The sequence below is a fragment of the Schistocerca nitens genome, unplaced genomic scaffold (assembly GCF_023898315.1).
Source record: "Schistocerca nitens isolate TAMUIC-IGC-003100 unplaced genomic scaffold, iqSchNite1.1 HiC_scaffold_380, whole genome shotgun sequence".
NCBI classification, from domain to species: Eukaryota; Metazoa; Arthropoda; class Insecta; order Orthoptera; family Acrididae; genus Schistocerca; species Schistocerca nitens.
The window spans coordinates 2,091,805-2,235,983 of NW_026045914.1; the positions used below are offsets into that span (position 1 = coordinate 2,091,805).

Here is a 144,179-nt window from a genome sequence, read left to right on the forward strand (position 1 = left end):
AGATGTGTGTTCCTCAAATGATATTTGATGTAGCAGGCTTATTCTGAACCAGAGAGACTTCCAGTCTTTATGTTCTAAACGAATTTTCAAATTCGTCTCATTCGTCAGTAGCATAGAGATCACAGTGGGACGATGGCAGCAGAATGAATTTGCCTTTTCCGGGTACGCGCTCCATCGACTATACTAACCAAGTACGACACACGACGTGTCCTCACAACTGTACTTCCACCAGTGCCTCATTTCCCGACTTCCAAACTTCACAGAAAGGCAAAGGTCTCGTACTCGAGTTCCAGACCGGAATATTCCAGCCTTCATATTTCACTACGTGTGTACTGTATATATCTATCCACATTTGCTTGACATATTCTAAACCTTCATTGTAAATACAATTTTTCTCCTTTAAAACGCCAGGTTAACTATTACAGGATGCCTTAGCAGTAGCCATATTACTGTGCCACAGTTTTGTCTAGTGTTTTCCATTACAAACCTCACGTTTTCATTCTTGCAGCTTTTAGTTCTCTGCCTTATTTGATGTCTTAATTTATAACCGCCATCTGTAGCACCGTACTTCACATCTCTTAAACGGTACACTTATGGACTGCATATGTTGTATAAAATCTGTTTCAGTATTGTAAGTCAAGTGTTTAGAATGTTCGCATCTGTTAGAAAAATATGCAACCCACTCTTCCAGGTTTATGGCCGCTTGAAAAAGAGGAGGGTGTCACAAGTGCCTTCTGTCTTTGAGATATTTCCCTGCCAATGTACCCCAGAATCAGCCAGTCACATCAGGAATGAAGATAATAGTGTGGACTGTACGCTGAAGGGCGGCTATGCAGAGGTAAGTCAATATCAGTACAGCCGTGTGAAGTAATCTCGGAGAAAGGGTAAGAAAGAACGAGAGCGAAGAATGACCAAATAAAGTATCAAATTGTATGCTTTGCAGAATCTGTTACTCTGCCGGATAACTCTTTCATCTGTACATGAAGGACTAAATAAGAATTGCATTTGATTACAATCCAATATTAGTTTCGTGCATTGGTTACAAGAACCTAAGGTAATTCTAAGGTGCAAAGGAGCAATAGTACTTGTGCACTAAGCTTCGTCTGTAAAACTGTCAGGGCTTCGGAATGTATCACTCGTGTCACACGCAATAGTGTTCTTCAGCACTGCACCTTCACCAAATAAGAAACAAAGGTTAACAGTGACTCAGTGCACCAAAATCTGGCAAGAGCTTTCGACGTGCTGCCTCAGTCTCCAGTAGGCAAGATATGGACATAGGGAGTGTTAGTTTGGATACCTGTGCACTTCCGTACATAGGTAGAAGCGTATACCATCAGTTTAAAAAGAAGACGAAAGATGACTTTAATTTGTGTGCAGTAATTTCAGGAAGTAGTACGTATCAACTGTAGAAAAATGTACACAAGGGCACAACGATATAACGTATGTTACAGTTCCAGTGCCTGTGACGCTTACCAAGAGCTCATGCAGGAGAAAGTTTAGAAACTTGAAGAATAGCTGATAAGAAAATAAATAACCGGATCAGAGAACACAGACGTGTTAGAGAAGGTATTAGAGCGTGGGGATTCTTAAACAAAAGATAACAGTGCTGTCGTAGAGACCCCATGTAATGTTCCAGAATCGAAATTCGAGGCTGATTAGGCAGTGTCAAGGAACACAAAACATAAATTCAAATGACGATGGTAAGAATAAGCTAAGAAAAACTAGTGTGATCACAAAGATAATTATAAACATTAATTTACATTTTCGTTAGTAAGCACTCTCACTTGCAATTCCCTGCGTATTTAATTGTGTACTGGCACTTCAAATTTATTTGATGTTGTGTCATACGTTAACTGTTTGTTGATGCCTTAGCACTAGTTGCAACAAACTACACATAATTTACTAAGTGTGCTCCATAACTATCTTCCTTTGTCTTTTCCCCTTGTATCTCTTAGTTCTCTACCTTATTCGCTATCTTAACTTTCAGCACACATCAATAGCACCGTACCAAAATTCTTTTAAAACTACAATTATAGGCTACTTATTGAATTAATAGTCTGTTTAATTATTACAATTAAGATATCTAAACCTTTATATCTGCTGTATACATGACGTCTTGTCTAAATTAGTGATGGTAAAAATAAAACTCCCCCAGGTTCGTATATTTGGGCGCTTCAAGGTGATAAATGTGGACGAAGAAATTCATCCGTCTGTTTCCCACGATTTCAAGCTTCCTGTAGAACCTCGCAACCGCCGGAAGAGACGAGAGAAGAAACAGGAGAATCCCATTGATGTAAGTCAGTATTATTACTACCATGATAAATAAGCAGGAGGGAACGGCCAGACAGCGTGAGAGGGAAGAATGCACATATAGTATTTCAGATGATATGCACTGCGGAATCCGCCACTCTGCCAGGTAATACACTGAAAAGCCAAAGAAATTGGTACACCTGCCTGATATCATGTAGGGCCCCTGCAAAGCACATAGAGTACCGCAACACAACGTGGCACGGACTCGAGTAACGACTGAAGTAGTGTTGGAGGGAACTGACAGCATGAATCGTGCAGGCCTGTATATAAATCGGTAAGAGTTCGAGGGGATGGATATCTCTTCTGTACAAGACATTGTGAGTCTCAATAATGATCATGTCTGTCTCCAGCTGCACACGCCTCACACCATTACTGAGCCTCCACCAGTCCCCTGCTGACATGCAGGGTCCATGGATTCATGAGGTTGTCACCATACCCGTACACGTCCAACCGCCCAATACAGTTTAAATATAGAGACTCGTCCTTCCAGGAAATATGTTTCCACTCATCAACAGTCCAATGTCGGTGTTGACGCGCCCAGGCGAGGCTTAAAGCTTTCTGTAGTGCACTCACGAAGGATATACAATGGGCCTTCGGCTCCGAAAGCCCATATCGATGATGTTTCGTTGAACCGTTCGCACTCTGACACTTGTTGATGGCTCAGCATTGAAATCTTCATTAATTTGCGGAGAGGTTGCTCTTCTGTCACGTTGGACGATTCTCTTCAGTCGTTGTTGTTCTCGTTCTTGCAGGATGTTTTCCCGGCCACATCCATGTCTGGGATTTGATATTTTACCGGACTTCTGATATTCACGGTACACTCATGAAATGATCGTACGAGAAAAAAAAAGATGCCACGTCCCATCACTCGTTTGCCGGATATAACATCACATTCAAACTAAGTTAAACCTTCATAACCTGCCGTTGTAGCAGCAGTAACCTATGTAACAACTGCGCCTGACAATTATTGTCTTATACAGGCGTTGCGGACTCCAGCGGTGTATTCTGCCTGTTTGCATATCTCTGTATTTCAAAACTCATGCCTATAGCACTTTCTTTGGCGCTTCAATGTATTATTGGGAATCGCTCGAGCTCCATACGTGCTTTCAGAGCATGAGAGACCGCAGCTGACTCTCAGATTTACAAGAAGAGCAGAGAGAGACATTCACTCTACTATAGACCAATAATATTATCCTCATCTTGTACAAGGCCCTAAGGTAAAACTAAGGTTGCATGCAAGAATATAAATTTTGAAAGGAATGCTAGGCTATGAAACTGAAGAAGAAGGAAGATGAAGAACAATACACATAGGGAGACGTGGCTCTAGTATAATTGGTGTAAATTAATCAAAGAATACGATATTAATATGTTCGGAGGAATTATGCATCATCTTATAATATAGCAGGACAGTGTGAAAGGAGTATGAATTTAAAATATGTAAAAAAACAATATATCGAGACACTGATAAACATATAGTAAATAACTCTACATGAAGTATTGTTAATCAGGCGCAGTATTTCAATCTGGCGAAAGATACAGAGTAGCAATATCAAAATATATTTATATTTTCGTTAGTAATCTTCCTTTTTTAAATCTACCGGCACAGTTACTGTAAGATCGCAACTAGTAACCACCAAAAACCATCGAAGACGTTACATATCATACGGTTATAAAAGGATGCGTCCTGTTTTTAGATCATCATAGTCTTTCTTGGTTTCACTCTTTTGCATGGTCTAATCATTTTATGTCATGACACGCCCTATCCCACTGTATACGCGATGGTCTGATTCTTTTTTTCTAACGTGCCCATATCTTCGCAATTTTAACATGCATTAAAAACACTGTATTGGCTGGTTCAAATGGCTCTGAGCACTACGGGACTTAACATCAATGGTCATCACTCCCCTAGAACTTAGAACTACTTAAACCTAACTAACCTAAGGACATCACACAACACCCAGCCATCACGAGCCAGAGAAAATCCCTGACCCCGCCGGGAATCGAACCCGGGAACCCGGGCGTGGGAAGCGAGAACGCTACCGCACGACCACGAGATGCGGGCAATGTATTTCACGTTTATTACAGCCTACAGTTAAGCCTTAGTTATTTAATATTTAATCCATTTATGAATGCTGTGACAGACGTCTAAAGATTTCTGTCCTTTAGACACATGCTATTCTAGCTCAGTCACTAATGATAAACCTCCCACAGGTCAATTTTACTTGGGACTTCGGTGAGGAAGAGATGGCTGAAGAGATTCCACGTTTTGAGGGCGAAACTTCCGAACTGAGTGCTCAACCTGAAATTTTACCGCAGAAACCAGTGTTGCTCGATGCTCCGCAGGAGTTTCGTACTGAGGTAAGTCAGTAGCATTACTACCATGAATAGTTAGTAGGAAGAAATGGCCTGACAGGGTTACAGCGGAGAAAATCCAATTACACGTCTGACTGCATGCATTGCAGAATCACCCTCTCTGCGAAATTTGTTTATTTATTTGGAATGTCTCACGCTCCAGACATTCCTACATGACAGTAAAATGCAGTAGAAAATCAAGTTTACATGAAGGACTGTACAAAGGATTCATTTTATTATAATTCAGTAATACTAAAGTCCATTGGTTACAAGCTGTTAAGGTAAACTTCAGATCGAACTCAATACTACTGTTGAGATACAGTATGCTTCGGTTGTAAAATTTCCATGAGTTCGGAATGCCACTAGCGTGACCCATGTCGGTCTAAAAGGAGTTGGGATGCACCGATTATAGACGACAGCCTTGTAGAGTCGCAGCTGGTCGAGCTCTACTGCTGGCCAGACTCTCATCTGTCCATCGGTGTCGTAAGCTCGAGGCAAACGTGTAGGATTAGAAGCTGGCTTTCAGTTTGCGACGATCGCGTTATACACGCAGTGCGATTTGGAATTGTGGGCCGAGCGAGATTGAAATCGGTTGCCTCATTATTAACGCAACTACGACGAGGATAGTGTTGAGCGATTTATGGAAACGTGGAGTACATAAATTCCGCGTGGCAAAAGTGAAATTATCACAGAACATACTTCTTGCGGAAATAAATCCTTGTTTACCTTGTGTCTTTAAGAAAGATATAATACTTTACTGAAGCATACGACCGTATCAAAGCTGGACTGTTCTGATTCTTGCCACTAAGCTTAAGTTGACCAGTGGCTGCCAGTAGATTGCGTCCTCAGCCATTTTGTGGGAGAAACAGACGAGGTCGGCTACTGGCCTCACTGTACTGTAAATGTAGACCGCAGTTGCACAACTTGTCTCATCAACACACACTAAACAGAGGTATCATTGCGAAGACGTATCAATAGTAAACGGAAAAGCTACGATGCAGTCTTGTAATTGTGTGACATTAGGCAGACCTATTAGTTGAAATGATGTCTCGGATCCGACATCCAGATGTCAGGGGATTTGAAACCAAGAGCTGGAAATAAATGACTATGAACGCCACTAATTAACATGTTGCTTGGCAGTAGGGGATAGATAAAGAAGACAGAAGGAATCACAACATCTCAATGATTGTAGCCGACTAGATGGTGAACTTATGGAATATTCTATAACATCCACAAAGGCGCTCTACTGGGACTCTTTTATCTACCTTCTAAAATAGTTCACACCTAATTGCTCCAGCTAAACTTTAGTGGCGTCTGTTTTGTCTTATTGTGACTCTGCCAACGGTTATTCTAATGCTGAAGCTCACGTGATCTTTTAATTACGTTCTTGATGAAAACTATCTGGATAAGTAGGGTGTAAGAGTATAAAAATTGTAAGAGCATACGGGCAGTTGGCAGAGACCACATGGAATCAACGGCACAAGCTGTAAGGAAAGGGCGAATGAAGGGTGGCCGAGGCATTTTCGGTACAGGTTCTGACAGACGTACCACGAGAACTGAAACAGTGCCATCCCATCTGTTCGTCCACACCGGTATCTATCGGATTTGATGCCGAAGTTATAGATAATTACTATAGTATTACGACGTCTTTGTTGGATAGCAATTCATAAAAACTAATATGACAAGAATTTTCATTTGTACAGTCAGTAGTCGGCTGCCTTCGAGGCTACATTATTGAAATGAAACAGTGTTTTGGATCACCTTCCGTCACAGGCTGAGCAACATCTTATGAGGCAAACTCTATATCTACATATATACTCCGCTCGCCACCATGCGGTGTGTGGCGGAGGGCACTACTCGCGCTATAGTCATATTTACCCCCCACCATCACACGTACACACACTTTTCCACTCGCGAATCGCACGGGGGAAAATCGACTGTCTGAACGCCTCAGTACGAGCTGTAAATTCCCTTATCTTTGAATGGTGATCATTGCGGAATTTGAAAGTTGGTCGTAATAATATATGCTCTACATCCTCGGCGAAGATAGGATTTTTGGAATTTAGTGAGCAGCCCCTTCCGTTTAGCTCGTCTTCTATCTGCAAGTGTTTCCCACTTCAAACGTCATAACCATGTAATCAGAAGACAACGAATGTGCGAAATACGACTTACATAGTAGTATTTACCAAAAGACTGCGCTTCTTGGTCACAAAAGAGGATTACCTCTGACCAATTTTTACTTCAGGTACTTAATCAGAGTAAATGAATAATTTAGTAGGAAATGGAAATTTGTGCAAACTGTGTTACGGGTTCCGCTGGTCCTGTTATAAAACATAGTCGAGATGCATCGAATGGAAAAGAACACATGCTCTTTCACCCATCATCCTTTCCCATATCTAGACAAAGTTTTCTAATGACCTCGTCAACAATGGCACGTTACGTCTCAATCAGCATACTCCCGTTATTGCGGCTGCCACTGCACGTGCTTTCTACATGTTATGTTGCCTCGCCACAGCTGTGCTGTTAGGGATACGTCGGATAATATCTTTCTGAAATTTACTACTGTGTCGTTGATGGTGTTGCACTGGTTGTCTGAAATCCTAAGGAAGTCGAATACTTCATTGAATTACCCGATCTGGGACATATTCTGTACGGCTAAAAACGCTCCTCACACTTATTAGCTGGAATGATTTGAGCGAAGAGAGTGACGCACATAAATGCACGCAAAATAGTTCCACGTGATAACACAGTAATAATTCTAGATATAAAAGTGTTACCACTGCATGAATACAAATATGTGATATGTAACGAAACAGAAAACATTAATGAGAAATATATTACTCAACAAGACGATTACTAGTAATGCATTAGGAAGTAATTCTATTTATTGGAGGTTAAAAATATGAAATCATACGTATAACAGACATCAGTTAAGTAGAAGAACAACATCTGTGGGGGGGGGAAGCGGATGTAACTTTATTGGAGTGAATTAAAACATAAATCTTTAACAACATCAGAGCAATCATACAAGTTCTGGTATATGACAGATGAACGTGAAAGACGTGTGAACGTTTTATACTTGACTAAACACTTTTATTGTAAATGAAATTAATTATCTGGACAACTGAGAAATATGCTTCCTTTTAACTCCAACGATATCACGATTATTGGATGTATTACTTAACTTTATACATGATTCAGAGTAGTAATAAAAGACATATATATCGACATTTTCTTTAGCTAGCTCTCTTCTTTAGAGTTGAGTGCATGTTTTGCTACGTAGTTGCTGTACGTCTTTATGTGTCCTATTGTAAGAAGTAAACAAAAACCATCCCAAACATTACATGCCATGTAGATCACAGAGAATGTCTGAAGTTTTTAGATCATCTTTCTCTTAGCAAATTTCATTCTTCTGCGTGATCACTTTGTATTATGGATTGCACGAAGCACTGCATGGGCAATAACCTGCTTCTTATGTTCGAACCTGAACGTATCTTAACAATTCTTACTTTCAAGCGCCCGATTAATTATTCCTCCTTGCCTTACCAGTATTCACGTTAGCCTTTCTCATCAGTCTGGCCCATAAAAGTGTTCCCCCTCCATTACATTCCTGTACCTGTCACTTCTCTACCTCTATCTTACTTCTTAACAGGCATCTGTAGCACTGTTCTTCAGCTTTATTACAACCTACACATAGAGATCTCGTATAACCCATTTTAGAAAGTTAAGTCAGTGTGTAAGGTTCTCTGTAGGTTAGACGCTTGCCTTTACAGCAGAGTCAGTGATGATGGAGTCAAACCGTCCACAGGTCCGCGTCATTGGGCGTTTCGACGTGACCAATGTGCTAGAAGATATTCCACCGCTCGAAGACGACGCCTCTAAACTGACTGTGAACGCCGAGACTATATGCAAGAAAGCAGAGGTGGAATTCGTTGATCTTCCGAAGGAGGATCCCGCTGAGGTAAGTTAGTGTTATTAGTACAATGAAGAGCTAGCAGGAGTAAATGGCCACTCAGTTTGGAGCAACGAAATGACAAATACATCTCAGACTGTCTGTATTGCAGAAACAGCCACCCTGCCGGACGATAATTTTCGCGAACCGCTCACAATCCGGTTACCTTTCACGAATGTAAAATATAGTCGACTGTCTCGTTTACATGAAGGACTAAACGTGAGATTCACTATATTACAATCCTATAATACACTCTAAAGCAAAAGAACGACGCACCAAAAACGAATTATCAGAATGGGAAGGATATCGGTAGACGTGATGTACAGGTACAGACAAACAAATGACTATGCTTTCAAAAAAGTTGGATGATCTTAACAAACTGAGCAAGTGAGAAACGCTTTGGTACACCTCTGCACCTTCTCCAAGCAGTTGGTGGCCTTGGCTCTGATTGACATCATTGTTGGATGTCCTCCTGAGATATCCTGCCACATTCTGTCCAGTTGGCGCGTTAGCAGTTCATAATCCTCAGTTGGTTGAAGGTTCCCTTCCACAATGCTGCAGACGTTTTCAATTGAGAAGAGATCCGGCGACTTTGCTGGTCAAGTTAAGGTTTGGCAAGAACGAAGACAATCAGCAGAAACTCTCGTCCTGTCCGGAAAAGCATTATCTTGCTGAAATTTAATTCGAGGATGGTTTGCCATGAAGGGCAATAAAACGGGGTGCAGAATACGTTCGACGCACCATTGTGCTGTAAGATTGCCACGGATGAAAACCAACCGAGTCCTGCTATGAAAGGAAAAGGCGCACTAAGCATTATTTCTGGTTGTCGGTCCATACGTCGGGCGACATTCAAACTGGTATCTCACCGATGTCTGGGGTGTATATATGCGTTTTCAGCTATGTATCTCTTTGACACGAGTAGAATTGTCTTCAGCAAAGAAGCTCTCTTCGAGTTGAGCACCGGTGACCAAAGAAGACGTGTCTCAGGAAGCCCCTGGGCGCCGCCCTCCGTACAGTATCTCACCAATTTTTCGTGTAAGGATCCGTCTGTTTAGCCTCACCCACTATTTTACTGTGAATAGCTTCAGTACAGCTATAACCCTTGGTACGCACGGAACAGCCAACTATTAGAATACCAACCCGAGGCACAACCGTTGCTCTTGTTGTCTCCTGTCTGAAGAATGGCATTATGCAGCTCGCCACAGTAGTCCATCGAGTGAGAGCCTCTTGGTTTCTTCATAACTATGGCAAGCGTGATACATGAATCCACTTTACATGTTCAATTCTTCATCTATCAGCATAATTTTAAAAACATCCCACGTTCCACGACCACACACACTCCCTCAGTCCTTTTTCACCAACCTGATAACCCCCTCAGGCTTTATGATGCATCCTATCAACAGATTCCATCTTTTATTCACTCTCTGTCATAAAAATATATTTCTCCCCAGCTCGATTGAGTTGCCACATGTAAGGCACGCCCTAGGTCCACTTCGTCTTCAGAACTCTCATGGAACACTCCCCTTAAAAACCATCTGCTCTTTTCTGCCCTCAACTGCTTACAGTTCACGTTTCATTCATGTACAAGGCTAGAATACAGACAAATACCTTCAGAAAAGACCATGTGACATTGGAATTTGTCTTCTATGTTAAAAAATTTTGCTATAAGCGTTCTCAGTTTTACATCTTCTGCACTTCAGCATCCATCTGAAATTTTTCCACCCAAGTAGCGAAACTCATTTGATACTTTCAATGTCATTTCCTAATCCATTTCCCTCCGTAGCTCACAATTTCGATTTTATTCTACTGCATTTTACTACCTTACTTTCACTGTTTTAACGTTCGACTAACAACATATTTTCAATAGGTTAGGTTACCCATTTCGTTCAGCTGATAATTCAAGTAAAGTACCGTCTCTGATATAATTCCACTGTCATCGACTAAACTAAAGTTTTATTTCTTTTCTTCCAGAACTAAAATATTCATTCCAAGTTTCGGTTTCCTGTCCGTATTGCTTGCTGAATGTCCACACTGAATAACATGTGGAATAGGCTAAAAGCCTGTCTAATTCGTGACTCGCATTTCATCCTTGTTACCTTCAGAAGTGCAGCAGGTATGAACGTCGGTTTGCTTTGCTTCAGTGTATCTCCCAAGTCGTAGAATTGAGTCAGTAATGGTTCGTGCATCTCTACATCCCTCTTGAACCTAAATTCATATTTTGCCAGTCTAATCATAATTTCGTGTTAGTTCTTTTCCAATCAATCCATTAACATTCACACTCCTTTGGAATTTTCCCACTTTCGAAGTGGGATCATTACATGTGTTTGAAGACTGAGAGTATGTATCCAACCTTGCACGTGTTATATGTCTGGTGAACTCTTTTTTTCTTGCTTCTCACTATGATCCCAATAACAGTAAAGAAGTTTTGTCCACTCGAGGTGTCCTTCTTCGACATATGTCTTTCAGTGGTCTGTGAAATTCGTTTCACAGTATAATGTGCTCCTTCTTACCCTCGTCTAATTCCTCTTTCCTTTCGATAATAATTACTTCAAGCTGGTGCTCTTTGTTGAACCTGTCCGTGCACTGTATCCCAGTTGCAGTTTTTCCTTTCTTGCTTCATACTGTCTTGCAATCTGAGCCCTAGGTATTCATTTATGTGATTGAGTTTTTCCCAAAGTTTTCTTAAATTTTCCTGTGTCTATTATTCTCACTGTCAAGTTTAGAGTTTCTTCTCCATTATTTTTAAATTTGTGTATTCACATCTGCTGGCTTAATTTTCTGTATTTAGGTATTTTCTTCTTTAGTGAATAAAATTCATTAGTGATGAGTTGTCTTTCCTCCATTTGATCCTATGCATCTTTCATTATCACATCTCTTGAAACCAACCGTTCGTCATCTTTTGCAATACATATCCCTTTCTGAATCAGCGGTTGCCTAAACCTCCCTTTGAAACACTCGAAAGTCTTTTGAAGTCTTCTGGTATCTCCAGGTTTCCAAAAGATACATAGCTTCCTTTCACTTTAAAAAATAAAAAACCAAATTAAACTGATTTCTGTGCACATTTTTCCAGGCACCTTTCTTTACAATTACTTGCCCACAGCTCATGGTGCTCTGTTTTATTTTATATTGTCTTGCTCTCGAATTCCTGCCTTCAATTACTTGTTTTCTCCTTACATGCAAGGAATATGTTTTTCTATTTATACTTTATTTATTTCCACCTTATAATTATGTACAAGCTAGCAGCCTATGGTACTAACCTAATGTAAGTGTAGTACTGATGTTTATCTGGCTACTCATGTTCATCTGGCTAGTAAGTTGTTCGGCCGCATTCCTATTTTCTTGTTCGTAAATAAATCATGTCCTGAGAAATTTCCTTTTGCTTTCAGCTGTAGGAAGTACCCACACAACAAACCCCACCTCACTGACCTAATTAGCTCCCTTTAGCAGGAATACGTGTATCAGAGGGAAGTGCCTAATCAGGACGCCAACGAGCACCTTACTTCGTCCCGCTGGCTGTAATGAGGCTCGCCTCAACCAGGTAGCAGGCTTCACCAGTGAGGCATCTGCATACACTGACACTTTACACTATACGCCGCCAGGCAGTGAGTTGTCTTTTCGTTTGCGATTCCATCATTTCATTGCAACAGATTCCCTCATACCCTGACGCCCAGCACAAGATCACATATTTCCGTATTTACTTTAAGTTATGTTGGGTGTCCAGAAACCGCAAAATGCACTGAATAAGGAATTGTGCACTAGGGGAAGGAGAGGAAATGGGTAATTTCGGAGGACTCGTAACAGCTGAAATCAAACGATGCTTGTAACTGACACACAGTTCTTCATTGAATAAAAGTAAACCACCGAGTTGGGTAATTCCCAGTTACAAGACAGCTCGCAAGCAGTTGAACTATCCGTTTTAGATTAACATCAACAAATTCAGAACAGATAATTCGATAACAGTAACAACACCCACATCAGACCGACTTACAAGCAAGGAATTACATTGAAAGAACAACTTAATTAATAACCTGCCAGAAATCGTATCAGTGTGTATCCAGTTAAAGTCCCGTTGCTAATAGAGAGATCTTCAGCGGTATCCCATTGAACATTGTGCGATAGACGAAGACTCTTGTTTGTAAACAATTTATTTCTCCAGAATGAGATTTTCACTCTGCAGCGGAGTGTGCGCTGATATGAAACTTCCTGGCAAATTAAAACTGTGTGCCCGACAAGACCGCTCGCAAGCAGTTGAACTATCCGTTTTAGATTAACATCAACAAATTCAGATCAGATAATTCGATATCAGTAACAACACATAAATCAGACCGACTTACAAGCAAGGAATTACATTGAAAGGACAACTTAATTAATAACCTGCCAGAAATCGTATCAGTGTGTATCTAGTTAAAGTCCCGTTGCTAATAGAGAGATCTTCAGCGGTATCCCATTGAACATTGTGCGATAGACGAAGACTCTTGTTTGTAAACAATTTACTTCTCCAGAATGAGATTTTCACTCTGCAGCGGAGTGTGCGCTGATATGAAACTTCCTGGCAGATTAAAACTGTGTGCCCGACCGAGACTCGAACTCGGGACCTTTGCCTTTCGCGGGCAGGTGCTCTACCAACTGAGCTACCGAAGCACGACTCACGCCCGGTACTCACAGCTTTACTTCTGCCAGTACCTCGTCTCCTACCTCCAGTTTTAATCTGCCAGGAAGTTTCATATCAGCGCACACTCCGCTGCAGAGTGAAAATCTCATTCTGGAAACATCCCCCAGGCTGTGGCTAAGCCATGTCTCCGCAATATCCTTTCTTTCAGGAGTGCTAGTTCTGCAAGGTTCGCAGGAGAGCTTCTGTAAAGTTTGGAAGGTAGGAGACGAGGTACTGGCAGAAGTAAAGCTGTGAGTACCGGCCGTGAGTCGTGCTTCGGTAGCTCAGTTGGTAGAGCACCTGCCCGCGAAAGGCAAAGGTCCCGAGTTCGAGTCTCGGTCGGGCACACAGTTTTAATCTGCCAGGAAGTTTCAATTTACTTCTCTACGTTGTGTTCCTTTCCTGGATTTGATTATACTGTGCAGCTACAACTCGAAATCTTCTATCATTGCTCGTGGAACTCGTACATGAGGCCATCTTTGGCGATTGAATGTGCTCGTATATTATAAATGTTGTGAGGTTGGTGTAAGATTTTCAATATTCTCAAGCAGTTTAATGCTGTTTTGTTCAACCAACTAGCCTATCATGAATGGCTCTGAGCACTATGGGACTCAACATCTTAAGTCATAAGTACCCTAGACCTTAGAACTACTTAAACCTAACTAACCTACGGACATCACACACACCCATGCCCGAGGCAGGATTCGAACCTGCGACCGTAACAGTCCCGCGGTTCCGGACTGCAGCGCCAGAAGCCTATCATGAATGACTTCATTAAGTTCATTATGTAAGTCTCTGGCTCTAGACCATCGGAGTTCTTTGAAAATGAGTCTCAAGCATCTCTTTCATATGATTTAAAAAAAATTTATATTTGTCTGGTGTACTGTGCCTCAAAAACGAACTTCTGTATGTCATGGCCTTAATCGTAAGTGCCTTATAACGTCTAATTTTTATATTGACGATCACGTTTTCGCTGTCTAGTAAGTCATATAGGGCATCAATTAGTCTGATCGTCTTCCGTTTCTTAACTTGTATGTGTAAGTTGAATATAAATTTATTGTCTAATAATACACCTGGGTATTTGACGTGGTTGGTCCCCTGTATCTTTGTGTTATTGATTTTCAGTCGGCCCCTCAGGTCTGGTCTTCTTGTGGAGAACAGGACTAAGCGTTTCTTATCAGCACTTAGACGCTCCATGTTATATTTTGTCCGCTGCTCTGTGACAGTCAGATGCCTCTAAAGGCGGCCTATGGCTGCATTCACACTGCCTCAACATCGTTTGCTAAATACCCCAATTACAAGTTTATAAATTGTTACAGGCCGGAGACGACATGTAAAAGTGTATTATTTATTAGCTATCAGCTGTTATGAATATCGTTAAAGCTTATTTTTATTTCTTCTCTTCTTTGCACCACACGTGTAATAACATGGATGGTATTCCATATTAACTGTTTGTTCGTCACAGTGTCTGGTTATACTTTGCTACTATTATTTTATTACGTAAGTCCTAGGTGAAGACTGATTTTGTCACAACTATAGCTATGCTGTTTGCCTAGGTGGACGCTGCTGATAATGAAAAACCTCGTAAGGAAGTGGAGGAAGGGGCAGCCGAGGATCTCAGCAGCCATGCTTCGGTTGCTGCTTCCAGCAACTGAAGAAAATATTTATTTTTTCCAATAGTTCTTGTTTGTTTCGAGTTTTTTGTTCTCTTCGAGTTATTTGTTCAGTTTTGTTCTTTGTTCTTGTGTTCGAGTTTTATTTTTGTTGAGTTTTGAATTTTCATTCCCAATCTTTTTCTCATTTATATACAAAAAATAAATCTTTTGTTTTTCGTCAACTGTTGTCTAGTTCATTAAGTGTGTTGCTGTAATATGAGAGTTCACGAACATAGTCTCTAAGAAGTTCATTTTCCTGTATTTAATAGCAAGGAATAGTAGACGCTTTACATTCTGGAAACTAATCAAAGATAGCTGTTTAAAATAAAACAACACAGCCTGCTGTCAACCGAATGCCGAACACGTAAGCCCTTCGCCCACAGCACCAAATACATTGTCACCTCACGGCTGGGCCATTTTATGTAGTCTTATAGACGTGGGTATAGTACACTTCTCATTTCGTACACAGCCAGATGCCATTCAGAGAAATAATATATATATATATATATATATATATATATATATATATATATATATATATATATATATACATATATATAGATAGATAGATAGATAGATAGATAGATATATGTATCCTTGTTGCCACAGGATACATTACTTGTAATTGATCACCATATGCAGCTGTATTACCACCAACCACTACGATGTGCGTTCAAGACAGTCTAAGACACTTGAAAACCTGAGTATAGTGCCATAAATAGGGTAAACATGTACCTCCGACAGTGGCGCATATTTTAGCTTAGTTTACTATACCACATTCACTTCACAATGACACACTTCATAAGATGCTGAGAAGCTCAATTTAATTTTATAATTTTTAGAGTGGGTTCGATGAGTGTGTGTAATGAGATGTAGTGCCATATCTCCAATGACTGTGGTTAAATCATGGCCTGGAAATTTGTCCACACTTGTGAACAACTTATATGTGGGTGTATACCAGCCATAAGATGTTTAGGACTCCCTTGGATAAAACATTGATGGAACTTTGCGAAGAACTCTCATAATCTACTTTCTCCTACGAAGCTTACTTCCATGTAGCAGATGCGTACATATCTGAAAATTGCACGTTCGTACCGATATAAATCGGCGCCCTCAATCTGATGTTTAAGAGATTTGTAATATATTTTCTGTGATTCTCCTTACGCCTTCCAAAAGTACCGTACCTTTCTACTCGTTGTTTTTTTAGGAATGTTGTATACATATTCTATACGAATTTCTCACTTCCATCTTCCGTTGTTACACGGGGTAGCTACTTCAGGAAAGACATTTAGAACAAAAACTGTTGATAAATGGCAAGCTCTCAGGGAAGAGGTTTGTCTCCCCTTATTTTCAGGTATGGATAGCTGTATGGTTCAGTGTGCATAATACATACGCGTTAATGTAAGAGTACAATTTTTATTCCCTATAGACATGGAAAGTGTTGGCTCTTTAACGTCAGTTTAATTAATTGTACTGCATCTTGCCAAGATCATACCAAAATTGCGATTTTATCCTGTTTATGCAGCCATGAATATCCCCTAGTGCAGAACTGGGTGATAGGTCGGCACAAAATGATTTTAGCTCTGTTAATCCTGGCTCTGCTTGATCTTTGTTATTCGTTGTGTACGCCAGCTGCACTGATCTCACCTTATTCATAACTTTGAGCGAGGTCATTTGCGTAAACCTGTTCTGCTATCCTCACCCTACAGATACAGCATCAATTGAATGCGATCAGAACCTTCGGAGGAGAGGTAATGTCGCTCGGCATATATGACATCCGAAAACTGGCAACCTAATAGAGAGATGAAAAGGCCAACGCCTCTTGAGCCGATATGTTTCGTCCGCACTGCGGTGGAACGTATGAATGGACCATAGCAGAGCGCAAAGTTCACAAAAGTATCTCTGTCGCTGAAATAAAAATAGAAAATAAAATTTGGAGGAAGACTGCGATGAACGTTCTTTGAACTATTGGTTTGTTGATAGACACGTCTCACTTTTGCTACTCGAAATACACGGAATGCATAGAGTGAATGTAAAAACAATTTCGGTATATTCCTGATGGGAAACTAATCCAGCAGACAAACTACTAAGCTATCAAAACACAGACTACATAGCTATGTGGTGTAAGATTAATTTTCCTGGTGGAATAGAAGACAGAAATAAATACGCTGCATAAGATAAAATTGTAAGGAGTCGTCCGTTTCGTCGGTCCGCAAGTGTTTGAAAGCACAAGAAAAAAGTACGGTAGTTAAATGCTTTCTTAAATTATTCGTCGATTCAATTTGAATGCCATTCTCGAGTAACTCAACGAATAACAAGCGCTTCTGACACTTCGCAATATATAAATAACCGCAGTAAATAAATAAAAGAACAAATATCACAAGAAATCAGTCTCTATCTCACAGTAAATATTAATGCCCTACTTCAGAGAAAAAACCAACAGCTCCAATTATGTCATGAGGCTGACTATTTGTCTTACAGTGAAATGTGCTTCAGTAACCAACTAAAGAAAAAGTGCCTGCAATTAGCCAATATATTGGAACCGAAATAAAGCCTTCTGTTATGAATCATAATAAAACACCCTATGTTCAGACATACACGCAAAGAGAATGACAAACATTACAAGCAAATCATGGTTGTTGTATGCGCGAAATATTAATGAAACGCAATGCATCAAAAAATCAATAGATTCCAATACTTGGTGATGCGTATGATGTTTACAGGAACAAACTGAAACAGACATTTGAAACTCTGGCAGTGAATGTGAGTATAGTGAGGTAGCAAACAGTTATCGTGTCAGACATCCCTTACAGAAATCATCAAATAGATTCTTCTTGTGTAAAAGACATTCAAGAAACAAGGCAGTGCGTAAAGAAATATTTGCCAGTCAGTTGGGTATGTATGTATTTTCTGTTTGCTTTATATCTCCTCTGTTAACTACAAATTCCCGCTGATTGCTTCTTTCCTTATTCCATGGTGATACTGTAATGGACATTTTCTCCGCCAAATAACGAAGTGCATTTTCAGTGATTCATTAAATATGTAACGATAATGTGATATAAGTTATACCACTAGTTTTTTTGTTCTTTTGTATTTAAGCGTAAATTAAATTGAAGTATTTTAGATATTCTAATGTTACAAGCACTTTGGACTGTATGCAGGTTACAAGTATAGAGATCGCTTTCGTCTAGCAGGAAAACTTTTATCTGTGCAAAATTTTGATAAGGAGGAATCGAAAAATGGTAGGGGTCAGTCGCTGATGGGGCTCGGTGACCTAATGACGAACAGACAGGACAAGAAATTCAACCAGTGAGAAAGAGTGATAGTTTCGAGGAAAGTGAGGGAGTTTCTTAGTGACGAAAGTCACTAGATTTTATGTAGAGCTTAGAATTATCGTAACGAGTAGAAGAATGACCATGCAGAGACGAACAGAGTTTTAAGAATAGACACCGATGTTAACGGTATAAACGAAGAAGAGGATATGCAACACAAGAATATTTCAAGCAAAAAGATAGAAAGAAAAAATATCAAAAAAGGCGATTCAAGACTGTAAAATTTGACAGTGAATAAATGCATGAGAAAAGAAAAATCAAGCCATCAGAAGTATGAGAAGAACTAGCAGTCATCACAGAACGCTACCGTACAGTGAATTTGCTGAGGCTGAGTACACTGAATAGTTATCAGCTTTATTTTGATTGAGGGAAAACTATGAACGTCAATAGTTATGTGGATGGTGTTGTGAAAAGTGACTGTTTAGCGGCCTACCATGTTTATAGAATTTGGTCTGAGAATTGACTGTCTATTAAAAAATTACCTGTAATGAGGACCAAAGCAAACATTACTTGAAGAGTGTTCCTCAACACATATTTTGTGCAGACGTTAATTATAGTTATAGACATTTAAAAGACTTTGAAGGTTAGGGAATGTTATCCAAAAGAACAATTGTTGAGCTGATACATTTTTATATTCACTGAAACAAAGATCTGTCTTGCAATTAAATGTTGTTCTCATGTTATTAGAGACTGTATGATTTCTGTATGGTCAATATTTTTCTTGTACTTAAAAATTGCAACAGTTAGTGTTGGTTAAGTCCTGCATAAAGTTTGCCCTCCTACGAAAACGAATAATTCTCAATTATTATAATGAGGTCGGGCTACTCTCAGTGACGATTCTCAGACCCCGACACCAAACACGAGCAGTGTACTTTATATTTGATGTTTAAAATAGTCAGTTTGTCAGAAATGCTTCAGGACAGGGTTTTTAAAGAATAGAAAACTGCGCTTGGCAAGTCATGATCCTAGCTCCGAACTAAGTAGTCCCCTTGGCTACCTACTAACGGTTACTAACGTTGCTGGAGGTCTTGGAAGCAAGCAGGGAAATTTTCAGTTGTGGTGTTTCTAAGTTCATTTCTCAAAGCTTATAGGATGTGTGCGATATCTTGATGCAACGTTCCATTCAGTAACCTCTTCATTCGCGGAAACAAGGAAAAAATTGGAAGGCGAGAGATTGACATCCCACATCCGAGTGGATGTGGGATGTCAATAATAGAATGACTGAACAGATACTCGATAACAGATGAAGTAGTGAGGTGTCTTGCGTTGTCATGCAGTAAGAAGCAGTCTTGTGAATGCCGCAAATTAGGGCGGCGATGTCGAATTGCTTGTCCCAAACCTTTCAAGAATTCGATGTAAGCAGTTTTGTTCACTGTTTGACCTGGAGGAACATACTACAGGCGAACTTATCCTTTAGTATCAAAGAATGTGTTCAACATTGTCTTTGTTCTCGAAGATTGTCGTTTGCTACCGGTAGCACCAAACTTAATCACTAACAATAATTTTTGACGGAAATGTGGAATGACTCTATCCAGTACTTTAGCAGAATCTCTTCGTCTTCCCTCTTTCTGTTCGTCTGTTAGTGTTTGAGGGACGAGTTTGCAGTATTTTTCCGTTTGCCTAAATCTTCGCATAAAATCTCAAGACACATCAAGATTCAAATTGAGTTCTCCTGATGTCCCACGCACAGCTGCAAGTCGCTTGGAATAAAAGCCTTACACGCTCCTCGTTTGCATCGCTATGTGCTGTAGACGGGCGACCAGATCGTGTTCGTCTTGATTCGAATCTCTGTCTTCAGGAAACCCTTTGTGTTCTTGAAAGTGCCTCGCCTGCATTTATTGCCCAGTTTCACTAGAGATTTTCTAGAGCTTGGTGCAGAACTTTACACTCACTCTTTGCTCATGATCAGTATCAATTGTGTTAGCGTCAATAATGTGCCAAAAACCCAAACAGTGTGTTGCTAAGCACACCACTGTCACATCGTTAGTTTGTACGGTAACATGGCCGAGGTCATTTCAGAAATGGACACATGCCAGGTAACATAAAAACAACATTTGACCTTTTTAGTATTGCAAACTCAAAAACAAAAAACCTTGTCCTAGAATTTTTCTGACAAAGAGAGAGATTTAAAATATTTACTGCTGGTTAACTTTTCCTTTTACTGAAAACAAGTTGAATGTTCCTAGGATCTAGCTTTCCTCTCATTAGTAACATATGAGTAGTAGTTGTGCGTTAATAGATAATATGATTATCTATCTCTGGCGAGCTTGTAATACTACAATACGTGTAATCAGATTGATGCAGCTGCCCTCTCAATAAAGTAGCTTAATAAAAGAAAAAGAATCGCATTTCTGAATATTCATTATGGGCAACTAGTTCTGAATGAAATATAAATTGAATTGACCCCGAGAGTATTTAACTTGTTACTTCCACTCAAGGCTTCGAAGAAAGCTTGTTTAGCAACGCATGTTGACTCACAAACACTGTGCTTCATTTAACATTGGTATGGATTTGAAATAAAACGTATAAGATTTATTACTTGGACACACACACACACACACACACACACACACACACACACACACACACATATATATATATATATATATATATATATATATATATATATATATATATATATATGTGTGTGTGTGTGTGTGTGTGTGTGTGTGTGTGTGTTTGTGTGGTGTGTGTATATAGACACAAACATGTTCCTGTGTGTATGTGAAAGCAGCAATAATTTCCATGTGTAATATATATTCCTCAGCATGTGTAAATGCAGGCACTTGCAACAACACATTATTTCACGCTATATGATAGAACATCATATCCATACCATAGTCATGGGCAGATGAATAAGAAGCCTTCATTATTGTTCTGCTTTTATATGGCCAATGACTTTGGAGTTGATTACCTGGTTGGCTGGGGCACTCCTGCGCTTGTTAACCTTATCATGTACACTGTCACAGCAGATCACATAAGAAAAGTCAATCTGTGGGTTCAAAGGCGAGAGAAAAAATCCCTTGCAGATAACTGAGATGAAACAAACCGAATCTATAGAATTTGGCAAATATCAAAATGCAATGAACAACTTTCATCAGACGCTCTTAAAACTGGAGAGCAGGCTTCAAACATCTTTAACAAGTAAATAGAAGAACACATTCCAACCTGATCGCTTTTCACAACTTCTACCGCTAGGAAATCGTACTTATTCGCAAGTAGAATCAGAATTAAAATATTTCATTATCCACTATATAGTAGTTAATTTGTTTGATAAATAGTCTTGACAAATTTCTACGTGTTCATCCTGTAATTATCATCAATGTCTGTGAGAGCAATTGTATTCTATGCTCTTGAGTAATAATTTTATACATGTAACACTCATTTAGTACAATATAAGAAGTTTCTAGGAATGATACTTGAAGGATGTTACCCATATCGAAGGCATGACTGCAATATGAGTTACATTATTTACAATTAATAATAAAAGCTGTGCAAAACACTTAGATTGAAAAAGCTCTTGCATAAGAGGCAAATGTAAATCCTCACAAAAATGAAAATGTACATGACTTAGTCAAAGCTATGGCCTCATTGTTGTCGTGATGTAAGCGAACACCAACAGCTCATATGTGAAAGTAATACAAACTACATTCTATCTCTACGAATCGGATTTCTATCAATACCAGCACATACACATGGTTTCAAAACACACGATCACTGATAGTCAACCAGTAACTTTTGGTGTAGAAACTCCTAATGCTAGTGTCATGAGGTCTCTCCCTGCAAAGTGTCGCTTCATAATGCAGCCTAATTTTAAAATACTCAGTGATTACAACTTTGTTTAACCGGCGAAGGGAGGACAGTTTGTGATATGTTAATTCAACTAAGGAAAACATCATTGCTTAAGTTCTGTAAGGCTGCTGTGAACAATTTTTTCAAGGGGTTTTTCACATTTAAAATTGATGTTTGCTTTAATACTCTCTCACCCATTTTACAGATATAAACAACGTTATTCGATGGAATGGACAAGGTACCTGTGTTCTAATGTTCAAGACCGGTGCCAGAGGGACACTGGACATAGCACCAATTGGAAAATACTGCACTTAACTTTTTGACGAATTTCCTGGCCACAAATCCAGCAATGTATCCGACAACATTATTCACATATCAAGTGAGATAGCTAGATGCGTTATATAACCATGGTCACTATTTATTAATGCTATCCCTGGAGCAGATGGCAACTGATTGCTTTGAACTTCTTCATTTACAGATTAGTTTATGTTACGCTGAGAACGGCATCGTTAGTAGAACAATTTTCAGTTGTAGGTTTTCCAGTTTGGAAGTGGACCAGAAGTCTCTTTAAAGTAGTTTCAAATTGCTGAGCTGTGGGTGTATAATTCTGACCCCCCCACCTCCCCCACCACTAAATACCGGGTGATCAAAAAGTCACTATAAATTTGAAAACTTAATAAACCACGAAATAATGTAGATAGAGAGGTAAAAACTGACACACATGCTTGGAAAGACATAGGGTTTTATTCGCACCACCCCATATTTCTAGACGCGTGAAAGACGTGTTGCGCGCGGCGTTTGTTGATGATCGTGTGCTCAGCCGCCACTCTCGTCATGCTTGGCCTCCCAGGTCCCCAGACCTCAGTCCGTGCGATTATTGGCTTTGAGGTTACCTGAAGTCGAAAGTGTATCATGATCGACCGTCGTCTCTAGGGTTGCTGACAGACAACATCCGACGCCAATTCCTTACCATAACTCTGAGCATGCTTTACAGTGCTGTTCACAACATTATTCCTTGACTACAGCTGTTGTTGAGGAAGCATGGTGGACATATTGAGCATTTCCCGTAAAGAACATCATCTTTGCTTTGTTTTACTTTGTTATGCTAATTATTGCTATTCTGATGAGATGAAGCGCCATCTGTCGGACATTTTTTGAATTTTCTGTATTTTTTGATTCTAAGAAAACCCCATGTCATTCCAAGAATGTGTGTCAATTTGTACCTCTCTATCTACATTATTCCGTGATTTATTCAGTTTTCAAATTTATACTGGCTTTTTGATCACCCGGTACTTCCAAGTGATCTTGACTAAGTTTCTGTGCCGATAAAAATGTAATTCCTTGTGCAAATCTACTTGTAATATTGTCATACACAACTAGCGATGAACACAAATGATCATGCACATAAACCCAATTCATGTTGTGGAATGCACCAGTAATGTTCACCCAACAAATTCTTTTATTGCAAACAGGCAATATTTTGCATCCTTTACTTATGTGCGTACATCACTGTACGTAGTTGGGGCTAGAGGTCTTTTGTATCCCCTGCAATATAGGTTCCTACTGCTTAATATGTGGAATAAATTGTGTGCTGTTGCCTCACAGCCCTGAAACTGGGACATTCCCAAATTTTTGTCACAGTATTCATTAGCATTGGCTGCACTTCCACTAAATGTCTTTTCAGCAAGTTTAATCTTCATGGGTTCTTTGTGCCAATTAATACGGCTTCTTTTTAGTTCTGTTCCCAAATGCAATCCCTCTTGCCTCTGTAAGTTCCATAATTCCACAAAATAACTGCATTATAGTCAGTCAATTTTATGGAAATTATCCCCTTTGTGGCAAGACAGTCTCTCACCAGTTGTGTGATGTGGCAAGCATCCAACGGAATACGTTCTTTTATATCTGTTGATAGATTTATGAATTTTGGTTTCACATCGTCTGCACTAAGTTCATCCCCCAAATAATGAGCCATCACCAAGTTAACAGCGGTACATCAAATCTTAGGAAGAGCACGTTAATATCTATGTGTTTCAGGAAATCAAGACAAGCCAGAACTAAATTGTTACTTTCACTACCCCTCAAACCACATGAAAGAAAATACCCCACTGGAATTTTGCAGCAGTCTTTCAGTGCAACAGCCACGAAGACCAAGCCATCTTTTACCTCGGATAAGTCATCACACCTATCACAATCTGCATTTCCAACAAACCACTGACCATCAAATTCTGTGTGCTTCCTGATGGGCATTTATTTCATCATGAGAGACACCACAACTTTGTTTGCCCTTAGTTTTAATATGGCGTGATTTCAAGATAAGTGCAGTTTTTTCTTCTGCACAGAACTATAATTTACCATTTACTCCTTGGTGCCATTTTCGTTAGGATATGGTAACGTATTTTCAAAAATTTCTCTAACGTTGTCATAGGCTAGGCTTGAAAAAAGTTAAAAGTGAGTGCAAATTTACATAGCTCTTTAGCGTAGTCCTTTCCATATTCTCCTTTAAAGCTACTCAATAGATGGACAACAACTGGTGGGAAAATATTCTACAAACAGAAAAGGAACAACTTGTGATAACAACTGAATAACAAATTTGCCTAAAATTAGACAAGTGGACAACTTATTAGTAGTAAAATGTGCATTTAGAGTAATTTTAGTAAGAGTATGGCAGGTGTATACTACTGCCCTTAAGCTCTAACACTTGTGTTTGAAAGATTAAATGTACAACATACAAAACAGTAAACATATCTTAGTAGCGATATACAGGTAATAAGACAAAGCATTTGCAAGTATTGTTTACCTCCGCCATGTCAGCTGTTTTAATTATGAGGGTAGTTACTGGAGCAGTATCGAATTTCTTTGTTAAATGACGGCGTTTCTGTCTCTCTATAGGTAATTTTTTCTTCGTCACTTCAAGTCTACATGTCGCAAATTCCACAAAATTAGTCGGTTTATTTGGAGATAAAATTACTGGTTCCTTTGTGTAATCCTCTACATACGATTTTATGAAAGTTGTTGGCCATTTTAGTTGATGTAGATCTGTGAGAGGACTAAAAAGCAGCAATATGATGACAAAATTTCCTGCACTGATTTTGAACACAAATTTAACATTTTACTGCTAGCAACTGCAGTTATACAACGTATACACAATCAGCTAATTATGTTATCATGAAATAGTTTGCACATTATGCTAACCGACTATTTCTGTGTACAGTATATCTTGCTCCTTTTGAACCACACTTACAGTAGAGAATTTCTGCGTGGGAAAACTCCAGCTGCAATAATACAAAAATAATTTATTCATTGCAGAAAACGGAAACTAAGACCATCTTCAATAAAAAACTGAGTCATGCAGAACTGCCTACCATAATCTAAAAGTTTTAACGTTACGATCCATTTACATGCACAAAACAATTTCGTAAATCGTTGCCAGTGTATTGCCAGGAAAAAAATCATGTGTTCATTCACATGACAACAAATAAAGGCCAACGTAGAAGTATGCCACACAAACTGTGAACTACTGAGAAAGCTCCCTGGTACTCGGTTGTAAAACTTTACTTCCTAAGAGTATACAGGGCAGGATGGTTAAAAAGGTATTCCGGAAAGAGCTAAAGGATTATTTAATGGAAACAAATTTTATGCATCAGATAGTGTAGGATGTATGATCTGTCGTTAAGGAATATACGAATAGCTTTAAGACCTAAATATTAATCGAGAGAAAAATCTATGCAGCCTACTATCATTATCACCAAATTTATGTTCTATATTTTAATATGTAGACTATGTATTTTAAGTATTAGATTAAACTGACTTGTCCTATGTTACAAGTACACACACTGTAGATAATGTAATGATATGGAAACAAAGGTAAATAAATAAATGAAACATTTTGATCTGAGTAACCTTCCAATTGTCTGTTAACAACAAATTTTCCTCAACGATACTATTCAGCTTTTTATTCAAACTAAACCAATCTTGAGCTAAATGTAGTTTCAGATGGAATCAAATTATACGTGTAAGTCAGTCAGACTTGTGCACAACAAGTTTCGTTGCAATCGTTTCGATGAAAGTACAAACAAAATGCAACTTATATAACATTTTCCGAATTAGACGACGCTTCTTGTACATTTCTCCGAGTTGGTGATTCCCTTTTTTTTTCGCTGAGGTGCTAAGTGCCTAGGAAGATCAAAAATTATATATATGAACATAGTAACTGTTCTCGAAAGAACAGCTACCATTAATGACCGTGTGTTTTCTCTGGAATAAATGATAATTAATTGAAACCCCCAGCTGCCGACAGGTGTTGTTGATATACCTCGATGGTGACAGCTGAAAATGTGTGCCACGACCAGGATTCGAACCCGGCATCTCCTGCTTACATGGCAGACGCTCTATCTATCTGAGCCACAGTGGACAAAGACGAACAGCGCGACTGCAGGACTTCGCCCTTGCACGCTCTCTCTGTGAAATTTAAGAGGATGCTTTCTTCTTCAAATGCGCCGCTATTTCGGCTTGCTCCTAACCATCATATGAACAGTAGTCACAATCTCATAAACAATTTTTCAACAAAATCCCCAAACAGAGTAATTAATATCTCTCAAATATCTGTACCCGGTTTGTCTCCCCGTACATAATTTTCATGACGTAATCGGTAGACTGACTACATACCGACGCTTCAAACTCGTTAGTTTATCTGAAATTCAACTGAGGTGCTATAAATAGTTTAGGGGAAGACTTCTGTTCCCTTCTCGGACATAATCGAAAACTTCATCGATTTACTAACAAAGCCATTCAACTCTACAACAAATATACTCCCCTAAAGATAGGAAATGTAAGCAGGAAGGCTGTACCCTGGCTAACTGAGGAACTAGAGACGCTGCATATCGGGCATACAAACAGTGCCCCACAGGTGAAAATGAATCCGCTTACAAGCAGAAGCAGAAAAGAGTCGGCCAAGAGGCGACAGATGTAAAACGCAGGCATGGCCAGAAATTAACGTACAACAGAAATAGACCAGTTGACCTACAGGAAAAGCTGCGTGGTCTTTGTGTAGGCAAAGTAAAAGCTGCAGTTGTTACAACTGTCCCACCCGAAAAAATTAATCGATATTTCACATTACCTCGGAACACAATTGAACTACAAACAAAACAGAGACTCACTGATTATCTCAAGGGAGTAAACGACTCTAGCCACGAAAAGTTGTATCTATAGCATGTTACTTGCTGTGTGGTAAGAAATGCAATCAAGAGTATCAGATCAGTGTCTACAGGACACGATGGCATCGCAGTCCAATGGTGAAGCTTATTATTGAGCCACTACTGCCCACTATAACAGACGTATTGGACCACTCTTTAACTACAAATACTTTCCCTGTGCCCCCAGCTGCCGACAGGTGTTGTTGTTACTAAAATAATTTATTGCTTGGGCTATTATTGTGCCTCATATACACAAAATTCCCCTTTATGACATCACCTAAAGTAACATGAATCACAAGTTGTCCTTAGCACACCCTTACAAAAATCAGTTTTTCAACGGATATTAGAAGATCATGTCAGGTACAGCTTATTCGGTGAATGAACTACCGACAGCAAGATAAAGAGATTTGACAAACAGAACGCAAGCTATTTCAAAGAATCGTATTCTTTGAGAGTCAGTCTGCCCTGAGCTAGACAGATTTGCACTAGCCAACGTGGCTCGCCCACAGCCAGCATTTCGTAGTGCATAACGGTTAGATTTGCCCAGGGGAGTTTTGTTGTTAATAAAGTGTGTGACACCTGCAAACTATGGCTGATTCACACACACACACACACACACACACACACACGTATATATATATATATATATATATATATATATATATATATATATATATATATATATACAAACTTTCAGGAAACATTCCTCAAACACAAATAAAGAAAAGATGTTCTGTGGACATGTGTCCGGAAACGCTTTATTTCCATGTTAGAGCTCATTTTAGTTTCGTCAGTATGTACTGTACTTCCTCGATTCACCGCCATGATTTCATACGGGATACTCTACCTGTGCTGCTAGAACATGTGCCTTTACAAGTACAACACAACATGTGGTTCATGCAAGATGGATCTCCTGCACATTTCAGTCGAGGTGTTCGTATGCTTCTCAACAACATATTCGGTGACCGATGGATTGGTAGAGGCGGACCAGTTTCATGGCCTCCACGCTCTCCTGACCTCAACCCTCTTGACTTTCATTTATGGGGGCATTTGAAAGCTCTTGTCTACGCAACCCCGGTACCAAATGTAGAGACTCTTCGTGCTCGTATTGTGGACGGCTGTGATACAATACGTCATTCTCCAGGGCTGCATCAGCGCATCAGGGATTCCATGCGACGGAGGGTGGATGCATGTATCCTCGCTAACGGAGGACATTTTGAACATTTCCTGATCATTAAAATGATGATGTGCTTCAGACGCAAAATTTAATCGACAAGAAGAAGATGCTGTGATATGCAAGTGAATAGCTTTTCAGAGCATTCACACAAGGTTGGCGCCGGTGGCGACACCTACAACATGCTGACACGAGGAAAGTTTCCAACCGATTTTTCATACACAAACAGCAGTTCACAGTCGTTGCCTGGTGAAACGTTGTTGTGATGCCTCGTGTAGGGAGGAGAAATGCGTACCATCATGTTTCCGACTTTGATAAAGGTCGGATTGTAGACTATCGGGATTGCGGTTTATCGTATCGCGACATTGCTGCTCGCGTTGGTCGAGATCCAATGACTGTTAGCAGAATATGGAATCGGTGGGTTCAGGAGGGTAATACGGAACGCCGTGCTGGTTCCCAACGGCCTCGTATCACTAGCAGTCGAGATGACAAGCATCTTATCCACATGGCTGTAACGGATCGCGCAGCCACGTCTCGATCCCTGAGTAAACAGATGTGGACGTTTGCAAGACAACAACCATCTGCACGAAAAGTTCGACGACGTTTATAGCAGCATGGACCATCAGCTCGGAGACCATGGCTGCCGTTACCCTTGACGCTACATCACAGACAGGAGCGCCTGCGGTGGTGTCTTAACGACGAACCTGGGTGCACGAATGGCAAAACGTCATTTTTTCAGATGAATCCAGATTCCGTTTACAGCATCATGATGGTCGCATCCGTGTTTGGGGACATCGCGGTGAACGTACATTGGAAGCGTGTATTCGTCATCGCCATACTGGCGGATCACCCTGCCTGGTGGTATGGGGTACCATTGGTTACACGACTCGGTCACCTCTTGTTCGCATTGACGGCACTTTGAACAGTGGACGTTACATTTCAGATGCGTTACGATCCGTGGCTCTACCCTTCATTCGACTCCTGCGAAACCCTACATTTCAACAGGATAATACACGACCGCATGTTGCAGGTCCTGTACGGGTCTTTCTGGATACAGAGAATGTTCGACTGCTGTCCTGGCCAGCAAATTCTCCCGATCTCTCACCAACTGAAAACGTCTGATCAATGGTGGCCGAGCAACTGGCTCGTCACATTACGCCAGTCACTACTCTTGATGACCTGTGGTATCGAGTTGAACCTGCATGGGCAGCTGTACTTGTACACGCCATCCAAGCTCTGTTTGACTCAATGCCCAGGCTTATCATGGCCGTTATTACTGCCAGAGGTGGCTGTTCTGGGTACTGATTTCTCAGGATCTATGCACCCAAATTGCGTGAAAATGTAATCACATGTCAGTTCTCGTGTAATATGTTTGTCCAATGTGTTATATATATTCTCAGCATGTGTAAATGCAGGCACTTTCAACAACACATTATTTCACGCTATAAGACAGAATATCCTATCCGTACCATAGTCATGGGCAGATGAATAAGAAGCCTTCATTATTGTTCTGCTTTTATATGGCCAATGACTTTGGCCCTGATTACCTCGTTAGCTGGGGCCCTCTTGCTCTTATTAACCTTATTATGTACACTATCACAGCAGATCACATAACGGAAGTCAATCAGTAGGTTCAAAGGTGAGAGAATAAATCAATTGCAGATAACTGAGTAGAAAGGTACCGAATCTATAGAATTCTGCAAATATCGAAATATAATGGACAACTATCATCAGAGTCTCTTAAAACGGGAGAACAGGCTATAAACTTTTTTATGAACTAAAAAGAAGAACACATTCCAAGCTGACCGCTTTTCATAACCTCTACTGCTAGGAAGTCGTAATTATTTGCAAGTACAATCAGAAATAAAATATTTCAATAACGACTAAATAGCAGAAAATTTATTTGATGAATAGTCTTGATAAATTTCAACATGTTCCTCCCACAATTATCATCAATGTCTGTGAGGGTAATTTTATTACATGATATTGATTAACAACATTAGTAATAATTTTATACGTGCAACACTGATTTAGTAAAATGTGAGAAGTTCCCTGGAATGATACCTGAAAGATGTTACCCATATCGAAGACATGATTGTAATATGATTTAAATTGTGTACAATTAACAGTAGAAGTTGTGCAAAATATTTAGATTGTAAACGCTCTTGCATAAGAGACAAATGTAAATCGTCACAAAAATGAAATGACTTAGTCAAAGCTATGGGCTCACTGTTGTGATGTAAGTGAACACCAACAGCTAATATGTGAAAGTAATACAAAATACAAAAATATGATATTAAATAGTGTAAAATGTTAACTCAAGACCTCGCTGTGGATGCGATGTAAATGAAACATACGTAGCTAGCATATCAATAGAATTACTGTAAGAAGCTTAAGCTTAAGGTTGCTCTCAATAGCTAACTTACAGGTATGTAATTTACGTGTACTATCTTAACTATTTTATAAATCTGAGCACCCATCTCATTCATGCTCTTCTTTGGGGTAGAATTGTATATACCAAAAAACGGAAGATTATTGTTTTGGCAACTTCATCATGGTCGCATGAAGTACACATTAAATGTGTAAAATCACTAAGTTGATGGAGATAATCTATACAGAAAAGATCAAACAACTCTTAATGCTCGAGACCCGATTATTTATCACACCAACGATATTACTGCAAAGCATTATGAAGTGGCTTCCAGTATAGCCTAGTAATACACAAAATTTGCCTCAGGTGGCATGTGCTGTTACTTAGCTAATGTTGTAATTACCAAGGCTCAGTACGTGAGAGCATTAATGAATGAAGATGGTCCACAGTGCTAGAGAATTGGTCCTTGTCCTGTTAAATTAATGTAGATGAAGTTACAAGTGTCATGCAACACATAACAGTTCGCCATCTGTGAAACATAGAAGGATAAGTGTTGTGTACATAGTTCCGCGTAGTCAGTGCGTAAACAACTTTCCCAATAGAGCGCGCCCCACTACGCACAACAGTGCAGGCACAGCATTCGTCCGTCACCGCACTACGAGATGGCGCTGTCTTAGAGACGGACCAAATTCTGCTTCCGCCGACCCGCATATTAATATGTCTCGCAGCCAATGAGATTGCTGCTAACGTAGAACCTTTTCTCCTCGTGGATCACACTCGTGCAGTGATATCTGAATGCTCGCGGTATTATAACGAGTGTACAGACCTCCGATTAGTCAGTCTGCATTGGTCTGCATTTGTCTGTACCAGTCTATAGTCAAGTTTCAGTCTGCGCCTAATATGATTACCATATCCCTGTACGTAGCCATGAAGATAAATGAATAGACACTTTGTCAAGTATCAGAAATATGTGAGAATAAGATTAACGTCCCAAGACCAAAGGAACTTCAGTTTGTCAGTTGTAAACTGCATCAAGAATGAAGTTACGTTATGTCTATGCTTTTTATTATTTTAATAAATGTGTGTGAATATTAATCCAGTTCTGTTTAAAGTTGGTCACCGTCAATCTGCTACTCTAAGTGTGCAAGTGGCATTTCTATCGTCTGACCTAACGGCAGAAGATAAACACGCCACGATAAGTCCACGAGACACATTGCTGAGACTCGCCTACTTCCTTAGAGCGACAAGTCAAATAATCTGATGGTGTGCGTACCAAAGGTCTTACAGTATGCACACCACAATAAGAAATGAGCTTGTATTTATAAACTTGAAGTAGCAGACATACACATTATTCGTTAGTGGAACAAGGAATGGCTGATCTTTTAGTGGCTCCAGAATTACCTTCCATGCCGTTTGGTGGCTTTAAGAGTATACTGTAGATGTATGGCGCGTGCTCAAAGACATAACGCTAATCGTTATCTTTGGCGCATCAAGTATGTGGAAAGTATTTATGTATATCCTACAATGACAATATTTCGTTTCATTACTATCAGGGTTGTGTACTTCTGCTTAACTACATAATTTGTACTGAATTTAATTGATGAAAGGTGCGAATCAGAAATAAAGATTTTAGATTTCCGTTACCTTTATAATATTATTGTTGTATCTCGGGCAGACAAATGTTTTACGTTGGAAGGGCGCAGTAACTTTTTTATGTTCTGCAGACTGTCTCTTTTCTGCTTGCGTTTTCTTAGATTTTTTATCATACCAGGGGAAAAGTTCACACTGCGAACGGATTTGACGCCGGCCGGGGTGGCCGTGCGGTTCTAGGCGCTACAGTCTGGAACCGCGCGACCGCTACGGTCGCAGGTTCGAATCCTGACTCGGGCATGGATGTCTGTGATGTCCTTAGTTATCTAGGTTTAAGTAGGGGACTGATGACTGCAGAAGTTAAGTCCCATAGTGTTTAGAGTCATTTGAACCATTTTTTGAATGGATTTGACTTTTATTCGCATTTTATTACGCTCGATATTCAACATATTACGTACCTTTACCCACCTTTCCTAAACGTGGATGATTGCTTGGTTGTGTGAACGTCTGTGTAAATACGAACGCACGCACACCGATAAGTGGATTAGATGGTCCTCTTCGGTCCCGTCTTTGGGCCTTGGAATGGCCGTAGGATCTTTTCCCGGAGGCTACGCTGTGTCGGCAGTCTAGCGGGTGCGAGCAGAGGGGGAAGCTCGGTCTGCTTGTTCATTCTTAACGAGTGGCTTCACGGTTGGGTCCTTGAAGATCGCTGCGCAAGAAAAACGATTGCTTCAATTTTTTATGCTTAGAAAATACTGAAATGAGAAACCAGCTGCTGTGTCTGCTGTCTCCTGACTGGAGGAGCCTCTCGGAACCACTGAAAAATCACTTTGTCGACTGGTCAGTTCGCCACTTCCAAGTTTTTATCTGTCTCTTTCCTCGGAGTTGCTACAGACTGAAAGTTGTTCAGATGCAGCAAACGTTGTTCTGGATCTGTTTAGTGTGACTGCCACTGCTGTGCTCACTGGAAATGTGATTTTAGTTGTCAGATAGTAAGTGTTACCATGTTACGAAGTATCTACGATTTTTAATTCATTTGTCAGAAGCACTTATTGGACACTTCGTGAGTGATAAATATCTGATCGTTTAACTAGATTAAGTTATGGAAGGCCTTGTTCCTCATCGAGTCATGATTTACTTCTTGCATGGCGATCCTTATTAAGTGTCTTGATGTCTTTCCATTGTCGGCTTCAAGCCAGTTTTCACAGCTCGTCTGCCCTAGAGATGGTGACCTAGTCGTCTGCTCTCTTTAAGTGTCTCGATTTTTGTTTCACTTATGTGTCCACTTCGAATTTTTCACTTAACCTAATCCTTACGGAATACTGTTGACTAAAATTGTTAAAGCAGACACCCCTCAAGGATCGATAGTGAAAGGACTTTTTAAATTATAAGTGTTTACAGGAGTTGAGTATTTCATTCTGTTTCGTGAATAAATGTAGCTTGGAGTGAACTACTAACCCAAACTTCTCCCTAACGTCCATTCCAGCACACCATCCAATATTCCTGTGCTCATTAACCCCAACTGCCCTGTAATTAAAATCTATGAGAAGACATATATTTAAATTTTATTCCTCATCGGCCGTTCTCAAGTTTGAGTTCCAATTCCCATTGCAAACTTTAGTAAAAACAAAATAAGTAATTACGACCAAATTCAATTAAGATATCGTATGACTTCAACCACTTCAGCGCAGTGGGTGTCCGAGAATGATAGACATTTGTGGGGTCCTGCCCATTCGTCTTGTATAGAATGCCTAAAGGATGCTGCGTTCTCGGAATGCTGTACAACAATTCAAGCAAAATCACATTAATAGTTTTTATTACAAATAAGAAGAATGACAAAACTTAACTTCTATGTACAACAAGTGGTCGCAAGCAATGGGCGACATGCAAACAAGTGTCACTTGCTATATACAGTGTTATTACAAGCAGTTGATATGGATGACACGTCACTGCTACCGTAGCACTCTCTGCCGGGCCGTGGTGATGCTGTCCGAATACTGAGCGGCCGAGGCAGGCAGGAGTGGCGCTTATGTTCTCCTCTTGTAGAGGCCGCTGCTGTTGTGGTACGGTCCTAATCAGCGCACCACTGGCCGACGTCGTCTCACCGCCTTCTCTTCTCTGGGGCTCTTCAGCTTCGTTCTGGCACTTTTGGTTTCGCCAGAACAACATTGTGCAAAAGGAAACATGAAACTTCGACAATGTCCACGTTACGTGCCGAAAGCCCGTCCCACAATATACTCAGTTATCAAAATTTAGACGATATCAGTATTTTTTAAAGCAATAGGCATGTTTTAACCTAGACGAATCTAATTAAGGTTAGTTGAAACAGTTCCTGGTCTCAGCGGAGCATATAAAGACCAGAACTTTCATAAAGGTTTCGAAATAATACATCAAAACGTATGTGGCGAATGAAATACCGAATTGCTTAACCACAGGGAGAATTAAACGCAGTTTATAAACGGAAACTGCAAAACTGAACTGTAATCGCAGGAAGGCACTCTCCCATGGCATTCTGTGTCTGACACAGATATACTTCGACAACCCAACATTTCTCACCAAATACTTAGTAAAGAAAAAATGGTTATCTCTGATGCAGAATAGTCGTACAAGAGGATTATTAATTTCACACAAGTACTTCACACATACAAACGTACTAATGGTGGTGGTTGGTGGTGGTTAGTGTTTAACGTCCCGTCGACAACGAGGTCATTAGAGACGGAGCGTTAGCTCGGGTTAAGGAAGGATTGGGAAGGAAATCGGCCGTGCCCTTTCAAAGGAACCATCCCGGCATTTGCCTGAAACGATTTAGGGAAATCACGGAAAACCTAAATCAGGATGGCCGGAGACGGGATTGAACCGTCGTCCTCCCGAATGCGAGTCCAGTGTGCTAACCACTGCGCCACCTCGCTCGGTCGCGTACTAATGCTTTCATACATTGCTGACTCTGTGGCATGCTGTATTGTGGTTTGATTGTGTGTTGTACAATTTCAGCAAGATTACAATAAAACTAGTTACTTGTTATTAATGTAGGAAGTGGTTTTATTTAGTCACTGCTTTTCCGTTTAATGATCCTTTCCATGTGGAGATTTCTTTAACAAAATAATGGTTAGCAATGTTGTCTGTCAAGCAGTGTAAATGGAACTAAGTTAACTAAAAACAGTAATCATATATATGCCAGCAAACAAGCTAAATGTATGATACGTAATATGAACCAAACAAGAGTAATGATTTTATTAATTTTCAGTGCTATTGCATAGGTCTCTTTACTAGTTGCAGATCGTTTATCGAATTTAACGCTACTGTTATTCGAGGTGGCAACACTTTTCTTTCAGCAAAATGAACAGTTTTGTCACACAATACCACACTCACACAACACTAATGTATTTTTTCGCGTCAAAATATTTCATAAAAGTCTTTACGAAATAAGCAGGCTTCATACATCAGCATATAAGAATTTGTATCACATAAGATGCTGTTTCCATTTATAGAAGTTCACAATATTTAGGGATTACTCAGAGTCTAACTGGAATTTATTACCTAAGATTGGGTTCTGGGCCTCCGATACACAATTATTATCACTATTATGAGCAACAACATTTATGTCTGTATAGAAAGTTAATTTTAAACTACCGCTGCAGTATATCACTAAGATGGCGGCCTACGTAAGACAGTGACTTATCGATTCTGCTCCTACCCCTGTTTTACTATTAACAAATAATATATATTAAATCTTTTTGTATCTTTACTATATGTATTAACATTTGAAAATATTTCTTAGTGTTAATGGCTTATTATTCAGCATTTCCCAATAAACCGCACTGTAGATCAATAGTTCCAATGGCTGCGCTTCTTTGTAGCTGCTCAGAAAACTTAACATTTACATATGACGAGAGTCAAAATGAAATAAAACTCCAATCAAAGAAGATTTATTTCAGTGACACATAAGCTATATGTATCAACTATTAAATTAACAACATAATACACTTTCTTACGGACATCTGTGTTACCAGACATAAATCACGTCCTATCAGTACAACAGTTCGAAAAAGAAGAAGGATTATTCTAGAAGAATCATAAGAAAACAAAAGATTGAGATTGCCATTACCTTTCTCCATATGTATTGTCTGAGATATAGTTTCTTACAAAATATTAAATTATGTCATTTACAATAAATATTTGTTTTCTACTAACGATGAAGTCGTTTTTATTAATATCGCAAGAACGTTCATTCACTTTCCACACACAATGCTGTCGTGAATATTATTGTGAATAAAATGGGGGTATTACAACTCTCACAGACTTCTCATCATGTACGAGGGGCGGTCAATAAGTAATGAAAGGCATTTATTTGCTCCACCATTTTGGTTAAAAAAATACATATTTTGTTTTGAGACATCGTGGCATATTCCTGCTTCACACCCTCCAGTTTCATGGAATTCCAATAGGTGGTGGCGCTATACGTGGCCTTCAAAATGGCGCCTGTAGCGGAGGTGCGTTACAAGCAGAGAGCCGTCACTGAGTTTCTTTTGGCGGACAACTGGAGTGTCGCAGATATTCAAGCTGCTTGCAGAATATCTACGGATATATGGCGGTGAACAAAATCACGGTGAGTAACTGGGCGATGTGTCTGTCATCATCACAACGAGGTCGCGTAAGTCTGCCTGACAGCCAGCCTGCCGACCGGCCGTACACAGTTGTCACTCCTGCAGTGTTGAAATGTGTGGAGTCTGTCTTTCGAAGTGATCGATGAGTCACAATCAAACGCAGTGCTGCACAGCTGTGTGTCTCCGTTGGTAGTGCTGACTCACTCAAAGTCATCTGCTAACATTTTGCACCTTCAGACTTCCTACTGTTTGTCCAACGAATGATGCACTCTGCGGAAAGCAGTACGTGGGTGATGGTGAGCTTACTGATATAGCAAGACGATGGCTGAGACGTTGGCCAGTAGAATGGTACCATGCGAGACTACAAGCCCTCCCAGTAGGGTGGCGTAAGGCTGTCACACTGAACGGAGGTGATGTTGAAAAATAGGATTTTGTAGGCAAAGCCTGTGGGGAATAGTATGGCGTATTTGAATCCATAATACGCTCTCAGGGTAAAAAATGGTTGTGTTACTTACTGAACGCCCCTCACGTATATACAGTCGGACTAAAATGTTCAAATGTGTGTGAAATCTTATGGGACTTAACTGCTAAGGTCATCAGTTCCAAAGCTTACACACTACTTAACGTAAATTATCCTAAGGACAAACACACATACCAATGTCCGAGGGAGGACTCGAACCTCGGCCGGGACCAACCGCACAGTTGTCGGTCTCAACGGTACACCATTTTACACCGTAAGAAAGGACACCTTTCTCTGTCACAGCCTCGAACTGAAAAGAAAGAAGACGCAGGCTCTGTTTTCCTTCGGAATTTGTAAAAGAGTGCCTAACATCTCAGCTCTCTTTCCATTGGTTGGCTTAGGTTATTCACGTCCTAAAGAACTCAAGCAGAGAAACTACCTTAACAGACGTTGCAGTGAAAGTTTATCAGTGGGTTCTGCGATAACAACAGAAGTTCGTCGCGAATAAGCGACACGTAAGTAACTGAAGGTTGGCAATGTGCAACTATAACAAGCAAATTTCATTTTGATAAGACACGCGAAAAGGAATCGAGGAATGCCAGTTTCTAAATGGAGGAAGAGTGGTGAGTTAAAAGTACAGTAGAAGACCAGGGCTAGAGTACAGTAATCTGGTTCAAAATGATGTAAATTGTGGTTAAAAGTTATGTAAATTTCGGTAGTTACTCAGAGCTGAAGAGCTTTACACAGAACAGACTAGTGCAGAGGACTGCACGAAGCAGTCTTCGACTGATCTCCACAACGACACACAAATGTGTAACGCTAAATTATTTACAGATGGTATTCAGCTAGGAAAGCCGATAATTGAGAAAACATTCTTCGCAAAATCTAGCAAAATAAAGGCTGAATTCTTTGTTTTCTCTGTTGTCCTCAGTACTTGAAACAAATTTTTGGATAACCGTCACACCCAATTTGATATTTTGGCTTACTTCCTGTTGCACTGAATTTCAATGCAAGACCATCCACGGATGTGGATCTGAACCTCATCTGATCTGTACGACCTAAAATTTCTTGGCATATCTTTCGATATGTTCTCTCATTGAAAGATGTATTATTTTCGTCACCGATACATGATATGTGATAGTTTTCATCTTTCTCCCGAGATTGTGTTATGTTGTGAGGATGTAACTTCGCAGGTCTTTCTTGAGACAGGATGACAGTGACTGTTTTCTATTTTGGACAAATACAAATACTCTCGATGATTTTTAATGAATTTCTGTCTTTTTGATCAGTTTGTGGATGTGGCTTCCATAGCCGAAAGTATCACACTTTTTAAAATATTCTGGGTTATTTCTAGGGTTGTTAGCTGAATTTTTGTGAAGAAACCCAACTTTAAAGTGGAGCAACACGCATACATCAGCTGTTCCGAAATATGTTCTGCGATCAGGAGAGCACCACATTCTGTTTGGTAAAACTCTTGGCCTGGAAGTCACGCGCCTGTATTGTCATACGATATGCAGGGACACGATAGAGATTATTAAACATACCTATAGTTTAATGGGATGAAGGTGATTGTGAGACTGAAGGGTATCTATTCCGCTGCTATAGAAGATGAGTACTGTTCTTCTATCATGGAGCGATATCATAGCGAATGTAGTAATCGACAATGGCCAATTACGCTTGAACTTTGAAAGTATGTGGCAGCACATCTCTGCAGGAGAGCACGTAGAAACGAACTTTTATTGCAGTCAGCAATGAGCCAGCAGCTTGCATATTGGAACGCAAGTCGATTTCTTCGAACTGTACATAGAAGAGATAATTAATATAGAAGTATCTTGAAGGACATCTGGAGCGACTGGATACAATGTTGTGGATTTAATCGGTCCGCGTAACTGCTACAATCACCAGTGAGTATACGACGAGTATAACCAAAAGAAATGTGAACAACTGACACACACAGTCTGTTAGATACACTATTATACGCGACCGCCGCAGAATATACTTCACTGGGACATAATGCTCGCACAACCACACAGAACAGTGTTTTGACCACGACTGGCATTTTCAACGTACTGTGAACGTTGCACAGATGGCGTTCATGGCCAAATAGAATGGCGCAACTTGCCGCCTTGGCTAGGAGCTGAATTTATGTCCAACCATGCGTTTTTCGCGGTGTTTCCTTATTGTTACTCAACTTCCGTACAACAACACACACGCACACTAATATGCCTTCCGTACTGAGAATAGTGTCAAAGGCTTGCAGTTAAGGCAAATGCAATTTGCAGTTGAAGATGACAGTCTGCATTTTATTGAAGTGTGTAAAACATAAAAAAAAGGTAAAACAAAAGGGAAAAAGGAAGATTGGGATTAACAACCAGTAGATATCGAGGTCATTAGAGATGGAGCACAAGCTCGCATTATGTTAAGGGTGGGGAAGGAAATCGGCCGTACCCTTTCAAAGGAACCATCCCGACATTTCTCTGGAGCGATTTCGGGAAATCACAGAAACCTACATCTTGATTTCTTACTTCTCACTCCATTAAGTTCTAATTTCTCTGATTCATCGAATCAGTAAATTAGTTATCGCCAAAGGTATCTTTCACGATAATATATGTTTATGCTTATTACCTTGTTCTTTCATTTTATTATCGTAAAGCCTAACTCTGAATGACACTGTTTTCATACTCTTTATATTCATGACTGTAGACGGTCCAGTCCCATTTATGTGACCACCTGTCAAAACGCTCAGAAACCACCTTTTGTAACGCACACTTGCAGGTAGAGAGTCAGTGAGGCTGTGGAAGGTACCGAAGGTACCGACAAGGACGTGGCGTGGCCAGTTGCTCTATGGATTTTGAACCTCAAGATCAATGGCGTGAACAGCCGGATCGAGGTGGTCCCATATAATGAGCCAGATCTTATATAGGGGCAGTTTGGTGATTAGGGGAGTCCAGAAAACTCATCCTGGTGCTCTTCGAATCTCATGTCTACACTGCGAGCTGTGGGATGCTTTGCATTGTCCTGCTGGTAGATGCACGAGAATAATGTCACCCAGGGAATGTACTCCAGACCATGGTGCAGTCCGCAGCTCGTGGTCGTGCGGTAGCGTTCTCGCTTCCCGCGCCCGGGTTCCAGGGTTCGATTCCCGGCGGGGTCAGGGATTTTCTCTGCCTCGTGATGACTGGGTGTTGTGTGACGTCCTTAGGTTAGTTAGGTTTACGTAGTTCTAAGTTCTAGGGGTCTGATGACCACAGATGTTAAGTCCCATAGTGCTCAGAGCCATTTGAACCATTTTGAACCATGGTGCAAGCGTGGAAGCTTGCGACGAATGTCGCAGGGCCGTACGCGCCAACGGAAATCAGTACGATGCAGCATAAAACATGATCCACCTATCGCCGCTCAGAGCACGTTCAGTTGCGGTTCTGGCGTGCGAATTCCAGCCTCCGTCGGCGATGAACAGCAGTCAGCAAGGGGGCAGAAAGCAGGTGCCTACTGCGGAGGCGCATACGCAGCAACATTCGCTGAACGGGCATTGAGGAGACACTCATTTATTAAGGAAAAAAAAAAGGTTTGAAAATGCCTCCCTGACATAATGTTTCTAGTGTAAGAATTATAATATTTACTATTTAAAACAACTGTCACGAGCATGCGACAGGAATGACGAACAAAAAGCAACGTTGCCTAAACCTGCAATATATAGAAATAGGAAACGACAAGGACGAAGAAGAAGTAGAAGACGAAGCTGAAAATGAAGGAAAGTATGCAGAGATTAGTTTTAAAGGAACCAGATTTTAGTGACCCATAAGGAATCGTAAAGTTTCAGTCATATTGGGAATTTTCTTTGTTCATGGCGTCAGGTGAAGTGTACAAACGGAGGGTGAATACGAGAAATGAGATGCTTGTTCGCTTGACTGAAGGTGCTGCTCTCATTATGGAACGTACAGAAGCACTCGGACAACCAACAGTACATGTCCTCCCAAGAGTGCGCATATGCAATGAAGCTGACGGTGGGATATTCTAGAATTTATTGTCAACTATAAAACACTTGTAATGTGATATGTACAATAAGGCTTAAGGGGATTCCTTCAAAAAATATATTTTGGAATTTTCACTCCGTAAAAAATGTTGTAACGTTTACAAACTGTTGTATGTGTATGCACGTGTAAACTTGATATTTTATTGATCAGTACTGCAGCTGAATAACACTGTACATTAAACTCTACTATCTCGGAAACTATTCCGAATATGGCGTATGTCCATATGATGATTTTGCCCTCAAATGATCGTTCTTTTTACATGCCTGAAAAACGACCACACCTGCCGAGAAACCCTGTACATTAAGGGTTTGCAGTTTAATTGTTTTCGTGTTTACACATTTAATACTTGGTTGTGTGAACCAGTGCCTGAAGCTATTTGAAGTGAAATAATAGTGTAAGGGACGTTCAGTGTGTAATGCAACAAATATTTCTGAAGGCAGGTTGGTTTGATTTACCATTCCAGTGCAGGATATTGTTTCTAAAGTGTTGGCAGAAGAGCCAACACCGTGTTGCTAGAGGTGGCCGAAATGCACGCTTTTAAGCTCACGCAGATTGGCGTGAGGTCTGGAACAGTTAAGGGAATTAATAGTAGCAAATAAAGTACGTAGTTGATGTAATACTTAACTTTAATCCGTAATTGGTGAACATTGGTCTGACGGTACAGGCATCACAATATATATAACAATCTCAATATAAACCGTTAATGGCGCCTTGCTAGGTCGTAGCAAATGACGTAGCTGAAGGCTATGCTAACTATCGTCTCGGCTAATGAGAGCGTATTTGTCAGTGATCCGTCTCTGGCAAAGTAGGCTGTACAACTGGGGCGAGTGCCAGGACGTCTCCCTAGACCTGCCGTGTGGTGGCGCTCGGTCTGCTATCACCGACAGTGGCGACACGCGGGTCCGACGTATACTACCGGACCGCGGCCGATTTAAATGCTACCACCTAGCAAGTGTGGTGTCTGGCGGTGACACCACATTCCTCCCCCGCAAATCGGCGAACGGTTGTGTGATAAGGCTTCCGCCCGCCGTGGGAGGACCCCATGTTGACGTATGCGACGAGGTGGGGAGCCTAACAACAGGCGAGGCTGTGCCACCCGCACCCGGCCATTCGGTCCGAGGGGGGCTAGGAAACGCCTGAAAACCTAGTCCAGGGTGCACGCCAACATGCGGTGTATGCGCCCGTAGAGAGACAGGAGGGGCCGAAGGGTCGACCTCCATCGCGACGGGGTACCCGACGGGCGAAGACGGCAACTGGTCCGGGGCCGGCAAAAGTTCCATGGCGGAGGATATCTGGTCACGGGAAGCAATCGGCGGCGCGTGACCCAGGGAGACGCCAGGCGGTTGCAGCGACGCGTCCACTGCGGGCGGCGCCGGCGGGAGAACAGGCGGCGGCGGCGGCGCGTCGCCATAAGGCAAAATGGAAGGCAGCGCCGGTAACACCTGGGGATGAGGCGACCCAGTAGATGGGTCCCCAGGGCGCTGACCGGACGGCACCGTCGCTGAAAGCAGACGGGGAGCGGCAGAACCCGTGCGACGACAGAGGCGCAGCTGATTGAGATGCCGACGCACCTCACCAGAGGCCCCCAAAACCAGATACATAGCGCGGCCGAAGCAGCGAAGAATGAGCCCTGCGAGCCAACGCCTTGAACCTCGATAGTTGCGATAGTGTGCAACGTCGCCTGGAGCAAAAGCAGGTGGCTGCCGCTGCACAGGAACCTGATGCGGCGGATGTAGCAAAGACATCAAGGTTCCACGAGGACGACCGTGGAGCAACTCAGCCAGCGAGCGACCATCTCGGGGCTGAGAGCGATACGAAGACAAAAAGAGCAACAACGCGTCCTCCCGAGAATGCGACTCTTTTAACTCGAAAACGGCGCGGATGTCAGATGTTAAATACCATTGGCCTTGCAGAATGACTGAAATTCTGCGGACATGAATTGTGGGCCATTGTCGGAAACAAAAGTCTGTGGAAGACCTTCAATACAAAAGATAGCGGATAACGCTTGGATGGTGGCAGATGACGTCGTGGAAGACATCCGGGCAACAAAAGGAAAATTACTGAAGGAATCGACCAGAACCAACCATCGAGCATTCCAGAATGGACCAGCAAAATCGATGTGTAAGCGTTGCCAAGGGGAAGTGGCTTTTGGCCATGCAAAGAGTTTCCGCGGTGGTGCGGATTGTTGTTCGGCACACGCCATGCAAGAAGAGCACAAATTCGTAATCGCAGCATCGATTCTGAACCAGTACAGTGCTTGTCCTTGGTGGAGAAGAAGTAAGACAGAGGACTGTAACGAACGTGGGACCACGACCCTGGACTGATCATTATCAGAACGCAACAGCAAAACATCACGTCGTACAAAAAGTCTCTCCTTGTGACCAAAAAATCGGCGAACCAACGGATCCTCGATCCGTGACTTTGACAAGGGCCATTGCGGAGCAACAAAACGCAAAACGGTAGCAAGGACAGGGTCAGCAGCTGTGGCTGTAGCTACACGACGAAAATCAATCGGAAACGATTCGACCACGTCATCGGTTCCCGCATCAATGAACATGCAAGCAAGTTCGGAGGATTCGAATGCTCTATCCCCAGCAACAGGCAAACGGGACAACGCATCGGCGTTTCCGTGCTTAGCAGTGGACCGATACAAGATATCGTAGCGGTACTGCGAGAGGAAAATAGACCAGCGAATGAATTTCTGCGCTGTACGTGGAGGTACAGGCTTGTTCGGATGAAAAAGCGATGTCAGAGGGTTGTGGTCTGTGATGATGGTAAAGGGACGACCATACAAGAAATCATGAAACTTCGTAACACCAAATACGAGAGCCAAAGCTTCTTTCTCGATCTGTGAATAATTTCTTTGTGCAGAGGAGAGCAATTTGGACGCAAAGGCAATAGGGCGATCATGCGATCCTTCTTTGTGCGCAAGCACAGCACCGATCCCGAAATCCGATGCATCTACCATCAATAAAAGGGGTTTCTGGGGCTCGAATGGCGTAAGGCAAGTATTGGAAAGCAACGCCGATTTCAACTGGCGAAATGCGCGTTCGCATTCCGTCGTCCAGACGAACGGAACACCTTTACGGCGTAAGCGATGAAGCGGAGCTGAAATGGAAGAAGCGTGCGGCAAAAATTTGTGGTAATAATTAACTTTTCCCAACACACTCTGTAGCTGCTTCAAATTCTGCGGCGATGGCAAGTCTTGTATATGGCACGGAGGTGCTCGGGACTGGGATGTATGCCTTGGGCATTGATTACATGTCCCAGATAGGGTAAGCCACGAGCAAAAAACACACATTTGTCCTTCCGCAAGCGAAGACCATTTTGTCGCAAGACCTGAAATAATGTTCTGAGATTGGCTAAATGTGCTTCTTCCGTCTTTCCGGAGATCACAATATCGTCCAGATAGTTTGCTGCAGTAGGGACAGAGGCACAAACGGTTCGCAGATATCGCTGAAACAATGCAGGGGCGGATGCACACCCGAATCGCACAATCGATACAAACCAAGATGCGTGTTAACCACCAAAACGCGATGGGATTCTTCGTCCACCAGTATTTGCAAGTACGCATCTGCTAGGTCCAACTTCGAAAAATTTACCCGGGCACAGTTTGTCAAAAAGATCTTCCGGGCGGGGTAAAGGAAAAGTTGCAATCACTAGTTGTGGATTCACTGTAGCTTTGAAGTCCACACAAAGTCTCAATTTTCCTGAAGGTTTTGGCAAAATTACGAAGGGTGATGCCCAGAGAGAAGCCTTCACACGTTCAATTACACCTTGTGATTCCAAATCGTGTAATGTTCGTGTGACCTCATCACGCAATGCGTGGGGAACATTGCGCGCTCTGAAAAATTTCGGTTGCGCGTTTACCTTCAGTTCCAAATGTGCTTTATAGTTCTTAGCGCAACCAAGGCCCGGTTGCGAAAATGTCAGCAAATTCTTCACATAGACGAGAAACACTGGCTGAAGGCACAGTCTGGTTCACTGATAGGACCTGATTGACTATAGACAAGTTAAACAACTGAAATAAATCTAAACCAAACAAGTTCACTGCAGAAGAAGAACGAAGGACGTAAAATGACACAAGTTTTGTTTGTCCCTTGTATGTTGCAAGAAGGCTGCACTGTCCTAACACAGGGATATTCTGTCCTGAATAACTATGTAACTTAATATTTGCGGCACGCAACGGAGGTGTGCCCAGTTGTTTGTACGTGTCTTTATTGATCAATGAAACTGCAGCTCCGGTATCGAGCTGGAATGGTATCACGTTGCCATTTATGACCAAATCTACAAAAAGTTTATGGTCCTGCTGACGACAAGAGCGACCGTCTCGTGCAACGTGAACTGACACTGGTACAGAATCACTTGCGACTTGACGTGATTTCCGTCTATGTCAACGCACACTAGTTGTGGGACGAACACAGTCACTGTTAGAGAAAGTGGCACTGGGCGGAGTGGAATTAACTACATGAATGTCCATGGGCGAAGGTTCACAAGCCTGAGTATTCGTGGTTCGAATCCGATTACGGCGCGAAGCAAAGGGCCTGGAATGGTTGTGAGTGTCCGATCTGAGCTTCTTCTGGCAAACACTCTGAACATGTCCTTTTTTATTACAGAAAAAGCAAATAGCTTGGCGGGACGGGCAATTCTCACGTGAATGTCTAGTAGCACACCGCGGGCATGATTTTAGCACTGCGTTTGCGTGCTTGCGCGGCACACTTAGAGCAGAGCTTGGCGACAGCTGTGCGGATGGGCGCGAGGGCTGTTTACTGTTCCATGCAGCTCGCCCAGCGGGCCGGTTAATGTGACACACAGCTGGCGAAGTTTCAAATGATTCCTGAGCAAAGTCAAGTGTGTCCTGCCTATCCAATATGTCTATCACTTGTTGAAGGGAAGGATTGACTAGTTTCAAAATCTGTTCCCGTATACGAACATCAGAAACGTTCTGTGTAATCGCACCACGCACCATAGTATCTGAATGAGGGAGTCCACATTCACACTCAAAAGCGCAATCCCTAGTAAGGCCTTACAAAGTTGCAACCCACTCCCTATTAGTCTGACCGGCATACGTTTTGTACGAAAGAAAGTATACCTTTATCCAACTACACTGACTGATTCTTTGAAATATGCATCTAATGTAGACAAAATTTCTTCATAGGACAGAGCTGCTACGTCGCGTCGGGGAAATAATTTCACTATCACACGGTACGTGTGCACCCCGACGGATGCTAACAATAAAGGCTGCCGCTCGTCACCTTGAATTCTGTAGGCGGCGAGATGGAATCCAAATTGGCGTGACCACTACGTCCAGCTTTCCAGTGCCGCATCAAAAGGACGAAAAGGTGGTGCAACTGCGTGTTGTGGCTGCGTGAGCGGTGGGGCGGCGGCTGCCGCATCGTTTTGCATTGCACGTTGACCCTGGACGAGCTGTCCAAGGGCATCCAATAAGGCCTGCGTCTGCTGATTCTGCAAGCGATAAAATTCGGACAGTGCATCTGGAGATGGTGGCGAAGCCATGACACAATGAAATCAATCTAACAATACGAACACAATCCCATCCTCGTCTCCATATGAAGTGTTGGCAGAAGAGCCAACACCGTGTTGCTAGAGGCGGCCGAAATGCACGCTTTTAAGCTCACGCAGATTGGCGTGAGGTCTGGAACAGTTAAGGGAATTAATAGTAGCAAATAAAGTACGTAGTTGATGTAATACTTAACTTTAATCCATAATTGGTGAACATTGGTCTGACGGTACAGGCATCACAATCTATATAACAATCTCAATATAAACTGTTAATGGCGCCTTGCTAGGTCGTAGCAAATGAAGTAGCTGAAGGCTATGCTAATTATCGTCTCGGCTAATGAGAGCGTATTTGTCAGTGATACGTCTCTGGCAAAGTAGGCTGTACAACTGGGGCGAGTGCCAGGACGTCTCTGTAGACCTGCCGTGTGGTGGCGCTCGGTCTGCTATCACTGACAGTAGCGACACGTGGGTCCGACGTATACTACCGGTCCGCGACTGATTTAAATGCTACCACCTAGCAAGTGTGGTGTCTGGCGGTGACACCACTGTTTCCCTCTCATTTGGATGCGAAACTCTACTTTTTAGCATAATCCTCGTACAATGAGAGGGCCTTACCCCTCCCTACCACGCTGGCCTCTATGCCCGCATGGTACCACCTGCTGGTCGACGTCGGAGCCAACGTCAATAACCTTCCCATCATCCACGCACTGGTTCTTGCGGAGTGCATTATTCATTGGACTGGAGAGATGGACCTCGGAGAGTGCGAGATCCAGCCTAAAGGGTGAATGAGGAGTGGAGTTTTGTAAGCTCCTCTTGGATACGCAGACATGTGTGAGGTGTTGTGTTGTTATGGAGAGGGAGACAGTCATTTACATTTTTGTGGCAACGAACATACTGAAGTCGTTCCTTCAGTTTCATGAGTGCACCAGAGTAAACTTCAGAGTTGGTCATTACATTATGAGGGGTACATCAAAGTGACCACACTACGAACAGAGATGTCCAGCACCGCAGCGACGTGTCTGTCTGTGATCCGTCACTCACCTCGAATGAAAACGTCCACACGTCCCAAAAGTGCAAGAGTCACAAACGTGTGCAGCGAACCGGCACGTGGGGCATCGGTCAGGTTTCCACCAAAAGGAACATAATGACAGCACTCCGCTCTTTGAACGCACCTGCATTACTGATGCCATTTTGAAGGCTATGTATAGAGCCGCCACATATCGAAGCTTAATAAACTACAGAAGCTGACGCATCGTATTCCACGATGTCTGCCAACAAATCTTCATGTTTTCAACAGAAAGGGACAGAGAAAAAATGTGGTATATTACTTATTGAACTCTCGTAGAACAATTCCTTCATTTAAAATGTGGAGTTTACTCCGTCCACGTTATGTAGCTTAACAAAACGGTCGTCTGCAAACAAATTGTTTGGAACAAATGCTGCTACGTTTTTATTTATTTATGTACAGCTGTGGTCAAACCGAATGTCGGTTTGAATAAGGCAAAAACTGCTCTTGTACCTGTTCCAGGTTCTAGAAGCTACTCGTTAAGGCGTTCCACTGAAGTCGTCCATCGGAGAGACAGATGTGTTTACCCGCCGGCGGAGAGGAGAATGGACTGCGATGTGGCGATAACGAGCTGCCCTGCCGGAGCTACGCGGGCCGCCTGTCCTCTGGAGGCGAACAGCCGCTGAGGCGCGCCACTTGCTGTCAGGATGGAGCGGTACGCAGGTCGCGTCGCCCTGGTGACGGGCGCCAACTCCGGCATCGGCGCCGCCACCGCACGGGCGCTGCTCAGGAGGGGGCTCGAGGTCGTCGGCCTCGACAAGAGGATCGACAGGGTCCAGGTAGTTAACTAACCACCAGCCTCGGTACAGCATCTCAAAACTGGACAGGTTCAAAAAATTGTGCCAGTACTTCAGTTCGAAGTGTTATTTAGCTAACTGCCACAGAAACAGCATGGGTTTCAGAGCAATAGAGAAATGAATGTGATGTATTAAGAGTAAGATATTACTTTTTTCTATTTTTAGCTCAGTCACTTTTTTATGACACAATCGGAACTGGCTTTTAGTCTTCAAAGCCCATCCTCAGATGCTACTTTTTTTGAGTCATCAGTCTTCTGACTGGTTTGATGCGCCCGTCACGAATTCCTCTCCTGTGACAAACTCTTTATCTCAGAGTAGCACTTGCAACTGACGTCCACAATTATTTGCTGAACGTGTTTCCAAATTTGTCCTCCTCTACAGTTTGTCCCCTTTACATCTGCCTGTAGTACCATGGACGTCATTCCATGATGTCTTAAACAGATGTCCTATCTTGCTGTCCCTTCTCCATGTGAATATTTTACTTTCCTCCCCGATTCTGTCCAGAAACCCCTCTTTATTACCTTACCATTCAATCTAATTTTCAGCATTCGTCCGTAGCACCAGATCTCAAATACTTCGATTCTCTTTGGTTCCAGGTTTCTCACAGCCCATTGTTTACTACCACACAATGTTGTGCTCCAAATGTGCTTTCTCAGAAATTCCTTCCTCAAATTAAGGCCCTTTTTACCGGTGCTAGTCTGCTTTTGATGTCCACCTTGTCCCGTCCGACACAAGTTATGTTCTTGGCTAGGAAGCAGAATCCACCTACTTCATCTACTTCGTAATCGGTCCTGACGTTAACTTTCTCACTGTTCTCATTTCTGCTACATCTCATTACTTTCGTCTTTCTTAGATTTACTCTCAATCCATATTCTGTACTCATTAGACTGTTCATTCAGTTCAGCGGATCATGTAGTTATTCTTCGCTTTCACTCAGGATAGCAATGTCATCAGTGAATGGTATCATTGATATCCTTCCACCATGAATTTTAATCCTGAACATTTCTTTTTTTTTCCCTCATTGCTTCGTCGATGGTGCAGTAGGGTCGAAAGACTGCATTCCTGTGTTACACCCTTCTTAATCTGAGCACTTGGTTCCCGGTCGTCCACTCTTATTATTCCCTCCTGGCTCTTGTACATACAGTATATGACCCGTCTCTCCCTACAGCTTACACCTATTTTTCTCAGAATTTCGAACTTGCGTATCCCACTTCTTTGCGTATTGATTCTTCCTGACTAATCTCTTACACTTCAGCCTGCTCTTCATCACTATTGCATTCTGATCTGCTCCTGGGTACGCCTTACAATCGAGTATCTGATTTCGGAATCTCTGCATGTGTATGACGTAATCTAACTGACACATTGCCGTATCACCCAGACTTTTCCAAGTATACCTCGTCCTCTTGCGATTCTTGTACAGAGTATTCACTATTACTAGCTGAAATTTATTACAGAACTGAATCAGTCATTCTCCTCTCTCATTCCTTGTCTCACGCCAATATTCTCCTTCCCTTACAACTGTACTCCAGTCCCCGATTACTATTAGATGTTTATCTCCCTACTCGGGCTGTATTACCCGCTCATTATACTCATATAATTTCTTTGTCTCTTAATATTCAGTTTGCGGCGTCGACATTTACACATGAACTATCGTTGGTGTTTGTTTGCTGTCGATTCTGATAGAAACAACACTATCAGAGAACTGCTCAGAGTAACACACTCTCTGCCCTTCCTTCTATTTTTAATGAATCCTACTCCCGCTACACCATTTATTGCTGCTGTCGATATTACCCTACACTCATCTGACCATAAATCCCTGTCTTCTTTCCATTCCACTTCACTGACCTCTACTATGCCTATAATGAGCCTTTGAATTTCTCTTTTTAGATTTTCTAGCTTCTCGACCACGTTCAAGCTCCTGACAAATCCACGTCCCGACTCGTAGAACGCTATCCTTTCGTTGGTTATTTAACCTTTTTGTCATGGTCACCTCCCCTTTCGCAGTCCCCTCCCAGAGATCCGAATGGGGGACTATTCCGGAATCTTTTACCAATGGAGAGATCATCATGAAACTTTTTCAGTTACAGGCTACATATCTTGGGGGGTACAGGTTATGTTTCTTTAATGCAGTGATTTCCATTGCCTTCTGTATTCTTGATCGCGTTTTCTTAAACTTATGGGCTGACTTTTTTCTGGTTCATAAACATTTTATCTTTATCTGTTATTACTTTTATGTTGTAATTTCATGTACTGACACGTTCCATGACCTTGGACATTTGATATTGTTGATTCTTCCGCCCTTAGGGGCAGTTTCCTAAACCGAGGACAAGAGAGTGGCCTTAACCTCCGTCCGCTCCATCGCCCTCTTTGATAAGGCCGTTGGCAGGAACAGGGTGATTCTTATGTCGGAAGTCTTCGCCCGCCAATGCTGGTTATTAATCAATATTTAAGTAGTTTCGTGTTTCGAACTTGGGACCGAAGACGTCAATCAAATCAACAATCAAAGACGATACCCCTCGACCACTTGTGCATCACCAATGCTGCTATGGACAATACGAAAGGTTACAGTAAGACCTGAAACAAGTGCTATTTTTTTCACTTGGTTTACTTGTGAGCTTATTAATGTGCTATAACAATGTATATGGTTTCATACATATGAGCGGCATTCGATGGACAAGTGCTCATCACCGTCTCCACAAACGGGATGTTGTTTCTTCCAAAATGTATTAACAGTTCTTGCTGCTAACAAGTGAGTCCGACTGTAGGACTGTAACACTGTAAACACTATTCCCTGAACTTGTCATATTCACAGAGATTCAAAACTCGCTATCTAATGTCGGTAAACAAACAAACCAAGACTTACCATAATGTTGCTTTTGGCCTCTATATTCACATTAGTGAAATCCATCAATAGAGTCCAGATTTTCTCAATACTGTTAACCGTAATGAAAGCGTCGTCCCTCCGTGGATTCCCATTTATTTTCACGAAACATCTTGGTGAAACCCGCCTGTTGCTCGAGCGTGTAATAACAAATCAGGCAGACCGTCTCTGAATTTCTTCGGCATCTTCCTTTAATCCGTACTTATGGAGATCCAAAATACTGCAGCTGAGCTAAATTTTAATCAGAATTCATCCAACAAATTTAAATCGCCTTCCCTACTGCCAACACTAGTTGCCCGTTTCATTTCATATCGCTCAGCAATGTTACACGTAGACATACAGAGCGTAATAGGTGTAATTTATTATAATTTTATACACACGTCAAGTTCCGCAGGACCAAACTGAGGAGCAAATGTCCAAGGTCATGGAATGGGTCAGTACATGAAATTATAACATAAAGGTAATAGCAGATGAAAATCAAATGTTTGTTAACCAGAAAAATGCCAGTCCGTAAGTTTAAGCAATCGCGATCAAATAAGCTAATATTGTTAACAAGAAATGACAGTAAGGAATAGATGTATCTGTATATATTAAGAGGACAATGTCAAAATACCCTGACTCGCGAACAGGGGTCGACAAGAGGTTCGTGAACTTTCATCACTTATTGCCCGAACCGCCCGTTTCTCAGCCAAAATTATCCTTTTGGAATGGGAGTTACCCTAAAATGTAATTCCATACGGCATAAGCGAATGAACATAAGCAAAGTAGACAAATTTTCGTGTCGAACGATCACTCACTTCAGTTACCGTTCGAATAGTAAAAATGGCAGCATTAAGTCTCTGAACAAGATCCTGAACGTGGGCTTTCCATGTATCTGAACACCTATAATTTGAACAGCTCAGTTTCACTAATCATATGCCCATTTTCTGAAATTAAAACGTCGGATTTTGTTGAATTGTATGTTACAAACATTAAAAACTGAGTCTTACTGTGATTTAGCGTTAGTTCTTTTTTTACAAGCCATGAACTTATGTCATTAACTTCACTAATTGAAACTTGCACACAACATCCTTTACTACCAAGCTAGTGTCATCTGCAAACAGAAATGTTTTAGAGTTACCTGTAACACTAGAGGGCATATCATTTATATGAATGTGGAACAGGAGTGGCCCCAACACTGATCCCTGGGGCACCCCCCCCTCCCCCCCACCACCGACCATATCCACTCAAACCCCACATCACAGCTACTCTCAACTTTGTGAATAGTAATCTTTTGCTGTCTGTTGCTAAAGCAAGAGGTGAACCAAGTGTGAACTACTGCCCATATTCCGTAATGGTCCAACTCCTGTAGCAATATTTTGTGATCAGCACAATCAAACGCTGTAGTTAAATTTAAAAAAATGCCTAGTGTTCGAAATCTTTTGTGCAACCCATCCAGTAACTCACAGAGAAAAGAGAATATAGCATTTTCAGCTGTTAAAAGACTTCTAAAGGCGAACTTTACATTTGATAGCAAATCGTGTGATACAAAATGATCAATTATCCTTACATACACAGCATTTTCAACAACTTTGGCAAACACGGATGGCATAGAAACAGGTCTAAAATAGTCTACATAATCTATTTCCCCTTTTTATAAGGCGGCTTTACTTAATCGTTCAGGAAACTGGCCATTCCTAAAGGAAAAGTTACAAATATGGCTAAATACAGGGCTAACATGTGCAGCACAATACTTGAATATTCTGGCAGGCACTCCATCATATCCACAGAGTCCATAGTCTTCAGTGATTTAATTATTGACTCAATCTCTCCCTTTTCTGTATCACAGACGAGTATTTCAGATATCATTCTCGGAAAGGCATTTGTCAAGAAAGTTATATGATTCCCTGCAGCAATTACATTTTTATTTAATTCACTAGCAATTCTCAGAAAATGATTATTAAATACTGTACATACATCTGATTTATCAGTAACAGAAATATTATTTCCAAGAACTGACTTTATATCCTCGACCTCATGCTGCTGACGAGACACTTACCTCACAACTGACCATATGGCTTTAATTTTATCCTGTGAATTAGCTATTCTGTTTGCATACCACATACTTTTTGCCTTCCTAATAACATTTTTAAGCAACTCACAGTACTGTTTGTAACTGGCTACTGCAGCTTGATTGTGACTACTTCTAGCATTTTGATATAATTCCCACTTTGTTCTACATGATATCCTTATTCCACTAGTCAGCCACGCGGGCTGCCTTTTACTGCTAGTACCCAGTTTAGAACGTTCTAATGGAAAGCAACTCTCAAAGAGCATGAGAAATGTGTTAAGGAAAGCCGGTTCTAGGCGCCACAGCCTGGAACCGCGCGACCGTTACGGTCGCAGGTTCGAATCCTGCCTCGGGCATGATGTGTGTGATGTCCTTAGGTTAGTTAGGTTTAAGTAGTTCTAAGTTCTAGGGGACTGATGACCTCAGCAGTTAAGTCCCATAGTGCTCAGAGCCATTTGAACCATTTTTGTTAAGGAAAGCATCATATTTGTCATCTATGTTATCTGCACTGTAAACATCCTGCGACTCTTGTTCCTTAACGACGTTTAAGAAACTGTCTATCGCTGTTCGATTAACGTTCCCACATAGTTTGTAATTATAAGTGACATTTGTTTGAGTACAAAAGCCTTTTAGTGTTAAAATCTGTGCATCATGGTCTAAAAAGCCATTCACCCATTTATTAACAGAATGCCCATCTAGTAATGAAGAACGAATAAAAATATTGTCTATGGCTGCTACTGTTTCCCTACACCCTAGTTGTAAAGAACACCGGCTGTATCAGGAGATCTACCAACATCCTTTTTCTGGCAACATCATTTAGAAAATTTATATCGAAGTCACCACATACAATTAATTTCTACTACTTCCTACAAAGTGAATCAGGAACCCTCTCTAGCTTGTGCAGAAATGATCTGAAGTCAGAGTTGGGGGACCTAAAACAACATTAATTAGCAGTTTAGTGTCACTAAGTTCAACTGCCCCTCCTCAACATTCAAATATGTGTTCAGTGCAGTGCTGTGATACGTCTATGGACTCACACGGAATTCTGTTTTTTACGTACATAGCCACTCCCCCATCCCGCAAGGGATGAAAAACAGCCAGCTAATCTGTATCCTGGTAAAGGAAGCCTCTGAAGTGTGAAATTATTTAAGTGGTGCTCCGATATACCAATAATCTATAAGCAGTTCACTAACTTTGCCTCTAATACCTCTTATATTTTGATAAAATATGCTAATTCCTTCTCTACTTGGAAACATGACGTCCTCTGAAGGTGAGCCCTTAGTTAGAGGGACTTGCTTTAAGTACGTGCTGATATTTCTACTGGTGGCTGAGGACAGCGCACTGAACAATATTATATCTTTATTCATGTCATTGCAGACTAAAAGTCATAGTCAGTACAAGTCATCTATTTTCAGGTGTGAACTGTGGACGTGTAGACGCAAAACGCTTAGTGTATACTGACAGGCATAATACTCTTAATGGTGCAGTATGATCATGCAGTAAGCCTCAGGTCGTAAACTTTCTGATGTGTTTGTGGGAAGACTGATTCAAACAGATAAACAACAACCAGCACGCTGGTGTGTGTACACATCAAGGTCCCATGTATGGGAATATCCGCAACTACACCTGTTACAGCCTGTATAATCGCCGTGTAGAAATATCAGCACAACACTAATAGTGTACCGACCAATACAGGAGTTTTATCCCTACTCATCTGCATTAATTGACACTTTTCTACATTTGTAGCAAGCTGTCATTCATCACACCAAATTGAAATTATCTCCGACTCATCCTGTAGCCTCTAACACACTCTACGAAAACACTGTCCCTTACACTGCAGTGTAGTCAGCAAAAGGTTGCCTTATCCATGACATCGTTTATCCATATATAGATGATAAGACAGGTTCCGTCACTCGTCCCTGACATACTCCAGGTAATAACCTCGTCTCATTTGCCATCTGGAGCAACGTACAAGGTAGGGTTATATATTGTCGGACCTTCATTAAAACACAATAGATCACTGTGTGGCACTGTGTGGAATGCATTCTGGAAATCTAGAAAAATTGAATTTGCCTGTTCCCATTCATGAATGGTTCGCAGGTTTTCATACAAGAAAATGACAAGTTGAATTTTTCACGAGCGGTGCATTCTCAATCTGTGCAGATTTGGGAACAGAAACTTTTCTGTCGAAAGAAGATTTATTATTTTGCTCGATAGCGTTACGGATCCGTTCATTTACTCTTCTTACAAGCACGAGTCACCTGCGCCTTTTTTTCCATTCAGTTGAGACTTCGCTGTGGGTGGGAGATTATGCGAGCTAGGTAACAGACCAGTGTCAAAGAGTACTGCCCGTAACACCTAATACCGCATTCCGTACGGACCCGGCGACTGATTTCTTTTCAGCTTTTTCAGAAGCTTATCTATACCAGAGATGACTATGACTATGTTTCCTGTACTGGGGTTTGTGTGACGGTCAACCGATGATGTCTGTACTATATTCCGCCGTGAATGATTTTTTAAATGCAAAATTAAAATTACTGTTTCCATTACTGTCTTCTGTTGTCACACCAGACTGGACTGTTCGATGAGTGACTGGATAGAAGCCTTCGACTCAGTTGCTGATTTTATGCACGGCCAGAAATTTCTCCAGGCCTCGTCAAGATCTGCTAAGGTATGGAAGTGGAATTTGTGTGCTTCTTGCTTCTTCTTACAGATGCAAGAATTTCTACTAACTTTTGCCTGTCGTCAGTTCCGTTTCTGTTTTGAACGTAGTGCAACATTCCGAATTTTCTTATTAAACCACGGTGGGTCTTGGCAGTCCTTAATCCACTTAATACGTGGCTAGCTGGGTTGTGGTGACAGACGGATCTGTAGCGCGCCCCAAGGTCTTGGTTAAGGTTGTAAGGTGAGAGATGTGCTGTCTAGTGAACAGCGGGCGCCAACAATAAATAACTTTTAAGTGTGATGCAGCGTGTTGCATAATCGATGTTTCCGATGTTTTTGTTTCTAAGTCTCAGTTGTAGACGTCGTTCGTGTGTTTTGTTGACAAAGTGTCTTTTCGTTCTTGTCGATGTGGCTTAGATCGTGTTGTTACAACGACGATCTTATTAAAATGGCGAAATTTTCAGTAGCAAGAAATAACGAACGAACGTCGAAAGTAACAGGAACACGAAAAATATTTTAAAATACCAAAACTGAAAAGTGTAAGCTTCACGTTAATGTGTGACCTCTTTTGTTAACTGTTTCTTGTCGTTTCCTAGTAGTGCAACGTAATGCATGAAAAATACAATGTTGTGTATGTTCTACAGGATTAATTTATTTAGTTGGCCGGTGTAGAAGGCCATCATTAGACTTTAAAACACTATCATCATCTAACGAGTTACAATATTTGTAAACAATATTCGAAAAGATGTTACTCATCTAGACTGAGGCAAAAACACATAATAAATATCATATTTGACAGTGCGGTAGCAACGCAATTAAAAAGGTAAAAATTTTAACAGTGAACAGATACAAAATGAGCAAACAAGGAAAAGCATTAACAATAAACTCACGAACACTGCCTATGTAACAATTTATATCAATCAAATGAAACTTCATCGTTCCAAAACAATTTTTTCAAGTCTGAAACATCTATTGTGTATGTATGGAGACAGACGTAACGGACGAAAATTTGTACCAAGGCCGGGATTCAAACGCGAGTGTCCTGCTAGTTAGGCAGGCGTGCTAACCACTACACCGCCCGGGCGGAGTGGCTTTGCACAACTGCAGGGCCTACCCCAGAAAGCCTCCATCCTCAACCAACCTCCCATTCACTTCTCAGCCCACTTGGCACGATCTCTAAACTCGAACAGTGGAGAGACGCAGGTACAAACTTCCATTCGTCGCTTCAGACTGCGTATATACAATTTACATCAAATTAACAACCCCAATAAAATTGATATTTGTCAAGATTAACAAAAAGTAGCTTGAGGAGGTATTACATACGAAAAGTGAGAGTAAAAGATAAATTAGACAACTGTAACAACAGAATTTATGAAGTACTTACACGATTACAATAAAATAAAAGGAAATACAGGAAACTGGAAGAATGTTAATAAACTAGGCAGCGTGAGATGGAATGGAAAGCTGAAAGGATTAAGTGAAGTTTAGAGGAAGAGAAGTATCGAGCGTTCTTTTATCATTTAATATTAAATTATAATTGTGGGCCAGATGTATGTTGATTTCCAGGGCTTCCAATACACTGAGTTTCTGGCCTTAGTCTGCTAAGTCAAATGGGACAATAACTGGTAGCTGGGGTCTTCTCAGTACATGTTCAGCGAATGTGGGGTAATTATTCTGCGACCTCCTGTTGATTTCATGTTCTGCCAGCAAAATTGCTATCCCTCTGCCTGATTGGCCAACATAAAACTTATCATGATAAGGACAAGTAATTTTTTATATCCCACTTTACCTGTCCTAGCTATGGTATTGTACACTGTTCCTGCAATCAATGCAAAGAGAAGCAGAGCACACATAGAAGAGGAGTTGAATTTTCGGTTCTTGATTCCGATGAAAGGTGTGATCTATCAGCACATTGACTGTGACAAGAAATTTGTGCCTCAGCCTAGATGAGTAACTTCCTTTCCAGTTTTACGATATTGCTCTGCGTGTGTTGATAAGAAGAACGATGCAATGTGCTTTCCGACATGCATGCATGCCAGGCATTGTGGCGACTACAGCCGTTATGAAATACATAAAATTTATTCACATTTGCGAATACGAAGAACCATCAGCTTAAGTGAATGATGACAGTGAGAATTTGTGCCCACCCGAGATTCAAACCTGGACTTCCAGCTTTATATGAGCATTCACGTTTACCGCTTTCGCTATCCGTGAACAACTCATGGCCTCGCCTAAACTTCCATATGTCGTCTTTCCTGCAACACAACCTGTACTCGTACACACATTATGTAATTCCCGTACAGGGGAGGAAAGTTTAATTGAAAGTCACTGTCCAGCGTTGGCAGATAAATTCGATAGTGCAGTCCCTGTCGTGATAAGAAGGACGATACACTGTCCTTTCAGACACGCATGCATGCACTTCTGAACCTCATGGATAGGAAATAGCAGCCGTCCATCTCGCCTCCCTCCCCCCACCCACAGGCAGTTTCAGCGTTCAATTTCAGGGCAGCTAACGACTTTTGCAGTGTCTTCCTGACGTCCAGAAAGAATTTTAGTCTGCAACAGAATACGTGATGATCTGAAACGCCCTTTGTACCAGACTAGGACTCGAACCAAGAACCTTTCCTCTAACTGGTATATACTCTACTGACTGAAATATCCAGTCGCAGGTCGTGACTCACGACCCACCTACAAATCTATAGTTCTATCACAGTTTCTACACTTCATAGATCGGCATACCTTATAGGTTCAGAACTCCTGGAAAAAAGGATATTATACAAAATTGATTTTCCCACATCCTGAATCATTGATCTTGGAATCAATTTAACACTTCAGGAGAGTGTTTGCTTGAACATTACGTCATATAATAACCGTGTGCTGCACACTGGAGTGGACTTGTAACTAGGGAGGGAACAAATGTGTCAACATTCAACGTAAAATTTGGAGTGTTCATAGAAAAGACCCACGTCAAACACCAGAAGGAAGTATACTGCGCGTGAACAGTTGATGTTACTGGTTACAGCAGTAATACGGCAGCCTTGGTTCTGGTTCACTTTGATACCAAATTGATATGCAACTTAATTAAATTGTGGCAGTTGATTGATTTATGACGTTAACATATTATACTACTAAGAGATTTTTCATGTAACGCCACCCCCTCCACCTCGCCTTAACATATTGTTCTTTAAATTGATTTATGACATCCTTGGGGTTCATTTACGATCCCCTGAGGATACTCTGCCCTCCTGAGAAAAACCCCTCAACATCCCTATCATCTGCCTCTTCCTCCACCCGTCTACGAATTCTCTTCGCCCATAGAAACTCACATTTCATGTCTAATTAATTGACTAATTAAATTTATTAACTGGTTAAATCCATGCCATCTGGGGAATGTTCTAGCCACACCTCCCTCACTCTCCCTCCCCTCCCCATACTAGAAATTAGTAGGAAAGAACTCAGTTGATTAGCTAATTGGCGAGATATCGATTGCTCCATATGAAATATTGTTTAAACAATTTCTGCTGGACAAGGCAATGTGTGGAATATTGTTTATTCAATATTTGCGGTTGACGCTGCAGTATGGAAATTTTAAATTATTGTGGTGCTTCTTTATTCCAATCATGCAAGGAATGCTGTCATCGAACACTCACCACACGTAATTACTCTGTCACAGATCGCCCTAAACATATCTGGCGAAACTAAACTGTTGATCATATCGCCGACTGCCAGACTGACAACACTGCACAGCGCCCGCCACTGGCCAGGGACTGCCCCAGCTACGAGATCGCGATAATGCTCCACAGACAAAGGATCAGGTAGTGGCATCCGTCCCAGATAGATACCAGGCTCACTTCCTGTCCTCCTCTCTCTCTCAAGAGAATACTTCCTGTTTGTGTGTACCAACGTATGCAAATACACACACCAAGATATCCTCCCCACACTTCCTCCCTTCCAAACGCACCTGTCCCCCTCAACACTCACGCAGATGAAACTCTGTTAGTGGCTATGTACCTTAGTTCTCACACTTCCGCTGCTATGGAAGCCTGTAGCAGATGGAACAAAGACATTAATACATTCAGAAAGAAGTAGGCAGAGTGTGTTGTGCACCCCACTATTCCCTTGTTTGATATGAACGAAGTACTGGATACCTGATAAACCCGCAACTGTGGATGTCTTGGAAATACTCCCTCACTCCATAATATCGATTGAATAATTAATTAAATCGATACTCTTCGTGGCTCTTCCCTTCATTCGATCCCTGCGAAACCCTACATTTGAGCGGGATAATGCACGACCGCATGTTGCAGGTTCTGTACGGGCCTCTCTGGATACTGAAAATGTTCGACTGCTGCCCAGGCCAGCACATTCTCCAGATCTCTCACCAATTGAAAACGTCTGGTCAAAGGTGGTCGAGCAACTGGCTCGTCACAATACGCCAGTCACTACTCTTGATGAACTGTGATATCGTGTTGTAGCTGCAGAGGCAGCTGTACCTGTACACGCCATCCAAGTTCTGTTTGACTCAATGTCCAGGCGTATCACAGCCGTTATTACGGCCAGAGGTGGTTGTTCTGGGTACTGATTTCTCAGGATCTACGCACCCAAATTGCGTGAAAATGTAATGACATGTCAGTTCTAGTATAATATATTTGTCCAATGAATACCCGTTTATCATCTGCATTTCTTCTTGGTGTAGCAATTTTAATGGCCGGTAGTATATTCAGCAATTACGTCAAGAGCCCGTGCATGATGTGAAAACAAGAGTGACCTGTGCAATTACTACAACTTGAATTACTGAGTCGATCGTTTCCCTCCAAACCGAAACATCTTAATCGGTAAAGTTTACGTGATCAGTATACTGTAACCTTTGCCGAGAACTCTCTACTATTGAGAAGACCTACGGCTGTATCATGAAAAACAGTGCGAGTGTATGGAGAGCAATTGAGTCAGAGACAGTAGTAAGAGATACGGTATTTGTTCCTTAGCAGGAGTGTAACAAAATTTAATTTGCACCGATTTCAAAATGTAGTCTTACTATTTAACCAAAACAGAGCATCGTTGTCTTTTTATTACCTACACAGTGATCTATAGTAAGTCTGAACATCAGCCACAACTCGTCTATGATTTTGGAATTTGGAGTAAGGGCTCCATTGCGTATTTTAGGTAGAACTGTCTATCAGTTCCAATATTTGCGAATGATCCCCTTGATATCTTTATAAATGTTTTCTCTTGGTGACCAACATCGCTAACCATGTTCGCCAATCACTATCTCTTTGTCGGCGGATTCAACATCTTCTACTTTTCTTCTTGTCAGCAGGGCTAAAGTGTTTCTCTCACGCGATTGTTTTGAAACTCGTTTTTCGGAGCAGTTATCTGATGACGGATTTAATATTAGTTTACAAGATTGTTTGTTCTTACTGCCGATAATGTAAGTGAAAATTTCATGGTTTGTACTAGCTACATGAAAGTAGCCCCTTTCTGCTAATGTATAGTTGAGCTACATCCGTGTAATTCAATTTATGCTATGTTGAATGGCTTTACGACAGGCGCTTCTAATTCTGACGTCATGTGCAAGCATCCAGTTATCAGCCTAACTGGATCACCGTTAAATACTTTCGTCAGTGTGTACTAGCAGTTACGTTTTATTTGAATTTCGCCTAACCTAATAATTTTGCTCGCCCAACCACGAGGAGAGTTTCTGTCCCAACTTTACGATGCATATTCCCTTTACTGGTGAACGGCGTGTCTAGTGTTATGTGAGAGTTATTTGAAGCTTTCGCTCCGGCAGATGACAACTAACACTTCAAGAACCTCACGTCCCCTATTTGATATTACATCGGTTTCAGTTATTGGGTTTTCAGATTACGAATTTTTATCTGGAGATCTTTGGGAATTTCGAGTCACACTCCACAAAATGTGTTCCACATGCCCTCTCTTCCCTCTTGGCCGCTTCTGGTCTTTGGTGGACACTGGGGTAACTGTACGAGTCTCCGTAGCTCGTGGATTCTTCAGGTAAGCCCTGCACCGAACTGACGAAGTTTCTGCTTTGGACAGTCCACTTGGCTCCAGTTCATAGCAACATGCTCGGGTTGTACATAGTCTCTTACTGTACGTTCGTGGTATACATATATCCAATATGAATATACCCTGAACTGGGGTAATTTGATGTCAAGCAATAGATATTCCAGTTCGCGTTCGTTATTCAGTACAAGATAATGAAGTCAGCAAAGCAGCGATATATACAAGCGACTTGAGACTCAACCATGTCCAAATGATACTGCTTTTGGAAAGCCTGGCAAATAGTTGTTCACAGGTGGCTCGATGACATGAGGCATCCTTACAGAAGCTGTGTACTTTGCAAAGATAAATATGAGCCGCTTCTGTCTGGGACCCACAGAAATATCCGGGCTAACACCTATGTTACCTCCTTTCTGACAGATCATACAATATGAAACAAGTCGGCGGACTCTTGATATGTACCGATTCCATGAATACTTTCTTGCCCGTTGCGAGGGCTGCTTGGAGAAAAAAATGCAAATTATATAGTGCAGGTCGTCCTAAGATGACCTGCTACATCGCAAGAACTCCATAAATCCAAGTTTCGTTGAATAACGCGCTGCTCAGATTGCCCGACAGGATCAACAATTGGTACACACTTTAATATTCCTTCTTCACCATGACAATTATCAACCACATTTAGCTGAGGCAACGGCAGAATGGTCAACATTATGTTACGACGTCAGCTTCAAAGAAACTGGGTACCGAACTATCTAACAGCGCAAATCACATCAGCCCTACTTCCCAACAATTCTAGTCTAATGCGGAAGATTTTCACAATAGGTTAATAGCAGGTCATGTGGCTTCCAATAGAACGGCACACCTCACGTAGACGGTATCCTATCTGAATTGTGGTTACCGTTCAGTTGAAGCGGTGGTTTTTTAGTTTTTGGTGCACTAAGTAAATTACAACAACTAGCCGAACACCAACTGAAGTCATAAAAATTGTTTATTTCTCATACTGATTTGCTATAAGTTCTTTGAAGAATTCTGAAAATGTATGTTTTTGGTTGTTACCTGCTTGGTGCTTTAATTCGATTAGTTAGTGGCGAAAGCTTAACACTGAATGATTATGTTAAGTTTCTTCACATACATGATCAAGTTAAGTGAGGCTACCTGTGTTCACGAATTCCGAGGTTCTGGGGAAACAAGAATATTATCATCCTTAGTGGCAACAGCTTCTTTCTTCATGTAATTACGGCACTCACTTGTGTAGAATTCAAGTTTGTTAAATGGCAAACTTGATCTATCTCCTAATGATTTTTTTTCTTCTGTCCCGTGCAGATTCGACAAATCTGTCGTTTATTTCTTGCAGGCTCGAGAACTGAAGGACGCTCCGGGTAGGTTCTATCCATTGCAATCTGACGTCAGCTGCGAGGAGTATGTTCTACGGGCCTTCAAATGGATCAAAGAGAATTTAGGAGGGGTCGATGTTCTTATCAACAGCGCCGGCATTTGCAAAGAAAACCTTCCAACAAGTAAGTGAGCCACAGTTCGTCTCCGTTCAAGTAAGAACCTTGAGACATGATGATGCTGCAAAGGATCTGGAAGAGATTTATAGGTTATACGAACAGGTGGTAAATTACGCACAGAGCCGGTGCTGAAAAGGCTTCTTGTACGCTTACTGTTTCTCTCTGACCACGGCTGGATGTCTTGTTTATATCGTGTCATATGTTTGAGACCCAGAGCAAGGATCAGGTGGGCCAACTTCGTGAGTCATCTATCATTCCCCTCAAAAAACATTTTTATTTAATAGTCATTCTATCATAAGCCAACTAACAGTTACCAAGAATCTTGCTAAATTAATACAGATAACTGAGGTTTTTAAAGTAATATCACAATGCATAATGACATTTGCACTATACTTAAAATTACAAGTGGTAGTATAAGAACATGTCAACGGTGCAACACAGTGATGGCCCGATTACAAAGGCGCGTGGAGTGGCCGCGCGGTTTGAGGCGTCATGTCACGGAGTGCGTGGCCCCTCCCACCGGCGGTTCGAGTCCTCCCTCGGGCATGGGTAAGTGTGTTGTTCTTAGCGTAAGTTAGTTTAAGTAGAGTTTAAGTCTAGGGGCCGATGACCTAAGCGGTTTGGTTCCTTAGAGATTCACACACACCGATTACAAATAATTGATGAAATAAACGGGCGGCAGGGCTGAGTCCGCGCATCTAGCAGCACAACTGTGGACTAACCCCACAACAGGACTTGAATTTAAGTTGAACAAACGACAAGTAAAGGACGTTAAAATGCGTACATCTCCAGTGCATCAGTAAGCTCCAGACCTGCTCCGAGGCAAACATTGGACACAAGTACGTATAACGTTGGTGTCCAAAGTCTGTTAGCCACCTCACGCTAGGTGGTACACAATCATATTAAATCTTCCTTTTAATAACAATAATGGGGAGCGTAAGGCAAACGACAACACTTTAGTGTCATAAGACATTGTTATTCTCGTCCCATATAGACAAGAAAAGGACAAGCTGGCCAAACGCAATCGTCGTGTAAAAACCGTGCAAACTGTAATACTTGACTGATTGGCTACAACGCTGTTACACACAAATCAAGTACTTAATAAGCTACTGGGCACCTAAAACAAAATTAACTACCGGGACCCTACTAATATGATAATGACAATTAAACCCATAATTTCTTTAAAGAAATCAAAAAACTCTCCTCAGTTTGCCCAAAGGCTTTCATTACATTCCCACAAGGATCTTGCCATAACAGAAACACTGACAAAATTACTTTCTCAAAATGACCAAAGCCATGATAGCAAAAGAATGACAATAAACTGCTCAGCTTGAGGTTGAAATGGGAGATCCGCAGAAGCGTGTGTTACCTGCCAACACCTAGGCCTCGTGCGATGACGGGAAAGCCGCCGAAGCAGAAGGAAGACGCGTCCCTGCATCGGACCAGCAGAACAGCAACGCGCCAACCGCTGCCGATACATAGCTGTCAACATATACCAAACGACAAACAGCAGACAAGTTTGACAGAAATTAACATACACAGTAGTATTTAAGCTGAGATTTAAAATTATTTCCAAGGAAACCAACTATTAAAACTTCAGTATAGGAGCACCCCGTTCATAAATGTTGGAAGTTAACCTTCCTACAAATAACAAGGAACAATTTAAAAAGTCATTTAAAAGAATAATTACATAATAATTGAAACAAGACAAAAAAAGTCAAACTTATACCTTTGCTGGGGCGTCTTGGTGACTGAATGACACTGTAATTCGCTACGCACCAAATGTCAGATGGTCGGCCATAAGGTCTACAACAAACAAAAATCACACTCAGTGGTATCAAATAATCAATGATAACAGTGACTTCAGGTACCAGATTAACATTGCACAATACAAGATTGGCGCTTAAAGAAACCTCCAGACTGACACACACAGGCCCAATGGGTGTCACTGAAAGGCATAAAAGAACCGAGTTCGTGGCCAGCTAGCATCGTAGGACAATTAACAGTCTTTAAGTACAGTAGTTACTGAATAGTCTTCGTACATGATTTCACGTTAATGCGAAGGAGGCCAATAGCTTCAGGACTCCAAGTAGGGACTGGATAATACTGCCCTCCTGCTCGTAGCTGCTAACAAGAGGTTCAGTACATCTTGGCGTATTTAGCCCACCACAATTAACTGATGCATTTCGTAACGAGAGCCGCTCTTTGCCCCCTCAGCTCACCGGCACCAACGGTAAACGCTACATGAAAAGGCGGGACCTACGAACCGACGGTGAACGGTTTCAACTCTCTGCAATCGTCAGTACGCCAGCTACTCAGACACACCCGTCCAGATCCGACTTCCATACACCAGTCCTTACTCCACAGCCCCAGAGGTAACACTCAACCAAGCAAAGATGATACGAGGAGGGCCAGAATCGATGGAACGCGCGCAGAGATGTCGCCAGTACGATCGCGCTAGCGCACCTTCACAGAAACAACCACTACTCATTTTTGTTGTACAAATTGCGTGTAGCATAAGAAGTAAAGCTGTCACACAATATTGACACAATTTTCGATAAAGCATTGTTCAGTTCACTAAGTTTGATACGCGCAGTCAATGAAAGAGGAAAAGAGGCAGCAGGTACAACAAAGAAAAGAATCATACGCTACTCTGGGAAAATGCCGAAAGCAAACCAGCCGTCTACGACGTTCCAAGATGGTAGATGAGGCAGTTCCATGATGAAATAGCAAATACAGTGTGTGACGGTAAGCCCTATCATGAGCCCAGCTATAGACTACGTAGCCAAAGAAACCCAATAGTATTAGGCGTTCACAGGTGGGCAGATAAGGCAATGCCATGTTGAAACGGCAAACACACTGCGAGATAAACCAGTTGTTGAGACTAGCGATAGGACACGTAGCTGTTGTTCACAGCTCACGGAATTTGAACGAAAAATAAACAGGAGGAATCTCTTAGCACGCACACACACACACACACACACACACACACACACACACACGAGGGAGGCCTAATTTCGTCCTATATACGTATACGCAGGAACTACCTCGAACTGGGACACAGGCTGACAATTACAGTAACTGTGGTGCTGCGGTATGAGGGAGATATCAGCGTATTACAGTATTCGAACCTGTGGAATTAGCTTCAGATAATGCCCACCTGCTGGACTGCTTTGTTCTGATCTGTAGTAATTTCCGTACAACGACAATTACAATCATTCCATTATACAGCTGATGGTTGCCCATAATCGCAACTGCGAATACATTTCATGTTACTGAAGGCTGTCGTCCATTGATTAACAGCGGCAGTAGCGGCGCAACATTGGCCTGACCTGTCTGGGGTTTGAATGAGGCTCCAAGGCGTGTGCTGTACAGGCCTAGACAGTTATCCTGGTAGACGACACAGATTAATATAGCGTTACTATAGCTTGAATAAACTGCCATTCTGTTTGATTATCTCTGATCTCAGATAGCTATTGCTTTCCTCGTTGCCTTCCCAACTATTGGTAAAATCTTATTGTTTTATACACACTGATGAGCCAAAACATAATGATCAATTACTTAAAAGTCTGTTGGTCCACATTTGGAAAGCAAATCAGCAGCGACTCTGCGTGCAATGGATTCTAGAAGCTCGTGATAGGTTTTCAGATGTTTTCCCCGGTCAAATATTATTTTTAAGCGTACGTGAGGAAAGATGTTGTGGTTACTTTGTGATTGCAAATCTTCGCAAGTGAAGAAAAATCCTTTTTATTAATAATTTGTGGAAAAAATTCGTTTCATTCTCTAGCTGAGCCGTCATTCAGCTTCGAATTTTGGAGCATGGATTACTCGGAAGACCAATGAGTGATCACAAAGTCCCATTCCCCCTATGGCGTGTCCGTGTATTCTTAGATGGCGACACTGTGTTTCTATGGAAACACGACAGAGGACAACTTTGAGGTTGTGTGACTGTTCTTAATTATTTATTCCAGAGTGTCTGTGTACGCCATGGTTTTCACAACACAGAATGATGTCTTACATGTAAGATGTGAAATTCTCCAAACTGCTGGCATGATGGCAGTAAACGCACGTCGAACAGAATTCATCTGTCTCGCAACGTGTGACAGAAACCTCCGGCTTAATGAACCCCATAAAACGCATTGCACACAGGATGACAGATCAGGACTTCGAAGCGGCCACTCCAAAGGTACACGCGAATGGACAGAACGACATCCAGCCCGTTTGTAATGAAATGTCCCATTGAAGCTTTCTGTAATGGCGATAGCAGAATGGACTGGTGCCCTATCCTGCTGAAACCACATACGACCGAGCAGTTCCCGATCTTGCAGATACGGAATAAACAAATCGCGTAACATGGTGAGATACGCAGTGTGATTCACAGAACCGTTGAAGAAATATGGAGCTACCAAGTGGGTTACAGACATTGCAGCCAATGTCATGACATATGGTGGGTTGTGTTCAAGTTCGTCATAAAAGACATCAAGCATTCACCCACACAAGCCTAATGACTTCTCAGGTGTCGTTACCATTCATTTCGTTGGGAAACGAAGGTTTAAATGCCTTTAGCTTGTAATCATTCCTCATATGATTTTGTAATGCATCGTCCAGATACTTTTGCATTAGTATTTATAGTCTTCCTGAGCGCATCTCATGTTTTATACATTGAGCTGAAATTGGTTTTTCTCACACCGTAAAATAGTTAGGTTTGGTAGGGAATATTTATGAAACAGTGCATTGAAATCTAGACGAATATTTCTTATTGATTTTGCAGTATGAGGTCGTTCGTGAACACACATGCTCATCACGATCCGTTCCTAGATGGTGCAAGTGCGCTCATCAGCCATGATTTAGATATATGTGACGGCCTACAAGAAAAAGAGAACAACGTAGCTTCCCTGCAATACATAGGGGTTAATGGGACTTTGTGATAACCCTGTAGAAGTAGTGACGAAGAAACAAGAAAGAAAGCACCCTATCTTCCATTTACAGGCGGTCATTAGTCCTTGAAGTCTTATTTTCACATACCACACATAATTATAGCTCTTTTTGATGTGAATACGTATTTGAGACACAGCCAGATATGGGAAACAAGTGAGTACAACAGAAGTGAAAGATTTACAGTGTACATTATTTTGAACTATAACTCCAAAATTAAATACGTCTACCAGAATTAAGTGATGTCACTTGCAGAGTGTACAACTAAAATGTGTTCCCTCTTTCTTGTTCCGTGAGCAGAGGCGAGCGCGCAGTGCGGAGGGAGGAGCACCAAGACCGCCGCTGGGGACGCGTGGGGGGGGGGGGGGGGGGAGTGACAGGCAGGAAGCAGAGGCGCTTCGTACCGATTGCTTGCTGTATTTCACATGATGAGCGGGAGAGAAAATTTTGTGACAGTGCGTATGTACGTAGACTGTTATCTTCACATGTGGTATATATTGACAGCACACCACAAAGATAAAGAAATACCCGCTCACCTGTTAGTCGCGCACTGACCGACTGTTCGCTGCAACGCTGAACAGTGGTAGATCGTCGACTATGGTAGAAGTTGCAAAAGGCACGAAACGTATAGAATTAAGTCAAAAAATTCCTAACAGAACTTTGGCTCTCAAGAAACAAGACTAAGGGACAGACGATAGCATGTGAAATAGGACCCGCAATAATACTGGTTTGCATTTGGCTAGCTATTTCGCTGTGAGACAGAACAAATATTGGCCTTCTTGCAACAAAGTAAAGCACTGCTAAAGTCAGCCAAACTGCCATCCTCACGTGCACCCATTATGTTCGTATTTTCGTCTTCGCTTACTTCAACCAGTGCATCGCTAGTCTCTTATATTTTGTACTAAAGATGGACGACTCCATCAAATCTACTTTCCCACCTTGCTGCACTCAGTGGCTTCAACTTTAGGATACATAAAAGGGGCGTTCAACAAATAATGCAACTCTTCGTTATCTCATCAAATTCCGGCTAGCAAATTGCGGAATTTGCTGTGGGACATGGTGGAATATTTCCGCTTCACCCCTCTAGTTTTATGAAGTTTCAACATCTGGCGGCGCCATACGAAGAATTCAAAATGGCGTCTGTAACAAGTGGTGCGTTGCAAGCAGAGAGTTGTTGTTGAGTTTCCTTCGGCGGAAAACCAGAGACTCACAGGTATTCGTAATAGATTGCAAAATGTCTACGGAGACCTGGCGCTGAACGAAAGTAGGATTAGTCGTAGGGTGAGGTGTTTGTCATCATCGCAAATAAGGTCGCGAAACCTTGCGATCTCGCGTGTTCTGGGCAGCCGCACACAGCTGTCACGCTTCATCTGTTGCAACGAGTGGCCACTCTCATTCGAGTTGATCGACGGATCGCAATCAAATACGCAGTCGTTCTCCAATTGGAGTACTGAAAGATGTGGGTTCCTTGCCGACTTACAGAAGACCAAAAAATAACAACGAAGAACCATCTGCGTGGAATTGCTTGCCCGTTAAGAGGTTGATCGAGGCAATTATTTCTAAGAACAACCACACAGGCGATGAAACACGGGTTCATCACTTCGAACCGGAAATAAAGCAGCAGTCCATGGAGTCACGCCACACCACATCTCCTGTGAAGAAGAAGTTCAAAGCCGCATCCTCAGACGATAAAGTCATGGCGACGGCCATTTGGGATTCTCAAGGGGTTATTCTGTTTGCTGCCCTACATCACGGGGCAACGATCAACTTTGAACTGTGTTCTGATACCTTCAGGAAACTGAACGAATTCAGTGTGCTCGACGCCACAAAAATGCAAACAAACTGCTCCTTCTCCAAGACAATCTAAGCCCTCACACAAGTATGCGCACCCGAGAGTACAGAACTTCGTTGGGCTGTTCCTCCTCACCCACCCTACGTCCAGGATCTCGCGCCTCCCGACGTTTGTTGGGTCCAATGCCTCCGATGTCGTCCAGTAGAGTCGTACCATGTCAGCATACTGCCTCTCCCAGCGAGCCCAGCGAGGTGGTGCGAGGCCGTCACATTGAACGGAAATAATGTTGAAAAATAGGGATTTGTGCCAAAAGAGTGGGGAATAATAAGGTTTAATAGAATCCTGAATAGAACCAACCTGCTTTCAGAAAAGAAACGCTGCGTTACCTATTGAACGCCCCTCGTCTATGACCATCAAATCTGCCCAGCGTCGCACAGATACAGAAAAGAAACCAAAGATTGTTTTCACCAAACAAAAGAAGGAAACTGCGTAGCACGATGCCTTTTCAGCTAGAATTTGCGACTAGAATTAGGGAATAACTACTGCAGGGAACTAAATATGCTTGAGGATTTATCTAAAATTCGTTTTTGCATTCCTATGTTTTTGACTTTCATGTTAGTACAGTCATTCCTAAACAAATGAATATGACATAGTAAAGAATAAGGCAGATGAAATAATTAAAATGTGACGTAAGATTTTAGTTATTGTTGTCAATTGCTTACGTACGTGAATGGTGCTTATTGATACTGCCGGCCTTTAACGTTAACATGTTAAGACGCACCTTCTTAAGGAGTGGTTGGTATGAATCTCAGTCCCAGGTATCGGGCATAACTATCAGCCCATATCAAACGTCAGTCACCCTATTTGCGCTAGTAACCCCCCCCCCCCAGAATGATTCTCCATCCGTCCCCGCTCCGCCTTTACACCCCCCCCCCCCCCCGCCTCCACCACCACTCACAATGACACATGCCTGTAACTCTACCAAGGTGAGTTCAACCTTGCGACGGGAAAGGATCAAAGTCAGTTGGCTCAACAGTGGACACTATGATGAATGCTGGGATAGATGAAGAATAAACTGGAATTCAAATAGCTGAGATAGATATCTTACAAATGCAGATGACACCACACTGGTTGCAGAAGGCTTGGCTCTGAGCACTATGGGACTGAACTGCTGTGGTCATCGGTTCCCTAGAACTTAGAACTACTTAAACCTAACTAACCTAAGGACATCACACACATCCATGCCCGAGGCAGGATTCGAACCTGCGACCGTAGCGGTCACGCGGCTCCAGACTGTAGCGCCTAGAACCGCACGGCCACTTCGGCCGGCCGGTTGCAGAAGGTGGAAGAGAGTTAAACATCCTCTTACTTAAAGTGAAAGGAGAAAGTACAGAGGCTGATCTGAGTTAGAACGTCAAGAAAACGAAAATTATGCAACTGCACGTAACACTTCATGGCATACGGGAGGAGCAAAAGTGGAGGTAATTTCTGTGATGTTGAATGCAGCTACGAAATCAAGAGACCGTTACTGCTTTGAAGAGAGGGGAATTACAACTATGACAGTGTTTTAAGGAATAGAGAGTTACATGGAGTGAAAAGAGTATGAATACAGTAAATAAAAACCAGACTGCTGCTTAAACTGTATAATAATGAAGCAAAAAAACAGACCTGCTTTGGGGACATTACGAGAAGACACCACTCGATAGAAAATACGGGAATGCTGGGCAAGATCGGAGGCAGAAGAAGAGGGCGGGCAAGGATGAGATGAATCGATGGCGTCACATCAGTAATGGATTCGGAACTTCTGCAGGAGAAAATGCGGGACTGAAAAAATCGACATGCTCTAGTTCATGGGGTCATGGAGAGTGGGAATCGACTAAACAAATTGAGAGATAGAGAGAGACACTACATACCAAATTAATAGAGTTTTACTTGTTGGATTGATCCGAGAGGGCGAGCTAACGCTTGTCCATCTACCCTCTTACTTTTATCCATTTTTAACCAGTGTTATACGATGGAATAATTTCGTGCCGCATTCATTAGTCTAAGTTTGGCACAACCACTTTCATTCTCAAACGCAGTTTGTAAATACCGAGACAAACGAACGTTCATCCACTAGACAGTGGACCAAGGCAGGTAAAAGACCTGGATGTGTCAGGTTGTGTACTAGCAGAGCACCTCTGTGATGCGACTTGCATTAACTTCCTTCATCAATATTGTTAGTATTTACCATTTTGTAACGAAGCAATTATGTATACCTTTTTTCACAGCGTAAATTTTAATCCCTATTTTTAACCTACAGAACTAGTTTCAATAATTTTTGGTTAAGTTGAGTCTTTTTCAATTAGGCAGCAGGTTCCATTCGCACAGTACGATTGAAATATTTTACGATCTTCTCACTAGAGGCGACTTGATTTGTTTTAGCTGTGTTCTTTGTAGTTTAAATTCATAAATTTATTGGATGTTGGATTTTAGGCACATTTCTGATAAAATATCAGCTACAAATGATTTATGACGATTCCTTCAAAACATTAACGCAATACTGAAATTGAAAAATAAAATATGAGATTCATAAAATATAATGAAATAAAATTTTTTGATAGTAAAGGAATTACAGTGTTACGTACTGTTTCATAGTGTCAAAAGTGGGACGCTTTAAACTAAAATCATGAAGACAAATCCTCAGCGAGGCGACGAGTCTATTTACGCCGACAATGGTTTAAGAACCTGAGAGCTTTCTAAAAACATGGTCTGCGTTCCAAAAGCATTACGTAGAGTGGAAAAAAGTTTGTAATATCGGAAAGTGTGAACATATTGGATTGAGACTGATAAAGAGAAGGTTGCAAGTGTTGGAAGCCAATAAAGACACGTTTGCATCCCATCTACTGGCCAGTGACGAAACGTGAATATACAGGGTTGTGCTAAACAGTCTGAATAGCACGTAATGCTGTTGCAGGGTAAGTTGTGCTGAGAAATAATTCGATACGTTGCACCGTGTCCGAGTAAAAGACAAAAGGAAATCAGGCCGTTGCAACTTGAGCACGCAAATTCAAGAGGCCCGCCAAACATGTATCTTTGTTTCCCGAATAGCGAGCAAGAGAGCGACACAATAATTGGACACGGGACGGCAGTAAGGATCGAACCAGAGCCGAAGTCTGAGCAGTCTCGAAAGTTGGCATCCATGCTATAACAACTGATACTAGCTGCATCTGGCGGGCCGCTTCAATTTGTGCGCTCAAGGACCTTCAGTGCTTACTATTTCGGAAACGGCGCAACGTATCGAGTTCTTTTCTTAACAACTATTTCTCAACTCATCCCACACTGCAACTCCCTCAAAAGATTTTCAGACTGTATCCGACCACCCTGTACATATTCCAGAAAGAGAAAGGTCCAGGTACATGCGACGCATCACCTTCCGAATACTAAACAAATGTAAGAGGTAGCCATCGGCAAAAAAATTCATAATTACTATTTTTGGGATGATAAGGACGCAGTTCTTGATTTTCTGTAATGCCGCTGTTCATAAGTAGCGAGTCACACGTTCACCTTTTACAAGCATAAAGTCGTCACTACCACGAAGAGATTACACAAGAACACGGAAGCGGTTCAAATTCACAATGGTAATGCCAAACCGCACGAATCTTTGGCAGCTAATCTGGCACCTTCTTAGACTGGATCAAGATCCCTTACGCTTCGCACAGTGCAGATGTGACACCCTCCGACTTCTACAAGTTGGATCCATGGAAGACAGTCTTCAGCATTTCAAATTGATAATACTGGTGACATAAAGTGGCTGTGAAGACGTAGATACAACAGTTTGCACTCGACTTCTTGTGACGAGGATTACAGAATCGGCTTAAACGACGATGCTCTGTCACTACATTTAAAATAGTGGCTGTTCTGAGTAGCTTCATTGTATACAGGATCAGTAACTTTAACAGCATAAGCATTTCGAATGATGTGTCGGTACACAGGGTTTCACTGCAGTCCTCGTCCTTCGCTTTATTGCTGACTGATGATGGCGGCATGCTGTGTTCCCAGCTGGACAGACAGCCGAGTGGCGGCACACACTGGACGTCAACGTCCTGGGGCTGTCCGTCTGCACGAGGGAAGCCGTCCAGAGCATGCTGGACAGGGGAGTCGACGACGGCTTCGTCATCCACATTTGCAGGTAGACCTCAAAACGTCTATAGCGATACTTTTTCGTCTTGTGAGTCTGTGTAGAGGTATTCTTAAAAATACAGCCATTCAGCATGTGACTGTCAGGGAAGATGCTTTATTGGGCTTCTTAGCTTCCGATAAACGTCGACATCAGCTACCGTGTGAGAATCATTGTCTCGGGTACCTCAAAAACGCCCTATGCTCGAATTCTGCACTGACACCTGCGACAGCTCTGACATGAAGATCATTTCATGAGATACCTTAGTGAGGAAGTAATAAGTTTCTTGTCGGTTCTTGGATTACAGTACTCCTCTTCATCATGTAGCAAATGTATGTAGCAATGTACAATGAGATTGGTTCAGAATTCTCCAGTGCCGTGCTGTTTATTGCGAGTCTCAAGGAATAATCCTCATTGATTAGCTGGGAAAACGTAGAACCGAACCTGAACCTTATTATGCTTCATTGCTGGATCGTTTTACACTTGTGTTGGCTGAAGGAAAACCTAGGCTGGCACACAAAAAAGTGCTCTTTCACCAGTATAATGCTCCATCCCACACATCAGTGATAACGGTGTAACTGGGCTCTGAACTGCTTCCTCATTCGCTTTGCACACGAAGCTCAGCTCCAAGTTACTTTTTTCGGTACCCTAACTGGAAAGTTTGGTTTGCTGGGGAGGAATTTTCAACAAATGAAAACGTTACAGCCGCAGTCAACGAGTATTTCGAAGAGTCTGACAGAACCTATTTCTATTGATGGGATGAAACAGCTGGCAGATCGCTGGACCAAGTGTGTTTCCCTCATAGGAGACAACGTCTAGAAGTAAGGTGAGTTGTTTATCGAGCAACTTTTTTCCATGATTTTTCACTACACTTGGTAAACCAACTTCGTATTACCACACAGCTTAAAATAAATTGTTGCATTACGCCTCATTTGACACCAGCTGTTAGGCTGCAGATATTTGTAATCTTGTACTCTGGTTTTTCTTTTACTTTTTTTTAGACCTATCACAAATATTTCGGTTTTTTACGTTCACCAAATTATCAGAGCAGAAAAATGTACATCTTTAAATATACTTTTTTCAGGATTTGTCGATTATCTACCCAGCTATATAACTAGAAACGATTTTTCGTGGTATAAAAATTGAATATTGCTTTGAAAAACCACAAGCAATGTCATCTCGTAAGTACACTCTTGCAAATTTTCGTGCAGGGTTATAAACGTGCGTGATACTTTTCCTGTTATGCTTAGCTTTACACCTCATTTAGCATTCATTATTAGAAGACCAGCTACTTTCTTTACAGTTCGGACAGTACAATTTCAGGTGATGATACCACTGTGTACTGTCGTTGAAAAATAATAAAATGATTTCCGTTTTATGAATACCCTTTTCTCGAAGTATTGGTACATATTTATAGCTGCTAAAAGAACAAACACTACCTCACTTGTTACAAACAGTGTAGTGTTTACCCAGCTTAAGATAACACTTGAAGATTTGCAGTTGGTTTCTATTTTTAGTTTATGGTCTTCGTTTTCACTTAACTATTGACACCACTGTGAATCATTACTGTTAATCTGCTGCTGTTACTGTTGGTGGTAGTGTTGATGTGACGATGGTGATGGTGGTGGTGGTGGTGATGGTAGTGGTGGTGGTGGCTCGGGCGGCGGCATATATATATATATATATATATATATATATATATATATATGTGTGTGTGTGTGTGTGTGTGTGTGTGTGTGTGTGTGTGTGTCTGCGTGAGTGACAGTCGGTAATGTCCTGTCTATGACAGCCGACCTCGTCTGAACTTTAGTTTTATCTGCACTCGATGCAAAATTTAACAATTGCGCAATGTACAAAATATCCATTAAGATTATGTTTTGTTGTTGTTGGGCATTTTCGTTGCCGATTTTCCAATCAACGTCTCACGTTTCGAGAATGGCTAGAAGTTCTTGTATTTTTGCGTGTTTATTAACGAACATGAAAGCTGACTCTTATCTCCACAGTCTACACTGGTGTCCAAAATTAAAGCAACAAACCACTATTTTCCCGTCCTGTGCCTAATTCACGATATAATCATACAAAATGTCGACAGATGTCCGTACAATCATGTTCTGCATAAAAGATAACATTCCGGTCAACGGACAAGCACGCCAACGATGACGTCAGAGCACCCATCAAACGAGGTAGTATTTGTCGAGTTGTCCAACATCCACGGTCGTGGTGTACACTGTCACAGACGGTGCAGTGGGGCACAGAGAAGTCGCCAATCAGACTCTCTGCAGTGGAGAGGCGTACAAAGACTGGAAGCAGGACAGTCGCAAACTAATGTACACCGATGGCTTAATGTGAATCGTTCTCTTGTTTACAGATATCGAAACTGTATCCCGATGATCAGGGCGGGGCCGACCACGTATAATATCGGAAAGAGAGAACCATTATTTGGCTGTAAGAGCACGACGGACCGCCTTAGTAACGCATGGCAACTGGCGTCTGACATCGCTGCACCCGCTGGACGTGTTGTAGCGAGGCAAACGCTGTGTAGAAGGCTACAGCACAGAAGTCTTTACTGTCTGACATCTGCTGTATGTGTACCTCTGACGCGTCTTCTCAGAAGGGCCATCAACATGCCATAGTGGGCCAATGTTCTCTGCACAGATGAGTCCCGTTTTGGTCTGGAGAGTGATTATCGACGCAGACGCATCTGGTGGGAGCGCAGAACGCATTTTCGGAATCCAAACATTGAGGAAAGAGAGTGTTATCGGGGAGGATTCCTAATGATGTGGGCAGGGATTACGCTGACTACTCGAACATCTCTTCATTAAATTGTACGAGTGAACAGGCAATGTTTATCTGATGTCAGTTATCGCGACGAGAACTTGGGACCTCATGTGCAGTTCTTGCGAGGTGCTGTGGGCCCATACTTCGTACTGATGGATGACAATGCTCGACCTTTAAAGCACGAATGATTGATATTCTTTTGGAAGCGGATAATACTGCTCGCTCCCCAGATTTGAATCCCATCGAACATGTCTGGCATGCCCTAGGAAGACAGGTTGTATCACGTCAGCATCCCCCAACCACTCTCCAAAGCTTCCGAGCAGCTCTGCAGGAAAAATTGGCGTTATTGCCTCAACATGAGACTGATGACATCATTCACAGCATCACCACTCTTAGTCAGACATATATTGCTGCCAGAGGTGGTAACACCCCATGCTAAGTACATTAACCAGTTGTCGGAATGTGTGTGTGAAAATGCATTAAGTTGGAAGAAACGAATAACATCTTTGTCTACCGTTATAGATGGTGCAATTGCTTGCGTTCTGTTTTTTTTACGTTGTTTCTACTTTACTGTCACCTGTTTATATTGTTTTGTTGCAAAATTAATGCAGTCTTGCACTATTTCCGTTTGTTGCTTGAATTTTGGGCACCGGTGTAGATAAGACTTTTGATTGTCAGAAGAAAATATTTGCATTATATACGGTTTTCGCGATTGAAGGAATCGTTGCAACGGGTCTATTTTCACTTCCCTTTAAAAGACGGCGTCTGTGAAAGTAATGTAGCATTCTGCTACTATGTAGAATTCTCGTGCATCTAAGGAAACAGGAAAATTCGCATTGCGCGAGACGGTATGGTGGATAAAAAAGGCGGAGGTGTGGATTTTAAACCCCCGTCCAGCGATCCCCATGAAAATTTCCTGTGGTTTCTTTGTTTATTTTAATGCCCAAGCCAGAATAATTCCTTCAAGGTCACCACCATTGGTTTCCTAACATGAGCATTGTTAAACTGAACTAGTGTTTGTCGTAGTAACCCAGATATCGACGGAACATTAAAACTTCTTCGCTTAGACCTGACGAAGTGCATGACAGATGGTTTCAAATCCGCAACATAGAGAAGACTTTAATGCGAGGCACCGTCTCTGTCCTGAGTAGGACCATTTAGCAAAAGAGAAAAAAAAACTCATGGTATACTTTTTTGTGTTCACTCTAACTATAGAAACAAAGACACACAGTTATTGTAACCTACAGATCTTCATAACCTACTCTCTGTAGAGCTCCATGCATTTTGCTATATCTGTGTACTAACGCATCATGTGCCTAACCCACTGTCAAGTAGTGCTAAATACTGTCACTTGCTCACTGTTACGACCACCAACATGCTGCAGAGTTGAAACTACACTCCTGGAAATTGAAATAAGAACACCGTGAGTTCATTGTCCCAGGAAGGGGAAACTTTATTGACACTTTCCTGGGGTCAGATACATCACATGATCACACTGACAGAACCACAGGCACATAGACACAGGCAACAGAGCATGCACAATGTCGGCACTAGTACAGTGTATATCCACCTTTCGCAGCAATGCAGGCTGCTATTCTCCTATGGAGACGATCGTAGAGATGCTGGATGTAGTCCTGTGGAACGGCTTGCCATGCCATTTCCACCTGGCGCCTCAGTTGGACCAGCGTTCGTGCTGGACGTGCAGACCGCGTGAGACGACGCTTCATCCAGTCCCAAACATGCTCAATGGGGGACAGATTCGGAGATCTTGCTGGCCAGGGTAGTTGACTTACACCTTCTAGAGCACGTTGGGTGGCACGGGATACATGCGGACGTGCATTGTCCTGTTGGAACAGCAAGTTCCCTTGCCGGTCTAGGAATGGTAGAACGATGGGTTCGATGACGGTTTGGATGTACTGTGCACTATTCAGTGTCCCCTCGACGATCACCAGTGGTGTACGGCCAGTGTAGGAGATCGCTCCCCACACCATGATGCCGGGTGTTGGCCCTGTGTGCCTCGGTCGTATGCAGTCCTGATTGTGGCGCTCACCTGCACGGCGCCAAACACGCATACGACCATCATTGGCACCAAGGCATAAGCGACTCTCATCGCTGAAGACGACACGTCTCCATTCGTCCCTCCATTCACGCCTGTCGCGACACCACTGGAGGCGGGCTGCACGATGTTGGGGCGTGAGCGGAAGACGGCCTAACGGTGTGCGGGACCGTAGCCCAGCTTCATGGAGACGGTTGCGAATGGTCCTCGCCGATACCCTAGGAGCAACAGTGTCCCTAATTTGCTGGGAAGTGGCGGTGCGGTCCCCTACGGCACTGCGTAGGATCCTACGGTCTTGGCGTGCATCCGTGCGTCGCTGCGGTCCGGTCCCAGGTCGACGGGCACGTGCACCTTCCGCCGACCACTGGCGACAACATCGATGTACTGTGGAGACCTCACGCCCCACGTGATGAGCAATTCGGCGGTACGTCCACCCGGCCTCCCGCATGCCCACTATACGCCCTCGCTCAAAGTCCGTCAACTGCACATACGGTTCACGTCCACGCTGTCGCGGCATGCTACCAGTGTTAAAGACTGCGATGGAGCTCCGTATGCCACGGCAAACTGGCTAACACTGACGGCGGCGGTGCACAAATGCTGCGCAGCTAGCGCCATTCGACGGCCAACACCGCGGTTCCTGGTGTGTCCGCTGTGCCGTGCGTGTGATCATTGCTTGTACAGCCCTCTCGCAGTGTCTCGAGCAAGTATGGTGGGTCTGACACACCGGTGTCAATGTGTTCTTTTTTCCATTTCCAGGAGTGTAACATTAGTAATATTCATCAACGAAAAACTCCATGGAGGAACTAAATGTACAGCACATCTGGTATATCAGTTCCTGCACATGTCGAATCTATCAAACATTCTCCTCACACGTAACCCTCTGTTTCGTTCTTATGGATGATAGGGAGGAATATGGAACTTCTTCAGTATCACACTGAAGTTTATGTGTTTTAAGGATAGAAAGGGTCCTGTCACCTCAGTGCCAATACTACCCCTTCTAACTGCGTGTGATTATGTGTGATGGCAGTAAATGACCTGATGGCAACGGTGTGGTCACACCTAATAAGTGAATTAAATTAGCCTTGCCAATGACAGTCCCCAGCTGCGTTAGTTGCGACAATACTCCACTGTAAATTGACCAAGATCGGCGATTGGAGTGTAATTCTAGGAGGAGTAGAACAACCGCGTACTGATAATACTTTTATTATAAAAACTACTCTCAAAGATACAATGCAAAGTGAACATTCATTGAGACAGAACGTTAACTCCAACTCACTAACCTAAATTTGAGACTGGCAAAACGTTCATGACGTGACTCGAAATCGCGTCCTCGCTTATACGACAGAAACACTTAGGCGGCTGATACTGATTAACATGGAAGTTACGAAAGCCTCTACCCTTACTGGCACTGACAATGAACGACACTGCGATCAAAGAAATGGAACATAACACACGTACTTTTTAGAGAGTTCCTAAGTGCCGATCCGTGGTGCATATATCGCCGAATTCAATTCTGTGAAGAACAATTCTGCAGCAATTATCTGGGAACTGCTGCCAGTGGTCGCAGAGACAAAGTGTGTTGCGTAGCTGAAACTTCTGACTACACAGAGGACGTCAAATGGCGTCTGCAACCTCCTGAGGTCGAGGCCCTTTCCGTGTAATGACGAATTAAGAACTCTACTTACTTATAAAGCAGGATCAGAGACTTTTTTTAAGTGAGAGCTCGTAAAGAAGCACTTTGTAATGCCTCCGTCTCCACGAAGAAGCACAGGTTCGTATCTCTGTTCATAGAGGGACGAATGATGCAGTTCCTAGAGGAAACATCAGCACATACGAATCTCATGCTGAGACAGTTCTCTGACACCTCGCCAGCCATGTCTCAAAACGCTATCCACCTAAGTTTATCACTCACTGACACTCACCAGAGAGCTCTCAATATCGCTATCTAGCCAATTATGTGCTACCGACACCACCGAGAGAGCGCCCCCCCCCCCCGCCCCCCCCCCACCCCCCCGCCGTGAAGCGTCCAGTTGAGAACAAACCTCGCGTCATTTGTGTGAATTCTCCTTACAGCCAATCACAGCCCCCGTTGCAATTGGAGTGCCTTCCTCTCTACACGTCATGAGGCTATCAGTCAACCTCTTTCAGCTCATGATCAAGTCAATAGAAGCTTCTAGAACAAATTATGACCCCTCCTCCATCTGCAATTGAACTAACCGTATACGTTTCTGTGTCTTTTGGCAGGAATGCGGGATGGCACTTCGCATAAGAACTTCTTTCGGCCGTTAGCACGCAATTGCGGCAGGCATCCCACGTACATTCCTTATGGTGAAAAACGCTGTTCGTGGCACTTGTAAGATTCTATGTCTACAATCTCATGCTTTCAGCGTCATCTAGCCTAAGCCTCCGTAGCGACCACAGGTCAATCAAGAGAAGTCCTTTCCACCGGCCTCACGATGAGGCGACTGTCTTGGGCTGTAAACTACCAGCATTCTGCTTTTAGATCCATGAAACGGGCTTCCCAGCAGCTTCCATATCGATCACAGGTACCGTGAAGTCCCACTTTCGCCTTTCTGTCAGAAAATTACACTTTCAGCTTGCATCTCCACAGAAATGTTAGTATGAGGCTACCCAGTATCAACCAAGAAACTATTAAGAATTCCCTAGCTCCTCCCCCCCTAAAAAATGCTATCCCTTACTAAATGAAATACGAATTGTGAAATTTATTCATGTTTGGTGGTTAAATATTGCCGACTTACACAGTGTATAATCTGTATCCATATAGTACAGGCAGTACAAGTTTGTTTCTTTTTCTTGTTTCCAGTATAGCTGGCCACATCATGCCATTCGATCCACTGTGCTCGATGTACCACGCCAGCAAACATGCTGTCAGGGCTCTGCTTGAAGGACTGAGGAAGGACCTGGTTGCCAGGAACAGCAAGATACGGTGTGGGGTAAGTTTCAAATGCATTATGCTGTTACGTTTCGAAGCCTCCGAGCAGGACTGGTGTTTCATAATTTTGTGATTACGTAAATACACTTTTCAATCATACAGAAATTTCAGTCTGGTAAACACACAGTTCAAACAAGAATATATAAATTGCAGGAAAGGGAATGGATTGAACAGAACGTTAAAAAGCAAATTATAAGTATCCAGGCTTCGTGATAGAAATAGGAAGTTAATTAAAGAAACCATTGCTAACACAATCTCACAGACGAATTCTCCACTATGGAGCAGACTGTGTGCCCCTCTTAAACTTGCTTTCTGTCTGATACAGTGCTCCGAGTTTTTGACTCCAACCTGAAACCTTGACTTCGGCAGCAGAGCTCCTACTGGCTGACTTACTCACACAGAACTCGTCTTCTTACTTCCGCAGTCGCTCTGCCTCCCTTCACTCCGTCCCGCGCTCCAACCTTCACAGAAGCTCTCCATGGGCACCTTGGTTCACTGGCCTTCCTGAAAGAATGAATATGGGAAGAAATGCAATGAAGTTATCCCCTGTTGTCGCATTTATGTAGTAAATAAGACTTTCAAATATTAATGTCGTGTAACAGTAATTGTTTATTCCGTGCTTGGATTCCACAAATAATCCGAATTTTCAGGCCTAGTAAGATAAAGACGCTGCTCAGCAATTAGACTTGCAGCGAGGAATTGACCATTTTACCTGCCATGCTGAAATCAGTCGTGCATGAAGGCGAAAGTGTGCCGACATGACGTGTCAGTTTGCAGTTGAGGCTGCGTGGCGCCGCGTGGCTGTTGACAGACATCTGGTGGCTTTTATCTTCGTATTTCTCTGTAGCCGGCAGCGGCTTTACAAGCAACACTGAGAACAGTTCAATACACATCATGTGCGATGTTTTCTCAGTAATCGTTCTGCAGGAGAAACGGTCACTCGACATTGGCACAGAGCTGCTGTCCCATCCAAAGCGATCCTTTCCTGTCTCCTAGAGTACATATTGTGAATTTTATCTCCAGTAATTTAACTGAATGGGTGATATCCAAGCTATATTTTTGCAGTTGTAGGTCAGTTAACAAGAACACAGTCGGAAAAGTGGACTGAAAGAAGAACCATCCGACACTGAAAGGAAGCTGAGAATGTCACAAAATGACAGCAGATCTTTGGATGAATGCAAGACTCAATCAAAACTGAATAGGAGACAGACTGAAATGTTCCCTGAACGCTAAATCAGAGTGCCCACTCTGAAACACAGTCACCTCTTCACTTTCAATGCCCTCAGATCAAACAATTCCATCCCCTCGAAGGCCCGTGCTCAGGAGTTTTCTTCTTCTTCCCCCCAACACTGTTTTTGATGGCACTGAATTTCCCATAGTGTCACCATGTTAATGGTGGGCTCAGTTTCCACTCTAGCACAATAAAGGGCAGAAATTAAGTAGCTCCACCCTGTCATTCGACGTTACAGGCTGCCAACCACTTCGATCCCACTCCAGAGAATAACTCCACGGCGACCAGTATCGAGACAAGATGTTCCCATGGCAGTCTCAATAAACTCGAGGCACCAATCACAGTCTGCATCAAGTTCCCTACATACTCACACGCCAGCTTTTCGTGAATGCGTCCAAGTTTCTGTTCTGTGCATTGAAGAGTCGCCAACATGGCACCAGCTCAACAGAAGGTCCGTTTGTTTCTACTGGGAAGGCCATTAAGGTTCCCACAAACGTTTATCAGGTACTTGAAAACTCGGTGTCATCCATTAATTGTCTCAGCCTTTTAATGGGATATTCATTTCAGAGTGAAGTGAAACACAACTACCAGTTTTCAGTGACTGCCGGGGAAGTCCTGAAATTCCTGATAATAAAGCGTGGCTTAACTGGAAGCCTATTGCTCAGAGCGTTGCATAATTTTTAGTACACACAAGAGGTCGTCACTTCATCGCTATTCAGATGTACTTCTCTGTAATTAAATCTGTAATATCTTACATAGAATAAAAGGAACCTCAGTGTTGTAAATATTTTATTAACTTATCTTCAAAGCTAAATGCTTCGTGGGATGATAATCATTGAACACCATTTTGTAAATTAAGTCTGGTTTACTGCATTCTTTCTATTTTACATCACGTTATATCTAACTGTAAACGGCATGGATTCACGTATTTTACAGACCACTTCGCTATGTTCCAAAGCCCTTTCCCTCTCAGCTCCTGTCTATTCTCTACAGTTGGTGTTTTTATGCTTTTGTTTCCTAACAGGAAGTCTGCCGATTGTCAAATGGCGGTATGTTCGTATGCTGCTCCTGTGTGAACGATTTTTTGAGTGTGAAATACAAAACTTTGGATTTCGTTGTGCTGTCTTCAATTGCCACACCAGACTGATCAATAAGGGACTGAATGGACGCCTTAGATCCGCTTAGCAGGTTCTATGCAAGATCTTTCGCTAAGGTGTGACGTTGGTAGTTGTTGTATGCTTAGCGCATAGAACTTTTCACAGACGCACTTGTCATCATTTGTGTGTCCCCTTCTGAACCTAGGGTAGAGTAGCCTCTGCTTACTCAGCATCTGGGCCGGCCGAAGTGGCCGAGCGGTTCTAGACGCTACAGTCCGGAACCGCGCGACCGCTACGGTCGCAGGTTCGAATCCCGCTCGAGCATAAATGTGTGGCATGTCCTTAGGTTAGTTAGGTTTAAGTAGTTCTGAGTTCTTGGGGACTGATGACCTCAGAAGTTAAGTCCCATAGTGCTCAGAGCCATCTGAACCATCAGCATCCGGCAAATTCCGTTGTTAAACCATGGTGGGTCTTTTGCATCATTTATCCACTTACTAGGCACGCACCAGTTCAGATCACAATTTGCAGTCTGCTTAAACTTTTCCCACAATTCATCCACATCCATCTTACTGGAACTAAGTGATGCCAATTCACTGCCTAAGTGAGATTTTGCTATCTGCTTACCTGCTCTATCTAGCAGAAACACCCTTCTAGCCTTCTTGACATTTGTTAACTTTCGTTATCATAGTTGCTACAATGACATCATAACCGCTTCTCCCCGTTTGTATGCTGACATTGTCGATAAGGTGCGGCCTATTTGCAGCTACAAGGCCTAAGGATTTCCATCGCTTGTGGGCTGCCTAGCTAGCAGCTCAAGACAATTTTCAGAAAATCTCTTCAAAAGTATTTCACATGACTGACGTTTTGTAACCCCCACAATGAATGCATAGACATCCCAACCTATACTTGGTAGGTTAAAGTTGCCTCCAACTAGTATTGCTTGATCTTGGTATTTACGCGGTAAAGACCGTAGATTTTCTTTGAGTCATTCTAGAACTGTCAAAGCGGAATCGGGCGGTCGTTAAAAAGTCCAACAATGAACACCTACACCTGTTATATTCGACCAGGTGACTTCACTGTTACAGTCAGCTTCGACCTCAAAAGAGACAATATTTTTGCCAACTGAAATGAACACTCCCACTCATATGGCCCATAATCTGTCTTTACGATATATGTTCCACGAGTCGCTAAATATCTCAGAGCTTTCCACTTCGGGTTTCAGCCAGCTCTCGGTCCAGATAATAATTTGAGGGCGACAACTTTATTGGAGGGCAGTAAATTTGGGAACTTTATTACGAATACGTCGACAGTTTACTGATAAAATTGTGACAGTCGAAATGGCTCTACTCTGAAGTCAGTTTGACTCCCCTTTCTGTGGATCTACTGACGAGTGTCCTTCAGAGACCTTAGCCTACCATCTAGCTAAAAAACTCTCATGTGAACTCCACAAGTACTCTGCTGAGCAACTGCTTCCTTTGTGTTGTGCACCCCTGGCCTGTTAAGGAGTGTCCTACAAATCCCCACACAATAACGCAGGTCTAGAAATCTGCAGCCAAGATCGTCACAGAGTCGACGAAGAGTTTGGTTGAGATCCCCCACTCGGCTCCAAACTAAAGAACACCGACCAGTTCTGGGAACGATGTTGCAAATTGTGAGCTCTGCTTGCACCCCACACACGAGTCCAGCAGTTTCCACCATCCCCGCCAGATGGCTGTACGAACTGAGGATCGCTTCAGGATCCAAGCGACAGGCATCGCTGGTGCTGACGTGAGCCACAACTTGCAGACGATTGCAACATGCACGCTCTGTAGCCACAGGCAAGGCCGCCTCCAGATCTCGGATGAGGACGCCCCAGCAGACATACAGAGGGCACATTGGCTTTCTTTCCAGCCCTGAACGCTATCTGTCGAATGGGCTCCATAACGCGCCTAACATTACAGCTCCCAATAACCAATAAACAGCTCCCCCTGCTCGGGCACTGCTGAAGGAGCGTCCACCTGTCCACTCACAGGGTGAATGGGCGAGGCCAGGCTGCCAGTCTCCACATAGGCCCTTCACCTCATGCGACGTGACAGCGTGACTACCCGCCACTCACCCTCTGTGACGGCGAAACAGAGCCCATGGGCTGAACAAGTGACACCTGAGGTGTCCCATGTGACGTGCAAGACTCGTGATGTATCATCAATGGTCGCTGCTGCGTTCAAGAGCTACATTACTGGCTGTTCAGTGAGCAACTATTGCGCTGATGACTGGATGAAATAACATTTACAAAAGCGCGAGATTAACCCTCTTAAACATAGAAACGCACGAAATTTACTAAATATACTACGTGGACGCACTCGTAATACGTACGTCACGTCATAGGAGAAACAATTTTGGATACTTCGTCAGTACGACGATTAAAGTACTGGTGGTCGATTGCTAGTTGCATCAATGGTCCCTTGAAAGCCTCCCTGTGTATCTAAAATCCCAATGGTCCAAAACATAAATTAATGTGCACACAGGGTCCAGGCTCCGGAATGTAAACTCACGTCCTGGCATTGATGTTCAAAATGTTCAAATGTGTGTGAAATCTTATGGGACTTAACTGCTACGGTCATCAGTCCCTAAGCTTAGACACTACTTAATCTAAATTATCCTAATGACAAACACACACACCCATACCCGAGGGAGGACTCGAAGCTCCGCCGGGACCAGCTGCACAGCCCATGACTGCAGCGCCCCAGACCTCTCGGCTAATCCCGCCCGGTCGGCATTGATGTCTCCAGCAGGCACGCCACAGCTATTGCTGCAAACTGGAAGATCGGCCTGATCTCTAGTTGCAGCAGCAGGTCAGAACACCCACGGTGCAAGTCGGCTGTTCTCAGTTTCTGGACCTTTCGTGATACCGAGAAGAGTATTTTGGACCTGATCTGTGTCTCAGGTTGCATCAGAATGTCGTATCGTGCATGATACTGCTGCTTATGAGTCATCAGTTTTCCAATTCGACTGCAGCTGCACGTGATGCAGCAGTATGCGTTGTAGTTCCAGCTCACGGCAGCTGCAGAGCTATAAAGGTCATTTAACCTTCCCGTCTATATTTATACAGTTGGTGTAGGAGGTAAACTGTGCAGAGCGAAAATGCGTCCAAATTCCTGTCCAGAATAAAGGCCTCAATACAGTTCTGCCGAAATTGTGCCGGGAAAAGTTTCGTCTTAATACAGCACGCGGGAGGTTGGATTAACCACATTCAGTGAGTGGTCCCTCCCTGCTAAGCATCATGCGGATGAGCTAAGTGAAGAGGAGTACTTTTACACCGGCAGTGGCGATGGAACAGTGTGTTTTCATTGTGATGGTGTTTTAAAGCGTGAAAAACGATGATCAGAGGACAGCACAGACTCTGTGGTTTTCGAAATGTATGTTTCGGATTCGTGTGAAGGACACTGACTCTGTGGATGCTATCTGTCGACCGAAACAGGCGATAATTACTGCAAACGATGTGTGAAATATTAAACCAGAGGCAGATATTCTGAATAAAGCAACGAGGATATCTGTCTGTGCAAAATTTGCTTCCAAGACGAGGGCAGCGCAATGTTCCATTGACGTCGACATGCTATCACCTGTGTTAAATGTGCATTGTGCACTCTTCATTTCCTCCAATGTTGCATGTTTCTTTTTTGCAAGATGTTAAACTTCACAGTTCACCTAACTGATATCTAACTGTTGTAATGCGCAATAAATGTATTTTTTTGTAAGCAAGTTTACTTAATTCATAACCCTGGCTACGAACTAAATTACGTGTTGATACATACCCACTGAAAACTGCTGTACGGAGTGTCTGAATTATATACAGCAACGTTCAGACTTTGAGGTAGGGACCTGATTTGGAAATCCATATAAGCAAGCAGTATTAACATCGCCACCGGTGTATGGTGCTATTGTTACACATGCCGGTAGGCTTGCTGAAGTGCTATATACCCGAACTTTATGACGTATTACAGGTAGAGTGACATAGTTTGAGAGCACTATGTCAGCAGTATCGGCTTGTTGTTGATCGTTAACACCGCTGCGGTTTCACCTTCCTGCTGCAGTCAAATCGTTTACAGCACATGAGAACTGGGTAACACATGACAATTTACCATCACCCACTTACAGCAGGTTCCGCTCACTGTATTCGAGCACACAGTCTGGTAATGTGTCTCCTGCTCTTGCACGCTGTGTCTCCAATGCTGCTAGCGTTGGGTCGGAAGCCCCTCTACAATTTGTCTACTGGATTAAAGGTAGACCGTTAACTACTATATTCTGCCCGCATGCTATTATAATAAGTTTCTCGGACTCCAAAATAAACGGAAGCGTTATTTTCCGCCGTACCGTCGGTGGTACTGTCTGTACGTCACTATTTGGTACTCTGTCCCACAAATCGCGGAATTTACCATTAAATTACGCCGTTACGTTATTATTGGCCAGCATTTCTTTTTTTCCGGAATATTAGACGAAGCCGTTAGTTTGCACACAGCGCACGTATCCTGCCTCACAAAACTGCACTATAAATCTACATTAACGGAACCAGCTTGCTTCGGTAGTTCTATAAAGTTGTTGCAGTGCAGAGCGTTGGATGTTCTAGGGGACATGTTGCATATAAGCGACACGTAGGGTTGTGCTATACGATAAGAGTGTTTAATATGGATGACCTCCAAATGTAGGGTAAAAGTTATGTTTCATATATGTGTCATTCAGAAGTCCAGAAGCAGGCAACGTTATAAGTAGCCAGCTTATAGGATTTACGAAGTGACTACGCACGTGGCTTAACATGGTCGTGTGTTTGATATCTGTGCAACACAGTGTAGGTAATAACTTGATGTCTCTTCAACTACTCTGTTATGGAATATAATTACGTTATATGGGCAGCTACTGGAAATTCCGCACTACTATTGCTGCTGTACTCACATTATTTCCCGTGTAGTGTGGCTCAGTTGTCTTCAGAGCGGCACCGTCATACTGCTACACTGCAATGTTGAGCTACGTGCCTCATAATATTTGCAGCTGTTTTGTGTAAGCTTTTCTTATTGGAAGTCCTGGTATGGATGATGTGGGAGAGGGCTTCAATTAAGCGTATATTCTAGCTGAGGCAGCATCATGGGCTGGTAGAACCTATGGTTGCGATCCACTAATTTCTTTTTAGAGCATGACAACTTCCACATCTACATATCTGTACTTTATAGATAATAGCATCTCATTAATACGTGTTGTGGCATTTGTTTAGTCTTTATAGCAATGGAGTGTATTCATACAAAGTGTACCAATTCGAATACTCGTGGCGTTTTTGTTTGTATTTCGATAATCATGTGTTTTAATGAATTATACAGAAAACTTAGATGCGGCAGTATTTAATCTGTGCTTGCGAAGTGCGAGGCGCCTCGCAGTATATTATAGTGCACATTTTTTTTCCCGAGGTTCAACTCTGACATTATCTTTGGAATCGTCACATATCCCAGTGTTACCTTATTTCGTTGTATGTTTTTGTAAGCTGTACATTTTCTTCTGTCACCAAAGTAATATTTTTGGTAGTAAAAAAAAAATTGTTCTTCGCTTCCTTTCCTAATAAGACAATTATGTTACAAATATGTTTGTGGTAGTGTAGATAGTTACTGATTTCTGTTTTCGCAAGGCGTATTTTGCGGAAATACAACTGCAGAGATCGAATACCCGCAGTAAATATTTAACAACGTGAACAGGTGGTCATTAACTCTGGCAATACCAAGCCATTTTCAGTAACGTGTATTACCAAGGGGGACAGGCGTACTTTGTGCCAATCACAAAAAAATTAAAAATAAATAAAATTCATTAATTGTACTTTAATTACATTAGTGACATACTCCTGAAAGATCTATTGATTGATAATTAGGATCCAGAACATGAACATTTCTTTTAAAACTGTTTTTAGAAATGCGTTTTTCATGTTTCAGTTAAGTTTAGGAAGTCTAATTATCTGGAGAAAAATTAGTAGTAAAAGTCGTTATAGTACTATTGAAGTACACTACACTACAATTTAAGAAATATTATAAAATATAAAATAATATAAAATATATAATATAATATAATATTAAAACATATAAACTTAAGGTAATGTACAAATAGTTTAGGTACATAATCTAGTTTTTTGACAAGAATTATTCACCACTTTTTTCGGAATCTACTCATACTTGGAACATACAACAGTTTTTTTTGCTCTGTTTGTCACAAGAGTATCTGTTACAATTGTTGCAGATTATTGTTGTTTTGTTAACTTTGTTGTACTTTTCTGCTTTTGAATGGCTTACACTAACACACAAACGACATCTACCTTTACCTCCATGAGCTTTCTTTGCACCGAAGTTCTGCTTGATTTTCCGTCCGAGAATACCCTCCATACTTGAAATTACAGTCTTTGGCAGTCCTACAATATTTGTAACACTATCTTCAACGTATGGTTTCATGAGCTGTAGTCCCAGTTCTTGAAGAAAGAGTCGTCGCTTATTACGTTTTTTCTTATTCCTACCTGGGTAGTTCAACAAAAATAGTGTATAATTTACCGCTTCTATGTCCACATGAGTACAGAAAACACCTCTCAGTTGAATATTTCCCTATCATTTGATCTATCGTGTCAACGCCATCTTTAGTCTCATTATAATGTAAATTTATAATTGTTTTCTACTTAGTGTCAGTAGGTGAACCAACTGCGTCGTCATTACGTTGAGATGATAGAAACAGCAGATTCAGTGTCTATTTGAATGCCAACGTAGCACATATTTTGCTGCAGCTATAGGCCTGGATAGGTTAGTTTTACGACATCGAATTTTAAGGCCTAATTTCTAAAATGACGACATTTGATCTTTACCTTGGGGTGCATACTTCAGACTTTGGTCATTAATTTAACGACTGTATATATGTGGAAATTAACTCACACTTTCTTTTACACTGCAGTATTGCAATATTGCCACATCAGACAGAATTTTAACCTCGAACAGAAATGTAAATTTCGCATTTTTCGTGCTGCTACTGTTTTTTAATTGACACTGGAGACATCTATTGGCGTGGTACAAAGATCGAACTATGGTCTCGATTTTACTGTGCAGTATTCTGCTGGTGATTGGAGGAATTAGGATTTGCAATTATTTCGCGTTTTCTGGGTTTGTGGAGTCGCATTTAAGCTACAGATCGCTTTCAACAAATACGAATTTTTAATTCGTTATTTATATTTTCGAAGCAAATGTTGATTTTTAATTATTTACAGAAGAAATATCGATTTTTCATGCAGCCATCTGGTAAGTAACAGGAGCAAGTAGGATGTGAAAATGGAATTGCTGTTACTTATGTATCCAGACCTTGTGGGATAGTATTTAAAGTAAAAATCTCATTTTCAGTGAATAAGAATTCGCAATTCGTTACTTATATTTTAGAGCAAATGTTGATTTTTATTTGCGAATTAAGAAGTATGCAATTTACTTGTTGCAGTATTCCACGGCAAATGATACTTAGCTACCAACGTGAGGACTGGCATAGGCAGTCCTTAAACCAATATTTGGAAGTTAGTAATGCAAAAATAGCTGCAGAGTGGAAGCCAAGGTTTGCGGAATGATGGAGAGTGGTGTAGCGGGATGTTTCATGCAAACAGTAGTTTAATGGGGGATGTGGGGGGGGGGGGGGGCTGTTGAAAGTGTGAACTGAATCTCGCTCCCACGAATGCAAGGGGTGCTGAGTGTGTGTGTGGCGGGGGGGGGGGGGAGGAGGGGGGGAGGGCTTAATGCAAAATATGAAAAGCTCAATTGCATGACATTCCCCAGAATCGCCTCTAGGTTGGGCTCAAGGATGTCTCTTTCTCTCCCTGCCCTACTACTTCTAGAATGGACCAACATTCTGTGGTAAGATATTTGCACTTAAATTTTAGTAATTCAAATGGAAATCAGTTTGAAATGAGGAAAGCAGTAGTGTTAAGTGGCTATGATCTTGTGAGTTTTGAAAAGTAAATAATAAAATGATTTAACGAAGATGAAAACACAGCTAGATAGAAGCAGTGGTCAATAATACGATTATGCTGTATCTATGAATGGGAAATATTCAGGTATGCAGTCAGGAAGTAAAGCATTTTACATAGGTACTGAGTTTACATGTTGCTCATTACACAACAAAATTTTCTACTAAATGATTCCGTAATGAATATGTAGGAACTGCAACAGTTTTAGGACAAAGGGCCATGAATATATATGTGCTTCAGTGATTATGTGTTTCAGAGATGACAAATAAAAGAAACTGATGACTAACAGACGTGTTAGGCCCTGAGGAAACTGTTCCCAACTAGATGGACTTCCAGATTTGATTCATTGCTGCCAAACAGAGTTTCATACAAATTTTGCAATGCCTATCCAGTACAATTTCGGGGAGCAACGAAAGAATTTTTTAATGGATGGAAGCATTTGAGTTCGTTCTGCCTCTTGTATTCCACATTAGGATTTTGGAAAATACTGACTTCGTTTCTAAACTACTGCATTCTTGTACTACTGATGTTTCTAACGCGGGTTCCTATTCTAGATTTGTTCCTCGAGACACATTCAACAATCTCTTTCCCAAACCCCCATCCCTTTCCACCGAAGTTTGTTGTAGTATTCCTGGGATACTGTATGTGTGTGCGCGCGCGCATGAGTGTATAAAGCTCTGGCCCTATATTTCCGTTTCACTCTCTTGCCAGATCAGCCAACCCAAAGACGCACGTAGAAATTTTACCTATGTGTCAGGAAGAGTTAAAACAAATCCATGCCTTCAAAACGTAATGGAAAACTGACAATGAAAGTTCAACTGTGTAACAGTAGCGAAATGAGTCTTTATGTAATTTTACCTTCGTAACATAGCTAACAGCTATGGATTTCTGAAGACTTTTGGGCGAATGATGCATGTATAAGTTCTTCATTAGCTAAGAGCACACACCATTCTGTGGATAGAGTACACACCTACTCGAAAGCATCTGTCTCACAGTACTTACATACGACTGGAAAAATAGTAGCTCAGTAAGCTGACTGAGTATGACCAGGCATGAACTTTACTGTACATACGACAAACATACGCAACTCTCAGGATTGTCAAAGAAGAATTCACACAATATTCTAAACAAATTGACCCACTGAATTCTCAAGAGAGACTCCATCACTAAATAAAGACGTTTACTAAAGTCAACTTCATACTTTCCATGGGATCTAAAATACGTCCTTTAGGGAACACTAATTAAATTATGTAATAGAAATTATTCACTATTTATGAGTTTAACACTTTTTGAAAAGTGCATCTGACCTAACAACTTTATGTTTTCTAGACTGGACACGTCTTTATTTTATAATGTATGAGGGGTAATTTGGAAAGTAAGGAATGATTGGTCGCGAAATGGAAACCATCCGATCAAACTTTGCGCAAATGTGTTGGACAGTGTCTCTAGTATGTCAGAAGATAGTGTCAGGTCGCTCTTTTCAGTTCTGAGTGCACAATGAGCGTGAAAAGATGCCCAGAGAATGATGACCTCCACAAAATATGATGCATGCCGGGAGTTTTTGGCCTGGTTTCACGCAACTCCACGTAATGTAACTGTCATGCATTATCTTCTTCATGACAGTTTACGGCTGCACACTTCAGGGACACTGAGGACACTCCTGCAGCGTTTTCCATGGGAAGTGTTTGATCACCCACCACACAGCCCGCAATTTGCTCCCTAAGATTTTCGTCCCCGCTTTGATGTACCGCCGGCTATGAAGGCAACATTTCGCCACAGACAACAAGCTGCAGACCAGCGTAGAAAATTGTCGGAAAACACAGCAGGCTGTCTTCTTGATGAGGGTATTGTAAAGTTGGTACAATGCTAGAACAGACATCTAAGTCGGAGCGGCGACTATGTAGCGAAGGAGGTGGAAGTTGTAACTAATTGTTGTAAAACATTTTTGATTTTCACTGTGGTTTCCACTTTGTGACCGATTGTTTCTTACTTGCCGAATAACCGTCGTACTTGTAATATACTTCAACTAGGACAATAATTTTGAGAAATATATAAATGATCCTTCGATAAATATTAAATTTGAAGGGGAAATAAAACAGTTTTGAAAATTAAACATTATCTTCTGTTTGTTAAGGTTTGATTTTTGTTCTAGGAAATATCGCCAGGAATTGTGAAAACAGATATATACAATAACTTAAAAAAGTATTCGCTTGAAGCACTGGAAAATATGCATACGCCTATGATGGAACCTGAAGACATAGCGGATGCAGTTATCTATACGAGGTGCGGCTAGAAAAAAACCGGACTGATGCTGGAAAAAACATTTATTTACAATTATTTACAATTTCATGTTATCTCCTTCAATGTACTCTCCTCCTCGGTCTCTACACCGCTCCATACGAATTTTCCACTGGTCATAGCAATGCTGCAGATCATTTTCGGTAAGTCCACACATTACTTCCGTCGCTTTTTCTTTTACTGCTTCAACAGTCTCAAATCTAGTTCCTTTCAAAGCTGACTTGACTTTAGGGAAAAGAAAAAAGTCACAGGGGGCCAAATCCGGTGAGTAGGGTGGATGATCTAAGATGGGAATGTTGTGTTTTGCCAAAAACGTCTTCACTGACAACGCACTGTGAGCTGGGGCATTGTCTTGGTGAAGGATCCATGACTTTTTTCTCCACAAATCGTTCCGTTTTCTCCGTACTCGCTCACGTAGGGTAGCCAGGACGCTAATGTAGTAATGCTGATTCACTGTTTGTCCCTCTGGTACCCAATCAATGTGCACAATCCCTTTGATGTCAAAAAAAACAATCATCATTGCCTTGAATTTCGATTATGACATTCGTGCTTTTTTTTGTCGTGGAGAACCAGGAGTTTTCCAGTGCATCGATTGGCGTTTAGTTTCGGGATCGTAAGTAAAAAACCACGATTCATCGCAAGTAATAACATTTTGTAAGAAGGTGGGATCACTTTCAATGTTTTCCAGGATGTCAGAACAAATCATTCTTCGGCGTTCCTTCTGTTCAATTGTGAGACACTTTGGAACCATTTTTGAACACACTTTGTTCATGTTGAAACTCTCATGAAGAATCTGCCTAACACTTTCCTTGTCAACTCCTGTTAACTCAGACACTGCTCTGATTGTTAAACGGTGATCTTGTCGAACAAGTTTACCGATTTTTTCAATGTTTGCATCAGTTTTTGCTGACAATGGTCTGCCAGTGCGAGTGTCATCACTGGTGTCTTCGAGGCCTTCTTTAAATCGTTTAAACCACTCAAACACTTGTGTTCGCGATAAACAATCATCGCCGTACACTTGTTGTAACATTACAAACGTTTCACTTGCAGATTTTCCTAGTTTGAAACAAAATTTGATGTTAACACGCTGTTCTTTCTGTACATTCAACATTTTCCGACGCACAGACAAAACGTCAACTACTTAAAACAGACGCCACGGACAGACTGAGCGCAGGAGGCAGATGAAACTCGAGCAGTAGGCGGAGCGAGAGTCACGTGACAGGCCACGCGACTTTCAGCCTTATTGCATTCGTTTTATTGTTTCACCAGTACTAGTCCGGTTTTTTTCTAGCCACACCTCGTATGTTGTCGCAACCTCCACGTGTTCAAGTACGTACTGATAATGGTCGCAAAAGATGCAGATAACCTTTTCTGTGTATAAAATATTTATTTAAGTAGGAATTTCTTCTTCCTAAGAAAATTACAGACTATCATAGTTAATCCAACATCTTGCACAGATTTTTTAAACTGGAAAGACAGGTGTTCACAGTTTGATAAAAGTTTCATTAAGTTTTATAGTGTTAATAAATAAAACATTGGTTGTTACAAACGCACACAGCCCATTTCAGATGAATATTAAATATATATTAAGGGCCAATAATAATAATAATAATTGAGGAATCACCTTGTTATACTATAACAGCATGTAGAATATTGACAGTGTAGTAGTGCTCAGGAGGATTTTATGTGTGACAGTTGAAACTGACAAAGTGGAAACAAGTTATTGGGTAAGAAACAAAAGTGGCATATTTACTTCAGCTGATTCAAAAGAAAATAAAGGAGAGTATAAAAAGGGTGAGAACAATAGGAGAGAATTTTCTTCTGTTTACCTGTGAAATCAAAAATGGTTCAAATGGCTCTGAGCACTATGGGACTTAACATCTATGCTCATCAGTCCCCTAGAACTTAGAACAACTTAAACCTAACTAACCTAAGGACATCACACAACACCCACCCATCACGAGGCAGAGAAAATCCCTGACCCCGCCGGGAATCGAACCCGGGAACCCGGGCGTGGGAAGCGAGAACGCTACCGCACGACCACGAGATGCGGGCTTTACCTGTGAAAAAGAAAAGAAGCTTTCGTCGGCTACATTACCAGGATCACATAGGAAAAACTACGACTTCTTGTTAAATGTAGCATGTATATACCAGAAGTAAAATACCACTATTTGAGAGCAAAGAAGGCAAATGTAATCCTCTATAAAAGACTTTTACTGAAAAGTGGGTAACCAATTGGATCAATCCTCATTCCGGCGACCTCACCAAGGATATTGGCATGTGAACTATTCGCACTCTTAATACAGAACATGCTATTTCCTTTTACCCAAAACCCTCATTGTAGCGATGCCATTATATTCATCATCTCCCTCTCACTGCTACTCTTTACATACATACGTCTCCTTCCCATGTCTACTTCTTCTCCCATTGGACTTTCTCCTGTCTGTCAGTCTCCCATTGTCATTGTCTTCATGCCTTTCTCTCGCTCTTCCTTACGACTGTCTCCTTCTTTCACTTTCATTGTCTCTCTCTGTCACACTACCATTGCCATCTTTCTTTTCAGCCAGCATTGTCTCCTCTCCATTTGTGTCCTGGGGGTAGTTTCCTTGAGGCTTTGGCCTTAGACTAGGAAACGTTAAAGCGTGGGTGAGGTGGGAGAAAGAGGGCAGGCTTTCCTTGTCAACTTTTGCTGGTTGGGAGGGAGAATGGGAAGGTTGCAGACCCCTAAGCCTATGTGTGGTTCCAGTCATCTCTCTTTCTGGTTTCCATTGTCTCCTCTGTCTTTAGTTTCCACTATTATTACATTCCTCCATTTCTGTCTCCCCCAAACACTCTCTCTCCCCCTCTTTTCTAACGTCGGTATCTCTCTGCTACTGTCTTCCAGCACAAGAAAGCGCGAATATGTTCACATGCCAAAAACGTTTGGTGGGGAAAGCGGAAAGGGGACTGAGGCAGCTGGTTCCCCACTTTTCTCTGAATCTTTTACTGGGTAAGCGTATTTGTCTTTTCTGTGCTCCGACAGAAGAATTTGTCAGCTAGTTCCCTTCTTTTGTCTGTTACAGCGGGGTGTGCTGCTTGTATAAGAAGAAATCTGTATCTCAGCAAAGTTTTGACATTTTACTTGTATACTTTGACATATTTATATACTTCCACACATGTAATCGAAAAATAAATACACACATCGTAAGGTTGAAACAGAATCGTTTTCCGTTCAATATAAGTTCACTTTACAGTACTTTACACAGAAGAGCGCAATGTTTTTAGGCTACGCCTATAGTATACCAAATCATGCAGTGTTTGATTTACAAGTACCAAAAATTTAGTATGACAATTTTTTGTAAGGTGCCTACGATGTCAAGTAGCACCAACTAATAGTTTCCAGGTCAAGATAGTGGCCTCAGAACCCTTGCAATGAACCCAGAACCCTTACCATGCTGTCTCTACGTCAGTTAAAACTGCATTTACTCCTCATTCAGATGTTTTACATGAGTATGTACAGTGAATTTGGACCTCTGGATCCCTGTAACACATGTTAAAATCGAAAAAGATTTAGAAGTTACCAGAGATCATCATGTTAAGGACATATGGTAAAAATTTCAACGATTTACCATTACAGAAGCGGCCAGCACAACAAGTAGTACTTTTGGTGCCTAAAAACATGGTGTTTAGGTGTTTTTTCAGGTACAGCCATTGAACAAAGAGTAATGTAATAAAGTCCACACTAGGCTGCACCTGACGCTAAAGAACCATACACTTACTCAATAATGTGAACAATTTAATTATTATCAACAAAACAGCCTGTGCCACAGCTACATTTAACTGCAACACATAGGCTGCCATAGCTCATAAAGCAAATAAAACCATAAAGGAAAATCTTAAGGAAAACAAATTTTTAATATCACTTCAAATTAAAGAGATAATACAGACATCAACAGGAACTTTTCTAGGTATTGCGCCATTTTTAAAAGTCGGATAACAGCAACACAGCAGTTATTGTGTGACTACAATTCCAAACCACTTGAATTTTTAGAATGTAATTGTAGTGGACTGACAAGGCAGCCAGTCCACAGTGAAGTAGCCGAAAGGGCACGCGTCAACTCACGCCGTCTTGCGTTAAGTCTGAAACAGGATACGTGATGAAAGCTATAAAGAAAAGAACGTAGCTACTAGAACACTTAACTTTTACTTCCTCCTTTGGTATACAGCATTCTTGATGATACAAGTGAGACTATCTTGAGATACATGCAATGTTACAAATGGCGCCTTGCTAGGTCGTAGCCATTAACTTAGCTGAAGGCTATTCTAACTGTCTCTCGGCAAATGAGAGAAAGGCTTCTTCAATGTGGTCGCTAGCAACGTCGTCGTACAACTGGGGCGAGTGCTAGTAAGTCTCTCGAGACCTGCCTTGTGGTGGCGCTCGGTCTGCGATCCTGACAGTGGCGACACGCGGGTCCGACATGTAATAATGGACCGCGGCCGATTTAAGCTACCACCTAGCAAGTGTGGTGTCTGGCGGTGACACCACATTCCTCCCCCGCAAATCGGCGAACGGTCGTGTGATTAGGCATCCGCCCGCCGTGGGGAGGACCCCATGTTGACGAATGCGATGAGGTGGGGAGCCTAACAACAGGCGCGGCTGTGCCACCCGCACCCGGCCATTCGGTCAGAGGGGAGCTAGGAAACGCCTGGAAACCTAGTCCAGGGCGCACGTCAACATGCGGTGTATGCGCGTGTAATGAGACAGGAGGGGCCGAAGGGTCGACCTCCATTGCGTCGGGGGATCCGACGCGCGATGACGACATCTGGTCCGGAGCGGGCAAGAGTGCCATGGTGAAGGACAGCTGGTCACGGGAAGCGATAGGAGGCGCGTGACCCAGGGAGGCGCTTGGCGGCTGCAGCGAAGCGTCCACTGCGGGCTGCGCCGGCGGGAGAACAGGCGCCAGCGGCGGCGGCGGCGGCGGCGGCGGCGGCGGCGGCGGCGCGTCGCCATGAGGCAAAATGGAAGGCATCGTCGGTAACACCTGGGGATGAGGCGAGCCAGTAGATGGGTCCCCAGGGCGCTGTCCGGACGGCACCCTCGCTGAAAGCAGACGGGGAGCGGCAGAACCCAGGCGACGACAGAGGCGCAGGTGATCGAGATGCCGACGCACCTCACCAGAGGCCCCCAAAACCAAAGACATCGCGCAGCCGAGGCAGCGAAGAATGCCCCCTGCGAACCAACGCCGTGAACCGCGATAGTTGCGATAGAATACAACGTCGCTAGGAGCAAAAGCAGGAGTCTGCCGCTGCACAGGAACCTGATGCGGCGGATGCAGCAAAGACATCAAGGTTCGATGAGGACGACCATGGAGCAACTCAGCCGGCGAGCGACCATCTCGGGGCTGAGAGCGATACGAGGACAAAAAGAGCAATAACTCGTCCACCCGAGAATGTGACTCTTTCAATTTCAACAGCTGTGACTTGAAAGTCCGGACCAATCGTTCAGCGGCACCGTTTGACTGAGGCGAAAACGGCGCGGATGTCAGATGTTGAATACCATTGGCCTTGCAGAATGACTGAAATTCTGCGGACATGAATTGTGGGCCATTGTCGGAAACAATAGTCTGTGGTAGACCTTCAATGCAAAAGATAGCGGACAACGCTTGGATGGTGGCAGATGATGTCGTGGAAGACATCCGGACAACAAATGGAAAATTACTGAAGGAATCGACAACAACCAAACATCGAGCATTCCAGAATGGACCAGCAAAATCGATGTGCAAGCGTTGCCAAGGGGAAGTGGCTTTCGGCCATGCAAAGAATTTCCGCGGCGGTGCGGATTGTTGTTTGGCACACGCCATGCAAGAAGAGCACATATTCGTAATCGCAGCATCGATTCCGAACCAAGTACAGTGCTGACGAGCAAGTTGTTTCGTTCGCACTATACCCCAATGTCCTTGGTGAAGAAGCCGTAAGACAGAGGACTGTAACGAACGTGGGACCACGACTCTGGACTGATCATTATCAGAACGCAACAACAGAACACCACGTCGTACAAAAAGTCTCTCCTTGTGAGCAAAAAATCGGCGAACCAACGGATCCTCGATCCGTGACTTTGACAAGGGCCATTGCGTAGCAACAAAACGCAAAACGGTAGCAAGGACAGGGTCAGCTGCTGTGGCTGCAGCTACACGACGAAAATCAATCGGAAACGATTCGACCACGTCATCGGTTTCCGAATCAATGAAATGCAAGCTTGTGATTCGAAATCGTTTAATGTTCTTGCGGCCTCATCACGCAATGCGTGGGGAACATTGCGCACTCTGAAAAACTTCAGTTGCTCATTGACTTTTAGTTCCAAATGTGCTTCATAGTTCGTAGCGCAACCAAGGCCCGGTGCAAAAATGTCTGCAAATTCCTCACATAGACGAGAAACACTGAAGGCACAGTCCGATTCACAGATAGGACCTGATTTACTATAGACAAATTAAACAACTGAAATAAATCTAAACCAAACAAGTTCACTGCCGTAGAAGAACGAAGAACATAAAATGACACAAGTTTTGTTTGTCCCTTGTATGTGGCAAGAAGGCTGCACTGTCCTAACACATGTATATTCTGTCCTGAGTAACTACTGAGTTGAACATTTGCGGCACGCAACGGAGGTGCGCCCAGTTGTTTGTACGTGGCGTGATTGAGCAATGAAACTGCAGCTCCGGTATCGAGCTGGAACGGTATCACTTGTCCGGCAAAGTCCAAATCTACAAAAAGTTTGTCCTGCTGACGACAAGAGCGACTGTTTTGAGCAACGTGAACAGACACTGGTACAAAGGCACTTGCGACTTTACGGGATTTCCGGCGACATCGACGCACACTTGTTGTGGGATGAACACAGTCACTGTTAGATAAAGTGGCACTGGACGGGGTGGAATTAACTACATGAATATCCATTGGCGAAGGTCCACGAGCCTGATCGTCCTTGGTTCGATTCCGGCGCGAAGCAAAGGACCTGGAATTGTTGTGATTGTCTGATCGAAGCTTTTTCTGGCAAACACTTTGAACATGGCCTTTCTTATTACAGAAAAAGCAAATAGCTTGGTGTGACGGGCAATTTTCACGCGAATGTCTAGTTGCACACCGCGGGCATGATTTCAGAACTGCATTGGCATGCTTACGCGGCACACGTGTTTGCGAGCTAGGCTGCAGCTGCGCGGACGTGCGCGAGGGCCGCTTAGCATTCCGTGCAGCGGGCCCGGCTGGCCGGTTAATGTGACAGACGGCTGGCGAAGTTTCAAATGATTCCTGAGCAAAGTCAAGTGTGTCTTGCCTATCTAATATGTCTATCACTTGTTGAAGGGAGGGATTAACTAGTTTCAAAATCTGTTCCCTTATGCGAACATCAGAAACATTCTGTGCTATTGCATCACGCACCATTGTATCTGAATAAGGAAGTCACATTCAAATGCACAATCCCTAGTAAGTCCTTGCAATGTGGCAACCCACTCCCTATTAGTCTGACCGGCCGTACGCTTTGTACGGAAGAACGTATACCGTTTTGCAACGACATTAACTGTTTCTTTGAAATAGGAATCCAAAGCAGACAAAATTTCTTCGTAGGACAGAGTTGCTACGTCGCGTTGGGGAAAAAATTTCACTATCAGACGGTAGGTGGACACACCGACACACGAAAGCAAAAACGGCTGCCGCTCATTACCTTGAATTCTGTAGGCGGCGAGATGAAATCCAAATTGGCGGGACCATTCCGTCCAAGATTCTTGGGTTGAATCAAAATTACGGAAGGACGGTGCAACTGCGTGGTGTGGCTGCGGTAGCGATGAAGCGGCGGCGGCCGCATCGTGGTGTAGTGCACGTTGACCCTGGACGAGCTGTCCAAGGGCATCCAATAAGGCCTGCGTCTGCTGATTCTGCAAGCGATAAAATTCGGACAGTACATCTGGAGAATGTGGCGAAGCCATGACAAGCAAATTAGTACTATACGAACGCTAAAGTCCCTTTGGAGACTCATCGCCAATGTAGTGGACTGACAAGGCAGCCAGTCCACAGTGAAGTAGCCAAAAGGGCACGCGTCAACTCACGCTGTCTTGCGTTAAGTCTGAAACAGGATACGTGATGAAAGCTATAAAGAAAAGAACGTAGCTACTAGAACACTTAACTTTTACTTCCTCCTTTGGTATACAGTATTCTTGATGATACAAGTGAGACTATCTTGAGATACATGCAATGTTACAAATGGCGCCTTGCTAGGTCGTAGCCATTAACTTAGCTGAAGGCTATTCTAACTGTCCCTCGGCAAATGAGAGAAAGGCTTCGTCAGTGTGGTCGCTAGCAACGTCGTCGTACAACTGGGGCGAGTGCTAGTAAGTCTCTCGAGACCTGCCTAGTGGTGGCGCTCGGTCTGCGATCCTGACAGTGGCGACTCGCGGGTCCGACATGTACTAATGGACCGCGGCCGATTTAAGCTACCACCTAGCAAGTGTGGTGTCTGGCGGTGACACCAGACTAATAGTATCACTATACTAAAAACAGACCACGCCCCTAAATCATAAGAATCAGCTGAAAAAAATTCTTAAAATTTAAACTTCCTTCTAACCATTAATGAAGCCCAGTACCGTGTTGTAATGAATAAACAGTCCACGAGGCTGAGGTCTCAACTTAAGATTCACAAAAGTGGTTGTCCTATGCGTCCAATTGTAGTCCTCATAAACAACTCAGGACACAAAATTACCACAAATCTTAATAATATACTGAAGAAATATTAAACTATTGAAGTTACTGAAGGCACCTTCACAACTGTGAACTACGTGAACGTTTGTGTGGACCTCCTGCATCCCTTCCTGCTTAATGGCAGCCTCGACGGCAGTGTCATATTGCAGTAGGATAGCTGTCCGTGTCACAAGTCCAGAATTGTGCTTAAGTTGTCTGAGGGGTGTTACAGTGCATTCAAATGACTGTCCTGCCTTGATCACCAGTTTCAACTGATCTGAAACATATAGGACACGTCTGGAATACTATTGAGGCCAGCTCCGTTCCCAGAGACAGTAGTTTTGTGATTTGTGGCAATTGCCTTACCTGTGCGTTTCAGTCTAGTCCCACATACCTGCAGAAACGCACCAAGAAGTTCAACATCTATGTCACGCTGAATGGCTGCTGCACTACACTTCAAAGGTGGACGAATACGCAGCTAAGCAGCTGGTCCTAGTGTTATGTCTCATCAGTGTAGATGTTTCTGTGAACGCTGTTGGGGTTTTACGGGACTTACATAGATGATTGGGCCGCTCTCAGTCCCCGCTCGAGTATCCCCGTTCTCTTTTCATCTTACCTGCCAAGAATTAGTAGTGTGTGAAGAGAACAGATGGAGATACAGTTCTGTCTCGGTCTCAATAAGGGAAAGTGCTGCGAGTATTGTTAAAAATATAGTTTTTGTGATTTGGATTCTGGACATAGAGTTGACTCTGAGCAAGGCAGCGTTGTAGTTGCGACCGAGCCGTACTTATTTCACATCAAAGACTTCGCACATATTCTCAGCAGCTGCTGGGCGGGAGGCCAGATTGTGGGAGCGAATGGGCATTTGCGAGAAGCAGGGACACCCAGCGTTGCTCTCTGGATGACTAGCCGCGAGTGTGCATCAAATACTGCAATAGAAAATCAGCACGGATACTTAGACAGAAACACTTTTAATTAAAACGAGAAATTGTAGGTTTAGTAGGAGGCTCACTGAAAAAAGAAACCAGGAAATACTGAAAAATAATATCGAAGGTACGCAGTATGTGAAGCACCCAGAACACATGACCGGATCTCACTATAATTTGGTACATGTACATACCATCGGTTGGTACGTAAATGATCCGACTTCCAAACTTGTCACTGGTAGAACGGACATCGTGGTGCGTCAGTGTCGTTCATGTCCAGCGCTGTTACCAGTCCTCATAGGATTTACGAGGTGCATGAACAACGCCAAGTGTTGAGTGATCACTGTGAAAGCCACATAGATACCACGTACTCCAGGGACACAGCGTTATCAGCACGTAACAAAAGTACGAAATGTCTCCATTTGGCCACTAGGTCGAATAGTGCACTGTCCTGATTTGCGATGTTGCTTTGCATTGGACGGCGTGGGAATATGAGGGAGGGCGTACTTTTTATCAAGATTCCGGGCCTCTACAACAGACCACGGAAAGGGAGGATCGCCGAATCGTGCACACATCCGCACCTGCCATCCGAGAGAAGGTACTGAACATTCCGTCTAATCGCTTACCATTATTAAGAGGCCAGCACCAGGCAGACTAGGGAATTACCGTTCCCTGCGGAGGATAAAGTTACCATCACCACACAGGTGGGTGCGTCTGGAGAGGTGCCGTGACTAGAAAGCATGGACTGCTGAAGAATGGCGTCGCCCAATGTTCAGGGATGAACCGTAGTTCTGCACGACCCTGGATGACCATCGACGGCGAATATGGCGGCGAACTGGGGAGAGGTCCCGTTCCTCCGGTCTTTCGGAGAGGCAAAGTGGTTTGCAGCAAACTATTTATGTAAGGAGCCATCGGCTGTGAGTTCAGGTCAAGGCCGGTCGTCATTGAGGAAACTCTGACGGCAGAGCGGTACGTAGCAGACGTCGTGCGAACTCAAGTGTTATCACTCATGCAATAAAATCTTGTTTTCATTTTTGAACGGGACACTGTACTTTCACTCATGGTAGTGATTCTGTGAACTGCCTGGGCTATACTGCGTTACTCTTGTGGTCAACAACATCGCTAGATCTCTCCTGGACAAAGAATGCGCATGCGCAGCTCGGTCGTACACTCCGTTCAGTAAGAGTTTCCAGGGTGTCAAGGAGCCTTTACTGAGGGCCAGCATGCCTCAGGAGAGGACACAACGTCCTTATGGCACACTTCCTAACCTAATCTGTGCATGCATCCGTGTCAAGGAAAGTGAGGCTGTTTTCAAGGCCGTAGGAAGCGTTACTCGGTATAAACTTCACCATGTCTTCTGGGGGCGTCCAATTATTTTCTTGTCCAATGTGTTTTAACTGCCGCTGGAAGGCAAAACTTACGTTTCAGCCAAGGTTGCTGCGACCTTCCCCTGCGAATGCATCGGGTTTAGCCATCTAGTAACAATTAACAACAATGAGTGCTCTGTATCCTGAAAACTTGCATGTCAGATGACAACAGATAGCACCTTAAAGCATAAATGTTGTTCACAAAATTGGAAGTGCTTTCGGGAATCTGTTGTACGGTAATAAATATTTGCTACTAATGCAGCATTTTAAATCCCTATTTCTTGGTTTCTTACTGCCTGTGACAGACATATTTGATAGTTACAGTATATACTATGTTTATGTATTTACTAACTTGCTTAAGATGTGTATACTCCACAGGCATAAACAAAATTAAAATTTATAAATAACAGTAAACATTCTAATACTGTCTGCAGATTTTTCGTTCTGTGTACAGTTGTAGCAACCAACGCTAGAAACGCATTTTATTACTGTCACATATTAAACAAATTATTACATAATATACTGCTACAACGATAATAACGTCTCGACATCGGGCGTCACATGACATGACCTGCCATGTTATAACTGACCCAGGCCATTGCCTAATTAGGAGTAATCTTATTCTAAGATCTTAACTTTCCCAAACACAAAATATACAAAACCAGTAACTGACAGACAACAGGGTAGAGTGACGAAATACTGAATCATGGGCTTAAGATGAAGCAACACAGTGCTACTAGACTTGGTGAATATCATACCGTAAAATGGCTTTAAGAAAATGTGTTTTGTCTTTGCTTTAATGCAGTTCTGTTTCTCACTTGTTTACGTGGATGTCTTCTCTTTTGTCTGCTTGTATAACTGCGAATAATTATCCTCTTTCTGTTGCAGGTCTACGATATTATCATTCGTCCAACAGGAGATTTATATTGCTGACGAAACATTGAAGTGCTTCATAAAATTCACCGAAGACGCAGCAAATCCTCTTACAGGAGCCGTACTCGCGTATACGACGCAAAATGCAATACAAAATTCAAATGCATAATATAAGTGTGAACAGACAAGAAAATAGTTTCTCGGTATAGTATTTGGTAACGAAATTCTTCAGATTATAGCTTGTTGTTAAACCTTCAGCTTTCATGTTCACACTGGAAATAGCTCACAGAGCCTCTGAGCTGGAGACTACATCTGTGGAATCATCAGCAATATAGTAAAGATATACACAGTGGAAAATAAACGTGACACACACTACAACAGAGACAAACTGAATCAATCTATGCATGTGAAGCAGCCCTGTCAATTTTCTGAAGATCATGGGTTAATAACTCGTATATTAACAAACTTCATTAACATCAGTCTTTTGTTATGTGTCTATGATTGTAAGGTTCTTCTGTTGCAGTGGAAGATTGAAAATTAAAATATGTATGAAACGTCGGTGCCATCCAATGTGAGTGACTGATTACTTACGAAACAAGTCACATAAATGGATGTGATTCGCAATTTCAGAGGTATTCAAGACCAGAGAAATCATGACAAGAAATATATGAAGGGTGGAAAATGTCAACGTTCTAAACATATTTTGTTTTCAAAATGCGTTTTCAGAGCTCTTGTGATTTTAGTACTTCGTTTCATGACATTGGACTTGTTACAAATGTCAAATCACGGAAGAAATCTTTGCAACATCATTACCAGAAGCTACATGGTCTTTGTGAGAAGCAGTGCATACATCAGCAGTTCCATCCGCAGAAATTACGTACTCGTTCCACGCGACTCAGATGAATACAACTGACTACTTTGAACTTAAAGACGCTGCTGATACATTGTCAGTGCAGGCGGTAAGATCTCCAAATGCCCTTTCTTCAAGGTGTCTGATCCTCACCCATATCACACAGCTATTAAAAATGTTTACTCTGACACAGAAGAATGGAAAACTGTCATTGTTTTCAAAAGAGGAAACACCATGGCAGGTCCATGCCATGTCGCACTTCATCTGAAAACCATCCATGGTTTACCTTTTGACAGTGCTGCCATTTCTTCCTCAACAGCACAAGCAGTGTACGTGTAAAACTTCGCAACAGAGGAAGCAACAGAATTCGATACTGAAGGACTTTTTCATGAATTTAATTTTGCCACTCCCTTGTAAAGAAAGAAGGAAAACCTTTCATGTGATGGTTCATGTTCAAACTAAATGTAACTTACCAGTATGGAAGCAATAAGTAATATCTAACAAACCTGTAGTTGCATCCGTTATCCTGCGTATTCGAAAGAAATATTTTATCACTGTAGGTAACATTAATATTAGTGTATTTACAAATACGTGGTGGAAGCTGATTAAGAGATCAGATGGGGAATAAAAAATTTATACACGCTTAACTTTTATTTAAAGTTTTTATCCCTCACAACAAGAGTAGTGTGGCCGAAAATATTGTTCTTCAGGTTGCCGGAGCTATCGAGAAATACCTCCGTTTTTCATTGTCCCACTCCACAAACATGTCACTGCCCTTCCTAAATCAAAATCGGCAGCGAGTTGCCTCAATGCAGCTCTTCTTCGCCTGGACCTAGTTACAAATACCGTAACACACCTGTTTAGTGCTCCACTTACAGGCCGGCCGAAGTGGCCGTGCGGTTAAAGGCGCTGCAGTCTGGAACCGCAAGACCGCTACGGTCGCAGGTTCGAATCCTGCCTCGGGCATGATTGTTTGTGATGTCTTTACGTTAGTTAGGTTTAACTAGTTCTAAGTTCTAGGGGACTAATGACCTCAGAAGTTGAGTCCCTTAGTGCTCAGAGCCATTTGAACCATTTTGCTCCACTTACAGCAGTATCACAAGCTCATAAACTTACTATCGCAACTACTACGAGCAATACAGGTAGAGTTACTGAGCTATTACTACCCTGAGAAATACAGAAAAATTCTCAAGATTGTTTCTTTGTGTTTCTTTCACAGGACTGTTGCTATCACTCACGATCCAGTTCAGAGATGGATGCTTATCAATGCAGTTCGCATAATTATCCGTAATGCTTGAACAACGACTTTTATGCACTGCAGTAGGAACATAAAACCCAAACATATACATAAATGTAACAATTAAAATCTTAATTGGCATGAATTTATCGTAACTGCGCACATCAAGTTAGTCTAGTCCGACCTGAAGGTGTTTTAGATGCAGTCCTATCATAAAATGTAACTCCTTACAAATGAGCAGAGCTAGTTTTGGACTGGAAACAGGAAATGCGTTGTGTGAAGTTTAATGAGGTTGGGATTACACAAGACAACAGTGACAGATGTTCTGTAAATTGCGGTGGTGTGCAGTGTTCTCAGGCATTGACAGTGGACGTCGTCAGCGACACGTGAGTTGGGTTATAGAACGTGTCAAAGTGGTAAGCCTACCTTGTCACTCATCGTTTTTGCATTAAACAATGTTTTACTTTGCCGCCCGCGGTGGCCGAGCGGTTCTAGACGCTTCAGTCAAGAACCGCGCGACTGCTACGGTCGGAGGTTCGAACCCTCCCTCGGGCATAGATATGTGTGATGTCCTTAGGTTAGTTAGGTTTAAGTAGTTCTAAGATCTAGGGGACTGATGACCTCAGATATTAAGTCCCATAGTGCGGAGGTTCGAACCCTCCCTCGGGCATAGATATGTGTGATGTCCTTAGGTTAGTTAGGTTTAAGTAGTTCTAAGATCTAGGGGACTGATGACCTCAGATATTAAGTCCCATAGTGCTCAGAGCCATTTTAATCATTTTTTAATGTTTTACTTAGGAGAAACAAGGAAACACACGCTGCCACAATCATGGCTTCGTTTTAGCCTGAAACCATCAACGTCAGTATTCGAGCAGTGCTGGCTCTTGACCAAAGTACCTCACACGTGGCGTCACCGATGGCACCGTCAGATATCCTCACTCCCCTCCCTCCGCCCATGTGACAAAGCCTAGCTGCCTTATGTATAAAATGGCTGTATATTCAACACTGTAAGGTCTTCGTATGTTTACTGCCATTGAAAATAATTCACCTTTGCTATACTGTGAAAAAGCTGAATGAGCGCACTGCACGAACAGTGAGTAATATCCTTGACTGTGTTTATCTGTGGTTCGCTTGCTCGCCTGTGAGTTGTGCAGCGCTAGGGTTCTTACTTGAAGTATAATAGTGAGCAGTTCAGTTTTGTAGAGAAAGAAATTCGGTAATTGTGAATCTGAAGGCAAATATCTGGAATATTTTAATATGGAGATGACAACTTGTTTGTAAACATATGTCATTGGTCCTACTCATAGAGAAGATTTTTGGAGGAATATTTCAAGATAGCCAGTGCACGGTAGGAATGAAATGCTTGTTTGGCAGAACTGTTAACTGAGGAAATTTTTGTCCCTTAAATGACGAACAAGATTCGTGATTAGCGTTAATTTGATCTCTTTGTTTTTATTACGTCACATGTAACACTATTGACTACATGTCCGTAATTTTTGGAATTAGATGATTTCGTAATTTTCAGTCATCTTATGTTATATAGTCCCTTTTTGTCAGTAATCAATGGTTGATTTTTCAAGAACGATTTTCGTTAAAGTATAAGTCACGTCAACTATTCTTAGTGAAGTTTTGAATGTTGTGTCCAGTGTGCATTGCACCTTACTCCACATGAAGCCACAGATTGTTTTTGATGAGCAAAAACAAATTTTGTAGTAATTAGTTTATTTTCTCTTTAGCTGTTGCTTCCGACGATTTCAGTTTGCTTTCCAGAATGCCAGTATATCAGTCATAAAATAGAATAGTGAGCAAGAGGTAAGTTACTTTTTTCAGGGCAGATCTCACTTCGCACAGTTCATAGTCAGATTTCTCAGGTGTTGAGCCAAGCAAGCAGATTTATTTACAGAATTTTTCTTCTGAGTTGAACGACGTCTTATGTTTGTGAACATTTCAAGTCAGAAATTGGACTTCACGTCATGCAACTATCATAATGTAGTTCAGTACTGAGTTTCAGTTAAATAGTATGCGCTGAATGCAGAGTATGTTACGTTTGGCATTTAATTACATCAGTGTTAATTATTTCAGACTCAGTATTCCAGTGATTTTAAAGTTTTGTTACATAACAATGTCCAAATGTGTGACGCAGTAGTTGAATAGAATATGTAATTTGCACATCCCCCAAGGAGAGATACTTTGAAGAAAGAATATTCTGTATTTTTATTTACACATAAATTTTTATATAAAACTAAAAATTAGGAGGATGATAATAAAAAAAATAGATGTTTTGCTCCACTCCTCTGACATCATGGTAGAAGCAGATAAATTATCCAAGCATAAATTAGCAGGAAATTAAAAAATGTTGGATGCCACATTCTCATAGTGACCGAAATAGGCCAGTTTAACTAAATACAGAATTCAAGATGGCCACTGTGTTTATCTCTCATATCACTGAGGAAGAGGGGATTTAGTCCTAAATAGGCCAGTTTAACTAAATACAGAATTCAAGATGGCCACTGTGTTTATCTCTCATATCACTGAGGAAGAGGGGATTTAGTCCTGAGTATAGAATCCTCTAGAAGGCTGGCGCGATCGAGGCCTGCGAGGAAGACAGGCCGCGGCACATACGCCACGAAGGTAGGCCGAGCTCCCCTGCTAGCTCGCCCAGCTCAGGAACAAACTGCGTTTCTACACCTGTTAACTCGTAACTGGGTGTGCATCTACAAACGAGAATTGCATCTTCTACTGGAATCCTCTATTATATAGTTGAATTGTTTAGTAGTCTCATAAGGATATGAAGTCCATAGACCTATTAATAATTTGTTACCACTGTAATGTGGTACAATAAAATGAAAATCATGCCAAATGATTACCAGTTGCTCAGACCTACCTTCGTGACGTACGTGCCACGGCCTGTCTTTTTTGTCGGCAGTGTCTATGGCTGCAGAATCCAAGATGCTGGGAGAGAGGGAGCTAACGCGGCTGGCCACTTGTTCTAAGGGTGGAATTCCACATCACCCGTGAAAATTCAGCCACAGTCCGCTAGTAAGCCCTGCTAGCCTCGACACTTCTTACAGGAGCTTGTCAGGTTGTGAAGGAAAACCTGTAGCCGCAAAGCACTAACAGCTGTTTCGAAATGCTACTGAGTGGAGAGCATGGTGTTAAACAAGCAGCATCTTCTGATTCAGCGGTTGGGACTTCAAAATCTTCTGTTTTTCCCTTGCCTCTGCAGCATAGCAAGCTACATGCTTAAGCACAACTGAGGATAAATATTCATACATAATAGCACTTACCAGTCTTGAATGGTTTTCCCCACTGTTACAACAAAAATGGGCCGGATTTCTGTTTCTGACACTATATACATTTCCAACTCTCACACCAAAGGCTTACAAGTACGAAAGATAACTTCCCATAAAGTCCGACACTGGATTTAGGAAATTCACGAATGACACTGATGGATAGAACCTGCTGCCTCCAGTAATGTTACGGGAGAACGTCAAGTCCATTAATGAATATTTATGCGCATTATTGAAATGATGGCTTGACAAGCTGAAAGGGATATGTCGCTTAGAACTTTCATTGGTCAATGATGAGAGATTGGCAGCAATGAGATGTGTATAAGGAAAAATGTGCAAAACTGTTTATGAGCATACCTACTTGACAGTTTTAAAATTTCGAGTTTGCTGTCAATATTATGATTATTATTAGCGAATGTCCAAAATGGAGAACGATAATCAGGTGATTTTCGATGATTCATAGGGTTCTTCTTATTTTCCCAATATTTCTTCATTTTCTCCCAGAAGACTTTCTTTCTTTCTTCAGTCCACTTTGGTCAGTATGGTCTTGGTTCCATTTCTGGAATGAACTTCTACTTGTCAGTTTTGCTTCTGAATGTATCCCTGGTTTATGTGTTTGTTATGTCAATTTTTGCTTTTGTCAAATTCTACTTAAGTTCAGTTACCCAAGGTATTGATGCTTTAAGGCATGTCACATAGTTCAATAGACTTGTAATTAACCTGTTTGCAGGTAAACTGTCTAGGTGTCCATAGAACTTTATTCGTCTCTTTCTGAAGTCACTTTCCGTGTTTCATACTTTTTCTGTTATCTCGAATGTTTGCAGTCTGTATCCATCTTGTGTGTATCGTGGTCTCAAAATTTTTCTAATAATCTTTCTCTCTATTTTCTTAATTTCTTGTAAATCTAGTTTTAGTATCAATGAGTGTGTTTCACTCGCATGTGACTATCGGTTTAATTACTGTGTTGTAGTACCTGATTTTAGTGTCTTTTGGAAGGCATTTTTGTTACATTAATTTAAAACAAGTCTGGTCACTTACTTGATTTTCTGCAATCTGTTTTTTGTGCTATTTTTTAAACCCCTATTGTTTCAATAATTTCACCGAGGTACTTAAAGTGTTTGTTGATCTCTCCACAATCTGTTTTAAGTTTCGGAACATTTAACTTGGAACACATGAATGCTGTCTTCTCAAAGCAGATTTCCAGGCCAACCTTCTCTGCACATTCTTTGAGGGTCTCGATTTGTTTTATTGCTGTTTTGTTGGTTACAATCGCCAAGTCATCTGCAATCGTGAAAAGTTCAGTTTTCCTTGCCCTCTTCCTAGTTCGATTGGATTCCAAAAGTTTTGTTTTCTTAGTTCCATTTCCCATTCTTTCATTAGTTTGTCTAAAACTATGTTGAATAATAGTGGCGGGATCCCATCTCCTTTTCTAACCCCTGTTTTAACTAAGAATGGTTACGAAATTTCATATATCAATTTAATTTTTGATTTGGTTTCCCACAGTGTTTGTTGGAACAGTTTTCGAATTTTCGTATCTAGTCCGCGTTCTTCTAGAATATTGCATAGAGATGGTCTGTGTAGTGGACTGACAAGGCAGCCAGTCCACAGTGACGGGTAGCCGAAAGGCACGCGTACACACACGCCGACTGGCGTGAAGTCTGGAACAGGATACGTTATGAATGCTATAAAGAAAAGAACGGAGCGTCTCGTATACTTAACTTTTATTCACTTCTGCGGTACATCGCTCTTGATAATACAAGTGAGACTCTCTCCAGATATGGTTAATGGCGCCTTGCTAGGTCGTAGCCATGGACTTGCTGAAGGCTATTCTGTCTCTCGGCAATTGAGAGAAAGGCTTCGTACGTGTAGTCCCTAGCAATGTCGTCCGTACAACTGGGGCGAGTTCTCGTACGTCTCTCGAGACCTGCCGTGTGGTGGCGCTCGGTCTGCGATCACACAGTGGCGACACGCGGGTCCGACATGTACTAATGGACCGCGGCCGATTTAAGCTACCACCTAGCAAGTGTGGTGTCTGGCAGTGACACCACAGTCTGTTTATAGAATCGTATGCTTTTTTTTTTTTAAATCAGCAAATGTGCAGAGCAATGGTTTCGTATTTATTGATTTAATTTTTAAAATAGTTTTAAGATTAAAGATCTGTTCCGGGCACGACCTATTAGGTCTAAAGCCTAATTAAATTGAAACTGTATGTTCTAGCTGTTTTTGTGCTCACTTTAGAAGACACGAGGATAAAATTTTGTGAGTGACCGCAAAAGTAAAATGTCTCTGTGCTTGTTTGCATCTGGTCAATCACCCTTTTTGTGCAATAGATGAATTAAAGCACATTTCCAATCCTCTGGAATTTTTTCTGTCTGCCAAATTTCTTGGATGACTTGATTAATCTCTTTTCAGCAATTTGGACCACTGTTCTTCAGTAGTTCATCTACAGTTCCACCTTCTCTCAATGACTTATTATTATTGTGCTTTTTAATGTGACTATAAATTGCTTTTTCAGTTGGCGGTACTGAAGTTTCTTTCGGATGTGCTGGTTGTAATCTGGGGAATCTCGTACATCGTTGTGAGCAGTTTTGAAGTCGTGAGAAATATTTGGCTAATTATTGACAATTTTCCTTGTTAGCTAGAGCCAATTTTTCTGTTTTGTTTCTTGAAACAGAGGTTTCGTGGAGTGTATCTTTTGATTTGATTTGCATGCGTTTTGTAAAAGTCGTCTGTTTTGTGGTTCCTAATGTCTTCTTCAACTGAGTTTAGTTGTTCATTAAGTGTTTTCTTTTAGTTCGTCTAAGTATTTTAGCTGTTTGTTTTCTCACTTCAAAAAACTTTTCTTGTGTGATTTCCTATTTACCACAGTTATAGTTTAGTAGGCTCGTCATCTCCCTTCCATCGCATTATCAAAATCTGAATTCCACCATGGGTGCTTGGACTTTTTCTTTAATGGGATCAGTTCTCTTGCTTCCTCTTTAATTTTTTGTATGGAAATCTTTTCAGTTGTTTGTAGGTTGTTTTTCCGTTCCTCTGTAACTTTTGATTCTTTTTTTTAAATCAAATTTAGGAATTAGTGGTGTTCTCCTTTGGTATTTCCTTTTGGATTTGAATTTAATTTTGATTCTGGTAAGATAGTGGTTAGAATCTATATTTGCTTCTCTCCGGATTTCAACGTCGTGTGTTTCTTTTCGGAAACCCTAGTAGACCGCAACATGGTCTACTTGAAATTCATCTAGCTGAAAGATCAGGGATCACCAAGTTTTTTGCTTCTTAGGGTACTTTCGAAGTGATGTTGACTTTATTTTTAGATTGTTTTGTTGGCACAACTCTATGAGCCTGACGCCATTCTTGTTCGTTAATTTGTGTGCTGGATAATTGCCACTGTATTTTTATACTTCATCTCTTTACCATTTTGTGCGTTGAAATCACGGAGAAGAATTATTATGTACTCCTTTCCAAGTTTGGTCATCTGAGTTTCAACTTCGTCCTAAAATTTTTCTGTCTTGCCTCGTTATTTTTTGCTGTAAATGCTAGTCGGCGCGAAGAACATTAATAATTGTATATGTCTTGTTTGTGCGCTTAATTCGCATGATCATGAGTCTGTTGCTGATTGGATTTATTTCTGTAACAGGTTCAAGGTTGTCCTTATTCACAATAAAGGCCATAACAAATTATGTCTGTTTTGCTTTTAAAGATACGGTTGTTGTTGTAGTCTCGTTTCGAATCAGTGAATCTAGTCTCTTGAAGTGCGAGGAGTTGGATTTTCTGTGTGTTGAGTTCTGTAGTAAGATTCTGTAGTTTGCTCGTCTGAATAAATGTTCCAAAGTTAAAAGTACCAATACATGCGTCAGATGTTTGTGGAAGTTTACCAGACAACTCCGACTTTCTTCCGCGTACGAGCCCAAGCTCCCCACAATCCGATAGCTTGATTGTCGCCACAGGAGAAACTTCAATGTTACTTGTACGAATTATTCTGCTTGTAGTTAGGTTCCAGCTAATGCTGGTTGGACAGAACCAGGGCTGTTAGTTCCTGAGGCTCAGTGTTGAGCTGCACCTCACATGGTGAACAGACGCTGGCCAGGGTACCGGTGTTTGCCACACAGACGTGGCCGGACTTTTAGATATGCTTTATCTTCTTTACAAAACTTGCCTCTTCTGCCATTTCCACTGTTCCGATGATCTGCTGCTCCGCTTACACAGCTGTAGAGGTGTTCGCCGTTATCCTGGCAAGGAACCGTTACAAGGTATTACCACCCGGGTCAGGTGAACCAAGGTTTTCTAATGAGGCGTTATTCCTCTTTTTCAACAGGACTTGGGACGGTTTAGGTAGAGTTTTTTGTTCTCAGTTGTTATTAGAAGTGAATAATTTAGAGAAAATGTAAAATCTACTTTTATGAGACAGTAGTATTAAATTATTTTAATACTGGTAGGAGCATCAGTCAATAATTATTATGTTGCATTTCGCGCATGGCAGGTACGATGTTGACAATATGAGCAGATAGCCGTATTGGTCGACCACAATATTATTGCACTTTGTGTTCAGGACGCTGCAGTCGTCTTATCGTGAATCAGGCCGTAATCGTGGTTGATAGTATATGAACAACCGACCTGACATCACTGACAGTGTGATGCATTTTCCCCAGTCGACACTGTACTTGTTTACTCTAACATCACCGCGTGTTTTCGGTAACGGCCAAGTGCAATAATATCGTGGTTGAATAGCAGTTTCCCATTGTTTTCCACGTCGTTGTGGTGATGGTTACATAAACGAAATTTTCTATACTGAAACTGTTGTTTTGCCCGTATCTATATTGATGCCTCAAGGGACCGATAATTCATCAGTTTGGATATTTCTCTTCATTATGCAGCTTTCTTGCTTAGGGCACGCACTTGTCATGTATTTGAAACATAACAGATTCTGCTGCTGCTGGTTTTTGTGGAGAGGATAATTTAGCTGGGAGTAATACCTGTTCTCACATTATAGTCTGACTCGGTAAAATGTTAACTACAAATTACTAATGAATTAGTTAGCGTATTTGTCGCGACGTTTTGTAGAAAAATCACTCGTAACCGCCTATTTACTAGATCATCATCAACCAAAAATTAGTGGTATTTATTACATTCGGTTTTCCGCTTTCTTCCTTACAGGACGGTCACAGCAGTAAGGCATTTGTAACGAATAATGAGTGTATTTCAGACATTTATCTATCGCAAATATTCAACAGTATCAACACTACTTCACTGTCGTACAAATGAAAACACTACGACAGTATTTTCAGATATATGCTTTCTCTATTGCTTAACTTCGTTAAAAGATGACTGCAGTTTCAGGAAAGACTTCAAACATGATAAGTCCAGCATATCATATACGGTGAAACTTCGGTAGAACAATATTCATGGGACCAAGAAAATGATATTTTTATAGGAGGGTCATTTTTACAATGAGGTTTTCTTAATAATGACTACTACAGTACTGTATCATAAGAGTCGGTATATACAGTAATTGTAACACGTTTCCGATGAAAAATAACTTTAAAAACAAATAATAAAACACGATTTGTTCACTCCACTTATCAGTAGAGTACCTTACCCTCATGTAGAGAAGAATTCGCTCATTTTCCTTAGCTCCTTTTTCCTTAAAGATTTTCTTGTAAATATTGTCTCTATCTCCTCTAACGCAATCAACTGTTCCGCTGAAACACTGGTGACTGAAAATGCTACTTGCTGAACATTTTCCAGTTGACCTATTAGTTCCATCAGAGGAAAATGATTCTCGCTTATCACATCACTGTCATCATCAGAATATTCAGCAGGTAAAATTACCCTTTAACTCTTCGATGACAGATTCTAGAATCATGTCACAAGCCTGCTTCGCGTTTGCTACACTAGGGATTGTCCACCTTTCTTTCAATATTTGCGATCACGTCTTGAATTAGAGCGGAACGGTATTTCGTCATGAAGCTCTTAATTATCCCCATGTCAAGTGACTGAAAGATCGGAGTACATTTCGGGGAGCAGTAGCATGATTCTACATTCACCAACTGCGACATGGTCGCGTATACAAACAGTGATCCATTACTGTCAAATGTTTTTTATTTCAGTCTTTGATCACAATATGAATTCTTTAGACGATGACCGGTTTCAGTCTGTAACGACCATCCTCAGATCTTTTTTACACCATGGCTTTATCAGTTTAGGACATGGTGTAAAAAAGATCTGAGGATGGTCATTACAGACTGAAACCGGTCATCGTCTAAAGAATTCATATTGTGATCAAAGACTGAAATAAAAAACATTTGATTCTACATTCTTCAACGCTGGCAATTTGTTATGCGCACTACAATTATCTACCAGAAATGCAGTATACTTATTTCTCCTTTTAACTCGTTATCAAGCAAAAGCAGCCACCCACTAAAGAAAGCAGACGTCATCCAAGCTTTTCAATATGCCTTGTAGTTTTATGCAATAAAATAAATCACATTTCTAGTATGGGAAACACATAAAATTTTTCTGGTGTAGTACTGTACTGTATGTAGTCTTGATGCACATGCATAACAATACAACTGAATGTCCTGAATCAACTTAAAAATCAAAGGAAGATAAGATGAAATGTATGTACTCTTACCCGCTAGGTTTCTCATATTTTTTTATGCATCAGGTATTTGTTGATCGTCCGATCGCGAGAGGTGTCAACTTCCGTCTCAGTGACTCATTGTTTCCAGAGAAGAACGCTGAGGAGTGCTTTAAATTGCTTCCCTCTTTTGCACTTTTCTCCTCTAAAGGCCATCGATTTCTCTGGCACCAGCTGGTAAAACAGCCCGGTGTCATATGCACTGTTCATGTTTTTGGGTCTTTATTTTTCCACCAGTTTACACGTGCCAACATTCTTCATCACCTAAAGGTGCTGATTTTTCTTCACCTGAAATCACTTTAAAAATGATCTCATGTCTTTATCTAAATCTCTGCAATCAGCCGTTATTAGTCTCATAATTAGAATCGCCAAGCAACTTATCGTAATCTAAGGCTTTTTGACATTTTAATGAGCGTTAATTGGATGGGTGCTCGCAGTTCATTATTTAATCGAAGTGAAGCACTGTCCACATCGTCACCTGATCCGCTTTCATTCTGTTTCTTGAAAGGTTAAACTTACCACTTAGTGAACTTTCTTCAATTTCTTTTTGTTTATCGAGGAATGCAGATAACGTTGATACTTCCTCGCGACGTCTAGCTATTTGGTTCCGTTATCGAGCTCTTTGAAAATCTCCTTTTTAGTCTCTAACCTTATCTGTTTTCGAGTTCCAGCCATCGTCCAAATCTTAGTAGTCAAGTCCATGTCGTATTTGCAACAAGATAGAAACATTCAAAAATCGCGAAAGTCGCGGAAATAAACTTCGTTTGAACCCCCCCCCCCCTCCCCTCCCCACAGACACTGAAGACTGCAACTCAAGTTCGACAATGCACCTATTTAAACATATAACAATGGTTCAAACGCAGGAGGTCTATGACTCTGTAACTGACGCTGAGAAGGGTTCGCCCGCGGCTATGAGGAGTTCGCTACTTGCTTACTGCCAGCTCTGTACGTAGCGAAGCTTCCGAAAATATCACGCTGAAGGTCCTGAGATTTTAGGAGCAATACGTACCCCTATGGAAAATTTTTGGAAGCTGTAAATAGTTATATTCCCGAAAGTTTGTCTTCGTTATTACAGGGTGTTGCTAAAATTACTCCATCGTTATAATGAGCTGTATACAGAACAGTACATATAGGAAACCTGCCGGGACTCTATAAAATTATCGCTGCATCCGGGTTTATGATTGTATCGGTAATCGTTGTACGGAGGTTTGACTGTACTACATGTTCACTATTCACAGAAGACAGAAGCAAATCTGATATTGATACTAGCAATTCGACGATCCAGGAAAGCCTAGCAAACCGACGCAGTGTGGTGCTATGTGCAGGAAAAATTGTAAACTCCACCGGCACATTCACCCTCATTCGACTACGTTAAGTTCCAAGGTTGTTAGAGTGTACCAGTGTCCTGTGGTTAGAAAACAACCCTCTGACATTAAATTTCAAAGAACGCAGCCATCTGGCTCACCTCGATGACATTACTGGTTAAACAATTCAACGCTCCGCTCACCAGCAACCTTAAGTTTCAAAATTCACAAATCCTAGTTTTAAAGCAGACAATAAATTCAAAATCTAAGTTCAAAGAGATGCGAAGCACAATGATTGTTATAGAGCAGTACTTGAGGGAACCCCACTGGTTGTCGGAGCTGTGAATAACTCACTCATGGGGTCTGTATGGTTGTCATACACACGTCACTGTAGTGTGTAGTGGAGGGAAAGCAACAGGAGAGGCACTCACTTGGGTCTTTATGTAACCACTGCAGCTGCCGTGCCGTGCAGCACCGTGCCGGATGATGGCAGGCGCTGGCCGCGCCAACACCGCTGCCACAGCCGCCTCTTGCAGTAAGCCTCGGTCAGCTACACAGCACACGCCGTATTCTATACTTAGGTGCTGGACGCTCCAGCGGGCGGTTTGGTCTCGTGTAACCAGCTGCTGTCACCTGCCCAATATAAATGTGAAAAGACCTGCGCAACGTCATTTTGGATTGCAGGCAAATGTTCGCCAGTGTCCTACTGACATACGTGCTGAATACCTCAACACAGTCTTCTTCATTATTTCTCACATACGAACTGTACAGCGTCTTATGGTTCTTCACGAATATTAACAGCCACACGCTACGACTATGACTGCCTTTAGAGCTTTGTGTTCCCGTCTCCTTCCGTATTTACAAACAATAGTACCGTCAAAATGTATTTCTTACGTGTTGGGAAATGCAGTTCATTCCAATGGAGTACGTCACTTAGTAGGTACTTAAACAGAGGCTTTCATGACACCTTAAATACTTCTCAGTTTAGAGATTTCACAGTAGCTGACTATGTCGAAGAACTTCCAGTACACTGAGACAGGAGCCGACGGAAGCATAAAGTTCAACACCAGGTGTGTTCTTGCACTTTTTAGAACAATTAGTGTAACAAAAAGATTGAATTTTATCTCGAAAACAGCGAATATGGTTCCGAAGGTAATGCAATTTTATAGGTACTGTTAATGACAACATGCTGGTAGCTAGGAACTCTACTCTGCAGTCATAAATTCGTCGTGATATTCCTTATTTCGCTAATGTGGTGACATCTCGCAGCTGTACTCAATACCAACCAGAAGTCGGGAACACTTACTTTATGCTTCAACACACACATGACGATCATCGAAAAGTTTTTTAATAGATACCTGCCATGGATTAGTGATCAATTTTGGAGCGCAGGTTCAACGCAATTGGATACTTTAAATTTACCCGAAAGAGAACACCTAGTGCGCAAGGGCACTTAATCGTTCACCTATTGCTCCAGCTGTGCATGGAATAGGAAAGGAAACGGCTAACAGGTTTGAAAGATACACTCTACGATGTGTAGTTTGATGGCTTCCACTGCATGCATGAACGCTTTTTTAAGTTTGCAGCCTTGACGATACGCCCTTTGATTTCGTTCGATATCTGTTATGTACTCTACAATTGACTGTACTACATTCCTCTCCACCACTTTTCCTTTACATTACATGGGATTTCCATAAAATTTACGTCTTCCATCCATTTCTACGATACTTTACAAAGTCAGACAACGATTCAAGTCAGCCACAATAAAGGGAATGAACCATCGTTAAATGTTATTACTACTTCAAATAGAAAATCAATGAAATAAAAGCGAATGCCTTGACAGAAATAGACGTGCAGAGGACATTAACTTTTGACGTCAGAACTGAAGCAGCCGCCTGCACTAGTGTCACAACAAGAACAAAATAGAACAGAACAGAACAATATAACACCACAGTCTCTTTGTCACACAGTAACTGTCAAGCAATTTTCTAAACGAGAAAATGGATGCCAAATCCAAACGAACCCAAAATATCCAAGGTTGGGGATCTCTTACAAAAGCTAGAAATTTAGCTCGGTCGTCAATGTGAGACCCTTACAACAGTTTGCACAACGAAACTTTGCCTCGAATCCTTGCAGAAAATCCAAAGAGATTCTGGTCGTGTGTAAAGTATGCTAGCGTGAAGTCATAGTCTTCTCTGTGCGATAGTAATAGAAATATTACCGACGGAAGTTCTGCCAAAACAGACTTACTAAACACAGCCCTCAGAAATTCCTTCTCCTAAGAAGACGAAGCAAATATTACAGAATTCGAATTAAGAACAGCTGTCATTATGACTAACTTAGAAGGAGCTGTCATCAGAATAGTGAAGCAATTTAAATCACTTATTAAAAGTAAGTCTTCCGGTCCAGATTGTATGTATATCAATTATGTTCCTTTCAGAGTATGCCGATGCAGTAGCTCCACACTTAACAATCGCACACAACTTCTCGCTCGACGAAAGATCCGTATCCAAAGACTGGCTTGTTGCACAGGTCACACGAATATTCGAGAAGGGTAGTAGGCGTAATCCACTAAATTACAGTCCCATATCATTAACGTCGATATGCAGCAGGAGTATGTATTGTGTTTGAACATTGTGATTTACCTCGAAGAGAACGTTCTATTGTCAGACAGTCAACTAGGATTTAGAAAACTTTGTTCTTTTGTAACTCAACTAGTTCTTTACAAACATGAAGCGTTGAGTGCATTTGACAAAGAATTTCCAATTGATTCCGTATTTCTAGATTTCCGGAAGGCTCTTGACACTGTACCACACAAGAAGCTTGCAGTGAAATTGCCTGCGTTTTGAATATCGCCTCAGTTATACGACTGGATTCGTGATTTGCTGTCAGAGAGGTCACAAATCGTAGTAACAAACGGAAAGTATCTATATAACTCGGACAATACAACGTCGTCGACGACGAAGCGTAAATCAGGTAACATCGGAGCCTAATACTTCCGAGAGGAACGGGTGCAGAGTCTTCCTGCACAAAGCGAGATCTTATTAAGTCGATGGTATCAGGAAAAAACGTTCTGAGACAAATACACTCCTGGAAATTGAAATAAGAACACCGTGAATTCATTGTCCCAGGAAGGGGAAACTTTATTGACATATTCCTGGGGTCAGATACATCACACTGACAGAAAAACAGGCACATAGACACAGGCAACAGAGCATGCACAATGTCGGCACTAGTACAGTGTATATCCACCTTTCGCAGCAATGCAGGCTGCTATTCTCCCATGGAGACGATCGTAGAGATGCTGGATGTAGTCCTGTGGAACGGCTTGCCATGCCATTTCCACCTGGCGCCTCAGTTGGACCAGCGTTCGTGCTGGACGTGCAGACCGCGTGAGACGACGCTTCATCCAGTCCCAAACATGCTCAATGGGGGACAGATCCGGAGATCTTGCTGGCCAGGGTAGTTGACTTACACCTTCTAGAGCACGTTGGGTGGCACGGGATACATGCGGACGTGCATTGACCTGTTGGAACAGCAAGTTCCCTTGCCGGTCTAGGAATGGTAGAACGATGGGTTCGATGACGGTTTGGATGTACCGTGCACTATTCAGTGTCCCCTCAACGATCACCAGTGGTGTACGGCCAGTGTAGGAGATCGCTCCCCACACCATGATGCCGGGTGTTGGCCCTGTGTGCCTCGGTCGTATGCAGTCCTGGTTGTGGCGCTCACCTGCACGGCGCCAAACACGCATACGACCATCATTGGGACCAAGGCAGAAGCGACTCTCATCGCTGAAGACGACACGTCTCCATTCGTCTCTCCATTCACGCCTGTCGCGACACCACTGGAGGCGGGCTGCACGATGTTGGGGCGTGAGCGGAAGACGGCCTATCGGTGTGCGGGACCGTAGCCCAGCTTCATGGAGACGGTTGCGAATGGTCCTCGCCGATACCCCAGGAGCAACAGTGTCCCTAATTTGCTGGGAAGTGGCGGTGCGGTCCCCTACGGCACTGCGTAGGATCCTACGGTCTTGGCGTGCATCCGTGCGTCGCTGCGGTCCGGTCCCAGGTCGACGGCCACGTGCACCTTCCGCCGACCACTGGCGACAACATCGATGTACTGTGGAGACCTCACGCCCCACGTGTTGAGCAATTCGGCGGTACGTCCACCCGGCCTCCCGCATGCCCAATATACGCCCTCGCTCAAAGTCCGTCAACTGCACATACGGTTCACGTCCACGCTGTCGCGGCATGCTACCAGTGTTAAAGACTGCGATGGAGCTCCGTATGCCACGGCAAACTGGCTGACACTGACGGCGGCGGTGCACAAATGCTGCGCAGCTAGCGCCATTCGACGGCCAACACCGCGGTTCCTGGTGTGTCCGCTGTGCCGTGCGTGTGATCATTGCTTGTACAGCCCTCTCGCAGTGTCCGGAGCAAGTATGGTGGGTCTGACACACCGGTGTCAATGTGTTCTTTTTTCCATTTCCAGGAGTGTATGCCGTAACTTAAGTCGTGTTTGCCATCATGACTGGGTCAATTAAAAATGCGTTCTGACAACGTATGCATTGTTACATAACGTTCAATGTACCTCAAGACTGACTTACACATTGTTTCCTACGAAGAACAGAAAAGAGCTATGATCAGCCAATGGGTTTTGTCACTGTAACGCACTCCTCACTAAGCGGATGACTTGCCCTATGTCTTTTTTTTTTCAGAATTATACATATGCAAGCAATGGACTGTAAGTAAAAAATATTCTGTGGTAGTAGCTCCTGCGGTAATTGTTACCTAAAGCCATTAAACAATTCTGGTAAGGGTCCCAGACTGTTGACGAAATTTCGTATTTTGTCGTAACACACCACAGCAATCCTAAAGATGTTATGTAAGCTATAAACAATAATTGACTCGAAGATTAATCGTAGCTACAACGATATTCACATTAGCATTTCTAGTGGAAGCATGGCACATCTCGAAAGACGATGTTTCTATCAGTCATAGCTGTGAGAGCGTAAGAAGTAACGGATCAGACGAAATAATTTTCGAATTTCTTTCCAGTGGCTATCCTCCGAAGCAAGAACAGATTTTTTTAAAAATAAAAACGCCTTCTATTGCTGCACTATATTTTATTTTCCCAGACGCGATTCGCCTTTTCAGCCATCCGGCAGAGTAACTCTGAATTCGTCCTTTAGTTCAGGTGCCAGTATCGCTGTTTTGTGTAAACAATTCCCACACAAAACTATGTATTACAGCACTTTTTATGGACCATTACTGGCCTCGATGGTCATTTCGTAAGTGGAGTACCGAGATGTTGCATCCCTTCATTACCGAATAATCCATTAAAACTATAGTCATACACACATCCAGCTAAAATCGTCGTCTGTGAGCAGTTATTGCACTTTGACATCGAACACAGCAGGTGCATTGTGAGTGGATGATGTGTTAACCACTCTGGAAATGAATGAAAGTGCAGGAGCACGTTGGCAGAGGTCTTCCAGCCGTGCGTAAAAAGCAGGACGTCGTCAGTGTGGCAGTAGTGGCAAATGAATCTGACTCTACACCATGAGGCATTTGAAAGAACGGGAAAAGACAATGTGTGTCCATCATCGAGCGGATACGGTACACACTGGTGGTGTTTCCACTACATGACCTACTACAACATTTGGAAGACTTCACAGGGGGAGAATCATACAGAAACTGGAAGGAGGACGAAGTGTAGCAAGTGTAGGTTAGGAGTTTGCTACTGATCACAGCGTTGTCTTCATCTTCATGTACAGCGTTTCAAACCGCAGGTACTGCTGTCAGACGGAGGTTAGGTGATCGACCACGGTCAACCACAAAAGCAGACGACCTGCACCATGTGCAACAGGCAAGAATATATCTACCTCATACAGTGGGAACAACTTGCTGGCCGGCGAGGGGCGCAGTCTTACGCTGCACCGTGGTATGGTGACTGGACAGTCAGGGTGGTCACTTTGCCCTGTCACTGGTATGTTGTATTCTGTTGACACCCGTGCATCGGACGTTTCGTTTGCGATGTGTCGAGAGCACAAGGACTTGGCCAATGAGAGGGGGGGTCGCGTGCTCTATTCAGATGAGTGGCGATTCAGTGTGAATAGTTATTCTGGACGTACCCTCATCTAGCGAGAGGTGGTAACATTTAATTCATCCAGCAATATTACTGAACATGATCGTTTTGGTGGTCGATGTGATATGCTGCGGTGAGGTCTAAAATTGCATTGGCATCCCGAACATCCAAATCTTTGACCACGGCACACTCACTGGTCAACATTATTGTGACACAGTAGACCTCTCCCGTGCATTTTTTTCAGGGATTCATTCCTGCCTGACTTCGGTTTTATAGTTAACAATGCGCGACCGCTTAGTTCAGAGTAGGTGGGGAATCTCTGGGGACGAGATGCTGTTCGGGGATTGGGCTGGACTGCCCGTTGCCCCCGACTTAAATCCAACCGGGCAAGTGTAGCACGAGTTGGAGAGACATACTGCAGCTCGCCCACATGTCCCAGTGACTTTCTATCAGTTCTCAACGGCGCTGGTGGTTCAATGGGAATTCGTTACCACAAGACTTTATTACAAAACTTGTGGCCAGCATGGGAGCATCTTGCAGAGCATTCACTGCCCTTACAGTCTGCGTTAGTGTTCGTAAAAGTGTAGACAAACGCTAGACTGCGTCATTTTCTCTTGAGTCATCAATCGTCTGCCTGGTTTGATTCGATCCGTCACGAATTATTCTCCTCTGCCAACCCCTTCATCTCAGAGTAGTACCTGCAGCCTATGTCCTCAACTATTCGCTTCATATATTCCAATCACTCTCTTCCTCTACAGGTTTTGCCCTCTGCAGCTCCCTCTTGTACTACACAAGTCACTCCCTGATGTCTTGTCCTATCATCCTTCTCTTCTTCTTGTCAGTGTTTTCCACATTTTAATTTCCTCTCCGATTCTGCGCAGAACCTCCTCATTCCTTACCCTACCTGTCCACCTTTGGTTCCCTTCTATTCCGGTTTCCCCACAGTCCACGTTTCCTACCACACAATGAATTCCTTTCTCAAGTTAAGGTCTACGTTTGATGCTAGCAAACTTCTCTTGGCCAGGACTGCCCTTTTTGTCAGTGCTAGTCTGCTTTTGATGTCCTCCTTGCTCCGTCCGTCAATGATTACTTTGGTGCTTAGGTTATGTACTTTGTGACCATCAAACCTGACGTTAAGTTTCTCGCTCTACTCATTTCTGATACTTCTCATTACTTTCGTCTTACTTCGCCTGACTCTCAGTCCTTATACTCTACTCCTTAAACTATTGATTCCATTCAGCAAATCATGCAAATCTTCAGTTTCACTAAGGTTAGCAATGTTATCAGCGAATCGTTTCATTGATATACTTTCACCTTGAATTACAACTTCAATATTACACCTTTCTTTTATTTGCCTAATTGCTTCTTAGATGCACAGATTGAACAGTAAAGACGAAAGAGTACATTCTTGTCTTACACCCTTTTTTATCCGAGCACTTCGTTGATGGCCGTCCATTGTTTTATTCCCTCTTGGCTCTTGCACATACAGTATATTACCTCTCTCTCTATAGCTTACCCCTATTTCCTCATAATTTTCGTATGAACCTGTCTTGATTTTTGTTTCGTCTTACTTCCATTGTCAATTGCAACGTCAGAATTGCCTCTCTGGTGCTTTTACCTTTCCTAAAGCGAAACTGATCGTGATCAAACACATCCTCAAGTTTATTTTCAATTCTTCTGTATATTATTCTTGTGAGCAACTTGGCTGCATGAGCTGTTGAGCTGAATGAGACAAAATTTTCACTCCTATCAGCTCTTGTACGCTTCGGAATTGTGTGGATGATATTTTTCCGAAAGTCAGATGATATGTTGTCAAACTTAAATACACTCCTGGAAATTGAAATAAGAACACCGTGAATTCATTGTCCCAGGAAGGGGAAACTTTATTGACACATTCCTGGGGTCAGATACATCACATGATCACACTGACAGAACCACAGGCACATAGACACAGGCAACAGACCATGCACAATGTCGGCACTAGTACAGTGTATATCCACCTTTCGCAGCAATGCAGGCTGCTATTCTCCCATGGAGACGATCGTAGAGATGCTGGATGTAGTCCTGTGGAACGGCTTGCCATGCCATTTCCACCTGGCGCCTCAGTTGGACCAGCGTTCGTGCTGGACGTTCAGACCGCGTGAGACGACGCTTCATACAGTCCCAAACATGCTCAATGGGGGACAGATCCGGAGATATTGCTGGCCAGGGTAGTTGACTTACACCTTCTAGAGCACGTTGGGTGGCACGGGATACATGCGGACGTGCATTGTCCTGTTGGAACAGCAAGTTCCCTTGCCGGTCTAGGAATGGTAGAACGATGGGTTCGATGACGGTTTGGATGTACCGTGCACTATTCAGTGTCCCCTCGACGATCACCAGTGGTGTACGGCCAGTGTAGGAGGTCGCTCCCCACACCATGATGCCGGGTGTTGGCCCTGTGTGCCTCGGTCGTATGCAGTCCTGATTGTGGCGCTCACCTGCACGGCGCCAAACACGCATACGACCATCATTGGCACCAAGGCAGAAGCGACTCTCATCGCTGAAGACGACACGTCTCCATTCGTCCCTTCATTCACGCCTGTCGCGACACCACTGGAGGCGGGCTGCACGATGTTGGGGTGTGAGCGGAAGACGGCCTAACGGTGTGCGGGACCGTAGCCCAGCTTCATGGAGACGGTTCCGAATGGTCCTCGCCGATACCCCAGGAGCAACAGTGTCTCTAATTTGCTGGGAAGTGGCGGTGCGGTCCCCTACGGCACTGCGTAGGATCCTACGGTCTTGGCGTGCATCCGTGCGTCGCTGCGGTCCGGTCCCAGGTCGACGGGCACATGCACCTTCCGCCGACCACTGGCGACAACATCGATGTACTGTGGAGACCTCACGCCCCACGTGTTGAGCAATTCGGCGGTACGCCCACCCGGCCTCCCGCATGCCCACTATACGCCCTCGCTCAAAGTCCGTCAACTGCACATACGGTTCACGTCCACGCTGTCGCGGCATGCTACCAGTGTTAAAGGCTGCGATGGAGTTCCGTATGCCACGGCAAACTGGCTGACACTGACGGCGGCGGTGCACAAATGCTGCGCAGCTAGCGCCATTCGACGGCCAACACCGTGGTTCCTGGTGTGTCCGCTGTGCCGTACGTGTGATCATTGCTTGTACAGCCCTCTCGCAGTGTCCGGAGCAAGTATGGTGGGTCTGACACACCGGTGTCAATGTGTTCTTTTTTCCATTTCCAGGAGTGTATTTTACACAACAACGCGAATAGTCATTTTGTAGCCACTTCCCTCAGGAACGTTAGAAATTCTGATGAAATGTGATCTATCCATTCTATGTTCTCCAAAACCCTCTTAAATTCTGATTCAAATGTTGGATTCCCTATCTCCTATAATTCGACACCTGTTTCAACTTCTATTCATCAGACAAATCTCCCCCCTCATAGAGGCCTTCAGATTACTCTTTCCACGGATCCGCTCTCTCCTCTGCATTTAGCAGTGGAATTCACCCTGCAGTCTTAAAAGTTACCACACTTGCTTTAAATTTCACTGAGGGTGGTTTTGACTTTTCTATATGCTCAGCCAGTCCTTCCGACAATTACTTCTTTTTCGATTTCTTCACGTTTTTCATGCAGCCCTTTTGTCTTAGTTTCCTTGCACTTCCTGTTTATGTCATTCCTCACCGACTTGTACTTCTGTATTCCTGAATTTCTCTGAACGTTTTTGTACCTCCTTCTTTCATCGATCATCTGAAATATTACTTCTGTTACCCATGGTTTCTTCGCAGTTACCTTCTTTCTACATCTGTTTTTCTTTCCAACTTCTGTGATTGGCCTCTGTACAGATGTCCATTCCTTTTCAACTGTACTGCCTACTGAGCTATTCCTTATTGCTGTATCTATAGCCCTTGACAACTTCAAGCCTATGTCATCATGCCTCAGTATTTCCGATTCCACTTCTTTGTGTACTGTTTCTTCCTGACTAATTTCTTAGACTTCACCCTACTCCTCATCACTACTACATTATGATCTGTGTCTATATCTGCTCCTGGGCATGCCTTACCATCCAGTATCTGATTTCGGAATCTCTGATGTTGTTCTTGTTGTGGTCTTCAGTCTTGAGACTGGTTTGATGCAGCTCTCTATGGTACTGTATCCTGTGCAAGCTTCTTCATCTTCCAATACCTACTGCAACCTACATCCTTCTGCTTAGTGTATTCATCTCTTGGTCTCCCTCTACGATTTTTACTCTCCACGCTTCCCTCCAATACTAAATTGGTGATCCCTTGATGCCCCAGAACATGTCCTACCAACCGATCACTTCTTCTAGTCAAGTTGTGCCACAAAATTCTCTTCTCACCAATCCTATTCAATACTTCCTCATTAGTTATGTGATCTACCCATCTAATCTTCAGCATTATTTTGTAGCACCACATTTCAAAAGCTTCTATTCTCTTCTTGTCCAAACTATTTATCGTCCATGTTTCACTTCCATACATGGCTACACTCCATACAAATACTTTCAGAAATGACTTACTGACACTTAAATCTATACTCGATGTTAACAAATTTCTCTTCTTCAGAAACGCTTTCCTTGCCATTGCCAGTCTACATTTTATATCCTCTCTATTTCGACCATCATAAGTTATTTTGCTCCCCAAATAGCAAAACTCGTTTACTACTTTAAGTGTCTCATTTCCTAATCTAATTCCCTCAGCATCACCCAACTTAATTCGACTGCATTCCATTATCTTCGTTTTGCTTTTGTTGATGTTCATCTTATATCCTCCTTTCAAGACACTATCCATTCCGTTCAACTGCTCTTACAAGTCCTTTGCTGTCTCTGACAGAATTACAATGTCATCGGCGAACCTCAAAGTTTTTATTTCTTCTCCATGGATTTTATTACCTACTTGACCATAACTGAAATCTTACGGTATCAACCCGACTTATCCATGTATACCTTGTGATTACTGAAGAGACTAATCACTACTACTAGCTGAAATTTATTAGGGAACTCAATTAGCCTTTCTCCTCTCTCATTCCTTGTCCCAAGCCAATATTCTCATGTAACGTTTTCTTCTGCTCCTTCCCCTACAATCGCATTCCAGTCCCTCATGAATATTCGATTTCCGTCTCCCTTTACGTACTGTAGTACACTTTCAATATTTTCATATACTTTCACAATCTCTTCATCTTCAGCTTGCGACGTCGGAATGTTTTGTATCCCGCCTGGAAGGCGGCGCATGGGTTGGATCAGGAAAAGGTGAAACACGTCGGTACTGCTGTATGAATTTAAATCCCCTTTACTCAAGCAATAAGAATACATAACGTGGAATGTGGTGCGAAGCTGAAGCGAAGTGTCCTGGCTGGCTGCACCTGATGAAATGGGCTGAATCTGTAGCGGAGCTCGTAGAGCTGCACAGCACCAGCTAGAGGACGCTGCCGTCGGTGTCTCGTGGTAGTGCCAACCTTTGAACCTATGTGGCATCCTTACTATCGATACCACAGCATGTATACCTGATTTATTATCGTCGTTGTTAGTTTGCTGTCGATTCTGATAACAACCTTGTCACTGACCTGTTCGCAGTAACACACTCTCTGCTCTACCCTACTATTCATATTGAATCCTGCTGCCATTATACGATTTTCTGATGCTGTTGATATTGCCCTATGCTCATCTGACCAGAAATCCTTGTCTTCTTTCCACCTCCACCTTTCCACCTCACTGAATCCTACTATATCTAGATTGCGACTGCATTTCCCTTTTCAGATTTTCTAGCTTTCCTCCCACGTTCAAAATTCTAACATTCCACGCCCCAACACGTAGAACGCTATCTTTCCGTTGGTTAATTTGTCTTTCTCTTATGGTCACCTCCCCCCATGGCAGACCCCTCCTGGAGATCCGAATGGTGGAATATTCCGGAATCTTTTGCCAGTGGAGAGATCAGCATATCCCTTTTTCAATTACACTCCATATGACCTGTGGATACATGTTATGTGTCTTTAATACAATGCTTTCCATTGCCTTCTGCACCCACATCCCTTTGATCGTTGCTGGTTCTTCCGGCCTTTAGTGGCAGTTTGCCGTCCCAAGGACAAGAGAGAGTCCTGAACCTCTGCCCGCTCCTCCACCCTCTTTGACAAAGCCGTTGGCAGAATGAGGGTGACTTCTTATGCCGTCAGTTCTGATTATTATTAGTAACTACGCTCCTGTCCCTAAACCTAGTTACAAAAATGCGAATCAGACGCATTACGTATTCCAGGCCGTAGCAGCCGCGACTTGAAGACACCAGCTATGGTCACTTCCCAGCCCGCTGTAAGATCACATCGGTTCGTCTTCTTCCTGCTGGTGTTGTAACTGAGATTTGGCAACAAGACAATGTATGTTTGGCAACTCTGTGATCGACGAGTTACTTCCTGGTGTGCACTGAATTAAGCCTCAAAGTTCACTTGATTTTACCTGTCATTTCCATTGAATGATTTGAGTTATTATCGCTTGAGGTGTAACAAAGGATTTTAAATTTACGGTTTTCAGCCCAGGAAAGTCGTTGCACGTGGAAATCGCAACTAATCTCGTACTTCAAATAGCGGTTTACGAGTTCTAGCCACTATTGGTCTCGTAAGAGGAAGCTAAGACACATACTTCTTCGCCAGCTCTGTGGTGAGGTGCTGACCTGTAAAAAAGTTTCTGTTATGGTTCGAGTTCCAGTCTCACTGAGTGTAGCGTTTTTATCCCTTCTGTGAAAGAGCTACAGGCAGTCAGATCAAACATCGATAAGGAAATACCAAGAAAATACTTTCGGCTCATAGTGCAGTGGTGAAAAACTTACGATGCTGCACAACAGGTAATGGCTCTTTCCGCTGCTGACAATCAAATTTAGGGTTTCTAGGAATACATAACTTTATTTATGAAATACCACATTTGCATACATCTTGAGCATGACACAGCATACCAATTAAACACAGACCCAATCAAAATCTAAGTGAGTAGTATTTTACCAATTCGTGACGATAGAGGCACGCTTGTGTACAGATACTCAGTTTTATTAAAACAGACTTTCGTCGTAAGGTTATCGTTGGTAGTTTTGTTTCATTTTTTATAATACAGTTCATAATTTTCGTAAGGTTTCCTTTAGTGTTGTTAAAACAATAGTAAACATGAGAGAGAAATTAATCATCAACGATATATGCGAATTCTCTGATGTTATCTATAACAGTCTGAAAATGCACATGCGGTTTATTGATTACATGCATGTAGAAAACTTGTTCATAGTTAAAGCTCTGAAACAAGGTTTGAAGAAGAATAAAATGCCACTACCAGACGACAGATAATGTAGAAAATACTTTTCCGACGTATTTTGGCACGATGCGCTCTACCCATACATAATACAAAAGTTTCGAAATGCATCTACTGTCTGTCTGTTAAACCTGAAACGAACAAAATGTCGCAGAAGTTAGCCCTTTTTCCACGTACGACTATCTTGGGTTGAGAAGTGAAGGGAATTATTTTACAAGTACCATTAGATTGATAACTCCAGCAAACAGAATTGCTTTTTAAAAAATGTAGCAGTGAATGTACTCGAACTCGCGACATCTTATGTATCGTGCGCGATACTTACCATTACGCTACTAGCTTTTCTTTTCTTCTTTTTTCGCATTTTGTTCGTTGTAGATCGTTGTGTTTGGTCGTTACGGACGTCACAGTAGCATCCATTCAAGTTCGTTTGACAATCCTTTTTATTACAGAGGCCAATCGGCTCTCTGACCGGACACGCTGAGTTACCGTGCCGGCGCTGACACGTAGCTGTAATAGCTCCAGAAGTCAACAACAATTCGTCCAGAACTTCTGCATTCCACAGCGCTGTGGGATAATGCTTATGGCCAGGTCAACCCTTATGAGAGACAAACAGTTACACCTTTTCTCTGCACTGCACGTCGTTTTCAACAAACAGATAGCGCAATAGAGTAGTTCAAGTGGAAAGGAACACTTCCTATTTAAATTTCTGCATCTTACACTGTTGGCAGTTCTGTGTAGGCGGCAGTTACGTGATTTTATTTTGGTGATTACAAATAAAGTTGAATGTATGCACTGCGTAGCCGAGGCAGCTAGTTGATGGTGATTCGGTCAACCAAGTAAATGAATTTACTGAACATGCTGCAAATTGATACAGGGAGCCTGTGTGTCAGAATTCTCAGCCAGTGTGACAGAACGGCGTTATGATGGAAAAATGAGCCACTGAGAAGAGGATTTGGTGGTCTGTTGGGCTGATGAGAGGTTCATATATCTATGGTCTGGGTTCGATTCCAACTTCGGTCAATGCTTTTAGATAGGGAGAGACAGATTCCATTCTGTTCTGGCTACAAGAAGTGAAGAAGATATAATGGCATTTTGGTTTGAAATTCACATTAAAAGTGATAGTAGTCGTTAGGTTGAGCCACAATAAAGTCTGGAGTGGCGACATGTAGAAACTCTATCACCAGTAACCTTTCTTATACTAGTTACTTATTTCTAGTGACGAAACAAACGCTATGTAGGCTCACAGGACACTTATTCCATCTTTTATCTGAGCTTCTGTATGTCGATAAAATTGGTTCTGAACTGGGAATGCAACTCTTTCCGCCCTTAACGCGGAATTTGACCCCTTCGTGACAATACAGCTCGGCTACAATTTGTTGTTTATTCAAAACTGCAGATTCCTCAACATCTCCACATATTGCACATGAATGGGTTCGAATCCTGGCCCGGCACTAAAGATTTCATTATGTATTATCAAGATCTATCATGAGAACACCTATCTGCTGGTCGATTATAATTTCGATTTTTAATGTATTTTCATTCGTTGTCAGCACTAACGACATTTGACGTTTTTGACTCCCAGTGAGACAGAACTGTTTGCGAGATCACTGTAAGTTCAAGATGTTATTCCGAGCTGCTGGTGGAGAAAAATTCGGTAGCTGATGTCTCTTTGTGTGTAGTCAACAACGATATGTGTGGAGCTCTATTCCCAGTCAGCACTGAACTCTTAGTCATATTATTTCTAGTTCAAACATACTCACATGTCGTTGCTGGTGCAACAATCCCACATTTAACGTCCGTTTTCTCTAGAATATAACAGCGATAGGTGATTGGTTGCAGTCCTGGGAAGGGAAAAATTAATGTTTCGTCTCGTCATTTCAGTTAAAACATCTAGCTACTGCCGAGAAAATGCGATATGTCGCAGTTGATTGTGCTTCGATATCTATCCGGTTAGGTTCTGGGTTCGAATCCCTGTCCAACACAAGCTTTACCTCACGGCATTTCAAATAAGTTACTTGTTAAGAAGCAATATTTAACATCTCTCGTAGTTCGTTAACACGGACAATAGGTGCTAGGTAGGAATTCGCGTCCGTTAAAAATGTTAGCGTTATGTAATTTAAAGTTGATATTTGCTAACTGATACCGTCTAAAATCGAGGTATATCACTCTCTGTATGCCTAATCAGGAATGACTGTTAGTTTCGGTCAGTCACAAAATCTTTGCTTAGTCTGCATGACCTGGGTTTGAATCCATATGCAGAACGAGACAGTTCGTCGTGTCGTTTGAAGTTCATACATATTCTTAACTAGCTGCTCGTGAATAACTTAAATTTTTAATGTCATTTTGCGTTAAATAATAAGTACGGTGTGTTTCTTTGAAGAGGAAATCATGAATACGACGTACGTACTACGTGCATTACATATCTGACGTAATAATGAGAGTGGTAACATTTCAGGTATGTCATTTATTGCAATAAATGTGAGCTTACAAGCCTCATGGACAGTCTTATCTGCGATAAGGTGTTCCCTGATATTTGTAGTATCGTAGTATTACATTAAATCTTGAGTTATTGCGATACAGAGCAGTGTTTTATAGTAGTGACTTGATGGAACCTTTTTCAATAGTCAAACGACTGTACCAAGGAGCGATTAGAGGACCTGCTAGACAGCTGCGTTATGTAGGTTGCATGCGAATCAGGCGAACTGCAATTCACGCCGGTGGGATACTTTTGAGCACGACTGTACATCTTGTAACGAAAATCACGTTCTCGACACCAATGCACAATCAGTATAAATTGATTATTTGGTCTTCTGTTTTTTAACCGACATATCGGTATTCATATCGGTATTTTAAAATGTTTAAACGGTATGGTGGGTAAATAAAAATAATTAAATTTACGGGCTCAGATATTCCAATTGGAATAAAAATGAACTTTTGAAGGTGTTAATACGTTGATTAAAATTACGCAACAGAGCAATAAAAATATAATAAATTGTATGTAAATAAAATAATTTAACGAAAAAAGCACAAAGCACCTCACAACATATGAACCCACAACTTCATCCATAAGAAGTCAGAATGTTAACCAATAGGCTAAAAACCAGACTCTAATTCATCATTGTTTGTAAAGTTATAAAGTATCAAACGAAATTTCGAAACTTTTTCGTCCATTACTCCTAAACGAGGGCCTACCATGCTGAATGGCGCTGGACTTCAGGCTATAACACCATACAGGTCGTTTCAAACTGTCTATCCTGTCACTGGGGAACTGTCTTTGTAAGTGGTGGATCTACCTGGGGTTCACCTTTTTAGGTTTTTGCTAATTGGAATCTTTGTATGTTAATAATTAATTTCCAATATACTGATGCACTAATGAGGCAAATCACCACGAACTGAATGCCGCCTGGTGGCTTTACGAGCAAGTGACGTGCTAAGAAAAATATATAACTGGAGTAGAGAAAGAGAGGGAATCATATTACCGACAATACGGACCATAGATGGGAAATCCACAGATATTTACGACTTCAGTCGACTGTTGAGGCCAGGTGGCTGGGAACGAGCATCTCGGAATCGGCGAAACTGACGACTGTCCGCGTGCTACTGCCATCTGCATCCAGGGAAAGAGACTGAGGGGACCTATCTGTGAAAGGGCTGCACTTTTAACGCTCCTTTCTCCCTCACAGTAGTTCGGATTTATAAAGCAGAAGGAGCTTAAAATTTGTACTTGCAATTAACGTTATCATCCCCACCAGTTCTCAGAAAATCAGTTAGCTATCGTATAGTGATGTTGACAAAAATATTTATAAAAGGCTAATAAAAATGAACACTGTTTAACAGAGCAAACGTTTTCTTTCGTATCTCTGACAGCATAGCTTAAACATCAGTCAAGCTACAGAAAACGTTACAAATATTATTTTACTGCAGGAAATATATTTAAAAATGTAGATTAATAATCAGTCGGCCGTTTTAGAACTTCGAAGCTGCATATTCCTGTTGCTCACTTTTTTCTGTATCCTCCATATTCTTTCCCTTCATTCTACGAATTATGCTAGCCTCCTGGGTAACACCTCCTGCTACTCTCTTCCCTTCAGTTACTTGCAAATGATCAGTAACGGTTTGATCTTAAACTGTATTCTTTCCAGTTTGGATACCTAACGTTTTCAGAACATAAATCCTAGAAACTGCACAATCATTGAAAGTTATTACTCCATCCATTACACCTATCTTCGACACTGTCAGCCCGACTAATACTGTTTTCCGTATTCGCTCCCCTCTGCAGCTGTTGATACTTTCGGTGAAATTCAATGAGAGACAATGGGAATATCTTCTAAGAAGGTTTGTGTTTGTCTGATCCCTTTATTTAATTCTCCATAACACAATGGAATACTTGTGAGGGATTTATATGCATATACACCCTGTTTCTGTAAGTGACAAATGATCATAAATAATGTTCAGCTTATTATTCGAGGTTGCTTTGAACTGATTGGCTCGAAACCTGTGCTTAGTGTTAAATTTGTTCAGTCTCGGTATTTCTAGCACAGGAAGCCGTACACTGAAATAGAACAACATGGTGGTAACTACAAAGTTCACGTGTTTGAAATTCCGATAGGAAGAACTAAACAAATGTATTTAGATCTTTACTTGCAGCTAAGCCACAGTCTTCTAGATGTACCTATACTTATGTTCCGGTAGTCAGAGCCTTCTAGAATACGTCTGTGGTTGCGATCCGTGTCTAAAAGCCAGAAGAAGGAAAAGAAGGCTACATTACATATTCTAACGGACTTTAAAATTACAAATGAGTGTACCATCTGTGCAGCATTACGTTCAAATTATGTTTACAAGTAAATGGTAAATCAAAATGTCGATAAATTACACATTTTTTGAATATAGCAAGAAGTGCTATTTCCTGCAGAACAAGATTTTTTTTGTTTATTTTTAAGAGCAGGTCCGCTTGACACAGGGTGTAGCCAAGAGCAGGCATCATCACAGAATGTAAAGTACAGGGGTTTTCCTGCTCTGCAAAGCAGTATAGGAGGATGTCTGCAGGAAATATCGAGACACTAGAGTGTTGGTGCAGGCGCTTTTCGGCCCGTACCTTTCAGCACACAGTATTGGACCTCTGCAGCAGACGACCCTTACATATTCCGATGTTGATCCAACAACATCATCAATTCAAATTGGAATGGGCATAGGAGATTTGAGATTGTCTGCACAGTCAGTGGAATCGTGTCACTTCATTGGATGAATCACGTTTATTGTTTTTATTGCTACACTCGGTCCATCTTCATGCCTGGATACACCGATATCCAGGTCAATGTATGCTAAAAACATGCACTGCCCCAGGGACGTAGTCCCCTGGGTAAGAATTATCCTCTGAGGGGACATTCATCTGAGATCTCACGAAATTTATGGTTGTAATCAAAAGCACCAAGGCAGCTGTGGACTACCTGAATATTATGTCTTTCTGATAGCGATGGCACCTTTCAGCAGGATACCTGTCTGTGTCACAAGCCGATATTTTTGTTACAGTTTTGTTACAGTTTCTTTCCCTAGTGCCGTGCAGGATTAGCCGAGCGGTCTGGGGTGCTGCAGTCACGGACTGTGCGGCTGGTCCTGGCGGAGGTTCGAGTCTCCCTCGGGCATGGGTGTGTGTGTTTCTCCTTAGGATAATTTAGGTCAAGTAGTGTGTAAGCTTAGGGACTGATGACCTTAGCAGTTAAGTCCCATAAGATTTCACACAAATTTCAACATTTTTGAGCACCTACTCACATTGACGTATTGGCCAACAAATTTGGTTGCTGTGATACGTATAACAAACATATGGGTGTTATCAGGCGTGAACTCCATACATTTAAACATCGAGCATAATGTATGGCAATTTTGTGACATGTGCATGGACATCTGCTACCACATACCCTTGGAGGGGAATCGAGTCGGTGCCATCAGGGCAGCAGCTGTACTGCGTTCCAGTGTGGGCCAACACGTTGTTAAGACAGTGCCCGTAATGTTTTGTTTTCCATTGTATATAATGAAGCACATTTTATTATTGTCAATGACTGAGCATTGCGACCCATGTCACTCTTCCAAGTCTCATTTTTTAGCAAGTTCTGGGACTGGATTTTGAAGCCCATTTTGCAACATTTTGTTTGTTCATAAAAGATATTCATGAACACAGCATTTTTTTCACACAGAGATTTCGTGTGTAATGGCTCTCATAGATTACTTTAATGGTTGAACACTTCAGATGTATAACTTCAGTTGAGGCTACCTGGAGGTAAAAATTGATTTCGATCAAATTCGCTTATCAAACCATGTTACTAAGGTTCTGATGATGGTACTGCCTCTATTGTATGTTGTGATATTTTTAGTGCTTTGTAACATTGCATAGGCATATTTATTTGTTTTCAGTCGTTGGAATTGTTTTTCACAGACTGTAGCTTCCATAACATTACATTCACCATCAGCATCATAAGAAAGACTAATAAAATGTGGCATACAAAGAAATATTCTACGGAAGTCCATCCACATTATCATACCAAAAAAATGACTCCATCTTCATGTATAGTCACACATAGTGGCCTAAAAAGTAACAGCACGTAGAAGATCTCAAGAGGCGAATGAATCATGGCACACAAAATACTCTTTAAGGAGATATAGTATGTCTTATGTGTCCGATGTTAAATTATCGAATTTTGTGTCCCATTATCTTAGAAACATTTTAAGATGCCAACTTACAATTTTCTATGTTTATTGAATTCACCTACCTAGATACACAGAACTAGAATTTTTACTAAAACTGTGTTGTAGGGCATGTTATCTTTTTTTTTTTTTCAAATACTCAATTTTTTGACCGAATGTTGTAAATAAATGAACATAAAAACAAAATAACGCAGAATATTTTAATTATTCGAGTTCCATATGTCTTGAATTTCGCACTTGGCATGCTGTGAAAATTTCATGCTTCTACCACCAGTACATTTTTAGAAAACAGGTCATTTATTGCAAAAAGTGTAGTTAAGAGATATTGATGTTTAAAACTTTTTTATTACAAATTCTTATACAGACTTACATTTCTGAGTCTTTTATGCACTAGAATTGCCCTGGCCCATAGTCTGTGTCTCATTTAGTGTCACAACAGCCCAGTGCTTGCCTCCTCCTTTTCTTTCTTACTTCTTTTGTCATTTGCTGAGCAGCTACCTCTGCTACATGTACACGAAGCTCATCCAGTTTCCACAGTCCTTTAGCTGTGGTCTGTCCAAATCTTACCCTAACTTCTTTCAGAACCTAACGTCTTTCATAGTTCCCACCATTAAAAGTTATTACAGCATCAGACACTGCTAACTTTAGTTTCATAAGGCCAACAAATACATTTTTAGGCACGCTGCAGCACACAACATTATTGAAGGACTCATTCACATTCTGGATCTTTCCATGTAAACACTAACTTAGTAGCTGAGTATTTGCCACATCTCTGTAAATTGGATTGATTGCCTCCATTCCCGCAAAAGGAAGGGAATATTATGTTTAAATAACTTACTTTGCTTTTAGATGCACTATGGGTGTGGTCATTTCAGAAACATTATCGTTATTTTCTTCACTGCTAGCATATGTGTTTTTAAGTGCTTCAGAAGAAAATGCGGGTGTCACATATCCATTATCCGCAAATCTGCATTTCTTGAAGTTACTTTTACGCTTAGTCATTTTATTTATGTATAAAAAAGGAATAGAATTTAGCGTACTACAAAAATAGCCGATAATTACACTACTTTCAACGAAAACTGGTATCAGAAACAAAGGACTCATTTGTGTATTCGTAATGCCAACATCTGAGTCGTAGCAGTAGGCACAAAATAAAGCAATTCACAGCCTACTAGGGTTTGTCGTTCCCAAGATATGACTGCTCAACTGTGGACGTGTATACCTAGCCGCCAAATTTGACAGTCACACGTCAACATTCAGAATACTATTTTAAGATCTCACAATTGTCTGATTTTAACGTATTTTATACCAAAATGTTTAAAAAAGTCCACAGTACATTATGAAGCAGAACACAAAAAAAGTTTCACGTACAATGCCCCCTAGAAGAACACACATTCGTTACTTTGTTGCACACAAAAGAAAACTGTTAATTAAAATATAACAATATCATATACACCGCAGTGTAACAACAAATGATGTTTACTGCTGAAACACATCTCTAAAATTTCAGTGATTTCTCTCTTAGTTAAAATTATCCTCATCATTTCTAGCAGGGAGTTCCTCCATCAACCAATTCAACTGTCAACGCCATGTCGACCCAAAAGCGAGTTGTGTCATCTGAAATCATACTTTGCGTTTCCCTGTGACTTCAGTTGAAGCGGAGAAAACATTATCATGCTGGCCAGCACTGTCCTCTTCAACACGCCCATACCTCTTGTGGTACAACATTGGAACTCTTTAGAGATTAGCTTTACACCGAACAGAATGATTTTGTGGAGCTCTGAGAGAAATTTCATAATCCAAATGCAAGTTCGTTCATCAGGAATGTAGGAAGTTTGCAAAAACTGATTTCCTGACCCTGCACTCTCAAGAAACCAAGCGGGAGTTTTAAAGCCAGACTGAAAAAGTTTTTCATCATTAGTGTGCCATGCTTTACTTTGTCTTGTGCTTCCTGAGACCAGTATGTAAAAAAAAAAAAAAAAAATAAAATCATCGAAATTTCTCATATTATTCGCAATTGTACTCTAAGTCAGACATCTGCATTGCAGTTACCCACCAAGTAACCACACACAAATCAGTCTTACAATTGCCAGGCCGAGGTGGAAAATCAAACTACGCCAAGCAAGCATGAGGATGAATGTCATTTACTGAAATTCTAAGTACATAAATCTTTTTGATGGATATGAAATGATTCTAATCAACACCAAATAATTCTTCACAACTGTAAAAACACAACCATACGCCTTCTTGAATGTTTGTTTCGCTTCTTCCTTAATCGGTGACATACTGGCCCCAGTCCTTCAGAACTTTTTTCTGAACTGTAGTAATGCAGCATGACTGGAAATTTGATCTTGAATTTGAGTTACCACTTCCTAGTCAGATACCCTCTCAAGTTTTTTTAAGAAGCGTCATTTGTTCCTTTCTTATTCCACCCTCAAATATTGAAAACCATTTTGTAGCTGTTTAGTTTCCTCAGTAACTACGAGATGAATTTGACCATTACCTTCCAGAGAAGATGGTATACTTTGACAGTGGAATGTGGAGTGAAGTCGGCGTTCTAAATAATCCGGTTTCATGCCAGGACTCTTGGGAATCTAGTCCATTTCTGCAACGTTGTAGTCCGCAGACGATTGGTTCAAAGATGGTGCTTTATTATAGGGTAGAATGTCATACTATAATGAACAATCATTGTCTGCAAAATGACCCTCTACTATATGTACTTCTCTGTACTGTAATATGGGTTCACATCCTTGAGCTTTCAGCGTTATCTTAATCGTAGTAACAGGACCACACCTAACTATAGAAAGCACCCTCATACCGTACCACAATTTCCTTTGTACTCAGTTGACATCCACTGACTACTTCACGTTCAAAGTTGCTGATGTCTCCTAACAGACTCGGTCTACAGCTACTACGTTTTCTGCTAACAATCCAGTACTCCCCAACTCGTTTTATACTGCCAGGTCAGCCTTTGTGACATCTAATCATTAGTTACGCATTAGAGTGGAGTGCACGGATACTACTGTATATTGTGATAATAGTTTGCTGTCACACTAAACAGAAGTACCTACCCTTGCTTCTGAAGATGACTCACCATGAATAATGACACAGTCTTTGATGACATGTATTTGTTTGATGATTCAAGACTTTTCACGGCCTTCTAGCAAACCTATCTGTACTGATTGCGTGAGACTTTCATGTGATTGCCCTGTCCTCTGTAAAATGCCCTGTCCTCTGTAAAAAACCTCCTGGTGTAAAATGCTTTTCGTTTCTATAGGCTGTAAGAAATGAAGTCCATGCCTGGAACAGATGATCGTCTGGTTAGCGATCTGCTACAGAACAATGTTAGTCTGTGGTTCTTCGCTAATCTGCTGCAGTTACATCCACCAACACCCGAAGGCTACGGACGTGGCGACTGTGAATGGATCGACTACATATCTCAGCCTAGATATTTAGAGGTTTGTAGCGGTCGTCAGTTTCAAACGCTCAATCCAGCTACAGTTGTTGGCCGCTCTTGACTGAGTCATAGCATTGACAGGAAAACAGCTTAATTCCCGATGCCCTTCAATGTTTTAATTCAGTAAGAAAGGAAATCAAGAAAACTTGGCGCTCTGTGCCGTCTCAGAACGATAATGAT

The 144,179-nt window shown here is 42.2% G+C and overlaps 1 protein-coding gene across 1 annotated transcript; it reads left to right on the forward strand.

The window, feature by feature from the left end:
• Positions 1-48,705: 48,705 nt before the first annotated feature.
• Positions 48,706-107,681, forward strand: LOC126230341 (dehydrogenase/reductase SDR family member 11-like). Its single transcript, XM_049942399.1, has 5 exons — positions 48,706-48,837; positions 63,823-63,985; positions 74,748-74,877; positions 82,524-82,653; positions 107,664-107,681. Exons 1-5 carry the CDS (start codon positions 48,706-48,708, stop codon positions 107,679-107,681), a joined length of 573 nt encoding a protein of 190 aa, XP_049798356.1.
• Positions 107,682-144,179: the final 36,498 nt, after the last annotated feature.

What these genes read in the sequence shown, in the direction of transcription:
- LOC126230341 (XM_049942399.1), top strand. Translation starts at nt 48,706, where the DNA reads ATGGAGCGGTACGCAGGTCGCGTCGCCCTGGTGACGGGCGCCAACTCC. An exon ending in AGAGGATCGACAGGGTCCAG is followed by an intron (nt 48,838 to 63,822) that starts GTAGTTAACTAA and finishes TATTTCTTGCAG; the next exon opens with GCTCGAGAACTGAAGGACGC. An exon ending in TTCGTCATCCACATTTGCAG is followed by an intron (nt 74,878 to 82,523) that starts GTAGACCTCAAA and finishes TCTTGTTTCCAG; the next exon opens with TATAGCTGGCCACATCATGC.